Source organism: Monodelphis domestica, chromosome 3 (genome assembly GCF_027887165.1).
Source record: "Monodelphis domestica isolate mMonDom1 chromosome 3, mMonDom1.pri, whole genome shotgun sequence".
NCBI lineage: Eukaryota > Metazoa > Chordata > Mammalia > Didelphimorphia > Didelphidae > Monodelphis > Monodelphis domestica.
In genome coordinates, this window is record NC_077229.1 from 478,879,213 (window position 1) to 479,023,391 (window position 144,179).

Sequence of the window (144,179 nt, forward strand, 5' to 3'; positions counted from 1 at the left end):
TTCCTGTCTGAGAGAAGTTGGGCAATGTAAGATGGCCCCTCAAAAAAGATGAGTAGAGCACAGGAAACTTCTGTTATTAAATTGAAATGATACATTGTCTTGGTTGTTGTGGGGTATGAAGAGTTTCGGGAAGGATACCTTTCTGCAAGAATGCAGGACTCCGAAATTTAGCTTAAAAATAAAAAGAGAAATTTATTAATTTAGAAAGTAATGTTGAGAATGGCTAGGCATTCGTTGAGGGAGACAGGGGGTTGGTCATCTGACTGGGGTCTGCCTGGAGACATAGGGAATGACTTTCATAAAAGATTCCTTAGTTTTAGGGAACAGACAGATGTTTGAGATACAGCCCAATAGAATCGAGGTATAGCCTGGAGGTGCATCTCTCTGTCCATCTTAAACCTAAAGGAGGATCAAAGGAGGACAATCATCTCAGGGTCTTATAGGGGTCATTGGAAGTTTTAGGTTAGAGTCACGAGGATATAAGGGAGCAAAGGAATTTCCCTGATAATAGTTTGCCTGAGTTTCTGGGGGTATAATGCCCATGTCATCAGTGTCTCCAGTTAACACTTCACAAACAAGTTTCAACTATGGCAGAGAATGAGAGCTCTAAGACCAGATTCTGACACCTTGCCTTGTCTTCTATTTCAATGGCCGTCCACTTTTAAGAACCTTACTCTTGAAGAATGCTGTTGTGCTTAATTTATAAATGGTGCTGTCTATTATGTTAAAGAAACATGACATTAGCTTTCAATGGCTACTAATCTGCTAATGGAATAATCTAGGCAATGGAGGTCCTGATAAGTCCTATGAACTAAAAGTTTTATCTTCATTTAGCAAAGATAAGGAAAAACTTTCATATATTCAGGAATATTTCTAGAAAATACTACAGAAATAATTTTGTAGCTTCCATTATAGCATTTATAGCTGCTAGAGTAAGTAAAGTTCTACTTTGATGCTCCATTGTGTTGTAGAGGTGGCAACTCTTTAGGTTTTAAAAAGTTATATTAGGGGAATTCAAAATCTGGTAATTTCCACAAAACTGGAAAGATTTTAAGAACAATTCTCTCTCTCTCTCTCTCTGTTATTTCAGGACCTTCTTGATAAATTTGGAAAGACTGATCACTTGGAATTTACTCACAAGGCTATACACACATATTTATGATATAGCAGCTGACAACAGTTTTCCTTAATTTTTAATTTAGATTTTACTTATATCTTTTATTTTTATTTTGTTTTCATTTCTGAATATGTCCTTATTTCCCTAGTCCAGAAAACTATACTTTATAACCTAGGATAATAAAAAATGAGAATAAAGCAATTCCTCAAAAATAATCTATCAATAAGAAATTGAGAAATCAAGTATCTGCTATATTTTGTGCTAAGTGCTGAGTATGCAAATACAAAGAATGAAACAATGCCTAGTCATGTATAAGAAGCAAAGTTTTACTAGAGTTTGGCATGGAATTTAATGTTAATGAAGTTAAAAATTTGGGTCAGGTTGTGAGAGTCTTAAAAGTTAGAGGGATTTGTATTTGATATTAGAAGAAAGAGGGAACCATTGGTGTTGCCTGAGTAGGACAATAGCATGGTCAGATGTATGCTTTAGGAAAAAATGCTTTGGCAGTAGTGCATAGGTTTGACGATAATGACAAAATATTTGAGGCATGGAGACTTCAAAAACAATTAGGAGGTCATTGCAATAACCTAGTTAAGAAGTGATGAAGGCCTGAATGAAAGTGGCATAGCTAAATGAGTATAGAGAAGGGATAGTCTATGAAGGATGTTTTTACAAGTGTTTGGATGTGTGGGTTGAGGAAGACTGAAGGATTGAGGATAATGCTCTTGATTGCAAGGGCTTTTCTTGTTGGGACACTATTAGAATGATACTTGGGACAGAAATACTTATGTCTGGAAGAGGGAAGCGTGTGTGAAGCTGGAGTTCAGTTTTGCACATATTGTGTAAATAGTTTATTAGTTATCATGAGATGGATGTTTAGGAGAGAAACAAGGGCTGGATATAGAGATCTTTTTGCAAAGAAATGTCTTTTTGAATTTTGCAAAGAAAAAGGTCTTGGAAGCTGATGTGTTTCCTGAGAGAGGTTATAGAGAGAAAGCCCAAGATAGAACCTTGAGGAACATCTATAGTTTGAGGGCATAATATAGGTGATGAGCCAGAAAAGGAGATGGAAGTATGGGCAAATAGGTAGGGGGAAAACCAGGTGAATCAGTGTCATGAAAAAAAAATATGACAATGTATGAAAACTTTACATCTAAGGTCTCTGTAAAAAGGAATCCTTCCTTCTTTCCTTTCTTTCTTTTTCTTTCTTCTTTTCTTCCTTTCTTCCTCTCTTTATTTTGTCAGAACCCCTCTTTTAACCCTTACATCTCCTAGCTCTTGAAAGAGGGCAGGGAAGTGCATTTTCTCATTTCTTTTTAGGGTTAAACAACCATTATAATTAAATAGCATTGTTTCAGTTTAGTTGTACTTTCCATGGATAGAGCCTGTATTTTGATTATCAGTATTTTTCTAGTGAATCTTTATGGAGGCTTAAAATGAACTGCCATATTCTCAGAAGAATCAAGACAACGCTCAATTCAAAAGGCAAAGGAAAGACATATAGAAAGTATTAGTAAGCTATAACATATTCAACAATGACATAAGATATGTTGTAAAAGACATGCAGGAAATGTATGAACATTAGATTGTGAGCTCCTCAGAGCAAGGCTACTCTCTGAAATTCCTACAAGTAAATATAGAGTCTATGGGAAATAGACTAAAACGTAGAGAACACATGTGACAAAATATGTTAATTCATAAGACCTGGAAGTTCTTTTGCTAATCTTCAAGTTATTACCTTTAGGTATGGTATAATTTTTCTGCTGGGCTCTTTGAAGAATGCTGAACCGGTGATCAATCAGTCCTTGGTTCTCAATGGAGACACTACTTGTCATCTGCTGCTCTCCTGGGAATACTGGAGAAATCTAAAGTCCTATGGACCATTCAAGCTCACAAGGTTCTTCTCAAGAACCTTGAACTCTTGATGATGAGTAGTAAGGAAGCCAAGATGCTTTTCCTGCAATGTATATAAGGAGTATAACTGGAACACTCTTTCCTTAACAATATCAGGAGGTATCTAGGTCTTGTTGAAACCAAGTGAACAATAAAAATACATTCTTAGAGATAGGTGTATTATGTAAGAATACTTAATACTTATTTTAGGTGGAATGGGTTGGTTACATTATTTACTTAATTAACCTCTGTCCTTACATACTAATAAGCACTTATTAAGAGCCAATGATACACAATGTTTGCCGGTAAGCTATCAATTACAAATGAGGTAATCAACTCTTTTTATTTATTAGCTTATTTGATTTAACAATAGGATACATTTCATAGAAATGATTATAAAATGTGCTGTGCAAATAGAATATTTTATACTTTCAGATCTTGTGGTACATATTGAAAAGTTAGCAAATAGAAAATATTAAACCATCAATAATTTCTTAATTTCATGTAACATAAAGAAAAAACTTGAAATGAGTTTCCGTGTTCATTCCAAAGTTTACCTTCGATGTTTTATATTTTGTATAAAAATCAGTGTTATCCTTTTTTTTGTTTTATTTTAAAGATTTAGTTAGAATTCCCAGGCAAGTTTTAATTTAGGGATCTAATCCCATGCCTTAAGGAAAAATAACTTACAAATAGGTATAAGAAAAAGAAAAAGCCAACTGAATACTTAAATCCACTTTGCCTATTATTATTATTGACACCATAATAAGAAGTTAAAACACACAGCTTAGTGAAAACAAGATAGAGGAAAAGGAGGGAAAAGGTTGTTTTTTTTTTTTAAGTGTTTTGGGTGTTAAGAATCACTTACAATTAGGGTTTACACACACACACACACACACACACCCTTTAGTTAATTCTTTAGGGCACCTTTAAAAACTTTAAAAGAATCATATAGATCTGTTCTTAGATACTTCCTAGCTGTTTGTGATCCTGGGCAAGTCACCTAACCCTCATTGCCTAGCATTTACCACACTTTTACCTTAGAACCAATACTTAGTATTGATTCTAAGATGGAAGGTTAAGGGTTAAAAAAATAAATAAAAAGAATCATTGGATCCTAGCAATGGAAGGAACTTCAGAAGTTCCAAATCCTATTCAAAGCATGGATTCAGTCTGTCTTTGAACCTCCAGTCATAGGGAATTACATTTTTTGTGTGTGTGTGTGTGAAGCAGTCCCTTTTATTTTTGGACAGCTCTAAACATATTCCTTATTTTTAAGGCTAAAGGTGAGGAATGTGATGGGATAAAGAAAATGTAGAAAGAAAGAAATAAAACAGAGTGGAGCATGTTTGCTGATGTTACAATCACTGCTGGACTTCAGTTATCCAAACCCAAAGGCATAATTGTAGGCAACAATCTCCTTTGAAATTCCCAGAGATGAGATACATTCTCTCCATGAACCAGCAATGAAAACACCCTCAGAGCCAATGCTAACATTTATTGCACAGCAGTCAATTCACTTCCCACTTTCCTAAGTCAAAAACCATAAAGTGCAAAAGAGGCTTTGGATTCCAATGAATAAGTATCTCTGTCCAGCAGAGTGCCCTTCACAGGTAGGAGAGTTGCTTCTTAAAAATGTAGTATGAAGTTGGCCCCAAGCAATCGGGTAAGTCAATCACCAGTCTCCAGAAGCCTTTGTAAGTTGCTTTGTATCTTAAAATGATAGAAAAAAACTTGTATTATTAAGGATAATGATGATAATAACTCAAATAGAGCTTTAAAATTTATAAAGAGCTTTCTTTACAACAGTTTTATGTATTGTAATGCTATTCATTATTCCCACTTAATAAATCTGAGTCTTAGTGTGGTTAATCGACTTGCCCATGAAAGCAGTAAGTGAGGGAGTTAGGCCTCAAAAGTAGTGTTTTCTGACTGAAGATTTGTACTTTTCCTCTATTGTCATGCTGCTTTCCATTCAATTCAGTTTGACAGCTGTCTATTCAGTGTCTACCATATACTAGAAGTTGTGCTGGGCACTGGGAACACACAAAAATGAAACAAGTCTTGCTTTCAAATCTTACACTAAAAAAGGAAGCAATTACATTACACATTACACATATAACTAAATATAAAGAATTTCATGGCAGAATGAGAGTACTAATAATGGGGGAATAACCCTTGAATGAAGCCAGAGATTCATAAAAGGGGAGATGAGGAAGGAGAACTTTTCAGACATGAGGAATAATCTATGCAAAAGCATCCTTTGTGGTATTATTAAGGTTAGATTGAATATGTCCTTAAATTTCCTCAAAAATAAGCTTGTTTTTAATATTTTAAGTAAGTTGCTGTTTTTGGTAGAGATGGAAGAAAAAAGAAATAATTTGCTTGGGAATGAGAAGAAAGATTATAGTACTTTGTAATGAGATTTATTTTTTGTAATTTTAAATAAGATTATTTATTGTAATAAAATAGATTCCTAGATAATATGGAATAACTAGTTGGCACAGTGGATAGAGTACTAGTCCTGGGGTCAGGTAGACTCAAATTCCAATCTGGCCTCAGATATTGGCTGTATGATCCCAGACAAATCACTTAACTCTTGTTGCCTCAATTTCCTCTTCTGTAAAAAATGAAATGGAGAAGGAAATAGGAAACCAACATAGTATCTTTGCTAAGAAAACCCCAAATGGCCTCTCAAAAAGTTGGACATGACTGAAATGATAGGAAATGACTAAATAACAACTTAATAAATAGCCTCAGGATATGGAATTCAAAATCTTCTGGTTTCAGTTGTCTCTTCTGGAATGATTTTCTAAATCTTCTGTTTTGTGAATGAGGTGCTTCATATTTTCCTCAATTTTTTCATTTTTTTGATTTTATTTTATATTGTTCTGCTGCCTTGTGAAGTTGCTTGCTTCCAGTTGTTGTATTCTGGATTTTAAAGACTGAATTTCATCCCTGGCTTTTTAGTCATCCTTCTCCTTCTGATCTTTCATCTCTTTTGCCTCATTTTCAAGCTGATTGATTTTGGCTTTCAAGACTGTTTCCAGATGACATATCTTACTTTTTAAGTTCTTTTCCTAGTTGTCTTTAGCCTCTCTTAATTATGTTTTGAATTATATTTTGAATTCTTCCAAAGCCTGTATCCAATTCGCTGGGTTTTCTGTTTTATTGCTCGGTGTTCCCTCCTCCTTCTTTGTTCTGTTTGCTTTTTGTTCATTGCCTGTATAGAAGCTGTCGATTGTAATTTCTTTTTTCTTTTTCTGTTGTTTGCTCATATTTATCCCCTCTTTACTCCCTGCAGTTGTCTGAGCTCTTGCTCCTCTCATTTTTTTTTGTTTTGTTTTGTTTTGGACTTTTCTGTCAGTCTTCCCTCTTGGAGCTTTGTCAGCAAATCTCTCAGCACAGTATGTGGGGGAAGGGTGTTGGAGCTTGAGCTTCCTTGACCTTTGAAGATTTTGATAGGATTAAGTCCAGCTAGGTTGGGCTGGATGTGCCCTGAGACCAAAACCTCCTAGAAGGGAGGAGCAATATGGAGGGTCTCTGCTGCTGCAACTAGGCTGCTCACTCTGTGCTCCTTCTCTTACTGCTTCTCCACCTCCTGTTCGACGCTCTGAGATTGGCACAGCTTTGCCTGCAAGGTACTCCCTCCAGACCAGCACCCTTGCCCACCCAGAGGTTCAAGGCTTAGTGCTCTAGGTGGGAGAGGGGCCCTGGGATCTTCCTTCTTCCTTCCCCTTACATCTTATTGTTCTCGAATTCAGACTTTTGGGGAAGGGTGTACCTTTTAAGTTGAGTCCAGCAGGAGGATTCCTGGGCTCTGTCTTGTTGTTAGGTTTGATTTTCAGTACCCTAAGAGTATTTAGTTTGTAATTGGTAAGGAAGGGTTTTCAGAGGTCTGAACTTTCTCTCCCTCTATGCTGCTATCTTGACTCTGCCTCCTTCTGGTTTCAAATGGAGCATGACAGTTTGATGTATGCCAGATAGATGACTAACATCCTTATTTCACAATTACCAATTGTTAAAAAAAATTTCCTTCTTGTGGAGTATTCCTTCTCACCATCCCAAGCCTTTGGTAGTCATTTAAAAAGGTCATTTTTTATGAGGGGAAGCCCTTCAATTGGGGAATGGCTGAACAAATTGTGGTATATGTTGGTGATGGAATACTATTGTGCTCAAAGGAATAATAAAGTGGAGGAATTCCATGTGAACTGGAACAACCTCCAGGAAGTGATGCAAAGTGAAAGGAGCAGAACCAGGAGAACATTGTACACAGAGACTGATACACTGTGGTACAATCGAATGTAATGGACTTCTCCATTAGTTGCAATGCAGTGATCCAAAACATTTTGGAGGGATCTATGAGAAAGAACACTATCCACATTCAGAGGAAAAACTGTGGAAGTAGAAACACTCAAGAACACATGTAATACCCAGTGGAATTGTGTGTGGGCTATGGGAAGGGTGGGGTAGGAGAGGGAGGGATAGAATATGATTCTTGTAACCAAGGAATAATGTTCTAAATTGACTAAATTAAAAAAAATTTTTTTAAGGTCATTTTTTTTTTCAATAGAGATCTAAGGTAGTGAAACCAGAACTGGAACCAGGATACCACATTTGAATTTTAACTTTTACACTTAAATGTAACTCTAGGGCAAATCACTTAATCTCCTTTCAAATGGGAATTAAATGTGCATGGTAAGAAGGAAAACCACATAGTATAGTAGGCACAGTGCATGAATAGCATAGTATAGATAGAATGAATATCTAGAAATACTAGATTTTCTCTAAGAGGGTGCCAATACAATATACATAGGCAGTACTATCATCATACTGCTATCAGCTTTTTTGAACATAGGATGACTAAGAGAAGCAGACTAGAAAGTGGGGCAGTTTCCAGGAAAAAGACTGTACTTGCTACTATAGGCTTGATAATGTTCAACATCTGGTGTTTAACTTTTAGGGCCCATGCATATAGGAAGTAAAAGTTACCTTTTCTAGTTTTATTATATTGGCAGTTAACTCTGCACAGAGGGCTTCAACGTTGACTTCTAATTGTGATCCCAAGGAATGTGATGATTTTTGTCTGTAAGAACAGAGAAAAAGAATGAGGCAGGCAAGGAATTTATTTGAACAGAGCAAGAGGCAAGTCATAAAGGAACAAAGTGAACACTATAGTCATCAATAAATGGGACCTATTGCAACCTATACATGTACTTAAATTCAGGCTATGTGCTTTTGGGAACTTATTCCAGTTTTGTAAGCTATTTTAGTTTTCTAACTGTATATATTCCATGATCAATATTTCTAATAAAACTTCACATTTTGCCAGAATTATACACAGGAATATGATTTCTGATGAACTCCTTTTAACAATTTCCCTCCTCCAATTCTTGGTTCTTGTAGGGAGCTTTATGGTTGAAGTAAGGTTAAGAGAAAGTTGGAGGAAGACTAATCCCAGAAGTTCTGATGATCCAATACAGAGGTTTATACCTAGTGCTTTTAGTCACATATCTTGAGTTCCACCAAGGGGCAGAGAAGGAGACTTTTTTAACCCATAAGAATGAGGAACTAAACTGTATATGTTTAGCAACTACAGAGAAATGAAAATGTATTCTGGGTCTTTAAGAATCTTGTATATAACATGACAAAGTTATAAAATATTATTTGTTGAATTTGGATAACTGTATTTGATAGGCTTGGGTCCTTCCTGCAGATTACTAATTTGGATATTGTCTAAGAAATTATGATGAATAGATTTCTCAAGACTTTTTATATGACATTTGGAAGGCCATAAAGAACTATATTATTTGGACTTTGTTGTAACTATGTAGGGAAAAACACTGAAGAGGAAACTTGAAAGGACATTGTTTGCACTTCTCTAGGATCCAAGAGATCTTTTCAGAATCTGTGATATCAATGAATGGACCAAATGTCGTCCAGTTGACTTGCTAAGGACAGAGGTGGCTGTGTTAATTTAAAATGAGAGACAGATTTTACTCTCTCCTTTTGAAATTATGAATTGTAATTTATTTTCTTTGAGATTTCTTTGAAAAGTGAGTGAGGGAACCAGATATTCTCTTCTATCTTTGCAAAAATGGTTTGAGTAAATAGTGATTTTGGGGTTGATATTTCAATGAGTTTGAATAAACAGCAAAGTTACAAAATGTTTCTTTAATATTTACAAAATTCAATCATACTATATATCATGCAGGTAGTTTTTAGTTCCTTTTATTGATTCTCATTGTAACACAACTAGAACTCTATTGACTGATACACTATGGTACAATCGAATGTAATGGACTTCTCCATTAGTGGTAATACAGTGATCCTGAACAATCCGGAGGGATTTACGAGAAAAAACACTATCCATATCCAGAGGAAAAACTGTGGGAGTAAAAACACAGAAGAAAAACAACTGCTTGACTACATGGGTCAAGGGGGATATGACTGGGGATATAGACTAAATGATCATTATAGTGCAAACATCAACAACATGGAAATAAGTTCTGATCAAGGACACATGTAATACCCAGTGGAATTGTGCGTCGGCTACGGGAAGGGGTAGGGGAGGGAAAGAATATGATTCTTGTAACCAAGGAATAATCTTTTAAATTGACTAATTAGATAAAATTTTCAAGAAAAAACCAACTAGAACTCTATCAAAGAAATAATCTATAATTTCAATGCACAAATATTGTCATTCAATAAATGTCTACTATGTGCCAAGCTCTATATTTAGGTTATGTAAAATTAACCCTTAGGTAAGGGTTAGAGTGTGAAAAATGTCTGCTATAGGAATACCTAAGTTTTGAAGATAGAACTGAAGTATATTTTCTAATCATCCTTTAACCTTCAAGTTGTCTTAAAAGTCTTCAAGCATGTAATATTTCTGGTATAACTTATGGTACTAAATTATGCACAAATGCATAAAATGCAATAGATGCATACATATATGAGAAAATTTATGTAAAGAAATAGAAAACTCATAGAATTAGATATTGTTTACCCACTTGATTTATAATTTCATTACTAAAAACGTAAATCTCTTAGCTAAATGGCTAAATAGCTTATCTTGATTTGAATTGCTTAAATGGCAATTATTTATATATGTATATATATTTTTAATTTTTATTTTTTGAAAATTTTATTTAGTCAATTTAGAACATTATTCCTTGGTTACAATAATCATATTCTTTCCCTCCCTCCCCTTCCCATAGGTGACGTGCAATTCCACTGGGTATTACATGTGTCCTTGATCAGAACCTATTTCCATGTTGTTGATGTTTGCACTAGGATGATCACTAAATGGCAATTATGATAAGTAAGCTATTCCTCTAGAGCACTGAACTTCTAAATACATAGATTTTGTATTGCTGGAGAGTATTTCTTATTATAGAAAGTTACACATGTAGAAATTTGCTGAATTTAATTTCTATTTATTTCTTAATACTACCCCTTCACTATGTCTATTCTAAGTAGTGGTCAAGGTCACATCTGGACTTTAGGTTGTTAGTAATTTCTTAGAGCATTCCAGACCCAGGAAAAGGACATAATGGTATAGCTGGTTTTGCTATTTGGTTTGCCATTATTTTATCATTGCCATAACAAAACAGAATAGGTACCAAAACTTTATTTTTATATCCCCTCCTTCAACCCCCAACCCTCAGGATCTAGCACTGTGCCTTACATATAGAATATATTAAACAAATATAAAAACTGTGTGTTGCTTCCAAGGCAAGAAGAGTGGTAAGGGCTAGGCAAGGGGGGTTAAGTACCTTGACCAGGTCACACAGCTAAGAAGTATTTGGGGCCATATTTGAACCCAGGACCTAGCTCTCAATAGGTGCCCCTGTAAACCTCAAAATTTCTCAGGCTTATGAATGTTAGGGGTTTCCCCCATTGGGGAATCTTCTACTTAAAAAAATTCCCTAGCATATAGTGAGAATTCTACTTGAATGTGAAGGCTCCTTGCCTTGGGAGTATCCCTACTCCACCCTACTTAAGACTGTTTTGGGACAGAGGGCTCCTTGCTGAACAATGAAAGTACTTTGATCCATGCTTATGGAAGGGACAGGAAGTTCTTTGAGCCAGGCCTGTTTTAAAAATTGATACAATGGAATGCTAGGTACCCATATAGGTGGGGCAACTTGTAAACTGCTTAAACCTAAAAAGGGTGGTAACTTATTCAGAGGTTTTTTCTTAATGAAATTTGTCGACACAGCAGCATTTTTTTCTGACTTACTAAAGAGATTAAAACCGCTCAGCTGTGAATTCAAAATGGGCGGTCCTTTGGAAACATCTACAGTGATTGGTAGATGTGGGGACTTAGGGGAGGTGACAGAGGAGATTTTTGCCCTTAAAAATAAGAGCTTGGATCTCATTGAAGGATCTGGATTTCTGACTCTCATTCTGAAGGAGAGTTCTTTGAGAGCTCCTCTGAGGGGCTCTGTCCCTCTGGGGTAGGAGCTCTGGAGGCTCTTGAGAGAGGCCCTTTGAAACAATCTCTGGCTGGAAGACTCTTTGAGGAAGGACGCTGGCCTGGTGTCACTAGTATCCTTGTTTAGTCAGACCTTGTGGTGAGTGAAAACTGACTGATTTCTCTTTTAAGACTCAGGTCTAGGCCATATTGGCTTGAGGCCCTTCATACGTATTCCTTTCTTACTCTCTCTCTCTCTTTCTTTGATTACTCATTGTATTGTTAATTAAAATCTCTATAAAACCCAATTGACTTGGGTATTTGAATAATTGGGAATATTTCCCTGGCGACCACCTTGTATTTGATTTTAAAACCCAAGACACTGTAGTGAAACATATTTCTGCGGTCAAATTTACTCACCCTCTCTTATATCTATCACAATTTATATCTTCCACTATTTTAATCACTACAGTTTAAGACCTCAACCATTTTAAATTTCACACCCCTTTGACAAATATTTAATAAATAGACCTAGTTAAACACTGTCCAATTACAAATGGGAGACAATCAGACAATCACAGTACTGAGGTATTCTCTTACTCATTATGAGAACCAACCACAGAGGTAATTGATCTAAGTCTTTCTTCCAGAGTGTTGATTCTGTGTCTCATGTAGAAGGTAGAAAAGACAAGTGTACAGACACTGCAAAAGAAAAGGAGAACACAATTCTAGATTATTAACCAAGCCTCAGAGCAAACCCAGCCCAACCCCGCTGAACTGGAAATGCGTTTTTTTAAATCAGATCTCAATTAACTTTTTAATAGAACAAGCTATTTCATGAGCATAAATATTAAATTCAGACTAAATGTAATTATTAAGATAAGTTTCAAAAAGGTTTCATATACAAAAGCAATTTATGCACAAAACAACTAATGGCAAACGTAAAAATGAAAAAACCTAATAGTTTTTAACAGTGGGCTAGAATTACAGTTAATCTACAGTGTTTACATCTTAAAGAAAAGACAGATAAGCAAAGATTTAACACCAACTGTCACAACAGAAAGTCAAGTTTTGTCAATAATAAGAATTGCTTTTTGACATTAATGAATATATTTTGTAGTACTAGATTAAAAAATAAATTTCATGTTTTAGCACTGGTATTATTAAGATTTATCTGCTTTATTACCAAATGAAAAATTTAAATAATGCTTTATAGTGCTTTTGTGGCAATTTAAAAGCATCTAGTTTTCTGACAGTAGCAAATAAAAAATCACTTCTAAATCACATTAAATATCTCATAAATGCCACCATGACCTTGTACCTGAGCTATCCATTGCAATTACTTCTTTTAACCAGAGTAATAGACCAGAAGTCCAATGTTTGAATTTTATAGCTTCTTTTCCTTTCCAACATTGTGAAAATCACTAACAAGCACATAGCTAATCAGTGTCAGAGCATAAATTCAAGTCTGTTGATTCTCAGGACTATGGTTTTTTCTACAATACCATAGCTACATTTTAGTTTTCTTTCTCTTTTCCCTATTTCCTTAAGAAGAGTATATTTATGAAGAAATGTCCTATGTTAAAGAGTTAAAGGAAATAAAGTGGGAAATAAGGCTTGTAAAGTCAGGAGGGTATTATAATTAAGATTAGTGTTGACAAGATGTGGAAGTATTTTAGACTTTTCTTTTGCCACTCAGAATCATTCATGTACTTACACAATTGCATAGAAAATGAGAATGTGGCGAAGTGTCAGGCATTTCTGGAACCTCAATTTATGGAACAATCCAAAGGCTCTGGACTGTCCTGCTGAATGTCAAATTAAAAAAAAAACAACAACTATTTTTAAAACTCAGTCCAACACAATACTTTTACAGTTAGTCCTCCAACAACATACATGCACTCCTCCCTCCCCACCAATGAAGCATTTTTTTTTCTAATGGTAGCAGGGGAAAGAGAAAACGGTTCCCCCAAATGTCATTTTAGCTATTAGTTGAAATTCTTTCCCTCACAAGAACAACAGGCAGGAAATCTAGTAACTTGGGTTAACTATTTAATTTCCTTCTCACCTATTTTGAGTAATCAAAACTAAAAGCCTAGAAGTTCACAAGTGGGGGAGAAAGAAGAAAATGTAAAGAATAGCTCCACACTGGCAACTAGGACCTTAGTATTACAACGGATGGGCAGAAAACACCTGTTATTCTTACTGTATCCTGGAAGACTCTTGACTTTTCCTTTAGGCACACAATTCACAAGAGATTCTGTATGAATTGATTTTGTTTCTCCCTTAATGACTTTCAGAACTGTCTGAGACTCCATCACATGAAAATCTGTCAAAACAAAATCAGGCTAGGCGCAAATTTGCCTCAAGTGTGCATCTTAATTAGTCATCATGATAGAAAGAAATCCTCAATTGGTTTAGCTTCTAAAGAATTAGAAATATTTTGACAGTGACTTGAAAAATACTGGGATGCCTTTAAAGAAATAGCATTTCTAAGAAAATTTTAAAGGAAACATTATTCAAAATTGATGATATTCCATATGAATTCTCCCCACCAAATCCATGCCTGCCTTTAACTAGGAATGTAAAATTTTTTTGGACCTTATGCAAAGAACTGAATTTTTTTCCTTCACAACAATATTCTCCAGACCTTGAGAATTTTCAGATTCAGGAGTCTGAGATCCAGAGCTGCTATATTCATTCATTGCTTGCCTTCTTTGCTGAACCACTCCATCTAAATCTGAGAACTCATCATTGAAATCCTGAAGGGAAAGAATAAGTTTAGAGACTATTTTTACTTTGTTAAATAGGTTTACTTTTGTATCTTCCTGGCTTCTACATTTACAGAAGACCTAAGTGATGCATAAAATAGAATTATTTTACATTGTTGGTGATTTCCCTAACTGTCGATCATTTAGTATAGAATTGCTGCATCTGAACTCTCCTGAGCAGCATTCAGTCTTTTAAAGCTATAGATGCCTAGGAAGAAACATGGTAGCTAAAACTTAAAAGCTTTTCTATATGCAATAATAATTTAATGAAGGCTTAATTAGCATCTTATAGTCAGTAATTCTTACCATTTGAAACAATTATTAAAAAGATGTATACAAATATTACTAAATGGAAGTGAGATTATTTAAAGAGAAGAGTAGGGCAATTATGACATAAAGAGAAGTAGAAGAGGAAAAAATGGGGATTAGCTAACCTCTAAAGCAATGTATCATTTCAATATATCCTCTTCGGGTAAAGTCTGAAAAAAAATAGTCTGACAACTTTCTTCATCTTTTGTTCCTTCCTTTCTTCCTTCCTTCCTTCCTTCCTTCCTTCCTTCCTTCCTTCCTTCCTTCCTTCCTTCCTTCCTTCCTTCCTTCCTTCCTTCCTTCCTTCCTTCCTTCCTTCCTTCCTTCCTTCCTTCCTCCCCCTCCCTCCTTTCCTTGCTTTTCATTTTTTTCTATACTTTCTATAATTTCATCAGCTCATCAGTAAGTATAGGGACCCTTGGTTATCTTCTCCATGCAGATAATTCCCAGATCTATATATTAACCTCTAAAGTCTCTCTTGATCTCTATACCTGTGTTGCTAACTGCTAAAAGGACATTTCTGCCTGATATACGATTTGCTTTTCATGTTCAGTATATCTTCCTTTTGTCTAGAAAATCACTTTTGATTATTCCTCTACAATATCTCTTTCACTTTCCCCTTTTCCCATAATCATGAAGCTAGAATTCTAGTTCAGTCTCTTATAACATTTTGACTGTATTATAACAGCATCCTAATTGGTTTCCTTGTTTTCAGTTTCTCTACACGATTGTCAAAATAATCCTAAAGCACAGGTCTGACCATGATATTCCCTTCTTCAAAAATCTGAGTCCCAATTCCTTTAGGAGAAAAGTAAAAATTCCTTAGCTCAGAATTTAAGGTGCTGCAGCCTACTTTTCCAAATTTATTTTACTTAATTTTCCTTCTGGTAATCTATGTTCCAGTCAATTTCTTTTTCCCAAACCAGAATTCTAGACTTCCCTTGCCTTTTCATCAACTGTACCCCAGTCTTAGAATATACTTCTCTCTCCCATTGACTTTTACAGTCTTTAAGGAAGAGAAGCAGCCTTAAGAATGGAGATTTTTGGGGAAATTCACCAATGGGAAAAAGGGCCAAAGGAGAAGGCAACTGAAGCAAGGTGTCCAAAATCCAAATTTGAAGCTTGACTGATCTGGACCCTTACTCAAAATAAGAGGTTCTAGGAGAAACTCACCAGTGGAAAAAGTGCTTTAAGGGCTCCTTTGTCAATACATATGCTATAAAAATTCTTGTCTACTGATTAGCCATTTATTTTGTAAAGGAAAAGGGGTGCTTTCTGGAATTTTTTTATTGGAAACATGGAATTTTAAAACTTATGCAACTTTTATCTGGTCACATTTAAAACATTTCTTTATCTGATTTTTTTTTTTGCTGCACCTTGAAAGCCAGATATGTTGTGACATTTTTCTGTTACTTTCCAGATAATGATGCACACAAACCTACCAGAGGTAAAGATGAAGGCCGATCAGCTCGGAAACTATTTTCAGGAGATGAAGGATTGGGACTGTTGCCCACACTTGTATTCTGAAAATCAGAGATACAAAAATAAAATACTGTTGGAAAAAGTTCTGGAATTGAAGTAAAAAACTCAGCTTTGCTCCCTATTTTGGGCTAGTTACTTAACCTTTGAGACTATCAGTTTTATCTTTTGGAAAATAAAGAGGCTGAATTAAATTTTTTTGTTAAGTTACTTTCAGTTCTAAATTCACAATCATAATAACTCAGAAATGGCATAAAAAAAGACATCAATGAGAGCCCCCCTAACTTGTCAGGATGGATTTTCCTTTGTGCTTTTCTTCCCTCCTCACATTGTTAGTTTTTGAGGAAAGTCATTAGTGACTGAACACAGGATTTCATAGGAACTAAACAAGGAATATGAAAATACATTTTTTAAAGGAGCAGAGAGGGGTTTGGAGTGTTTTAAAACAACAGAAGTCAATACTTACTTCTAGGTGTCTGCAAACTGATTTTATTAACTTGTAGGTTGTGTCTCGGGAAAGTAAGGAAACAAATATGTACTGTGGAATAAACCAACCAGAACTGTCACAATACTGAAGGGTCCATAGTTCAGAAAGGGTCATGTTATATTCTCATTTAAGCTGTGCACACAGACGTTCTCTTTCATTCCATTATTCTCATTCTCCTTCCTTCTTCTTCTTCCTATACTCATCTCATTTTTCTCTCTCTTGCTACTGAATAAGAAGTCATAAATAATGAAGAAACTTTGATCAGTTGATCCCAGCACCTATCCTTTATTTATATGTGCTTAATATAAAAAGAAAAATGATTCTGAATCATAGATGAAAAGTTTAAACACTTGAGAAAAGGTCCAATGACTTTCATAATATCCCCTTTAAAGTTTATTTTCAGAAACATTCAACAATTCTAAAGATTATACTATGAACTAAACTTCCATTGAACTGTTCCCAGGTGTTACAATAAGCTATTTCCTTCCCAAATCATTTATGGCTTTTCTATTGTACTTGTAACTTTTACTGAGAAGGTTGCTTCTAAGTACAATGAATGAAATAAATATAATCAGAAGAACTACAAAAGGTAATTTGAAAGTATTAGATTTTAGGAGAAAAGGGTTACTAGGAATGAAGTGAATTTTAGGAAGTACTATATAAACAAAGAAGATGCAATAAATCATTTTGTTCCCTTTTAGTTTGGAACACTCCTTTTGTCATTGCTTTGTGATTAAGACGTTTAATCTATAGATACTACAGAGGCCAGATATGTATCCCTGAAAGACTTGCAGAGATACTCATATTCCTAACTTATCAGGATATAATTTTCCTTTATGATTCCATTTTTGCTTCCTTAAATTGAAAGTTTTTGAGAAAAGTGATTAGATAATATTTCATAAAAATAACCAAGGGACACAAAATATATATTTTTAAACTCTAAAAGAGAGATTTGGGGCATTTTGAAACAATAGGCATATAAATATATAAAAATTACTAAAATTTAGCAGGTGCAAATAAGCAATTATATTTAGTTTTTCCCTTCCCTTTCAGTCCTTTAAATATTAAGGTAATGATATTATGTTAACAAGTAATCAGTTTTACTTTAGGGCTTCAGGACCTGATTTCAATATTTCTATGTAGAAATTTCACAAGTTTGGGATGATGGTAATAATGATGAAAATCTACCATAATTTTAGAATTCAGGAATCTAGATGATATCCATTAAATCAGGAGGGACTGAAAAGATGAATGAGTAAAAAGCATTTTTAAGTGGGGTACACTTACTTTTTCTGTGACTGTTGAAATAATCAGAGCATTTGGCACCAACAGGGCAGTTTTGGTTTTCTTTATTAGAGATACTGAGAGAGCTGGAATACAGATCTGTAATGGTATCAGCAAATTAATACTAGTTCATATTTCCACAAAAATTGATTAAATTTTCATGTCAACCAGGAGAACATTATACACAGAGACTGATACACTGTGATACAATGACTGATACAATTGGATGTAATGAACTTCTCCATTAGTGGCAATGCAGTGATCCTGAACAACTCTGATGGATCTACGAGAAAAACCACTATCCACATTCAGAGGAAAAACTGTGGGAGTAGAAACACAGAAGAAAAATAACTGCTTGACTACATGTGTTGAGGGGATATGATTGGGGATATAGACTCTAAATGAACATCCCAGTGCAAATATCAACAACATGAAAATAGGATTTAATCAAGGACATGTGTAAAACCCAGTGCATCAGCTATGGGAAGGGGGGAGGGGAGGGATGGAAAGAATTCTTGTAACCAAGGAATAATGTTCTAAAATGACTAAATAAAATTTTATAAAACAAAAAACAAATAAAATCTTCATGTCATACTTGCAAATTAAAAAGAAAATTATACTACTAATAAATCTAAGCCCAATTAAACACACTAACACATTCTATAGCTTTGATGGGGCAAAGTGAACCATAAATGATGACAAATAGGGTGTGGCAGAAAGTGGAGGGTTGGGAGTCATGACACACCAGATCTTCCTAGTCCAGATAGCTAGTCAACTATTCTGTAAACCAGGCAGACAACTTGTTCTCCCAGAGCTTTGTTTATAAAAGAACTAGTTTGCATTAGGATGGTGGTTCCCAATTTTTTCAAGTATGAGGACTTCTTAGTGTCAAAATTACTTACAATTACCCTCTAATCAGTTGTTACATTATTTATTAGGATCTTTTGATTTAAAAAAATGATAAAAAGTTCATTACAGATTCAGTGAAACCTTTAAATGAATTTGCATTTTTTATGAGTTAACTATATATATAGTGCTTTGCCCACCTAACATGCTCTATAAATATTAATTATTATCATTGCTATTAAGGATAATAGCTACATGAATTTTGAAAAATAATAATACATATGTGCAAGATTCAGACCACTTTGTTTATATTATTCAATTTATGACAACTTATAGATTCACATATGAATTCAGACACCACTTACAAAAATCTCTATGGTTCATTTCTACCCTAGAATTCAAAGGACCCCACATAAACTCTAAGCTCCCTTGTCATTTTAATATTTTTATGATTCTCTGGTTCAAGAATTCAAGAAAGAATATTATTTGTTTGGAGTAAATTGGTAGGTGCAAATATACTCTACTTAGGAATTAATTACCTACTCTTTCTATAGTATATTCTTTTTTTTTTTTTAATAAACCCTTACCTTCCGTCTTGGAGTCAATACTGTGTATTGGCTCCAAGGCAGAAGAGTGATAAGGGCTAGGCAATGGGGGTCAAGTGACTTGCCCAGGGTCACACAGACAGGAAGTGGCTGAGGCCAGATTTGAACCTAGGACCTCTCGTCTCTAGGCCTGGTTCTCAATCCACTGAGCTACCCAGCTGCCCCCTATACTATATTCTTATAATAGAATTTGGTCAAAAGAATGATTAAATCAGTCTCTTTTAGCACTAAGGGAAGAGAATAAGCATTTATTAAGTCCCAGCTATGTATCAAGCACTAATATATGCCTGGGTGGAAGTGCTTTACAAATATTCTTTCATTTGGTCCTCCCAAATAGTCCTGTACGGTAGGTGCTATTATCACCCTCCACTCCCTATTTTATAGTTGAAGAAACCGAGGTGAACAGAAGTTAATTTGCCCAGGGTCACTCAACTAGTAGGTATCTGAGATAAAATTTGAATTTAGATCTTCCTGATTCCAGGCCCAGTGCATTATCCACCGTACCACCCAGCAGAGTAAAAACTAGGTAAAACTAAATGAAGTCTAATAGACATTTCCCTCAATAGCCATGCTTGTCAATTTACTTTATAACTATGCTTTATGTATTTTGACTCAGGCTAAATCAGGGCAAAATTAAATCTTTACATATTAGGATAATCAGCTTACAAGATGTTAGAAAAATATTTTCAATATTTGATTTTGTTTCTAAAGGGTCAATTCATATGCAAGTCAAGACACTGGAAACTGAAACATTTTGTCCTCTTTAAGGAAAACTAAATGTTTTCAAAACACCAACACTCTCTGAAGCCCATTTTCTTTATTTGTAAAAAAATATGGACTAGAGGGCCTGTAAGGTCTCTGCCAGCTCTGATTACACTATCTAATTTAGTTTAGATTATAGTCCATATCCACAAATGATTTCTTATGATAGAAAATTTCCAGTATATATAGAGGCAGGAAGGCTATAAAAACAAAATATTAACAATAGCAGGTAGTCAAATATGAAAATATTTATCTATTTCACAAAAGGAATCTAAAACATAGCAAATCAAGAGGTATTAGACTCAATACCTAGAAGAGATCAATTGTGATAAGTTTGAGAGGAAAAAGAGATAAAATAGAAATAAAGAATAAACTCATCAAGATGAGCAATAATCCAAGAGTAGTATTCACATACTTAACCAAACAATACACATCAAGTCACAAGTTGTTAGCATAAAAATTTAAAAAATTTTAATCTTTGAACTAAACATTCTAGGTGTTCTAGAAAAAAGAATCTTTGATCAATTATTTCCTGTGCTGAAGAATGGAATTGGGAAAAAAATAATAAGGTCATGTTGACAGTTTATTGCAAATTTATGTTATCTAATTCCAGCTTCAACAAGGCGATCATTCTATTTCTCTTTAATAATTTTGCTATTGTACTTTTCATGGACTGTTCTAAATCTTCTAGGTTCTTTATTAGCCTACTGTAGTATTCTTCCCTCATACTTCATGCTTCCTTGAAAAGCTGAGGCCAGATGCTGTAAACATTCTCTTATCCTCTTCATCTCCCATCATATAAACATCTTCCCCCCTTTTTTTCTCACTTTTGTCTCAGTTGAAGAATTGGCCCTTTTTACCAAAAATAACCCCTTATATGAATTCTTTATTTTGTTCATTCTTTAATCTTGAGTAGCACTCATTATTTATTAATTCCTTCCTTGCTGCCAGAAACTCACCCTAATCTCCTCCATTTATATGCTGTACACAATATAAAATATTTGGGAATATCTGCTAAAACACACTGAAAATATATAAACACAACTACAAAACACTTTTCACACAAGGAAAGACAGATCTAAACAATTGGAAAAATATTCATTGCTGATGAGTAGGCCGAGTTAATATAATAAAAATTGAAAATTCTATCTATATTTAATCAGTGTCATACCAATCAAACATTCAAAGAATTACTTCATAAAGCTGTAAAAACAGTAACAAAATTTGTCTGGAAGAACAAAAGGTAAAAAATATCAAAGGAATCAATAAAAAAGTGAAGGAAAGTGAAGAATGAGATTTCAAATAATAATACAAGATGGTAATTATTAAAATAATCAGGTGATGGTTAAATAGAGCAATAGATCAGTGGAACAGATTAGGTACACAATAACCATTGAAATCTAGTGTTTGGTAAACCCAAAGATCCTAGTTTTAGAAACTAAGAACTTACTTTTTATCAAGAACTAGAGGGGAAACTGGGAAGCAATCTGGCATTGTGTACTAAGATAAACTAAATATAGAGATTCATAATTCAAGCATATAATATGTAAATTAGTGGGTTATGGAAAAATTTATCTGTCGAATCTATGGGTAAGGGAAGAGTTTATGACTAAACAAGACATTGAAAGTTTCATGGGAGGTAAAATGAATAATTTTGATTACATGAAATTAAAAAAAATTATACAAACAAACCCAATACAATCAATATTAGAAGGAAGGCAGGAAAATGAGAAAAAAAATTAAAACAGGTTTCTCTGATAAAGGCTTCATTTCTCAGATATATAGAGAAATGATTCAAATTTATAAAAACAAGAGCCAGTCCCCAATTGACAAATGTTCAAAGAACAGAAGAGGCAGTATTAGGAGAAGAACTTAGAGGTATCAATCGTCACATAAAAATGCTCTAAGTCACTATTTATTAGAGAAAAAATTATGCAACTTAAAACAACTCTGAAGTACCACCTTACACGTATCAAATTAACTAACAGGATTAAAAAGGAAAATGACAAATGCTAGAGGGGATGTGGAAATATTGGGACACTAATGCACTATTGAGAGAATTATGAATTGATCCAAACATTCTGACAATTTTGGACTATGATAAAACTGTATATATCCTTTAACCCACCAAATACAACTACTGGGTCAGTAGGTCAAAGAAAAAGAAACTAGATGTAAAGAATATTTTTTAAAAGTTCTTTTTATGGTAGCAAAGAATTGGAAACTGAGAGAATGATAATCAATTAGGGTATGATTGAACAAATTCTAATATATGATTGTGATGCTGTAAGAAATGATGAAGGATATAATTTCAGAAAAACCTGGGAAGACATATGAATTGATGCAAATTGAAGTAAACAGAACCATAGAAACACTGTACATTCTAATAATAATATGGATAATGATAATCAACTGTGAAAAACTCAATTGCTCTGATTAATATGATGATCCAAGATAATAGTGAAAGACTTATGGTGAAAAATGGTATCCACATTCAGAGAGAACTGATGGAGCTCTGAATGCAGATTCAAGCACTTTTTTCACTTGAAATTTTTTTTCTTTTTTTTCTTTTTTACAATATGGCTAATATGAAAATGTTTTTCATGACTTCATATGTATCACAAGTGTCAAATTGCTTGCCTTCTGATGGGAAAGGGAGAGGCAGGAAGGAGGGGAAAATTTAGAAGTCAAGATTTTTTAAAAATTAAAAAAAATCTTCATCTCAATCTTTTGATATAGATTTAGTAACTTGATCTCAGCATCCCCACTAGCTAACATCCTATATCTCACTTCCCTTTTGTGGTTAAACTTTTTTTTTTTAAATTCTATTTAATTAGTCAATTTAGAACATTTTTTCTTGGTTACAAGAATCATATTCTTTCCCTCCCCTCCCCCCACTCCTTCCCATAGCCAACACACAATTCCATTGGGTTTTACATGTGTCCTTGATTAAAACCTATTTCTATGTTGTTGATGTTTGCACTAGGGTGATCATTTAGAGTCTACATCCCCAAACATATCCCCATCGACCCATGTGATCAAGCAGCTATTTTTCTTCTGTGTTTCTACTCCCACAGTTTTTCCTCTGAATGTGGATAGTGGTTTTTCTTGTAGATCCCTCCAAGTTGTTCATGATCACTGCATTGCCACTAATGGAGAAGTCCATTACATTCGATTGTACCACAGTGTATGAGTCTCTGTGTACAATGTTCTCCTGGTTCTGCTCCTCTCACTCTGCATCAATTCCTATAGGTTGTTCCAGTTCCCATGGAATTCCTCCACTTTATTATTCCTTTGAACACAATAGTATTCTATCACCAACATATACCACAATTTGTTCAGCCATTCCCCAATTGAAGGTCATCCCCCCATTTTCCAATTTTTTGTTACATGGTTAAACTTCTTTAAAAAATATTGTCACTTTCTTTTATTTTTCCCAAATCCCTTAAAATATGTCTTTTGACCAGTCATTCAAATGAATCTAACTCTCTCCAAAATTACCAATGATCTTTAGTGGTATTCCCATAAAGTTTGTCATGTTGTTTCATTGTTGTCATTCACCTTAATAAAATTGATTGTTTCTATGATTTGTTCTTTGACCCATTTATTCTTTAGAATGAGTTTGAGTTTCTAATTAATTCTTAATCTCTCTTTTCATGAACCTTAATTGAATGTCATTTTTATTGCATTATGATCTGAAAAAAATGCATTCATTATTTCTACTCTTCTACATTTGATTGTGAAATTTTATTTTAAACCCTTACCTACCATCTTAGAATCAATACTATGTATTGGTTCCAAGGCAGAAGAATATGTAAGGGCTAGGGTTAAGTGACTTACCCAGGGTCACATAGCTGGGAAGTGTCTAAGGCCAGATTTGAATCTAGGACCTCCTATCTCTAGGCCTGCCTCTCAGTCCACTGAGATATCCAGCTGCCCACTGATTGTGACATTTTTATGCCCTTCCCCTTCCAGTCTTCTTGCATTTTATTCTTCTTCATCCACTCAAAGATCTATTTACACTGGCCCATTTGCTGTTCTCCACACATGACATTGCATATTTGAATGCTATGCCTTTGAAATGACTCTTGCCCATGCCTATAATATTTTTCCTCCTAACCGCCACTTATTTTCCCGTGCTTATTTCAAGATAGTTTAAATGCTTTCTTCTTCAGGAGAGCTTTCCCAGTCCAGCTTCTATTTCCTTTCTCTCTGAGTATACCAGAGGTTGTCACTAGCCCAGTATTACACAGCTATTAAGTGGTCCAAACTACTCCTTAGTGTTGGTACTGCTGCCACTTGCTTTTTGGAAGAGGTTGCTGGTAGTAGGCCCCACTCTCTACCACAATCTCTCATTTTAGTCTTGGTTTCCTTGTGCATGCTGTCAGATTCTTCACTGTCCTTTTATTGAGAACCTGTTGAGCCCAGTGCAAGGTGGTCCTATTTCCCTGCATAGTGACCTATTAGGAATGGCTCTGTTCAGTGCTTTTGTTCTGACAAAGATTATTTTTCTACACTTGCTCTGGCTTCCCTAATACAGCCAGTCTCTTTGAACTCTTAGGTTTTAGACCCATTTATTAGGGCTTATGCTAGCTCCTAGGTGTTTAATTTTTTCTATTCTCCACCAGATTCTGACCATCCTCTGCATCTCTGGTTTGGATAGGGGAAGTGGGGACATACTTTTATTTCTCTTCTGTTTTCCCATCATTTCTTTATCTGGGGTCCTTCTGAAATATTTGCTAAGTTATGTGTGGGAAAGCTGGACTCCTATACCTAAATCAACTTTTAAAGATAAATCCAGTAATTTGAAGGAACATCTGAACTGGGGGCCCTGAAATGCCCATAAAAGAGATCCTAGATCACCGTAAACTGTTGCTGTATAGACCAGTGATGAATGGGGAAGAGCCTATCTAGATTGCTACCACTAGAAAAGTAAGGCTCTCTGGTAGCTTCTTATTTAAAATAATTATTCTTAGGCAGTTTTCAGATGAAGTAATCAAAACTATTAATAATCACATGAAAAGGTGTTCTAAATCCCCCCTAATTAAAGAAATGTAAATAAAAACAACTCAGAGGTACCACCTCACACCTAGCAGATTGGCCAATATTGCACCAAAGGAAAGTGATAAATGTTGGAGGGGATGTGGCAAAATTGGGACACTAATACACTGTTGGTGTTGTGATTTGGTCCAACCATTCTGTAGGGCAATTTGGAATTATGCCCAAGGGGCTTTAAAAGAATGCCTGCCCTTTGATCCAGCCATACCATTGCTAGGCATGTACCCCGATAAGGAAAAATACTTGTACAAAAAATATTTATAGCCTTGCTCTTTGTGGTGGCAAAAAATTAGAAAATGAGGGAATGCCGATTTATTGGGGAATGGCTGAACAAGTTGTAGTATACAGTGATGGAATACCATTGTGCTTGAAAGGAATGAAGAACTAGAGGAATTCCATGTGAACTGGAAAGACTTCTAGGAACTGATGCAGAGAGAAAGGAGCAGAACCAGGAGAACATTGTACACAGAGACTGATATACTGTGGCACAATCGAATGTAATAGATTTTTCTAATAGCAGCAATGCAATGACCCAGGACAATGAAGAGGAATTCATGAGAAAGTATCCACATTCAGAGAAAGAACTGTGGGAGTAGAAATGCAGAAGAAAAATATATGACCAGCCATGTGGTTCAACAGGGTTATGATTAGGGTTTTGACATTAAAAGATCACTCTATTGCAAATATGAATAAGATGGAAAAAGGTTTTGAATAATAATACATGTATAATCCAATGGAATTGCTTGTCAGCTTGGGAAGGGGGAAAAGAAGAGGGGGGAAATCATGACTCATGTAACCATGGAAAAATATTCTAAATAAAAAAAATTATTATTATTGGTCACTAGTTTCTTATATCAATTGTTTCAGTTATTTCTGTATTTTGACATATAGACTCTTTTAGCACCTAATAAATTTTAGTACCCTAGTTCAATCTTCAATGAACATATAATAAGTACTTAACTATGTGCCAGTCACTGTGCAAATGAAGACAAAAACATAGTACCTGTCCCCAAGGAGTCCACATTTTTTTTTTAAACCCTTACCTTCCGTCTTGGAGTCAATACTGTGTATTGGCTCCAAGGCAGAAGAGTGGTAAGGGTAGGCAATGGGGGTCAAGTGACTTGTCCAGGGTCACACAGCTAGGAAGTGGCTGAGGCCGGATTTGAACCTAGGACCTCCTGTCTATAGGCCTGGCTCTCAATCCACTGAGCTACCCAGCTGCCCCCAGGAGTCCACATTTTAATGGGGAAAACAATGTGTAAATAACTATGCATAGCCATGGTTTTATACAGGGTAAATGGAATTTAATTTCAAAGGGAAGTTTCTAATTTTCTTCTCTTGCTGAAAGAAGGATTTGTTCTGAGACTTGAAGGAAGCCTGAGAAGCTCAACGGTGAAAGAGAGGAAGAGGAACCTTCTAGCCATCTAAGGTAGATGTTGTAAAGACATGCAGTCAAAATGATGGAATGTCACGGGTGAGGACAGAGTACCTGCATTGTAGAATGCACAAAGGTAAGTAAAGTATAGAAAGAATGGAAAGGTGAAAAAGATCAGGTTGTAAATGACCTTCAAATAACAATGAAAAGATTTTGTATCTGATGGAATTAGCAGGGTGTTAAATTGGTGTTTATTTAGCAGGAGTGACATGGTCATATCTGAGATTTAGGAAAATCATTGTGGCAGCTAAGTGGAGGATGTATTGGAATGGGGAGACACTTGAAGCAAGCTGACTAATCAGAAGGCTATTGTGATAATTTAGGTATGAGGGCCTATATTAAGCTGTATAATGAGAAAGAAAGGGATTTATCTGAGAGATTGTGAGGGTAGAAATGATAAGACATGGAAACAAATTTAAAATGTGGAATGCAAGTAAGGAGCTGAGCATGACACTGATGTGATGAACACAGGTGACTAGGAGAATAGGGTACCCTAGATGATAATAGGAAAGTTGGGAAGATTGAAAGATTGGGGAGAAAGATAATGATTTCTGTTTTGGAGAAGTTGGCTATAGGATATACAGTTTAAGTTGTCTAAAAGGCATATTGAGACAAAATGAGACTGTAGAAAGATTACAGCTGGATATATAGATATGGGAATCATTTGCATAGAGATTATAATTGAATCAATAGGAGATCACAGAAAAGAGAAGGGAGTCCAAGATAGGGTCTGGGGTAATACCTATAGTTAGTGGGAGTGATCCGGAAGAAGATCACCAAAAGAGACAGAGAAGGATCACTCATATGGACAGGTGGTAAACTTGGAAAGAATATTGACATCAAAACCAAGGGAAGAGATGTTTATTTACAAAACTCTAGCCCTCCTTTCCCTGTTACAGCAATAATCTCAGAAGAAAGAGGGACATAATTATGAGTTAAAATGCAACAGGAATCTAATACTGGCATAAGGAACACATGGAAATTAAGTATAAGAAGATAAAAATTAATGGAGTTATCTTTATAAGTCTTTCAGATGCTCAGTTTATCAGTGATAGTATTTAAATTAAAAATTAATAAAATAAAATAAAAAATAAATAAAAATTAAATTAATTAAAAATTATTTTTTTAAAAAAATTAAAAAAATTTAGTTGCAAGGAACTTATTATTTTTTCTCCAAATACATACTAACCTTGATGTCTTTGCCAAAAACTTTGGAATGGAAACAAATCCAGTTTTCTGATATAAAGAGTTTTCCTTGGTATAGTATTTCCTTCTGCAGAGCACAAGTAAAACCTGAAACAGTATATAAAAAATAATATGTGATATTTTCTTCAGCAAGGGGAGAATGTATTTGGTGGGTGGAGGTGCAAAGGGAATGCATAGTTTATTATCTGACTTCACATAATACTTGCTAAAACGGTAATTCTTTAGTGAAATAAAATTGCTGATACTGGTAAGAAGCAAAATTTTGTTTTAGAAATTGCAATAACTTCCAAACTGAAAAATAAAAACTGAAGGGTAATACTCCCATTTAAAGGCTGATTTCCAAAAATTTCCCAAAGTGTCTATTAGTCTTCATGCAACCTATCTTTCACCTGACATAGCATATTTTTCCTTTCAAAACATTTCTCACTGAAGTAACAGCACTTTTACATACCTTCCTTTTAGGAACCATAGGAAATATCTAGAATTATAACTAAATTTTTTGTGCCTCAGTCAAGTAGCATGAAATTGTTTCTCAATTCATTTGACTGCTCCTGGGGATGTAGCTTTGGAGAATGGTAAAAGTTCACCAGGAAGGAGCTTATTTGAGTTATAACGAAGGAGAAGAAGTAAGTCATCTTATAGTTTCTCCTTTTAACAAATACAATTTTTAAGCAGTTTTTCCTTACTATGCAATTGAATAACTGCATATACTGTCAGTACCATCTAGATTTTGGTCCCCTGGGTATCTTGATGAACCATAGCACATTTTTACTAGGAAAGAAACGAATGAAATATTTGAAACTTTTAAATGATGTATTAGTTAGTACCATAGTAATGAATAATTTATACTTCTAAATTGCTAAATAGTTCATAAAATCCATTCTTTAGAACAGTCCTTTCCCTTTGTTTCCTAATTTCTCAGAGATGATAATGTATGAGGTAAGTAGTTAAAGCATTATTGTCTTTATTTCATTAGATTAATCAGTACTTTATCTATTTTATTTATTTTTTCAAAGTACCAGCTTCTAGTCTTATTTATTAATTCAATAGTTCTTTCACTTTCAACTTTATTAATTTCTCCTTTAATTTTTAGGATTTCTAATTTACTTTTTATCTGGGGATTTTTAATTTGTTCTCTTTCTAGTTTTTTAATTTGCATGCCCAATTCATTACCCTCTGCCCTCTCTAGTTTGTTAATATGTGAACTCAAGGATATAAATTTCCTCCTCAGTACTCTTTTGGCTGCATCCCATAGATTTTGATAGGATGTCTCATTATTGTAATCCTCTTCTATGAAATTATTGTTTCCATGATTTGTTCTTTAACCAATTTTGGAGAATCATATTATTTAATTTCCAGTTAATTTTTGATTTGCCTCTCTATGTACCCTTACTAATTATTATTTTTATTGCATTATGATCTGAAAAGGTTGCATTTATTATTTCTGCTTTTTTTGCATTTGCATGCCATGTTTTTATGCCCTAGTACATGGTCAGTCTTTGAGAATGTACCATGTGTTGCTGAAAAGAAGGTGTATTCCTTTTTGTCCCTATTTATTTTTCTCCACATATCTACTAACTCTAATTTTTCTAAGATTTCATTCACATCTCTTACCTCTTTCTTATTTATTCTTTGGTTTGGTTTATCTAGATATGATAGATGAAGGTTCAGGTCTCTCATTAGTATAGTTTTACTATCTATTTCCTCCTTAAGCTTCAATAGTTTGTCCTTTAAAAATCTGAATGCTATACCATTTGTTGCATACATGTTGAATACTGATATTTCTTCATTGTCTATACTGCCTTTTATCAGGATGTAATTACCTTCCCTATCTCTTTTAATCAAATCTATTTTTACTTTGGCTTTGTCAGATTTCATGATTAAGACTCCTACCTTCTTTTTCTCAGTTGATGCCCACTAGATTTTGCTCTAGACTTTTACCTTTGCCCTGTGTGTGTATGTCTACCTGCCTCGTGCGTGTTTCTTATAGACAACATATGGTAGAATTTTGGTTTCTAATCCACTCTGTTACTTGCTTCTGTTTTATGTGTGATTTCATCCCATTCACATTCAGAGTTATGATTACCACTTGTGTATTTCCCCATCATTTTGATTTCTTTTCCTAGTCCTGCCATTTCTTCTTTCTTTTTACACCAGTGTTTTGCTTTTAATTGGTCCCCAATTCCAACCCTTATTATACTTCCCCTTCCTCCCCCTCCCTTCTTATTCCCCTCTTATTTCTCTTTAAGGTCTATTAAGTTCCCTCTCCTCTCTATTTCCCTCCATTTTTGTACCCCCCATCCCCTTGGTTTTACCCTCTCAGCATCCCTGTAGGGTAAGATAGAATTTGATACCCCAATGGATTTGACTTCTTCCCTCTTTGCCTCGTTTTCAAGCTGGTCAATTCTGGCTTTCAAGACAGTTTCTTGTTTTAGTTTTCAGATGACTTATTTTGCTTTTTAAGTTCTTTTCCTAATTGTTATCGGCCTCTCTTAATTGTTTTTTTAATTGTGTTTTGAGTTCTTCCAAAGCCTGTTGTAATTTGTATTGCGGTATCTTAGGTGGCATTCCTTCCCTGACCTCTGTCATGACAGGAGTAATCGACTCGATCATATCCACATCATTTTGATGTTTTGCAAACACCCCTTGTCATATATCTGTTGGTATGTCATACATAGATGTAACTACTTGAATCTTTTTGGGTTCTTCTTCTAGTTGTTCTAAGTATAAGAATGGGTAGTGTTTCAGTGAATTCTTGGGTAAATGCAAATAAATTTTCCCAGATTTTTCACATTGTAATGTCGCTTGAATCTTACACAAAATATCTCATCCTAAAAGGTTGTCTGGGCATGATGGAATTACCAAGAAGATTTAAAAATGGAGATTTTGAACCCTAGACTTCAATCCCCAGAAGTCCTTGGTATTTCCCAGAATTCTCTATAATATCACCTGAGTCCCCAGGTTGGTGAAATCACAATTGGTATTTAATTGGCAGTCATGCCTCCCTCTCGCTCTTCCATTCCATTGCAATGATGTAGTAAGTTAGCTAAGTGCGAGGATTCTGAATTGGCTAATCAGCCATGGGCACGTAGTTATTATTGTGTATTTTCTTTATTCTTTGATTTCTAATAATCCTTAATAAACCTCATAAAATATAATTTTATTAGTAGAGATATAAATTTACTTTTTACAAAGGTATGATCTATGGAGAGAAGACCCATTTTAACCATAATGCTTTTGAACTCGGGGACCTGTTGTATTTATCCTGTTGCTCCAGCTACAGAAACTATACCCCTTATGTTGGTATCCCCTGGACATGTCTTTAGGTGAGATTTTGAAGCACCAGTATCTAAGAGAGCCTTGTAGTTTTTCTTTCATACCTTAATCCATACATATGGTTCTGGCTTTGTAGCTAAGGTGTTTATAGTTGCTAAGTTATTGTCCATTCCTTTGCTACCCACTGCCAGGTGCATATGTGGCTCAGTTAAATCTTTTTGATTTGATTCATTTCCTATGAAGTCTTCATTTGAGATTATTGGTACTATATCCTCTGCTACATTGGAACATGAATCTAAATCATAGCTGTTATTCATCTCACATAAGTTTATTTGGCTAAATTCCCCTCTGCCACTTAGAATGTTGGCTTCAAGACTATCTTTTGAATCCCTGGTTCAGTTACTAAGACTTCCATTCCACCCCCCTTTTCAAATTTAACTGTCAAGTCACCTCCATTACTTTGAATAGGATAATTATTTTCAAATGTAATTTCAGCTCCATTTTCAGTTAATTTTGTCTTATCTAAATCACTCATTGCTAGATGGAAGGTGTCAGCTTCTGGATTCAAATTAGATGTTTTTTCTAAGGTACCTTTCCCATTTGGCTATTGGAAGAATTAACTGAGTTTGGTGGGATTTCATGCAAATCTTTAGCAACAGTAACCTTTAGGGAATTGAAATTATGTGTCTCTGTATCTGTCACTAACTCTTGCTTGAGCTCTTGTGACTTTTTCTTTCTTTTTCTTTTGCACAATTCAATCCCATTGCCAAATCTACATTGAAAAAAGTTCTCTAACAATGATTTAATTTCCTTTACGCTTTTTTCCTGTGTGGTTACTGTGCAGTTTTTCTCTAAAAATTTCTCTGATTTAACTGTTATAAGGGGAATCACAAACCTAAAGATCTTCTTTAATTGGGTCAGAGTCTGAAGGGCTGCCATAACAAGGGTGTATACTTGAACTAAAACCTGCCAGAGTATAGGGTCTGTTTGAAAAGGCAACTGTAATATAAACATTGTTGTGTTGGCAATGTAATCAATAGAGTTAAAGATCATATGGGTCATTTTACTGTACAGTATGTTGTAGACCCAGAAACAAGCAATGGCTGCCATGACCACAAATCCACAGATAATCTGCTTAAACATGTCTTCTACTTCTCTGTCTTTCTAAGGATTGTGGGGTTCAGTCTATCTTAAAGGTGCCAGTTGTAATAGAAGAGATTATAATAGAGGGATACTTCCTGAGGGTGCCTATTGTAATAAAGAGATACTTGAGGGTGTCTATTGATTCTTCTTGATGATCAAGGTTTTTCCTACCCTCTACCCTTCACCTCCCGGTTTCCTCCCTCTCCCTCCCCCTTCTTCTTCAAGTCACTCAGTGTGAATTATGAGATTTAGAGCAGATACTCTTTCCTTTTGATTTCTCAAGTAAAGGTTTTTTTTTTTTTGAGGAAGACAGGAAAGGATGAAGGATAAGGCAAAAGGGATGGGGTTTTCCTAGTCTATACAAAGAGCCTTGGTTTTGAGGATTTTGGGGAAAATGGCAGTTCTGTCACAAATGTGACACAAAGTCTGTCAGGGAGTTATGAGGACAAATATTTTTCTTCTTTCTTCTTTTAACCAGCCAGGTAAATATCAGTCAGTAAGCAAAAACTTCAGGGTCTTCACCATCAGCCACAAGCAGCTAAAACTTAGTTCATAAGTCAGAAACCCCAGCTTCTTCTCCACCACTCTGTCAGAAGCCAAAGAGGGGTCTCTCCACCTAGGTCAGAAGTAAGTTCATCGCAGTTCAGCTACTGGCTTGGCTCCAACTGTCTTTTCCTGGGAACATTCCAAATGGAATGTTACCTTTTGATTGACAGATGATGTCCTTTGCCTGCATATATATTCTCTTCCACACTATGTCCAATTTGCTGGAATTTCTGCATTTTTGCTTGGTGTTCCTTGATCCTCCTCTGTTCCATTTGCTTTTTGTTCATTACCTGGATAGAAGCTGTCAATTGTAATTTCTTTTCTCTTTTTCTGTTGTTTACTCACATTTTTTCCTTCTTACTCTCCTGTCCTTGGCTATAATCTTGCTTCTTTGTTTATTTACTGGATCTGTGGGTTTGGGTTATTCTGTCCTGAAGGGGCTTCTTCTTTGCTCTGCTGATTAATTAGATTAGGCTGATGGTATTAATGACCCCTGGGGTCAGATCTTCCCCAGTTGGCAGCAGGTGTAGGTGAAAGTGTAGAGGCTGAAGGGGGCTGGGCTTCCCACCCTGTTATCAAGGTATTCTGTAGTGGCTGCAACCTTCACCTTTGGAGCTTAAACAGCAAGGCTCTCAGAGGAGTCAGTGGGGGAGGAGTGTTGGAGACTGAGCTTCCCTGCCTCCTGAAGGCTTCTTAACTGCACTATTGATAAGATTAAGCCAGGGTGGGATTGATCTGTGGATATGGTTGTGCTTTGAGGCCAAAACCTTGAAAAGAGGGGGAGGCAAGGTGGAGTTTTTGGCTGCAACCAGGCTGCCTTCTCTGGGATTTTCCTCCAACTGCCTCCCTGCCACCTGTGGTCAGCACCCTGAACCTGGCACAGTTGTGCCAGCAAGGCACTCCAGACTAGAGTCTTTGCCTGCCCAGAGATTCCAGCGACCACTGGAGACTCAGTGCAATAGGTGGGGGAGAGGTCCTTGAACCTTCCTTCTTTCTTTTCCTTAAATATGAGAGTTTAAGAATTCAGGCTTTTTTTTTTTGGGCATACTTTTTAAGTTGAATCTAACTGGAGGGTTCCCCAGCTCTGTCCTGTTGTTAGATTTGTTTTTCTGTCTCCTTGAAGCACTTTGTTTTTGTTTGGTGTGGAAGGGTTTTCAGAGAGGTCTGGACTTTTGCTGCATCTAAGTGGCCATCTTGACTCTTCCTCTGATTTTTCTATTGTCTTTATTTCAGAAGAAAATAAGGCTTAGAGAAAGTTAAATGACCTGCCCAAGGTCAGATAGTGACAATGTAATCACACTGGGGTGTCTCAAATTTATCCATTTCAATGTACTCATTCCCTTATGGTTAACCATTGGTACCATAATGGATTCTTGGTCCTAGGACAGTTTAATTTCAGGAATTTCAATTCGAGGTAGGTGAGATATTTGAATTTGACCCTATCACCAACTTTCATAATTTTTCTACTTAATTATCTTTTATGGATCAGTCAAGAGTTTTGGAAAGTCAATTGTTTCGTCACCACTGGCTTTGGAAGTCTATTGAATCTATTAATTTCTCCCAAATTAATTTTCCAAGAGAACTAAAACACTAGAGTTGAAAAGAAAATAAAACAGAATAATACTTACTTTGTCTCAATGGTTCTCCACTTGGGACTTGCAGAAATAACTTGTGGAAGTGCATATTTGCCTTATACTACAACAAAACAAAACAATATTGATTATTCCCATCAATTACTGAACATTTTTCCTTTTTTGATAGCCATAGTTTATACTGCCATGCAAACTTACTCTCTTTCCTCACAGTTCTGCACATTTTAGAAGAGTATTTGATGAAACAATTAGATGGCTTGGTAGGTCTAGGGTTCCAATTTGATCTCAGATATGTCCTAGTTGTGTGACCCTGGGGAATTCACTTAACCCAAATTGCCTAGCCCTTACTATTTATCTTGGAACCAATATTTAGAACTGATTCTAAAATGGGAGGTAAGGGTTTTATTTTTTAAGAGTATTTATTATAGTCCTTTAGAAAAACAAGTGAATCACTTAGAATTTCCCCTCCTAGCTACCTAAAGTAACAGTGAGATCAACAAGTGAATTGCAAGTGTGACAGAAATTGAATCCTGGAACATCCTCTTTGATCATATTAGTGGTTATGTGAGCTCCTGCTTCACCTCCAGGTCTCTGATAGAAAATTTTGAATAGGAAATGATAAGAAATTTCTGAAGCATAAAAAAGGACTTAATTTCCTAGGTTTTATTTTCTATGTCCATTAAAATAAGTAAACACTTGCTTTATAAGATTTTTGAAAGGATAAAAATGAATATAAATGGCTATTCTTCTTGCTTCTATGGTGCATACAATATATCTTCTGCTGCAGTCTATTTCTTTGATGTTTTCTATTTTATTTCATCTAAAAAAATCATACTACACAAAGTTTTAAAAGATAGTCAGAGTCTGAATCTTCAAGTTCGCTGTTTTAAAAAATCATTCTCATTCTATTTCTTACAGCCCCAAATCTGGTTATTTTACTGTTTGTTAAACAGACATAGAAGAATGAGAAAAAAAAAGAGGATGGAAGAGGATGAAGAACAAGAACTTGTAGAATTACCTGACTTGTAGAGTATGACTTTTTTCTTTCAGCTTTGGAGTCATTTTTGTTGTCTGTTTTAGATTCACTCCTACTGTCACTCACTAAGGAGAGACCATCACTACTGGTTTTTGACCTGGAGAGACAAAATCCTAGGATTTCATAAAGCCAGTCTTTTGTTGATATCACTCCATTGTCCTTCCTTTAATCATAACTGATTATTTTAGCATCCTACAATATAGCAATTTAATTTTTCACTTTTAGGCCTTTGAAATCAATAAGGTACTATTTGACATTCATCTAAAACCTTTCTTTTGGCCTTCAAAGGATTTCTCCATCTTTCCATCCTCCATCCCAAGAAATCTAATCTTAGAAGAAAGCACTTCTTAGTTGCAGAAATGTTAAAATAAAAAAGAAGTAGCAATTTGCTTATTTCGAACTTTATCAAATATGGCTACTATAGAGATCTATCTACCAATATATTTTCAACATGAGCATAAACATATTCATTTAATGATTCACTTCAATGGCATTTCCTGAGTCCTTTGTAAAAAAGTATTTTGCTAGGCAGTACCTGCCTTTAGAAAGCTTACATTCACTCGAAGAGATAAAATTACATATACAAAAATGTAAAACACAATGTCAAGCAATATATGCACCAAAACGAGTGTCATAGAAAATGAATACTCCAAAAGTTAATAGAATAAGAAGAATACATGGTTGAATTATATGAAGGAGGCTTTGGTGGGACACAGTTTACTGGGGCTTGGATGGAGTAAGAGTTTGGATGGCAATTCAGGTGGGTAAAGAGGGTTCACCATGTTTGTGATTTAATTTTTTTCTTTTTTCTTTTTATTATGTGACTTGCCAAGAACAGAATTTAGGCTATATTTTTTTCTCCAATGTATTAGGTCAAAATCACAAACTCTCTAATTAGTCAATGAACTAGAACCTTATTAACTCATGTCATTTTCATTAATCTCCCAAATTAAATTTGATATTCAAAGTACAAATTATTTAATCTATTTATTGAACTTCCTTGTGTTTCTTACTAGTCAACATTTTTAGACTAGTGTGAGTTATTAAATGTTTTATGCTTGTGTAACATTTCTTTAAGCCAAAGGGAGAGAGAGCTCTGTGCTGCTGCATGCTGCTTAAGCTAAGGGAGATGAGACTTCCCTGCCTATTGTTTTAAGAGAATTGCCTAAGCTGGTGAAGACACACCTAGATGGGGAATGATATCACCCAGGAGAGGTCCTATTTTAGTAGTCTTTAGAATTGAAAGCCTGTAAGCTACAGAAACCAAGATGGGCCCACTCTCAAACATGTTTGATGTTTTGAAGTCTCCAGCTGTCCATTAAAGTCTCTCTCTTAAATTCAATTGAGGCACTCTGCCTCCAAAGTCTTTCTCTTTGACATATTTGTAACAAAATGAATTAAGTTTCTCACACAAATATGTAGCATGGTATTCTCGCAATTAATTAGAAGCCATGCCTCCTTCTTCTGGAAGTAACACATGGTTGATCCTCTGCAAAACTGCCATAGGCTTGGATGGAATCAAGGTTATATTTATTCTGTAGTCCTAAGCAAAAATCAGCCAGAAAAAGCTTGAATTCTGTAACTACATAGCATAAAAACAAATATTAGCACTTTAAAAAAGAATGATTTCCCCGGGTACCTCAGGTAATGAGCTTGAGAGATAATTCTTGATTGGATGAGAGAATGCTGAATACAAATACTTATATGAAGGACTTAATTTTGGGTCAGAATCAGAGAGAAACTGGAGATATATGTGAGAGACTTTTGAATGGCAGACTAGAGCCCTAGACATTGCAGATATGAATACGAGTGGGCTCCATCATATTCTATGACCTCCAGGACTTGAGACTGTAGAGACTATTGTGTCAGGACTTCTAGGTGAGATCATTCATTCTCCAAGTGTATCTGTAGTCATGAAATGAATTAAGTCCCTTGGAAAAGGTAGATCAGGTCATGCTCAGCTGAGCACTATGGATACAAAGAAAGAAAAGAACATGGCCTTTGCCCTTAAGGAATTTCTATTCTAATGGAAGAGATAATATGCAAATAACTATATGAAAGATATACAAATGGAAAATAAGTGCAATATGGAAGATACTCAGTCTCCAAGCAAGGGCACTGACACTAGGGGGAATCAAGAATGGCCTTTTGCAAAAGGCAGAATTCAAGCATTAATGGAAAGGCAGAAGTGAGGGGAAAGAGCACTCTAGTCCTAGGGAGCAATTAGTACAGTGACATGAAACTGAGAGATGGAATATTATGTGAGAAGAACAGCAAGAAGCCAGTTTCACTGGATTATAGCATACACAAAGGAGAAGAATGTAAAAGTAGGAAGAAACCAGGTTATGAATAGCATTAAATGCCAAATAGAAGATTTTATATTTGATCATGGAAGTAATAGGGAGCCACTGGAGTCTGCTAAATGGATAGAGGATGTGGTCAAACCTGAGTTGTAGGAAAAGTGTAGAAACTAAGTGGAAGATTGATTGGAATGGAGAGAGATTTGAAGGAAGGAGACAAATCATTATGAGATGATGAGAGACTGAAGCAAGATGGTAGCTGTGTGAGGGGAGAGAAAGCAATATATAATGCAAATGAGAAATTAATGATGATTAGAGGTTGTGAGCTTGAAGATGGTTTTGCTTTCAACAGTAACAGAGAAATTTATAAGAGAGAAGGGACTGGGAAAAAGATAATAGGTTCTGTTTTGGACATGTTGAGTATGAGATGGCTATAGGGTTAGCTAACAACATCCAGTTTCATATATATATATATATATATTTATAACCCTTACCTTCCACCTTAGAATCAATACTATGTATTGGTTCTAAGGCAGAAGAGTGGTAAGGACTAGACAATGGGAGTTAAGTGACTTGCCCAGGGTCACACTGCTGGGAAGTGTCTGAGGTCAAATTTGAATCTAGGACCTCCTGTCTCTAGACCTGGCTCTGAATTCACTGAGGTACCCAGTTGTCCCCCCAGTTTTAGATATTTGAGAGAACTGGGGATACCAGGCTAGAGCTCAGGAAAGAGTTTAGGGCTGGATATATAGATCTCAAAATCCTTCTATTGAGTTGATAATTAAATCCAATGGAGCTAATGAAATCATCAAATGAGATAATACAGTGTGAAAAGAAAAGAGGATCCAGGAGAGAGAGTCTTGGAGGATGCCCATAGTTATGTCATGACCAGGATGAAGACTGATCAAAGATTGAGAAGGGGCAGGAAGGTGGGTAGGAGGGGAAGCAGAAGAGAGCAAACACCTTAGAAAGGAGAGAGTATTCAGGAGGAGAGAATGATTAATAGTGTTTAAGAGAGGTCAAGAAGGATAGCAATTGAAAAAAAGTCATTAGATTTGAAAATAAAGAGAACTTTGGGTAGAAAACTTTTAGTTGAATAACTGACTTGGAAGCTATTTATAGAAGGCAAAGAAGAGAATGAGAAGTGAGGATGTAAAAACACTTTGTGTAGATGGCTTTCTCAAGGAGATTGGCCCAGAAAGAAAGATAGCCAGTGAGGACAATAGGATCAAATGAAAGTTTCTGTAAGGATGAGGGAAATGTGATTGTAGGTGGTAGGGGCACAAACTGTATATAGGAAGAGATTGAAAATAAGAGGCAAAAGATGTTATTCAGGTCCCTCTGTCAATAAGCATTTAATATGCTCTTAACATGTACCAGGAATTGTGCATTATACTGTAAATAAAAATATGATGGAAAAGAAAGACAGTCTCTCTCCTAAAGAATCTTACATTCTGGTTGAGGAAGACAACACAAAAAAGATGAAAAGCAAAGGGTAGAGATAGTAAGCACATAAGGTATGATGAAAGAGTCTAGATTGTAGCTTAATGAGAAATTGAAAGATGGCTGAGCTGGGCATCTTCACTAAATGGAGGCTCTGGGAGGAACTACTTAGGTCAGGTGGTACTTGCAAAGACTGAAGTAATTTGATGGATCTCAAAAATAAAAGAATCAAGAAGGAAAGCCTTATTTCTTCATTCTTAAAAATATATACATCTACATTAGAGGCTACAGCAAAGCTTCATAGTTTTATTTTTATTTTATTTTAATTAATTAATTTTTTAAAAACCCTTACCTCCTGTCTTAGAATCAATACTGGGTATTGGTTCTTTTTTTTTTAAACCTTTACTTTCTGTTTTAGAATCAATATTGTGTATTGGTTCCAAGGCAGAAGAGTGGTAAAGGCTAGGCAATGGGAGTTAAGTGACTTGCCTAGGGTCACACAGCTGGGAAGTGTCTGAGGTAAAATTTGAACCCAGGTCCTCCCATCTCTGGGCCTGACTCTCACTCCACTGAGCCACCCAGCAGCCCCCAAAGCTTCATAGTTTTAGAGATTATTATTATATTAGAAGTTATTGTGTCCAAATGCCTCATTTTACAAAAAAGGAAATAGGGACTCAAGTGACTTGTCCTTGTTCAAAAGGCAGGACCCTCTTTCATGCAAGAGGAACTTATTTTTTGTTCCTTGATTCCCTTAATAAATGACATGCATTAGAAACCAGTTAAGTTTTCTTTTTCTTTCTTCTTCTTCTTTTTTTTTTTACTTTACTAAGAAGGCAAGTAGGGGATAGAGAACTAACCTTGAATCAAGAAGACTTGGATTCAAGTGTTACCTCTGATCTAGAATTTGCTAAATGTATATGTGACATGATCAGACCAGAGATTTAAGAAAAGTTTGGCAGCTAAGTACAGGATAGAGTGGAGTAGGGAGAAATTTGAAGGAAGGAGACTAATCTGAAAGCTATTTCAAGTATGAAGTGATGAGAAACTGAATCAGGATGGTAGCTGTATGACCTGTTCCTCCACTCCCTCCACCTTTAAACAATGGTGACTACTTACTGGTGCAATCATTTTAGGGAATGGTCATGCTCCATTTTACTCTTGCCTCAGCTCTCAATAGAATCTACCTCCTTCTTGACAGCCATATTGCCCACTTTTTCACCTTTCTTTCTCCTACTCCCTAGCCTAAAGCTCACTTTAAGTCAATAGGAAAGAGTGGGCCAGAATGCTGTGTATCTCAGTGCCTAAAATTCTAAAATAGTTATTCTTGGATCCATTCCATTTTTCTTATAGAAAGAGGAAATAATGTACATTTCTGTAAGGCCAACAGCAGTTGTTTACACCAGTAAATTCTCTTTTTATTCCTCTCTCCTCCCATTGTAGCTTCTCAGTTGGAAGATTCAAATATTGTTTTAGATTATCATTCAAAAACTATCAAGCCATTCTACTTCCCCCCTTCTCACTTAGAGTGCAAATATAGGAAAATACAGTAGAAGGAAAAGTGAAAAAGATGACATAATTAAAGAAATAAGCATGAATTTCATTATTTTCTAATGAGAATACTATAAATTAAAAAGATAATTTTCCTAGAATAGCTTTGAAAAAATTCTTTTAAAGGACCTATTTTCTATCTGGATTGAGAAGGTTACCTTAAGCAAGTGATTTTTTTCTGGTCCAACGTTTCTATCTCAGAAGATGTTGGTGTCGGTAGTGCTGATGATTTACCAACCCTCTTTTTCTCTTCCACACCATTTTCAGCCTCTGAACTACAGAGAAAAAGCATTTTAACTTGGACATGTACAATATATTGGAATGAAAAGCAAAGCAACTCCATGTTGTAAAATATAGCTCTAACTTTAGTGCTCTCTTAATTCAGATTTGATACTGGGATGAAATGGGACACTTGTGAGTCATTGAACAAAGGAGGTTTACTTTGTAACACACAGCAAGAATGTATAGCAAAGCATATAGTGGCATTTAGCTTCTCTGGAATGTGGATCCCCTTGCCTCCATCTGGAAATCTCTCTGATCTATACATATGATGGCTCTCTTGGTCTTAAGTCACCCACTAAGTCTGAGAGGCCTTAAATATATATCTATATTTCATCTCTCTCTCTCTCTCTCTCTCTCCCTCTCTCTCTCTCTCTCTCTCCCTCCCTCTCTCTCTCTCTCTCTGTCTCTCTCTGTCTCTGTCTCTCTGTCTCTGTCTCTCTTCCTCTCTCTCCCTCTTTCTCTCTCTCTCTGTCTCTCTCTGTCTCTGTCTCTGTCTCTCTGTCTCTGTCTCTCTCCCTCTCTCTCCCTCTTTCTCTCTCCTTCTCTCTCTCTCTCTCTCTCTCTCTCTCTCTCTCTCTCTCTCTCTCTCTCTCTCTCTCTCTCTCTCTCTCTCTCTCTCTCTCTCTCTCTCTCTCTCTCCTTCTCTCCACACATATTCCTGACTCCTAGGCCAGAAAGTTGCCTGAGGAAAGCTAGAGCCAATTAGTTTCAAGGAAATTATCTCAATGAGGTTGTCAAGGAAGCTGTTCCAGGAAAATGTGAGTCCTGTTTCTTGCTTGAAATTACTGAGACCTCTAGTCTGTGTTTTTTAATTGGGTCCCAGCCCAGGTTACAGCTCTGGCAATTGTAAAGTGGGCTCTCTAGTGATCTTTTATGACCCTGCAAGGCTCATGTTTCTGGAGGTCCCTGTACATAAAGATCTGACTAGATGCAACTTTTGGCAGGCACCAAGGGATGGCCAAAATAAGTCATTAAGGTCTCCCAAGTTCCCCAGAGCATTCACTCAGCATACTGCTTTTGAAAAGCAATTGCTTATTTCTTATTGGGCACTTAATACATGTCACAGGGACATAGAATAACTCTTTGTTTGGATTTGGATACCTTTTGCCTATCATGGATTGGGAGATGCAAGATAGTCCCACTTGCAAGATGGAAAAAGCATAGGAGACCTCTGCCACTAAATGGAAATGGAACATTAAAAATCAGGCCTGTCTAGGTCTCTCTGGTGTGCTCTTCACAAGCAGATTATGCCAAGAGCCTGAGGCCTTCAGTCTATACCTTGGAACCTTGTCTCCTTCATGGTCTAGTAGGCTTATACCTATAAAGAACTAGCTTCTGAAGAATGCCAATCTGCTTAGTTAACCAGTAGTTCCATCTGCTACAAGAGAGGCATCTACAACTGAAATTCTGCAGCAACTAATGTGCTACTTTAGTACAGGTTGCCCTGATGTAGGAAGAATTATTTATTATGCAAGAAGAACCCACACAGAGGCTCTGATATTCCAGGATATGCTCCTGATCACCACCATCTCATATCAGAAGGAATCTGTAGAGATATCATATCACTGTGTTGTGTCTCTACTTTAGATGGTGCTACTCTGGTTTATCACTTCATCACTAACATTTTGCATTAGGAAACTCACTGTGAACTACAAAGATGTGATATTACTCACCATACTAGACAGATTATGAGACTTTGAGATTTAGTCTTTTCTAAATGAGAAAGGAAAAGTGTATGATTTCTGGCTTTTATTCTCTTTTTACAATGATTTTTTTCTGTCTTATTTTGTTTTATTTTTTGGTTTGAGTTATAGCTACATGTAAGTTTTCAGTACTGTAGGCTAAGTATATCAAGAGTTGGATTAAAGTTGTTTGCCTCCAATTTGTTGTGAAGAAGGGGAAGGGGGAGGAAGATTACTCTTTTACATCTAGTACAATACTTGGAATATAATGAGTGTTTTTAATAAATGGTTGTTGAAATGAATTATAATGCTAGATGTCAGAAGCTATAGCCAAGACAGCTGAGTAATGTAGGTATACCTCTATCATCAGCATGCTCTTAATTCTGGTTTGAGGCTAGGATGAATGAGGGTCTTGAAAATCATTAAACAAAGAAAATTTACTTTATACAAACACAGCAAGGATACATGTAGCTATAACTCATTCTAAAGTAAGAGCATATAAGCAAACATACTGGCACATGCACTTATTAAGCTATAAAGAACAACAAATATAAATAAAAACAAAATATCTGTGATTCAGCTCAAGAAATATTTCTTAATTACAGTGAATTTCTGTTTGATTGACTCTTCTTTCAAGCCAAAATAGTCTTCACAGTACATAAAATGTACTTATATTTCTTTATGCTAGTAAGGGAAAAACCCAACGAAATACATTCTAGTTTTAATATATATTTAGTAAAATGTGTGTGCAGCTGATTGTCTTAGTGATAAACTTGCTGCTAAGGTGCATATAAGTGATTTGTCAATTGGACTTTTCATTACATACTACTAAGTTTTTTTAAGCCATCCTATTCAGTGATTTCCTGGACCAGAGATGTCGAACCTTATAGAGGCAGATGATATGGGAAATGTCCTGAGGGGCACATGGAGAGGGTGAGGGTAGAAGTCCAGCCCTGTCTTCCTCTAGCTTTCTAGTAATGAACTCTGGCAAACTCTTTGCTGGAATGATGGCATGGGTACCCACAGAGAGGGCTATGAGTGCCTCCTCTGGCACACGTGACATAGATTTGCAACCACAGTCGTAGACCAAAGCCATTAAGACAAAACTATTTGTAATTTATAAACAAAGGTAAAATTTCCTTTATTTCCAAATGTTTAAAAGGATTATATAATCCTACTTCAGAGGAATAACTCTTTAACAAAGCATAATAAGCACCTGTAGAAAAATTTAAACCTAATCTTGGACATTTGGGTACCAAGAGACTTATGAATCTTGTGTACACTACAGCTGGTCCACTATTGCTGATACCACAACAAAACTAGTACACCACAGAAAGGCTATCTTCTCTTATCCCAGGTTGCTGGGAAAATGCCATTGACAGGAAGGATATGTTAAATAGTGACCCAAAGAGAACTGGGATAGCAAAGAGAACTGTGATGATAAAAGAGGTAAGGGGAGCAAGAGGATAGTAGATGGAAACAAGTCTGTGTGGGACTCTCAAGCTCTACAAATTTCTATTTTTGGCTTATTTATTTATTTTTGCTAATTCTCAGAATGCCATGAATTGAATTTCCTTGGCATATAACATTTCTGATAAGAATATCAGAAATCTGAAATTTACATCAAGTGAAAGTTCTAAATAGATATTTTACTTCACTGGGTCTGACCTCATTTACTCTCTTTTTGGACAATATTACTAGAAAAGTCAATCAAATCAGTACTACATAATATCACATATCAAATATTATAATATTTCATAGTATGGATTTCTGTTGAAATTAATTTTTTCAATGTCACTGATGACATCATTTTGTGAAAATCAAAGCATTTTCTCTTGTTCTCATCTTTCTTGAGTACTCTAGATATTCTTTCTGTCTTTGGCTATCAAGATACCTGATACTCTCCATACATTAGGACTATTTAACTGTTTAGTTTATAACCTCTTATTCAAGATAACAGGAAGCATCTGTATTACAAACAAGTTGTATTCCAAAATTTTGTTTTATAAGTCAACTATTTGGCACTCAGAACCAACAGAAACAATATTATTATACATGCAAAACTTATTATTTTCTAAACATTTATAAAAATAGAGCCTAGGTTTCCAATCTGTCTTACAGAAATATATGTCTTCATCATCACCCATTCCTTCAATAACTGAGTATAGTGGCATTAAATTCAAATAGAAATTTGGCATTGTTCAGTCATGTCAGATTTTTCATGACCCCATGGACCATTATATGCCAATTATCATCCATGGAATTTTCTTGGTAAAGATACTGGAATGATTAGCCATTTCCTTCTCCACTGGATTAAGGCAACCAGAGGGAGTCACATAGTCACAGAGTCTGAGGTCAAATTTGAATTCAGGTTTTCCTGAATCCCTGTCTACAGTTCTCTCCACTGAGCCATGTGGCTTCCACCTTAAATAGAAATAAGGACTACTAAATGATACATAAGGATTCTTGTAAGCCAATACTGACTTAGAAAATCACATATTAACATTATCTATGTTCTATTATATTTTATTTATCTTAAATATTAATTAAAATTTTTAAAAATATCTTAAATATTTTCCTGTTACATTTTAATCTGGTTCAGGGAGCTCTCCATAGTATTGCAGGCTGTAATTATCCTACAGGTTACAAGTTTGGGAAAACCAAATGCTTTGCAAACTTTTAGTAGTTATATCAGATATAGAGTTAACTTTGTGCCACCTTTGGTTCTTCGCAGCTCAGTTTCTCCTAGGTGTTTATCACTGATGGCATCATCCTTTGCCAATAGTCAACTCTCTTTCTTACCTTTTTCCTCTTTCCTTTAAGTTGCATTTGGCTTTGAGTGAATGCTTTTCAGTATCCATCAGTCTTTTTGGAGTTTAGTATCTCTATTCTCCCAATTGTTCATCAGATTTTTCATGATTCTCTCTGACTCTCCAACTGCTGAATGGGATGTTTTCTTCTAAAAAAAAAAACCTCTACTAACAATGGGGGTGAGGGAAAAATTCTCCCTAAGAGGTGAAGAGCTGGGTTCTTTCTGACTGCTAACTGTCATCGTCTCCAGGGCTTGTAGGAATGTGGCCAATTTCTAGGGCAGTGAATAATTTTCATTGCCCCCTTCTGGTGTGTGTGTCTGAGTGAGACAGAGTCAGACTGTGAGATTTCTTTATATCTCATAAGAGGATGACAGTATTAACAGATTGTAAGTGCATTAAAATCTCTTCTGTTATTTTAATATCTAAATGAGTTAAGATAGAGGAGAGAGTTGCTCAAGTTTATGAAGATTTATCACTTATGTAGATGCCAGTATTTTAGTCTTAGCAGTTTAAAAATTACTCATGTATAAAGCTTAAAATATTTAGTTATTATACAAAACTTAATCTCATTAAAATAAAGAGTGCACAAAGATTACAAAAAAGGATGAAGTATCCACATTTTTTTTTTTGGTCTAACTTTTTGGCCTATGTAATGCTATTTTATAGGAATTTCCAGGCCTAAATTTCAGAGATAATGCTGTATTTGTACTTGCATTATAAAGATAGTCATAATGACACAAGTAGAGGTTTTTAGTAAATACAAAAATTATCTTTGTCTAAATGTGATATACTGTTAATACTCGGTATTCTTTATCTAAAAACAAAGACCCTTCCCCACCAAAGCTCCAAACCTCTCTATTTCAAGGAAATATAAAAATATAAAAATCATTCTCTTAACTTCATTTAAAGTAGTATACATTTACACTTGAATGTTCTTATTAATCCAGAAACCACACATATTTATTTTGTGAAATTGCGACGTAAGCTGTTTTGCAGCATAAGAAAATGAGTGTTATATTAGTTGTGCCAGAATAATTTATATGTGATGATTCAGAAGTGCTAATATATCCTTAAAAAAAAAAACCTTACCTTCTGTCTTAGAAAGAATGCTGTGTATTGGTTCCCAGGCAGAAAAGCAAAAAGGCCTGGGCAATGGGGGTTTTCCCAGGGTTACATTGCTAGGAAGTGTCATAGGTCAAATTTGAACCCAGGTCTCTAAATCCACTGAGCCACACAGTTGCCCCAAATATATTCTTCAAAAATGTTAGTGTTCTAAGTACTCTTATTCTTCTGAAAGAGGAGATTTTAAACATCCTACTTCATAAATAAAGAAAATGTACTTATGCATGATCACAAAGAATTTCAATGAGAGGCAGTATTAATGTAGCTTAAGACCTGTGGTTCAATTTTTTCCTCTTCTTCCATACAGAAATGCTTTGGGAATATGGCTTGTTGGTTTCCTTTCTTCATATAGCCTTTTTCTATTGAGTCTTTATAAGAATTTATTTTTAAATTAGAAGTGCCCGAAAGTGTAAGAAAAAGGGATAACCATTGGCTAAGAGGGGCTGGGTATAAGGAAGATGTTGTGGAAAAAGCCAAAGTAAATTTTTGGGGTGGGGATGAAGTTTTTTAAAGCTCATCTTCAAGATGAATTTAAGTCATGGACTTGCCTTAGAAAGATTATTTGAGAGAACAGTTTGGGGGGAGGGGTGCTTAGTGAATTGAGAGTCAGAGCAGAGGTCCTGGGCTCAAATACAGCCTTAGACACTTCCTAATTGTGTGATCTTGAGCAAAACACTTAACTCCCATTGTCTAGTCTTTAGACCACTCTTTTGCGTTGGAACCAATCCATAGTATTGATTCTAAGAGAGAAGATAAGGATATTTTTTTATTAAAAAATTTATTTAGAAAAAAGACTAAAATGGTGTAAATAAAAGGAATTCAAACTATGAATAAATGAAACATTAATAGTAACAGTCTTGGAAGATGTAGCAGTCCACCCCTAGCTATGGGCAAGGGGAACAGTTGGTATGTGCAGATTGCCTTAAGAGAGAGAGAGACAGACAGAGAGAGAGAGAGGGGGGGGGGTGGAGCTTGCTGGGCTACATATACCCTTTGATATGCAAATATACACAATACATAGGGATGATCCTCATTTGTTAATGACAAGGCATAGGTGTGGTTTCTCTTAACCAGGCGAGCACAAAGAAACCTGTTTTCCCGCCTAACATGGGGGAAGCTGGGGTCAAGGGTCAGAGGCCTTCCCAGCCATGTGCAATACTGAGCATGCTCAAGACTGAGCATGCTCTCTTTTAAGGCAATCTGCACATACCAACTGTTCCCCTTGCCCATAGCTACGGGTGGACTGCTACAGAAAATAAGTCACTCCTTCCAGCAGAGAGGCAGGGGAGCTACTCTGACAGAATATTTTATATATCATTAGATAGTCATCATATCTATTGTGATTGCTTTTCTCTTTTTCTTTTTCCAAGGATGGTACACCTTCAGAATACCTGTGTTTCATTCAGTAATGACTGATGCAAATAGAAAAGACATTAATAAAACTTATTTTTAATTAAAAATATTAGTTATAGTAAGAATTGATTGTAATAAAACAAGAATAAATGTAGGGAAACTAAAGAAGAGTTACCATTGTCCAAGAGTAAGAAGTATCTCTTTGGTTATATGGTAGTCTACCTTTCTGTTTCCTTCAGCTGAAATTTAGATAAAGTGATATTTCCATAAAGATGAAGAACAGAGACATGGGATTTTAGTGAGTGGTCCTCTATTTTGGGTGAAAGGTTGTGAAATGAGTTTTTAGTTAAAATCAAATGTTTCTGTCATTTTTTTTGGAAGTTATCAGGTGTTGATTTCCTTGATTTGGGTTTATATTCTTAAATTATACAGTGTAGGACAGAGAAAATATTTAGTTACCAGAAATTCCAAAAATAAATAAAAAGAAGCACTAAACTTCACAGATATTTTTCCAAAACAAATAAGGCACAATGAAAAACTACCTCTACCCCACAGACCTTAGCTTTTCAGGCAGCTTCTGGGAGTGGCATCTTCAAAAGAGATGCTTCTCATATTTGAAAGTCTTAATAAGAGAATTGGCTCTACTACCAATAAAATTACCTCCCACAGATTATTACCTTTCTTTCTTGGTACACTTTTAAGCAAAACCATCATTGCATAAAACTATTTCATGAGTTATACCCTTAGACATGTGTAATTGAAGTATTGAAATTGCTGGACCACTTTTTAATTTGAAAAGGGTTTATTTTGGGGATGGGAGTAATGTAAGGAGGGGACAGATGAGTATATATAATGCACATATACATTTTATTAAATTATCTAGGGATACTAGCAATTTTTGAGTAATATTTAAGAATGAGTAATGGTTAAAACTCTGTCTTGTTATGTTATCTACATGTTATCTACAAGCTATATTGGTCTACCTTTTGCATCTGGCAATTGAGAAGGTGTGAGGAAAGAATGCTTTATTTGGAATTAGTAAACTGAAGTTCCTATTCAAATGTATTCCTTACTATATGATCTTTGGGGCAGCTATAAAGATATTTGAGATGGTTAGATAATTTCTAAGTTTCCATCTCTAAATTTACTGATTAATAATTTTGATAATTGTTCTAATACCAGAGACAATTTGGTAAATGAAAAACACACCTATTTTCTGTCATAGGAAATTAAGTGAACTTTATCAGTTGTATTTTTGGGAAAGCACACAAATTAATTTTAGCACAAAAGTAAAAAAACATAGAATATCACTTCTTTATATTTGAGTGCTTACAAGAGATATACAAGAGTAGACTCAGGAAATTTCCTGTGCTGTGACTTTTCACGCTGTCACTACTTTCAGAGGGTTAATTACTCATTTTGGTGACTATCAGGTATGAGTTGCAGGATGTTTTAGAGCTTCTTCTTTGATACCCTTAGGGATAAGAACAGAAGAAAAATTTCCATTCTATACTACTTCCTGATGAATTCTGATATCTTGAGAATGCAGTTGGGATTAGAGAGGGATTTCTAAATAGATTAATTGACAAGGACTAAGTTCCACGTGTGGGTTTATAGCGCCACACCACATAATTAAAGCTCAGAATATAGAAGGGATGGATGAATACATTCTTAGTATGCATGCTATCTTGCCTTCATAATAGCTTTTGTCAATTATATAGGTTTGGTTTTTCCCCAAGTGGTTGCTACTATTGTTCTTCCCCATTCTTTTAGTCCTTGTCTAAAGAAGAGTATGCATGAGAAAATGGTGAAGAATAGCTGACATGGGCGGCAATTTGGAAGTTGACTTGTACACTTTCCCATCTTATGTATTGCATGCAAACATAAACATATGAATGATGCTTGTGTTAGAATATTAAAATGCCATACAGTATATATAATCTTACATATGAGCCTTATAAAGTAGAAAGGGTATGCTAATTCAATATGATATTAATTCTAGACTTCATGAAATGTGGGAGGTTATATTTATCCTAATGCTTTTTTTGTTATTGAAAAGATCACTGATCTAGAAATAATTTAGAATTGGCTGAGTGTGGCAAAGTAGGGACATTAATTCATTGCTGGTGGAGTTGTGAACTGATCCAACCATTCTGGAGGGCAATTTGGAACTATGCCCAAAGGGGGACAAAAGAATATCTACCCTTTGACCCAGCCATAGCACTGCTGGGTCTGTACCCCAAAGAGATAATGGACACAAAGACTTGTACAAAAATATTCATAGCTGCGCTCTTTGTGGTGGCCCAAAACTGGAAAACGAGGGGATGCCCATCAATTGGGGAATGGCTGAACAAACTGTGGTATATGTTGGTGATGGAATACTATTGTGCTAAAAGGAATAATAAAGTGGAGGAGTTCCATGGAGACTGGAACAACCTCCAGGAAGTGATGCAGAGCGAGAGGAGCAGAACCAGGAGAACATTGTACACAGAGACGAATACACTGTGGTATAATCGAACGTAATGGACTTCTCCATTAGTGGCGGTGTAATGTCCCTGAACAACTTGCAGGGATCCAGGAGAAAAAAACACCATTCATAAGCAAAGGATAAACTATGGGAGTGGAAACACCGAGAAAAAGCAACTGCCTGAATACAGAGGTTGAGGGGACATGACAGAGGATAGACTCTAAATGAACACTCTAATGCAAATACTATCAACAAAGCAATGGGTTCAAATCAAGAAAACATCTAATGCCCAGTGGACTTACGCGTCAGCTATGGGGGGTTGGGGGGGGGGAGGAAAAGAAAATGATTTATGTCTTTAATGAATAATGCTTGGAAGTGATCAAATAAAATATATTAAAAAAAAAAAAGAATTGGCTGAGAAAAGTTATTAGATTGTACCCTTTGAGTCCTACCACTGACCTCAAGAAAGTCAGTGACAAAAAGAAAGTTCAAATATACATAAAAAGATTTATAACATCACTTTTTATAGTAACAAAAAATTGGAATTTTATTGGGTATCTACTGGGTAATGACTAATGAAATTATAATATATAAGATCAGAGATTTAGAGGCAGAATGAATTTTAGAAGTCAACAGCTATAACAACTTAATTTTACTGATTAGGAGGCCCAAGAGGCAGGTAGAAAGTAGCAGAGTTGGAATTTAATTTCAGATCCTGAATTCATTTACCAAATAGGTTTAAGAGAACATATTGTTACAAAAAATTATGGGAAGATTTTTGGAGACTGACACAGAATGAAGAAAATAGTATATACAATATGGAAGAATGAATGAATTCAGTTTTAAGTACATTGATTTTAAAATATCTATTTGACATCAAGTTTGAGAAATCTGAAAGGCAGTTGAAGATACAAGACTAAAAGTCAGCAGAAAGGTTAGGACTGGAAATATATATTTAAGAATTATCAACATAGGATAATTAAATCTAATGGAGGTGATGGAAATGAAATAGAATAGGGAGAGAAGGGAAGAGGGCCAAGACAGAGTCTTAAGACATCCATAGTTAGTGTGCATGTCTCTTGCAAAGGAGAGGTCATATATGGTAGGCTGTGACCCAGGAGAGAGTTGTATCCTAAAAACTTAAGAGAGAAGAGAATAACAAGGAGAAGGTGGCTAATAGTATAAAAATCTACAAAGAAGTCAAGAAGAAGGAGGATTGAGAAAAGATTATTGAATTTGACAGTTAGAAGATCATTGGTAATTTTGGAGAGATCAATTTTGATTGAATGATGCTGCTGGAAGTTGCATTGTAGAGCATTAAGTTAGAAGAGAAATAGAAGAGCCTATTGTAGAAGGCATTGTCAAGGAGTTTAGCCAAAAAAGGAAGAAGAAATATAGAATGATAGTTGGCAGGAACTGAAAGATTAAGGGATGTTTTTTTGAGGATGGAGGAAACATGGACATGTTTGTAAGCAATAGGGAAGAATAAGTATGCAGAGAGAAATTGAAAAGTGGTGAGAAAGTAGGGATGATAGAGGGGGCAATTTGTTGGAGAAGAAAGGATGGAGTGGGATTGCTTTTGCAGGTAGAAGGATTTTGCCTCAGTGTCATCTCTGTATGTACGACAGAGGTGAAGGAGGAGATCATAGGAGAAGACATCTAAAGGATATGAAATGAGGAGGAGAGGAGAAGAGTAATAGAAGAGGGGAGAATGTTTTGGAGAAATGAGTAAAGAAAGACCTCATGAAAGGTTGAATACATAAATGAATGAAAAAGCATTTACTATTCACTTACTATGACAAGCACTATATTAAGCCCTGGGGACAGAGACACTAAAAGACAATTTCTAAAAAGATGGTATAAAACAGGTGACTCAGGTTTTACTAGATCCAGTCAGGGGAGGTGATGTCTTCAGGGTCAGAGAGCAAAAATGGCTGCTCTCTGGCTCAGGCCAATGGATATCAATCTGATTGCTTCTTCAGGTAACAAGATTTATTGAAATTGTAAACAAGGATGGGATTAGGAATGTGGGTTGAGGATTATTTCCTAACAACTAATAAATCTAACTCTTTCCCACCTTCACAGTGTATCTTTGACCCTTGGCTGAGCCTAGGCTATGCTGCTGATTCTATTTTTTTTAAACCCTTACTGTCCACATCTTGGAATCAATACTGTGTATTGACTCCAAGGCAGAATAGCAGTAAAGGCTAGGCAATGGGGGTTAAGTGACTTGACCAGGGTCACACAGCTAGGAAGTGTCTGAGGCCAAATTTGAACCCAGGACTTCCCATCTCTGGGCCTGCCTCTCAATCCACTGAGTTACCTAGAAGACCCCTTATTCTCTCTATCTTAATTGTCCCCTTCTATCTGATTCAATCTAGGCTAAACCCACAAAGGAATTAATCTTAGAGTAGGAGCAGAATAGAAGTGGAGTCAGGTACTGGATGTGACCATGTCTACCCCGTTGAGATCAAAGCCTCTCTGAAGGCAAATTCAGCAGTTTGGTCAACACCTCTAGAGATATAGTCTCCTTCTCAGAGGAGCAGCAGAATCACGGGTTTGATCGATTTCAGGATCTTGCTGGCTTTCTCACCGGAACAAATTGAAAGTCCACAGGAGGTCAGAGCTGGACCCTGGAGATGCTTTCTGTACCAGAGTCTTGATCCAACTCCCCCCTGGCAGTTGGTTTCCCAACATTCTAATTTCCAGATTCTCAGGGTTGCTCTTGCTTCTCCACATTCCCTGCATTCTGTGTAGCTTTGCATGACTCATGCATTACATGATTTCCTTCCTAAATCTCCCTTTAAGAAGTTCAAATACTCATTGAGGGGAACATGTTAAAAATCAGCTGAAGGTTAGGTGGAAAGGAACTGAAATTGAAGGGTCCAGCAACAGAGTATGGCAAGGTTCCAGATGGTCAGATGACTGTGCCCTGGGATCTGAAAGACATAGACCCAGGGCAGGTAAGACCTAGAGAACCTTTAGGAATTAGTGGCAGGGCAAATGGTAGGACCTGATAGAAATCTGTCTCTATTCTGACTTCCCTAATCATGTCAGCCCAGCACTTTCTGGCAACCCAGGCCCCTTGATGGACTCATGTAAAAATTAGTGCTGGAGATGAACTTTGAAGAAAGCTAGGATTTTAGATATGCTTTATTATCTATAAATATATACAATATTCTTCTGTGATAGAATAGTCTTCTGTGATAGACTGATGGAAGACTTCGGTTTAAATCCTATTTTTGCCACAGGTGTTGGACAAGTCCCTTAGTTATTTTTAGTGTTATAATGTTATAAAACTAGAACATAGCAGAGAAGGCTTAGCCCTGCATTGGTAGAAGGTTTCTTATCCAGGAGTTTCCTATACCTTGAAATTACAGGATTCCCTATCCTTACTTGCAAATGAAACAAAGAAGTAATGTTATTTATTCTCTTGTCACACAGAAAGCAGAATGGGAACCTAAACCCAAGTTTCCTGACTCCTCATGTAGTGCTTTTTCAATATTGCTTTCTAGCTGTAATATATTATGCCTCTATAATTGAATAAACATAATTTAAAAATGTCAATTGAATTGAGTTAAAAATTAAGCTAATAAAATACTGTTTCTCTCTTTGAAATGTGTTGACCTTGATATGTAAGATGTTATGGTATATTTATGATGTTATAGATCTTTAAGTAACATTAGAGATCATTTGGTCCAATCTTCTCAGTTTACAGTTGAGGAAAGTCCCAGAGAGCTTAAGTCTCAGAGGTGGTAAGTGGCAAAACTGGGATTCATGCTCAGATCTAGTGACTCCAGGTTCAGCATTCTTTCCACTGTACCACACTTCCTTCCCTATCTAATAAAGTTAACATCTTTCATGTTTTTTACTACCTACTTATGTTATTTAATATTATATTTTGCATTTGATCAGATTTTAAAACACTTTCTATTTAATAATAATTACAAAAATATCATCTCATTACTTAAATGGAGTCAATTCTAATTTATGAATCATTAGTATGAAGTACAAGTGCAGTTTCAGTTGGTTCTATTTATAGCCATAGGGGTTGGGAATGAGGCAGGATTCAGAGAAGTCAAAAGCAAAGATGCTGACATATACATATGAAACTCTTTGAAGTATCTGGGACTAAAAGCAGGTTAGTTAAAAGCACAGTTCTTGAGGGGTTTAAAAAACTTGCAGTTTGCAGAGGGAAAGATTAAGTGACAAAACTTGTTTCCCCAAGGTGGATTAGTTGGCACTTAATCAATGCTTGTTGAATGATTTAAAACATCATATTACACAAGCATCAGACCAAACTTGATGAATTCTATTTAAATGAACTAGTGGATGGTGGTCACATGAACTCCTTTGAGTTTGAAACATAAAAAATTGCCATTTGGAGATCATAATAATATTTTTGATTATCTCACGTTCAGTGAGAATTTTCACAAGATACAAGGAAATACTAAAGAAGCCAACTATACATAACGATTGTTTCTGTGTCTCAATGCCATCAATGCAAGGTATATGCAATATTTTCTCTGCACCTAAATTTACTTTTCTCAATATGTTCCTTCAACATTATAAATAAAATGTCAGATTATTCATCTTTAATGGTTGCTTAATTTGTTTGAATTTTGTTTCTCTAAAGGAAAGTTAATTTCTTAAAAAAGAAATATTGTCATACTGTAGTTTCAAGGAAGGGCTAAATATGTTGCTTTATTAATAGTAATGTATTATTCATATATACACCTTATTTAATAGGAAAATTCACTTTTTCCAATATAGCTTTTTTTCAGAAGCATTTCCTCCACCCCCAAAAGAAACAGTATGGTTACAAAATGGTGATACTATACAAAAAGACCAAGGGTCTGTGTTTTCCAGTTTCTAGGGACAAATAGTCTAAGATTCAGTAGTTAAATCTTAAGCCCAACATTATGTGGATGCCAATGGAACAAGTAGCCTTTCCATTTCTTATCCCTTGAGCTTAAGACAGGATTGATCCACTTCTCTTTTTGGTTATATATATCTCTTATATTATATCTTATGTCAGTTCATGTGGGTAATTCCTTGTGCGTAATATGTTTCAACTTATTCATGTCCACTATGTGCTTTTACATTTTCCTTCAATTTTGAATTTTCAAAGAATGTGGCATTTATGTTTCACAGCTCTTCATGACTGAATGGACATGCTAAAAAGATAAGGTTTTTTTTTTGAGGAGATATTTGGGCTCATTAAAAGTGCTATATAATTTTGCAGACATATGCTATTCTGTTGTTTTTTTCTCCTATTAAATTAATTTTTGAATCTAGAGTATCAGTATTTTCCCAGGACATTTAAATGGACCAATAAATTAATTCTTTGACTGAAAATTCTCCTCCATTCCTCTTAAAGACAATCTATGAAATTTACTTTCTTACATTCCTACAAGTCCTTATTTATCCACTTGGTTATTCCTGTATTAAGAGTTAATCTAAATTTTTTGAGAGACTGCTAATTGAATTAAGTCCTAGAATATTGCAGAGCCCTATAATGAGATGTGTTTGATGTGGAAGATTCCCCTTCCACTTTGACTCTGAAATGAGCTTAGTCCATACCACTAAATACCTTTATCGAGCATATATTTCTATGATTTCAATTCTCAGACAAGACAGTTTTCTCCTCAAAGTAATAACTCATTTGCCATTAGATTAATTAATTACTCAAATCAAATGCTACTGAGAATCTTCTTAAAAGGGAAAATCTTGATAATGAAGAAAGAAGGGAAACAATTTATTTTCTGACCAGATGAGGTGATACAGACCTAAGCTTCCATATCAATTTAGAAAAAATCAAATGAAATACATTCCTGCTTTGTCCTCTTCTTCTTATACTCCAATAGAGAATATTCTAAGACAAGATGACTATTCTCACATCAAACCAATTACAGAAGTTCAGAGCAAAATAAGCTGAACTATAACATACAGAATTAAACGGAATTTTTCCAGATGCTGAATGTGTTCAACAATTAAAGCTATTAATCCCTGAAAAAGAGTTAACAATTATAGACAAGAAGAATAATTTCTACTTTGTTGAAATTATCCATCTAATAAAAGCAATGGACTTAATTAGAGAGCAAATTCACATATGCCACATTAACTTTAGGTAATTTCATTTAACAAGCTTTTATTAGGTTCCTACTATATGCAGAACAGGGAGAAGAAAATTACAAATTGGGATCATGGAAGGCTTACTAGAAGGTAACACAAACTGGGCTTAAGGAATGGTGTAATTTTAATATTGTGTGTGTGTGTGTGTGTTTGTGTGTGTGTGAAGGAGGTAAGAGGTAGAAAATGTCATTCCAATCCTATGAAATAGTATGAAGAAAACACAAAGATGAGAAAGTATGGGATGCATTTCGGAGATGGCAGATGTGGAAAAGAGCAATATGAGATAATGCTGGGAAAGCTAGAGTGATATGAGATTGTGAGAAGACTTCAAAGCCAAGCAAAAGAGTTTGAACTTTATTGTAGGTAAGGTGAAGAGTTTTGAGCAAGGAAAGACAGGATCAAATCTGTGAATAAGGAAAATAGGAATTGCTGAGGTGTGAAGGATGATTTGGAAAAGGAAGATCAGGAACACTTTAGTAAGCAATTGCAGGTGGAAATCAGGGACTGACTAAAGTGGTAGCAGTGGGAACAGAGAGGAGGGACATACTGGAGAGTGTGGAAGCAAAATCTACAACTGGCTGGATATAAGAAGAAAGGAAGGAAAAAGAGTTAAAGATGATATGACTAGTGGTGTCATTGGACTTCTGAGTCTGATGTTCTGGTGTAAAATTCAGGTAGAATTGTAGGGTAGATTAATAGACATACAAGTCTCCGGAAAAGATATTAACTTTGTAGATACAGATTTGGGAGTCATTAATGATGACATTAATAGATGAAACCCTGAAATGCTGAGAGTTTTTAAGGGAGAGAGTATAAAGATTAAAAAAAAAAGCAGACACAGGATAATCTATAGAAAAAAGGATTAAAGAACTGTCCAGGAAAGTTAAAAATGGGCAAGTTAGCATATTCAAGAATAAATGTTTTAAGTTTAACTGGATCTATTTAGTCAGAAAAGAGTACAGGCAACCTCTCAATCTTTTCAGCTTTCAAAAATATGTGTGTGATCATATTCATTCACATAAACTTTTGGATGATGGTTAGCAAAACCTCCACAAGTGCACATAAAAACCAGGACTAAAATTATGGACAATCTGACAGAGAAATCAAAAGCACAATGAATGATATAAGCGTGCAATTTGAATAAAACATACTAAGCTAAATATAAAACTAAATATAATATTTATTTAGATGTATGTTTTTAGCACAACACGTCAGAAACAAGCAAGAGGGGTAAAGCTAGGAGTTGATAATGAAGAGAAAAAAAGTCAAGAATGTCACGATTTTTAAAACATCAAATTCTCTTTGAAATATTGTTCTAACCAAGGTGATCAATTTCATGGAGAAAAACTTTTTGCCCATTAGTATATTATAGAAGGCAGAAGAAAATACTCACTAGAACAAGCCAGCTTTGCTCTCCTTCTTGCTGAGAACTTTTGCTGGTTTTAGATCTTCCAAATCTTGCTGTAGTTCGGTCATTAGGCCCTTCTCTGGGCAGCACTGCGGGTGCCTCGGGCTCCACTTCTCTCTCTCTCTCTTTTTTTTTCTCTTTCCCCTAACCCTACACTACAATTCAACTAAATGAGCTGCAACTTTTCTACCCCAGTCCCTTCCTCACGGTCACGCAACCCTCCCTTAGAATTGTATGCTTCCAACTGAGGTCAAGTCTGTCTTTAACTAGGACAAGTTTTCATTGGTGCTATTGGCTGAATTCAGTGTTCAAGCAAGCAAGGGAAGGGGAGGGCGGAGGAGAAGTGACAGCTTCTTTCCCCAACCCAAGAGAAGATGAAGGGAAAAAAAAAAGAAAAAGAGAACCCGTTCAACAAGTCTTTCTGGAAGAGGAAATTTTGGCCAGGGCGTTTAAAACATTTGACTAACAAGGCACGATATATTTAGCTCTTTAAAAAAATGATTATTTCTTTCTACTGTGACTTAAAAAACGGAGAACTCCTTAACTGAGGCCTTGATAGTTACAGGAAATGAATATGACTGGGTGAAGTTAAAGTAAAGACAGGGTTTGCCAAATTCACTGTGTGGCTCTTATTCTACAGTTTAAATTATTCAAACAGGATATTGCCTCATTGAGTACTGCCTCCTCAGTGCTTAAACAATAGATCTGCTCAGTTATTCATGTGGGAATGACACAGGTAAAAAGAAACTGCAGACATCATCGGCAGCTGCAGGCTTAACTCTTTAGGGCTAGCTAGAGGTGGGTATTTGAATGAGATTCAGAAAGGAAAATGACTGAATCTACCTTCTCTTTAGATTTTTCTAGAAGTATTTGACATTTCTACCTCAGGTAAGAAAGAGTTTTGAATTGTATTTAAAGATAACTATCTGGACTTCAAAGCTATCTATTTATTATACCAAATAAAATATTGGAGAATGTTTTCTAATTTGCTGTGGAATAATAAGTGAGTATTATTGTTATTGTAACAGTTGCTTTAAAATCTTTCATAAAGAAATGAATAAAACATATGGGGAAAATAATAATAAATCACAAAAAATCAACTTGGTGCTTCAAATGATTAGCAATTTTTGGCTTAAATTTTAAGTCTCCCATAAGGATAAATAATAATTACTTAACAGCTCAAATCTCTTCTCAATTGCCAAAGCTCATCTTAACTTATTCCAGAAATGACTAGCTTACTTTAAAAAATATATATTTAAGGAGTGAGGGTAATGCCCTCAGACAATTTGAAGATATGTTCTGTGTTGATGATTGTCTTCATCCAGCAGACAAGCCCCTAGAATCTTCTCAAGACACATACTCCCTACAATCTAATAGATCATAGAGTGGTCTCATTCAGTGTCTGAAAAGGACAAAGTCTGAATGCATGAATGAATGAATGAATTTAAAAAATTACTAAGGACTTATTCTATACCAAGCCCTATAGCACACATAGGGAGTAGTGACCAGGCAGCCACATTTTGATTTGTAAAGTTCCAGGACTGGTGAGTAGAGTGATAGGGGAATATAAAAGAGGGTTCAATCACTACTTCTGTCACACTTGGTGTGAGAGAAGGTAAATCTCTCTGGACTCCAGTCTCTTTATCTCTTTGGGGGGATTGGACAAAACAGTTTTTAAGGTCCCTCCCAAATCTCAGTCTATGTTCTTATGATTAGAGTTCCAAAGCTCAAATGGGTATCTGAAGGTACAACCTAACATTCTTGTACTACATAGTCCAGGAGAAGATTTAGGAAATAGAAGTGAGAACAGTTGGAATGACTGATGTAAATTATATTTTGTAGGATTTCAGATTTGAGAGCTAGAAGAAACCTTAGAAATAATCTCATCTAATTTCCCCATTGACTTGTCCAAGATCATATAGGTAAAAAGGTTCTATGAAGAAATGTGAATATAAATCCTCTCACTGGGCAGCATATTATCTAGGGAGGAACCTGAGAGACTTGAAGCTCAACAAAAAAAATCATATAGTCAATTCTGTCATAACTTGGGTTTAACAAAGGAGACTTTGTTCAATGCGACTGATATATTAGAGAACATTTTGAGCATAACACAAAGTTTGAATTTGTTTCTGCAAGATTTCAAAAATTTAGAAAAGTGTACCACTTCACAATAAATCACTAGTGAACTTAGGGTCTTTGTTAAGGTAAAGTCTCATATTTACTGTATTTTTTTTTTTGATACAGCAGGAGCTGTGATCAGAGAAGGGCTCAATCCTTAGCCCGATTCTCTTCTTGCCTCTGGCCCAAGGCTGTGGACATTATTATATTATTTATGCATTCATTAATAATTTAACATGTATAAGCCTAATGCATTATTTTTAAAAATTAGGGTGCTATCTTTTTTCTATGCCTCACTAATGAGATTTTGGAGCATTGTACCCCTAACTCCAGCACTATAGTTTTTATTGCATGATTTTGGAGGGCTACTTTTGGAGAACACACATATTATGTCATAGACTGTATTTTTTGCTTTCATGCAACCTAAATTTCCCCTCAAATAAGGTTTTTTTTCTTCCTTAGTTCATTATTGCTGTTGCTAAAAGTTTTTTTTTGTATTATTATAAATTCTTTGACCTCTGTATTACAAATCTTAGAAAAATAGCACTCTTAATAGTTTTTCATTATTGTTCTGTCATTTCATAGACTTACTCCACTAAAATCCTATTATGATGCCTCATTATGGGGTAGAAGTTACTCTGAGTTTTCAAAGGTTGTGTTGATCTAAACTGGAAAGGCTGGCTATATATGGTGTCTGTCATCTGAGACTTGGCCTCCCTAAAAGTTTGGAGAAACTTAAGTCATCAAGATCTGCAAGGGCTGGAATGTCTCAGTGAAGGAACTATTCATACTGATAAAATCATGGATTCTTACAAAAACTGGAATAAATACTTAATCTACCCTTCAAAAAAGTTCTGTTTATTTTTACTATCTAGCTAGCTTTGGCCAAGCCACCATACTACTCTGGCTCTCTTTTTCCTCTTCTGTAAAACGAGAAGTTACCCTCATATTGCCATTATTTTAGTTCAAAATTCCATTTTCTTTCTCTTGATTGGAGATTGTAATAGCTTCCTAATTTGTCTTTCTACTTCTGGTGAATGCATTATGTCATTAATATAGCTTTTAAAATAACTTTCCTGACACATAGGTTCAAATATGACATTCTATGATAGAAAAAATCTAAGATTTACACTGTATTTCATCAAAATATTCTATTGTTACCATATTTCTTATATTTATAATACAATCTTGCTTGCTCTTACTTTAGTTGCTTCCTATTACTTTTACCATTCTTTGCCTTAAATTGGTGCTCTAAAATGTGTTTCCAATCTTTCTCCCTTTATTGCATGTATATACACTACCACCCTTCATGTATTCTGTGTCTTACCCAAATGGGACCACTACCTGATTTCTTTCTGCATTCACCTACCTCTTTTTAATTGTGCATTACTAGAACTTCCTTTCTTCTCATCTCTGTCTTCTAAAAACTTTTTCAAGATTTACTTCATCTTCTTCATCTCATTGCTTTCAGATGAAAGTGATTTCTCCTCAGTTTTTTTTCCTCAAAACACTTTACTTGAATTTTACTTTTGTTTCATTTATATTCTACCTTTTTTTTTAGGCTATTACTGACTCAGGTCAAGTTAGTGATTAATGTTCAGGATTGAAACAAAATGAGAAACTTATGGGTCATCTAGTAATTAACAGAGAGATATTCTTAGCCATACAATAGAAAAATATTCAACCAGGAGACTGTATTGATTTGGGTGGCACAGCTTTTCTGACTGCTCATTTGCTACAATTATGTGATGACTTGAATAAGGCTCAGGAACCTCTGACTACTCATGTGTTGCCTTTTGTTCTTAGGTGACAAGGAAGCTATATTAGTGGTTTGAGTCTAGTCCCTGTATACTAGATAAGATCAAAAAAGTTTTCATTATCATAAAAAACCTTTTAATTCTTTTGTCTTAGAATTGATACTAAGTATTGGTTCTGAGGCAGAAGGGCAGCAAGGATTAGGCAATTGGAATTACATGACTTGTCCAGGATCACACAGCTAGGAAGTGTCTGAGGTAAAATTTGAACTCAGGTCCTCCCATCTCCACATCTGACTCTATATTACCGAGCCATCCAAGCTGTCCCCAGTAGATGTATTCTTAACCAATGGACAGAGACAATTAAAAAAAAGGAATATTGATTACATGATAGTAAAAAACTTCTACAAACATCAAAATAGTGCATGTACAATAAGAAGGAGGCAACCGAATAGGGAAAAATCTATATTAAATGTCTCTTCTAAGAGTTTGATATACAAATTATATAAATAATTAACTAATTATGTCTGTATCTCTAAAAGTATCCATATGACCAATAGTCATTCCACAATAGTTACATACTCAAAAGATATGAACAGTTTTCTCAAAGGAAGAATTCAAAATATTAACAATAAATTTAAAGAATAATTAAATCCACTAATACGAGAAATAAAATTCTAAACAACCTTGAAGTTTCACCTTTCACCCTGAAAAATTCATAAAGGTGATAAAACAAGGCAAAGGGTTATGGGAAGATAGACACTCTGGTGCATTGTTAGTGGAGCTATGAATTGATACAATCATCTTGGAAAGCAATTTGAGATTATGAAAATAAAATGTCTAAAATTTCTATACTCATTGACCCAGAGATTGCATTGCTTGACTTATATTTCAAGGAGGTAAGTTATAAGAAGAAAGTCTCTATATTTTCACCAAAATATTTATAGACACATTTTGTGATAGCAAAAAACTGGAAACAAAGTAGGTATCTGTAAATTGGAGAAAGGCTAAACAAATTGTGAAAATGAGTATAATGAACTAAAATATCTCCATGTAATAATTTTGAGTAAAGTAAGCCTTCAAGAAAACAATATTTGGGGGGCAGCTGGTTAGCTCAGTGCATTTAGAGCCAGGCCTAGAGACGGGAGGTCCTGGGTTCAAATCTAGCCACAGACACTTCCCAGCTGTGTGACCCTGGGCAAGTCACTTGATCCCCATTGCATTGACCACTCTTCTGCCTTGGAATCAATACAAAGTATTGGTAAGGTTTTAAAGGTAAGGGTTTAAAAAAAAAAGAAAGAAAACAATATTTGCAAAGGCTACAATAGTGTAAATGGAAGGAAATATTATACACACACACCTAAGCAAAATGAAATGTTTGCAAAATTATAGCAAACAGTTCAAAAGAAGAGATAAGATAGAATGCTCTCATACTATATCTTTGAGGAATTGAGAGGTCAGAAATATTGGATTTTGCCTGTTTTTGAACTTTTTCAAGGAATTTTTTTTTTCATTTTTTGTTTTCATTTTGTTCTCTTTTTATTCCTTAAAATTTTTTAAAAACTAAAATAATATGTTATATGGGATGACTTTCTGAGTAGGGGAATGCCCTTATTATTAATTCAATTAATATTAAATACTACTATATTTAGATTCCCAGAATAGTCCAAAAATTTCATTTGCTTTAGAAAATCTTCCTACATTGACTAAATATAGAAAGATTCATTATGAGTAGTCTGGTCAATTGTTGATGGAATTTTTGGACATGGAAACCTATGAAACAAAGAAAAATGAGAAAAATGGTACTTCTGTATGGCCTCATGCCAGTTCTTTAGTGATAGTGTCAGAATCATGGACAATAGGTAAAAAAAAAATCAGTTTTTAAACTGACTATCCACATTGACATAGCTATTGATATTCTAAATGTGAGCTACTAATTAAAATACAATAGCATTGGAAGCAGTGAGTCATAACAGTAGTGACATTCATACCGTGAGTTGCAGTTAAATTATAGTATATTTCTCTAAAGAAAACAAAAAACCATTATTTTGTGGGACATGGCCATTTCATATAGCTATGCTCACGACAAATATTTTCATCAAGACCATTATGAAAATAATTCTAATTCTTGCATCAATAATTAAAGAGGACGCAGAGGTAGAGAAATTCTAAAAACTTTATAAGATTCTACAAATTAAATTATGTACAGTTTGGTACTTGAGGACTTCAATGGAAATGAAAATGAAGGGGAAGACAATGAAAAATTTGATTTAGGAGGAATGAGAAAAGCAAAAGGCTTGTAGAGTACATAGAAATCTTATGCTACTACATTGTGACTACTTTAAGAAAAGAATCATGCATATAATAATATTACAACAAACAAAAATGATTATATTTTAATTGAATGGAAACAATCACATCAAGCACATTTTACATTACATATCACAAGATCCTTTCTATTTTTATTCTTTCTTTGAATTTTACATTAACTTTGATCAGTGCACATAATCTTTGCAAGTTAGTGGTTTAACTTAATCAGGAATGATTCCCACATCAAGTATAGAGTTGTTTGCTTGATTTGATTGTTTTTCATATAGCTATGTGGCCACTGAGTGAACTCATTTTATGAGCAGGATGTACTCACACCAGAACAGCCAAATGTATTGCTAATTCAGCAATTTTGCAAAACATTGATAGCCTCCAGCTGGGGTTGAGGAAGTGTGGAAATACAAAACAAGGGAATGTTTAGGATTGTGAGCCCCAAAGGACAGGAAAGGGGGTGGTGTTGAAGATCACATTTGGGGAGAGACCATAGAGAGCATGTTTTAAATAACTTCATGAATATTAACTTTCATGCTTCTGGGAGTTTATTCTCCATTTTCTGTACATGGAATATGTGGAATGGGAGGGGCAATATGTGAAGTTAGTTGCTTACTGGAAGACTGTGAATTCTTCTTAACCAATGGGGTTACCTGCTCTGGGGTATCTGCAATATTATTTTATAGAGAAGACATCCCCTCAGGCTATCATAAGTAGCCCATTTCTTGGGAACCCCATTTTGCTAAAATAGCCTCTTGGCAGGGGGCATCTCTCTCCTTTTACCTCACTGGCAGCCATATCCCCTCTCCCCCTTCAACTCCTCCATTCCCTGCACAAAACCTTCAGTATCCCCTATACTTCAATCCCACCCATTTATCCTTATAAATATTACGGAGGTGGTACCTCAGTATTGTTTTGATTTGCATTTCTCTAATTATAAAGATGTAGAACACTTTTTTACATGCTTATTGATAGTTTTGATTTCTTTATCTGAAAACTGCCTATTCATATCCCTAGACTATTTGTTAATTGGAGAATAGGTTGATTTTTTTTTATACAATTGACTTAGTTCCTTATAAATTGGAGAAATTAGACCGTTGACAAAGGTTTTGTTATAAATCCCCCCTCCCCCAATTTGTGGCTTCCCTTCTAATTTCGGTTGCATTGATTTTGTATATACAGAAACTTTTAAATTTAATATAATCAAAATTATTCATTTTATATTTTCTAGTGTTCTCTATCTCCTGCTTGGTCTTAAATTCCTTCTTTTCCCATAGATCTGACAGATATACTATTCTATGTTCACCTAATTTGTTTATGATTTCCTTTTTTACATTTAAGTCATTTACCCATGTATGATGTTAATCTAAGCCTAATTTCTTCCAAACTGTTTTCCAATTTCCTCAGCAGTTTTTGTGAAATAGTGGAATCTTGTCCCAAAAGTTGGGATCTTTGGGTTTATTGAACAATATCTTCCTACTGTCATTTACCCCAAGTCTATTCTATTGATCCACCCTTCTATCTCTAAGTCATTAACATATAGTTTTGATGATTACTGCTTTATAGTAGAACTTGAGATCTGGTAAAGCTAAGCCTCCATCCATCACATTTTTTTTTCATTATTTTCCTTGATATTCTTGATCTTTTGTTCTTCCAGATGAACTGTGTAATATTTTTTCTAATTCTATAAAAACATATTTTGGTAGTTTGATAGGTCTAGCATTGAATAAATAAATTAATTTTGGTAGGATTGTAATTTCTAGCATATTAGCTAGTCCTACCCATGAGTGGTTGATGTTTTTCCAATTGTTTAGATCTAGTTTTATTGGTGTGAAGATTTGTACTTATGTTCATATAATTCCTGAATTTGTCTTGGCAGTTAGATTCCCAGGTATTTTATCTTGTCTAGAGTAATTTTAAATGGAGTTTCTCTTTCCAACTCTTGCTGCTGCATTTTTTTAGAAACATATAGGAATGCTGATAATTTATGTGGGTTTATTTTGTACTCTGCAACTTTGCTAAAGTTATTGTTTTGACTAGTTTTTTAGTTGATTTTCTTGGATTTTCTAGGTGTACCATCATATCATCTACAAAGAGTGATAGTTTAGTTTCCTCATTGCCTACTTTGATCCTTTCAATTCATTTTTCCTCTCTAATTGCTACTGCTGGCATTTCTAGTACAATATTAAATAGTAGTGGTGATAATTGTCATCCTTGCTCTTCACTCCTGATCTTAATTTGGAAGACATCTAACTTATCCCCATTGCAGATAATACTTGCTGATGGTTCTAAATAAATACTGTTTATTGAGGAAAGGTTCTTCTATTACTATACTTTCTAGTGTTTTCAATAGGAATAGGTATTGTATTTTGTCAAAGGCCTTTTCTGCATCTATTGAGATAATCATGTGATTTTGATTAGTTTGTTGATATGGTCATTTATGCAGATGGTTTTCCTTATATTTTTTGCATTCCTTGTATAAATCCCACCTGATCATAGTGAATAATCCTTGTGGCAACCGGTTGAGCTAGTATTTTATTTAATATTTTTACATCTATGTTCATTAAGGAGATTGGTCTATAGTTTTTCTTCTTTGTTCCTGGTTTTCTTGGCTTGTACCATATTTGTGTCATAAAAAGAATTTGGTAAGACTCCTTTGCCTATTATGTAAAATAGTTTGTATAGTATTGTAATTAATTGACCTTTAAATGTTTTCTAGAATTCACTTGTGAATCCATCTGGACCTGGGGGTTTTTTCTTAGGGAGTTCTTTGATCACTTGTTCAATTTCTTTTTCTGATATGGGATTATTTAAGTATTCTATTTCCTCTTCTGTTTATCTAGGTGATTTATATTTTTACAAAAATTTATCCATTTTATCTAGATTGGCACATTTATTGCCATATAATCAGGCAAAATAATTCTTAATAATTGCCTTAATTTCCTCTTCATTAGAGGTGAGGCCACCCTTTTCATTCATGATACTGTTAATTTGGTTCTTTTCTTTCTTTTTCTTAATTAGATTAGCACATATTTTATTTTATTTGTTTTTTTTTCTTCAAAATACCAGCTCCTAGTCTTATTCAATAGTTCTAATTTCTCCTTTGATTTTTAGTATTTCCAATTTGGTCTTTATCTGAGGTTTTTTTAAAATTTCTTCTTTTTCTAGTTTTTTTAGTTGCATGCCCAATTTGTTAATCTCCTCATTCTCTTTTTTGTTAATATGGGCACTCAGGGATAAAATTTTTCCTCTGAGTACTGCTTTTTCAATATCCCCCCAATTTTGATATGTTGTTTCCTCATTGTCATTCTCTTCAATGAAATCATTAATTGTTTCTATGATTTGTTCTTTAAGCAACCAGTTTTGGAGAATCAGATTATTTAATTTCCAATTAATTTTTGTTTTGCCTCTTATTAGGGGTAAAATTGAATTAGGTTTAGCATAAAGATTTTATACGTTAAATGGAAAGAGAGAAGCTGCCAGATCCTGTGTAATCCTTACTGGGTCTCCTTGATATGTGAATTGTCTCTTTTTGGTTACTTGCAATATTTTCTCCTTGACCTGGAAACTCTTAAATTTGGCTGTTACATTCTTGGGGGTTGTCTTTTGGAGGATTTAATGTAGGAGGTTGTCTATGGATTCTTCCAATGTCTATTTTGGCCTCTTGTTCATGAATATCAGGGCAATTTTCTTAGATAATTTCTTATATCATGATGTCAAGGATTTTATTTTTTTTCCAGGTTTTCAGGTAGACCAATAATTCTCAAATTGTCTTTCATGGATCTGTTTCCCAAGTCAGTTGTCTTTTCAGTGAGATATTTCATGTTCTACTTTTTCATTCTTTTGATTTTGCTTTATTAATTCTTGCTGTCTCATGAGATCATTAGCTTCTATTTGCCCAATTCTAAACTTTAAAGATTTATTTTCAGCTATGATCTTTTGATTTTCCTTTTAAGTTTTGGTCTATTGTGTTTTTCATGGCTTTCAGCAGGTCAATTCTGATCTCCAATTTGCTTATTTACTTCATTTGATCTCTGGGCCTCTTTTTCCATGTCTTTTAAGCTGTTATTTTCTTTTTGTATTACTTTCATTTCTTTTTTCCCCACTTTTCTTCCCATTTTTCTTCAATCTTTCTTACTTGGTTCTTGAATTCCTTTTTGAGTTCATCAAGAGCTTGTGACCAATTTACATTTTGGGGGAAAGTTTGGATGTGCTTTCTTGTTTGTTACACTCTCCTGTAGCTTCTGTATTTTGCTCTTTTCCTCTATAGAAATTATCCAGTGTTAGAAGCTTTTTTTGCTGCTGCTTATTCCTTTTGCTACTTGTGGATTTCGGTTCCTGCATGTTGGTGGACATTGCTTTCTTACTTTCTGTTTCACAGGGCTTTGCCTTGTTAGTATCTTCCCTTCCTAATCAGAAGTCTGAGTGAGAAGGGTAGGCAGCTCTGTGATGTTCTTTGTGTATCATGCTTTAAGGCATTTTGCCCTGAAGCTAATCCCTGCTTCCTCTGCTTTGTCCAACCTTGTTTTTGCCCAATCTCTGTGCTCTGCTTCCCAGGCTCTCCATGCTCTTCAGCCTTGGGTCCCAAGTGTCACTTCCAAGACCTTGCACTGCCCTCTGGGGTAAGAATGTATTGCTTTCATCCAGCCCCTGAGAATTTAGAGATTGCTCAGGTCCTTGTGCTGACTCTGGAGCAGTAGGTGGTGTGAGGGAGGGGTGATCAACTTGGGCTTTGATAAGTGTAGTTTTGTCCTCTTATAGTGTGGAAATCCCCAAACACTACCTACCTTTAAGGCTTCATCCAGTGGGAAAGCCCCTTTACTCATCTGATTTTGATTTCTGTCCTTTTGAGATGCTTTGTAATGATCAGTTGGAAGGAGATTCAGAAAGCTCCTGTTACTCTGCCACCATCTTAGTCTCACCACTACCCTCCAATTATTTCTTTTCTCAAATGACAGGTTGTCAATTGCTTCAAACCTTAAGATTGAACCCTTCTAACTGAGATCCACAAGCACTTTAAAGTTTGTACTAATTATCCGTACAAGAAGAGAGAAATATTTGAAAAATACTTATTGTCTAGCTTAACTGCATATCATAGTATGTTCATCTCTGACACAGATCAAACTTGCAACCTGCAGGATAATTACAGCCTGCAATACTATGGAGAGCTCCCTGAACCAGATTAAAATGTAATAGGAAAATATTTAAGATATTTTAAAATTTTTAAATTAATATTTAAGATAAATAAAATATAATAGAACATAGATAATGTTAATATGTGATTTTTTTTTAAACCCTTACCTTCCGGCTTGGAGTCAATACTATGTATTGGAGTCAATACTATGTATTGGCTCCAAGGCAGAAGAGTGGTAAGGGCTAGGCAATGGGGGTCAAGTGACTTGCCCAGGGTCACACAGCCAGGAAGTGGCTGAGGCCAGATTTGAACCTAGGACCTCCCGTCTCTAGGGCTAGCTCTCAATCCACTGAGCTACCCAGCTGCCCCCCAATATGTGATTTTTTAAGTCAATATTGGCTTACAAGAATCCTTATGTATCATTTAGTCATCCTTATTTTTATTTAAGGTGGAAGCCATGTGACTCAGTGGAGAGAACTGTAGATAGGGATTCAGGAAGACTTGAATTCAAATTTGACCTCAGACAGCTATGTGACTCTCTCTGGTTGCCTTAATCCAGTGGAAAAGGAAATGGCTAATCATTCCAGTATCTTTGCCAAGAAAATTCCATGGATGGTATTGGCATTCTTTCCCCACTTTTCTTCCCATTTTTCTTCAATCTTTCTTACTTGGTTCTTGAATTCCTTTTTGAGTTCATCAAGAGCTTGTGACCAATTTACATTTTGGGGGAAAGTTTGGATGTGCTTTCTTGTTTGTTACACTCTCCTGTAGCTTCTGTATTTTGCTCTTTTCCTCTATAGAAATTATCCAGTGTTAGAAGCTTTTTTTGCTGCTGCTTATTCCTTTTGCTACTTGTGGATTTCGGTTCCTGCATGTTGGTGGACATTGCTTTCTTACTTTCTGTTTCACAGGGCTTTGCCTTGTTAGTATCTTCCCTTCCTAATCAGAAGTCTGAGTGAGAAGGGTAGGCAGCTCTGTGATGTTCTTTGTGTATCATGCTTTAAGGCATTTTGCCCTGAAGCTAATCCCTGCTTCCTCTGCTTTGTCCAACCTTGTTTTTGCCCAATCTCTGTGCTCTGCTTCCCAGGCTCTCCATGCTCTTCAGCCTTGGGTCCCAAGTGTCACTTCCAAGACCTTGCACTGCCCTCTGGGGTAAGAATGTATTGCTTTCATCCAGCCCCTGAGAATTTAGAGATTGCTCAGGTCCTTGTGCTGACTCTGGAGCAGTAGGTGGTGTGAGGGAGGGGTGATCAACTTGGGCTTTGATAAGTGTAGTTTTGTCCTCTTATAGTGTGGAAATCCCCAAACACTACCTACCTTTAAGGCTTCATCCAGTGGGAAAGCCCCTTTACTCATCTGATTTTGATTTCTGTCCTTTTGAGATGCTTTGTAATGATCAGTTGGAAGGAGATTCAGAAAGCTCCTGTTACTCTGCCACCATCTTAGTCTCACCACTACCCTCCAATTATTTCTTTTCTCAAATGACAGGTTGTCAATTGCTTCAAACCTTAAGATTGAACCCTTCTAACTGAGATCCACAAGCACTTTAAAGTTTGTACTAATTATCCGTACAAGAAGAGAGAAATATTTGAAAAATACTTATTGTCTAGCTTAACTGCATATCATAGTATGTTCATCTCTGACACAGATCAAACTTGCAACCTGCAGGATAATTACAGCCTGCAATACTATGGAGAGCTCCCTGAACCAGATTAAAATGTAATAGGAAAATATTTAAGATATTTTAAAATTTTTAAATTAATATTTAAGATAAATAAAATATAATAGAACATAGATAATGTTAATATGTGATTTTTTTTTAAACCCTTACCTTCCGGCTTGGAGTCAATACTATGTATTGGAGTCAATACTATGTATTGGCTCCAAGGCAGAAGAGTGGTAAGGGCTAGGCAATGGGGGTCAAGTGACTTGCCCAGGGTCACACAGCCAGGAAGTGGCTGAGGCCAGATTTGAACCTAGGACCTCCCGTCTCTAGGGCTAGCTCTCAATCCACTGAGCTACCCAGCTGCCCCCCAATATGTGATTTTTTAAGTCAATATTGGCTTACAAGAATCCTTATGTATCATTTAGTCATCCTTATTTTTATTTAAGGTGGAAGCCATGTGACTCAGTGGAGAGAACTGTAGATAGGGATTCAGGAAGACTTGAATTCAAATTTGACCTCAGACAGCTATGTGACTCTCTCTGGTTGCCTTAATCCAGTGGAAAAGGAAATGGCTAATCATTCCAGTATCTTTGCCAAGAAAATTCCATGGATGGTATTGGCATTCTATGGTCCATGGGGTCATGAAAAATCTGACATTACTGAACAATACCAAATTTCTATTTGAATTTAATACCACTATACTCAGTTATTGAAGGAATGGGTGATGATGATGACATATATTTCTGTAAGACAGATTGGAAACCTAGGCTCTATTTTTATAAATGGTTAGAAAATAAGTTTTGCATGCATAATAATATTGTTTCTGTTGGTTCTGAGTGCCAAATAGTTGACTTATAAAACAAAATTTTGGAATACAACTTGTTTGTAATACAGATGCTTCCTGTTATCTTGAATAAGAGGTTATATTCTAAATAGTTAAATAGTCCTAATGTATGGAGAATATATTTATCTTGCTATAAAGTTGTAATATTTCTAATCTTTTGTGTATTTATCACTAATTTAGGTTTATAATTAGACAAATTCTTCCTCTAAACTCTGATTCTTTTTCCTTTCGAAACACTCCTTTCACCCAAGACCAGTTTAATTAACTATATGATTTTCCACCTCTAAATCCTTGATTCTATAATAATCATAGTACAAAAAGAATAATTTACTCAAAATAGAAATGCAAAGTAAATATAAGGAATTTGCTTTCAGCTCTAATACCCATTTCCTAATTCAAACCATCTCTCAGCACTCAGGAATGGAAAACTGAGAATCCAATCTGACCTCATACCATATTATAGCCCATAGCCTGGTGCCCAATATAGAAAGCAGAAGACCAAGAATTTTCCCTCAAATTGAATCTCTGAGAAAAAGTGCCATATCTCTATTTCTGGATAGCCATTATCACTTAAAAACAAAATTCATGAGTATTTAAAACTTTAAAGGTATGGTACGCCATGTGGAAGATTGCAGGCTCAAGGAGCTAGCAGAAAATAACTGTTTTAAGGGTTCAAACTATGGCATCTTTAAGAAGGGAGGGGAAAGCCTTGAATTCTGTGATTCCCTATATAGGAAGGCTACAAATAAAGGAAATTTCCTAATTCTTTAGACATTTGCTTCCCTTAATTTCTTTTTCTTCTTCTTCCTTTTTCTTTCAGTTTTTTCACTTTTCATTTCTAGCTTCCCATATAATTTCCTAGGTGAAGTTATTCTCTGATGCAAAATCATCCGGAGATATTGGTTCAAAAAATGTGGTTGCCTTTTTAGAAAGTTGGCAGCCTTTAAGATTTGGCAGTGCCTCATTTTCATAAATCAAAATTCTTTAGCTGAGCTTCAGTTTAACTAAGACTATCCTTTTGATATAGAATTAGACATATTATATTACTCACATTCAGAACAAATGCCTGCAATTTCTTTGCCTTTCATTGTTATGTGATTGAAAATAGGTCATATATGCTTCCTGAACATTAGTTTACCCAAATATTTAACAATAATAATACAAGTACAGCATTGTGAAGAATATTCTTTGTATAAGCTGCAATATGATGTAATTTATTTTTCTTATAATTATAGCTTTCCAAAGCCTAGAAGATTTATAATTTTTGCTATCTTTTTTTGACATGCATTTTATTTTCCTATATATTCCCTTATTTCCCCTTTGAAAAATAGATTTTAAAAATAGCACAGCAAAATGAGCCAAGTTTGAAATAAAAAATAGCAAGGCAAAATGAGCCATCAAACAAGTCTGACAGTATAAACTATATCTTATGCATATATTCTGTACCTTGTTTGGGCCCTAGTGTGGTCACTATAATTTAATAACATTTCATTTCAATGTTGTTGCTGATATTCTTTTTTAAACATACATTGTTATATTCATTATGGATATTGTTTTCCCTATTTTGCTAACTTTACTCTGTTTCAGTTCCTATATTTCTTTGTATTCATTTTCAAAACCTTTTATTGCATGAATATACTTCAATTCGTTTAACCATACCTGAGTTTATGAACATCTACTTTGTTTCTAGATTGTTGCTCCTATGAAAAGTGTTGATTTTCTGGGGGAAAATTAGTCTTTGATTGATGTTATTCTGTAAGAGTAGTAGGAAATATGAAGGACATAATGAGAAAACAAAAGGTTTTCTGTTGTGTTGTAATTGAAAGAATGTCATTAAAGATACTTTTTGTGGTATTAGTGTGAGTAACTTTGATAGTTCATTTTTTTGGGAGGCATAATTCTGCTTCAAGGTTCTGTGAATCTTAAAATTTCTCAGACTTGTGAATGTTAAAAATTTTCAGACTCTACCTTAGAACATTTGGTTAAGACCATTCCCCATTTTAAACAATGAAGGTACTTCATCAGGAATGTGAGAACTCTAACATTACTCCACCCATACTTAAGGATACTTTAGGGGAAGATAAAGTTGTGAACTCCTTACTGAACAATGAAAAATACTTAACCCATACTTAAAGTAAAGCTAAAACCCTTAAGCTGGGTCTATTTTTAGTTCTAATACAAAAAGGTGCTAAGTACCTATGAAGGTCAAATTAATCACTAAAAGTTCAAGCAAGCTTAGCAAGAGGTGTGAGGTTTTAGTCTACCCAGAGAAGGTGATAACAAGGTGTGAATTAAGAATGGTTAGTCCTATGAAAATATCTACTGTGATTGGTAGATGTGAAAACTTAGGGGAGGTGACATAGTAGAAAATTCTCTTTAAAAGGAGGTCAGAAAGGCCTCTGAAGTAGTTCAGCTATGGAGCTGAATTGGAGGCTGGTCTCTCTCTTGGGGGCTGAAAAGGAGTGCAGCCTTGGTAGCTGAGTTGGAGCTCCAACTAGTTGGAGTAGCTGGGTCTCTCTGAACACTAGAATCTTGCTTGGAAGAATCCTGTGGTGAGTGATTAAAGACTGACTTAGTTTTCTCTCTTAAGGAGAAAGGCCTAGGCCATTGGCTTAGGCCCTATTTCCTCTCTCTCTCTCTCTCTCTCTCTTTCTCTCTCTCTCTCTCTCTCTGTCTCTCTCTCTCTCCTTTTTCTTAATTCCTTTATTTGTATTAATTAAATCTCGATAAAACCCAGCTGACTTGGGTATTTCATATTTGGGAATTTTTCCCATGGCAACCACTTTATTTTGATATAAAATCAAGACACTAAAAATTATATTTATGCTTTTGGCTATTCAAAGTCTTGAAACCATATTTTTGCAGTCACAGTTTAAGGCAACCACTCTTTTATCTGTAACAGTTCTGAGCAAGCAGTTACTGAATGAAATCTACCTCAGTGTTCTCAGCTAGCCAATGTTCATTTACATGTGACTAGCAAACTTGAAATAAGTTGAGAACAAGATTTGCTTCAGTATTCTGTGTTTCAAAGGTTCATTTGTATATGAAAAAAATGGAGAACTTTGACATGAATAACTTGAGAAATATAAATAATATAACTTTTATGTACAATAGGACAATTGTACATTATTTGATTATGACTTCACAATAGATGAGAATTTGATTATTAATCATTAAATAAGATGAGGCCTCTTACAAAGAGAAATACTAGACTTCCTATCTGTATCCCAGATAGACCACAATTCTCTGCACTGTTGATTGTTAACTAGCAAATCTGGGTGTCAGAGGCTGAGGTTCTCTTTGCTGCCACCTGCTGCTGAGAAGAAAGATGAAAAGATGAAGAATTCTGTTAAAGCTACAAAAGTGAGAAATGATTTTGCTAATCTTAATTAGGATAAAGGTCATTGCCTTTTTTTTTAAAGAGTATAATGCTAAAAGCATCACCTAAGGCTGAAGCTAAACATGGAGAATACTTGCTTGAAGAACAAGCTCAGCTGAGCAGAGGGAGGGACAAGAGAAGCAAAGCTTACATCCTGTACACGACATGTATACATGTACGAATACACAAACCATCACACAAAATAAATAAATAATATGAAGTCAATTAGGGGAGGGCCTACCTAGGAGTTGGGGTGATTAGCAAAGTCCTCAGGTAGGATGTGGTACCTGAGTTGAGTTTTGAAGGAAACTAGGGATAGTAAGACATGGAAGTGAGGAGGCAGCACTTTGTTAGATGAGGTAACTAACTGTCAAGGAAGAAAACTCCTCAGTTATTCCCTCAGGCCATCTCATGGGTCTGGGCAAAATTTTCTAACTGTCTCTTTTTATATAGGTCACACAAAAATTTCCTTAGGGATCACTGTGCCATGGGTGACCCTGTTGGGATGAATTTCCTTTGTGTCTATCATAAAATTTCCCTAAATTCCTGTAACTGCTAGTAGGGTCATCTAAATGGAAGTGTAAATTTATCTCACAGGACAAGTAGGTTCATTTAGAAAAGTAGCAAAGGAAATCAAATGCTTGGGGCTTCTAGGCACACAGCCACTAACACTTTCTTTCATGGTAAGATCGGTGGTCTAGATCTATTTAAATGCAAAAGAAAAATATGAACAATTTTCAACTAGGAAAAAGCCTTTCTAGTGATATAAATTATATATTTCTCACATTAGACTCAATATCAATACTTATATAAGATTTACTAATAAAGTTTGTATCAGTATCTAAATACTCAAGGAATAAATAAATGAAAAAATTGTAAAATTACTTTAATGGAACTGACCTGTAAGGAAATAACAAAAAAAAATGACTGTACAAATAAGGCCTATTTTTTTTCAAGAATTGTATTTGATAAGTACCAGTTGTACAGATAGACCTGGGGTCTGTACCTATGATTTCATTGGTAATGGGAGGTTCTGGGTAAGGAAATTCCTTCTGTCTATTCAGATAAGCAACTTTTTAGAGATTTAGAGTATAAGAGAATTCCTAGAACACCGAGAGTTAAGAACCTATGGTCATGCATCTACTTATGTGTCAGAGGCAAGACTTGAAATCATATATTCCTGGCTTCAAGACTAGCTCTCTAAACTTCTACATGTAATCTTGGTCAAGATACTTAATTCCTCAGTTTCCCAAGCAATTAAAAATAATTTAATTAAAACATTTAATTTAATTGAAATTTCCCCAATTACATGTAATAATTATTTCCTACATTTTAAAAAAGATTTTTGAGTCTTGAATTATCTCCTTCCCTCACTCTGCCTTCCCCACTCTCCACTGTAATGGTAAGTAATCTGATATAGATTTTACATGTGCTGTGCATTTTTCCATATTAATACTTTTATAGAAGAAAATTTAACCCCTCCTCCCCCCCAAAAGAAAAAAGTTTGCTTTGTTCTGAATTCAGATTCCATCAGTTTTTCTCTGGAAGTAGATAATCTTTTAAAAAAAATTTATCTTAAGTCCTTTGTTTTGGATCACTGTCTTCCTGGGAATAGCTGTTATTCACAGTTGTTCATCATACAGTATTGGTTTCACTGTGCATACTGGTTTTGCTTACTTTAACTCTGCTTCAGCTCCTGTAAGTCTTTCCAGATTTTTCTGACCTACTCCTGCTTGACATTTCTTATGACACAATAGTATTCCATTGCAATAATATACTATAACTTTGCCATTCCTCTAATTGAGTATTTTCTTACTTTCTAATTCCTTGTTCCTACAAAAAGAGCTACTTTAAGTATTTTTGTACATATAAGGCCTTCACTTTTTTGCTTTTTATTTCTTTCGAATACAAATCTAGTAATGGTATTGCTAAGTCAAAGGGTATGTACTTTTAAAAATACTCTTTCCTTTGGTCTTGGAATCCTTGGTCTTTGGAATCAGTATTGTATATTGGCTCCAAGGCAGAAGAGCAATAAGGGTTAGGAAATGGGGGTTAAATGACTTGTCCAGTTAGGTAGTGTCTGATGTCAAATTTGAACCTAAGATTTCTTATCTCCAGGCCTGGCTTTCAACGTACTGAGCCATGTAGCTGCCTCTGTTTTATACCTTTTTGAGCAAAAGTCCAAATTGCACTCCAGAATTGTTGAATCAATTCACAACTCCCCCAACAATGCATTAATGTCTCAATTTTCCTACATACCTTCCAAGTTCTGTCATTTTCCTTTTCAATTCTAACAGCCAATCTGGTACCTCGGTATTGTTTTAATTTTTATTTCTCTAATTAATAGTGACTTAGAATGGAGAGCTTTAATTATTTTGTCTGAAAACTACCAGTTATATCCTTTGACCATTTATCAATTGAGAAATAACTTGTATTCTTATACATTCAACTGGTCTCCTTAAGAAATGCGGCCTTTATTAGAGACTTGGGAACATTTTTTCCAACAACATGATTACTGTCTATTTCTCTCCATCCTGTTCTGCCCTTGGTTTACTGTTTTCTCTTTCCTTTCATTCTGTTCCTTCCTCAAAAGTGTTGCCCTCTTTTCTTTCAGTCCCTTCTCCCCTCTTATCCCTTTCCCCTTCTACTTTCCTGTAGGTAAGATAAATTTCTATATCCAAATGTTTGTTTATGTTTTTCCCCCTTTGAGCCAATTCTAATGAGTAAGGTTCAAGTGCTCCCTTCCAACCTTCCCTATCTTTCCTTCTACTTAAAAATCTTTCATGCCTTTTTTGTGTGTGATAATTTGTCCTTTTGTATTTCCCCATTCCCCCTTCTCCCAATGTATTCCTCTTTCTTATGCCTTAATTTTATTATTTTTAAATATTATCTCATTATATCCAACTCATATTTTCTACTCTATGTACACTCGTAACTGCCCTACTAAGAACTAAGGTTCTTAGGAGTTATAAGAATAATCTTCCATGTATATCAACATGTACAGTTTAACCTTACTGAAGGTCTATTGATTTTTCTTTCCTGTTTACCTTTTTATGCTTCTCTTGAGTCTTGTATTTGAGAATCAAATTTTCCATTTAGCTCTGCTTTTCATCAGTCCTCTATTTCATTAAATACTCACTACCTTATTCTTGGACACCAAGAGACTACTACTACTACTATTACCTTGGAATACTACTCTGAAAGGATATATTCAGTTTTGCTGGGTAAGCGATTCTTGGTTGAAGTCCTGGCTTCTTTGCCCTCTTGAACATCATATTTCATGTCCTCTGTTCCTTTAATACTGAAGAAGTTAAATGTTGTGTTGTTCTGATTGTGGTTTCACAATATGTAGATTTTTTTTTGGTTGCTTCCTTTGCTTTTTGCTGCTCTTTGGCCTAAGAGTTTTGGAATTTGGCTATAATATTTCTTGGAGTTATCCTTTTTGGATCTCTTTCAGGAGGTGGATTATTTAAATTTCTATTTTACCCCCTGATTCTGGACTACCAGGACAATTTTCTTTGATAATTTCTTGAGAGATGATACTTAAGTTCTTTTTTTGATCATGACTTTTAGAATGTCCAATAATTCTTAGATTATCTCTCCTGGATTTTTTTCCCAGGTCATTTATTTTTCCAATGAGATATTTCACATTTTATTGTATTTATTCATTCTTTTGACTATGTTTGATTATTTCTTCATATCTCTTGAAGTCATTAGCTTCCACTTGCCCATTTCTAATTTTTAAAGCTTTAGCTTCTTCATTGAGTTTTTTATCTCCTTTTCCATTTAGCCAATTCTACTTTTTAATGGAGTTTCCTTTTTGTTGGATTTTTTTGTGCTTCTTTTTAAAATAGGCTTATTCTGTTTTTTAAGATATTTATTTCTTCTGTATTTTATTGTGGTTCCTTTACCAAGCGGTTGACTGTTTTAAATAATTTTCCTGTATCACTCTCATTTCTTTCCCCAATTTTTCTTCTACCTCTCTTACCTGATTTTTCAAATTCTTTTTGAGCTCCTCCATGAATTCTTATTAGTCTTGAGACCAATTGCTTTTTTTTTTTTTTTGAGGCTTTGGATACAGCTGACTTTATTATCTTCTGAGTTTGTGTTTTGGTTTTCCTTATCATGAAACAATTTTGAATTTCTTTTTTTGATGTTTGTTCATTTTCCAGCAATTTTCTGTTCTTTTAACTTAAAAAAATTGCTAAGGTTGGGCTTTATTCCTGTGGGGAAAGGTACATTTCCAAGTTTCAAGTTTTTTTTTTTCCTATTGTTCTTCAGAGCTATCTCTGAGGATCTATCTGCTTTCAGTTCTTCCAAGATGGTGTGATATGAGGAAAAGTATACTTAATATTCTCCTAGCCTGCGAGCAATCCCAAGCATTCATTCCCATCTTGGACCTATCACCAGGATCTCTTTCTTTCTTGCAACTGCAAGCACTGGTGTATTCTAGTGCTCTTCCTCACTCTGAGACCATGACACAGGACCACAACCTAGATCTGTATATGGGCAATGGGTTTTGACCCATGTCTTGCACCCAGAGTCACCAGCAAAGGGACCCCTGTAATCTTCTTCTGAGTAGCTGACTTATTGTCTCCAGAACTTTTGCTGCTAATTTAGTTGCCCCCAAGGCCTGTTGCCAAGGTGGGCTTAATTATTTTAAATAAAATTTATTTCTAGATATCTCAATCTCTCTATTCTCTTCTTGGCCCTCAGAAAGCATCACCCAATGAAAAGATGAGTATACATTATTTCTTCATGTTTTTATTTATCAGTTCTTTCTCTAGAGGTGGACATTTATAAATCATTCTTCAAATATTAATTTTGTAGTTGTATATAATGTTCTTTTCATTATTTTATATAGTTCTTTGCAAGTTTTCAGGAAATTAACTTGCTCATTTCTTAAAGCACAGTAATATTCCATGATCAAATACTACAATTTATTCAGATATCGTCCAATTGATGGACATCCCCTCAATTTCCAGTACATTTTCACCTTAAATAGATACTATAAATATTTTGGAACATTTGGTTCTTTTGTTTTTTTTTTCCCTTGATCTCCTTGAGAAATAGACCCAGTAATGCTTTTTATTTTTTCTTGGTCTAAGGGTATGATATAGTTTTATAACTCTTTGGGCATAATTCCAAATTGCTCTCCAAAATGGTTGGATTAGTTCATAGTTCCACCAACAGTGAATCAGTGCTCCAATTTTTCCATATCCCTTTCAACATTTGTCATTTTGCCCTTTCATCATTTTAGCTAATCCAACAGGTACCAGATGATATCTCAGAATTGTTTTGATTTGCCTTCAGTAGTGATTTAGAACATTAAAAAAAAAAAACAAATCTATACATGGCTTTTAATTCTTCATCCCCAAACTCTCCATTCATATCTTTTGACTATTTATCAGTTGGGGAATGTCTCTTACTTTTACAAATTTGACAAGTTTTCTACATATTTTAGATATGAAACCTCTATCTAATAAACTGTCTATAAATATTTTCCCTGAATTTTCTGCTTTCTCCAAGCTATAAATTGCTATATGATTAATCACCACTCTGATATAGGGAATTCCTCACCAAGTTTGGAAATAAAACAATGAATCAATTAGCTTTTATGAAAAGTTATGTTATTTAATGTTATTAGTATTTATAATACTAGGCAGCTGGGTTGTTTAGCAGATAGAGTCAGTTAGGCCTGGAGTTAGGAAGACCTGAATTCAAGTTTGACCTCAAGTACTTACTGAGTCTTAATCCCCTGGAGAAGGAAATGGTAAACAATTCCAGTATCTTTGATAAGAAAACTGCATGGAATATATTGTTGTGCTAGGGATCATAGGGTTATGAAGAGTTGGACAAGACTGAATGACTGAACAACAATAACAAAAAATACTATATGCCAGGTACTGGCCTAGGTGTATAGGATACAAAGGCATAAATGGAAATGTTTAAATGTCATTAAACAGCTCATATTCTGTAAGGGTAGACAACATTCCATGGGAGAAATTAACAAATTTGGATCATATAAATTAGGATTATGTTAAAGTAGTTAAATATATATGTTTATATATATATATGAGAAGAGATGAGATAATACAGGTTAAGGGAACTCACTGTGAGTGAGGTAACTTGGCTCAACCAAGTAAGATAGTTCCTTATCTCATTCCAGGGGATGTTCTCCTGCCTTGAGATTTAATTTAGTATAAATCATCTTACATTTCAACTGTGGAGAAGAGATAAATTATAAGAAAATACATGCAAAGGACAAAAGCTGCCTGTTGTGTGGATTTCAGCTTACAATGAGATCAGCAAGTGGAATTTTGCTTTATCTATCTAGCTTGTGTGGTTTTGTTGTTTACTTAATATTTCTTTTTCGGAAAACAGTCTTTAATTGTGGCCGAATAGTAGAACTCATGCACAAGCCAAATGAATGCCTTAAAGATACACCTTTTATTGATCCATAAATAGAATTATACACAGATTGGTCCTCCTATATTTTCAATGGGAGAAAATTCACAGGGGCAGCTGTATTTGACAATGACAGAACACTTTGGCATGCGCCATTGCCAAGTCATGTTAGCGCCCAAGGAGCCGAGCTCAAGGCTCAGCTCATGGCCTTAGAATTAGCTAGAGGGAAAAGAGCTAATATTTTTCTAGACTCACACTATGCTTTCTCCACTGCACATTGGTCATCATACATATGGAAAAAACAAAGGGTTTAAAAATTCAGCTGGGAAACCAATTGGATATGACAAACTAATAGATCATATTATAAGTGCTGCAGACTTTCCTAAAGAAGTGGCCATAATCCATTGTAAGGCATATACTCATGGAAAGGACAGAATACCCCTAGGGAATGACAGAGCAGACATAACATCAAAATATGCTGCAAGGTTCAACCCCACCGTGTGCTGAATTTCTCTCTGATTGAAAGGCATAATCTCACTGAAGCCTACAATGGAGAAGAAATACAGTCATGGAAAGAGCAGCTAGGCACTAAATTAATCAAAGGCATCTGGATTGCTCAAGGGGGTAAACCTATTCTCCCTAAAAAGCTGTATCAACATCTATGCACCGTAATTCATGCAAAGATACATTATGGAGTGCAAGGGATTCTGGATACCATACAGAGGTTTTGGACAACACCAGGAATAACAACAAATTCCATTAGAACTTGTCAGGCATGTGAAACATGCAGAAGGTATAATCAAGGACATTTTAAGAACATAGCATCGGCAGGCAGATCACTCAGCTATATGCCTTTCCAATGTATTCAAAATGGTTATATCAACATGCCTAAAGAAAAGGGATACAAATATGCTTTGGTGATTGTGGATAGACTGACTAGATGGGTTGAAGCATGTCCATACAAGAAAAATGACACAGCAACATTAGTGAGATTTCTATTAAAAGAGATAATATGGCATTCCTGATACCATAGATTTGGACAAGGGGCCCTATTTCACTTCCCAGGTTCTACAAGAAATCTACAAGAACTTGGGGATTAAAGGCAACTACCATTCAGTTTATCGACCCCCAAGTTCTGGTCAGGTTGAGTGTATGAGCAAAGAATTGAAGACACAGATAGGTAAACTCTGTTCAGAAACACACTTAAAATGGACAGATGTTATGTCTATTGTTTTGTTCAACATAAGAACTAGACCTAGGGTGTCTTGCATATATCACCATTTGAAATGCTATATGGTCAGCCACTTTAGCATGGTAGAACAGTAAAGCCACCATACTTGTCCATGTTAAAAGGGGAATGTGCACTTCATGAATATTTAAAACAGATACAATGTAGAATAGAGGAACTAAGGAAATTGGGTTTGCTTGTGCAAAGAATACCACTAGATTTTTTATTTCCTAAGATAAAAACAGGAGATAAGGTATATGTCGAGAACTCTAATAGAGAATCTCCTACAGAACCAAAATGGATAGGATCAACGTCAGTCGTAATGACAACCCCAACATCTATAAAGGTTGATCAAAAAGATCCATGGTTCCATGCTTCACATGTAAAATTGCATCACACCCACAATGTTGAGTAGCCCTAGGAAAATAATCAAAAATCCACAACAGTCCCTATGGAAAACAAAGGAAAGCACATAAAACTACGGTATCAACAGATAGTACAGATAAGAGAGTTTGCACATGGTAACAGGAAACATGATAACAGGAAAGTACCCCTGAAGCAAATGAACAGTTCCAAAAAGAAATACAGCCAGTGACACAGACAAAAGGAAAATATGCATTTAAAATTTAATTCCACAGAAAGCCTCTGCGTTTTATAAAAAATCTCTACCAACCATAGTGACAGAAAAGAAACAATGTTATCTCAAATGAATACATAACTCCATGACCAAATGAATTACATTATATCCAAATTCTATCTCCAAGACATAACTAAAGAAAACATACAATAAATCTCCTTGTGAAAAATTCAAACATCAAAAAGTTAAGAAAACTTCAAATTCATAGTCTTGACAAAGTTCTAAGAACTTATACTTTTATACTTATACACACCCATGAAGATGAACATAAGTAAAGCTTACTTCCACTCATGAAGAATAAACTGATGAATTCTGACAAGCACTCATAAAGAACTCATAGCTTACTTCCATGCACAAGGAAATTTTCAATCTTACATACATGCACATGTAAAAACCTTACACACATGTATGTTCTTTATTGTTCCAGTTTATTCCTGAATTGAAGAATACAGGACTACAATCAAGAGTGACAGCAGACAAGAGTGGTATGCTGACCAGATGACGGACACACAGAGTTGCTACAATCAACATCAAAGGACATGGAAGGACTTTGAAAGTTTGGACTTGTGATCATGAGGTTATGTAAGAATGCATCATAAATGTTAACATCACATATATGCATACACATGCTGCACTAAAATATAATGTAGGAAGATATCTCATGGAATGGGTAAGTATACAACACATGCATAGTTGCAAAACAGAAAAATTGCACTGATATATAAATTTTTGTGGAAAATTCAAACAAAGATATTCCTTTGAATTTGCACAGAAATCAAGAACAATGTATATGAATGTACATGTGTAAATCTGTATAAATACAACCTATGTACACATGTAGATACTAATGTACTAACAAATTAACTATATTAGAATAATCTATTAATGTTCTAATGACTAACTATAGGGATAGTTCAAGAGATTTTAGCCCTTATTTATTGCTGGTTCAATGCATACACTACCTTCCAAAGATGGACAAAGTTAGCTACATTTGAAACTAATCTTGAAAATGAAATTTTAGTCTTCTAAAATAAAAAAGCTTTTGGGTTATTAATTCCTCACTCTCAGGCCCACACAATTTTATTTTGAGAAAGAAATTTTTGACATCAAATTTTATTCTTAACTAGCCCACAGATTTTTCTGTTTGGTTTTGAAGTTTTAATCTTATTTTTGGTTCTCATATACTCAACACCTTTCCCAAAGGCACTCTTAGAGGGGTGAGGAGTGTGAGATTATAGACATGAACTGTATTAAACTTTGTGTTAAAGATTATAAACTCTAATATGGGACATAATAAATCATAGATAATGAGAAAAAAACCTGATTCCTTTCTTTAGAGGTTAGTTCCACCTTGGACTGAACTTATTAAGGTAAAGCCAGAGTTGTAGGGCAACTCAGCACTGGTCCATCAGGTCTTTACATAATAAGACCACTTTATCTTTAGACAGAGATTTGTTAGGAAACAATTCCATAAATATCTTAGTATTTCATAAGTGATGGTAGTAATTTAATAAAGTTTAATTTTTTACTTTTTACTTTTAAAAAGACCTGTAATAAATTCAACTAGTTGATTTAAAGTTATTGGGCATATCCTGACATTTTTGTTGAACACAGCTGCTTTACCTACTTCATTTTAAATTCTTTTTTGATTATAAATATGTAATAAATTATAATAAATATTCTTATCCAAGAGAAACAAATTCTTATATTAGTTATGCTCAAAATTCTATGTCTTGTTTTATTTTTCCCCCTCTTCTCTCTTACACCTTCTTCATTTCCAGGAAAGTATCCAAATTTTTAAAGGAGTTACAGATGGGAAAAAATATAAAACGTATGATAATGTGGAATTTAAACCTTTCCCTCTTAGAACTGGATAAATATAACCAAAATATAAATAAGAAGTTAAAAGAGTTTATCTTAGATAATCTAGATATGGCATATATTTGAAGAATACTATATGGGAAGAGAAAGGAATATCTTTTTCTTAGTGGCACATGTCACTTTTGCAAAAACTGGCCATATATTAAGATAGATGCAGAAAAACAGAAATGTTAAATGCATTCTTTTTAGATCATAATAGAATAAAAATTAAATTTAACTAGGGATTATGGAATCATACAATAAAAATTGATTGGAGACTAAATAACTTAATCTAAAGAATGAGTGGATTAAAGAACAAGTCCTAGAAACAACAATTATGTTTTTTAAAGAAAGTAAGGAGACACTATAACAAAACTTAAGGGATATAGAAAAGCAGTAATTAGAGGAAAATTTATATCTCTAAACTCTTATATTAATAGAATAAAGATTAATGAATTGGGTATACAATTTTGGAAAAATTAGGAAAATTAAAAATTAAAAATCTCCATTTAAATACAAATTGGACATTCTCAAATTAAAGATGAGACTAACAAAACTGGTTGTAAGAAAGCCATTGTATTAACAAATAAAACTAAGAGCTGGCTTTATAAAAAACCCCAACAAAATATATGTTAATATGGTTTAAAAGGAGAGAGAAAAAAACCTATCCAAATTACTAGAGTAAAAAATGAAAAGGATGAATTTGCTACTAACAAATATGAAATAAAAATAATTATTTAGATTTAATTTTCTCCACATATGCTAATGAATTTAATAAGTTAAGGAAATGGATGAATACTTACAAAAATATAAATTACCTAGACTAACAAGAGGAAATAGACTAAAAAAACCTGTTTTAGAAATTGAATAGGCATAAAGAACTTCTAAAGGAAAAAATATCAAGATTTACAAGAGAATTTTACCAAACATTTAAAGATCATCTAATTTTCATTCTTAAATATATTTATAATATTAATACTTTCAATTTTAAAGCATACTTTATATCAATTATTTCCTTTCATTTTCAAAATGATCCTGTGAGTTAAATATGTACCAAAGGTATGATTATCTCTATTTTACAACTATTATTAGTAAGAGTTTTTATAATTCATATAGGTATACTGCCTATGCTTAGAGTCGAACCAAAGCTAATAAAAATCACTATATACATAAAAAGTATTTGAGCCAAAGTTCACCCAGGTGACTACTGATTGTGCCTAGGAAAAATAAGGTGCTTATTTTTCTAAACCCTTTAATATATCTTTGGTTCCAACTATTTGGTTTTGCTGTATTTATATAGCTGAACCTAAGCAAAGGTTCAGGGAACTCCAAAGCAAAGGTTCAGGGAACTCCACAGTCACATTGTTTCTCAGTATTAATGAACACATTCCAATTCCTGTTCTATAATATGAGGTAATAATTTTATTTTTTCCCTCAAAAATATAATATTTTTAGGATATGTACTTCTGGAAGTTTGGTATACCTTTTCCATGCTTTCTTTCTTTCTTTAGCTTAAATTTTATTTCACATCAAGAAGAAAGAGCAAAGTACAGTGCTAACCATATCACAGAGGTAGTGAACTCCTCTGGATAGTGGCATGGGGAAAACTGTCAAATAAGAGAGGAAATAATAGCCAACTGTTGGTACTTACCTCAGAAACACAGACCCAGGGCTGTCTGCTGGACTTAGCTCCTCACTCACTGTTGTCTGGCTGCTTACACCTTCAAAATGAAAAATATTATCACTAGAGAATTGCCTTTTCTTCACCATTGTGTGTGTGAGTCTGAAAAAGTCAGGAAAGAAGCTTCAAACATTCATGGCCACTCTGAAATGGCTGTGGAAGAGTCGTAGGGTTTTGTCATTGCAGGAAGTTCTTTTACTGTGACCTCTAATCTACATGAGGCCTTAAAAAAAAAAGTTAATGAGTAACACTATTAGTATGCTTGAAGTGGTTTCCTTTTGCCCATATTTTTTTCATAGGCCAAATACCAATTGATCTCAGTTACTTATCATTAGCAATATTGGCACCTCTGAAAATCTGTTACCACAGAAAACAAATGAGAAAAAAAAACACGCTTAAAAAAATATGCTCATTGAACTTTGAAACAGAATTTAATTAAGAAACTACAGATAAAATAATGTGATTATTGTAACCAACGATTAATGCTCTAATTTGACTAAACAAATTAATAAAAAAAACTACAGATATCTAAAACACTACAAACAAGTCAAAATGTGTTTTGTAATTATCTGAAGCTAACAAAGGAACATTAATGATCAATGATTAAAATAATTGAATTTCCTTTGTATTTGACAAAATATACAAAAATAAAGCTGCAGTTCTTTTTAAAAAAATGAATTCTTGTGGAAGGTAAACTTATACAATAATGGTGGATTCAATATGTAAGTTTTGTGTGTTTTTCCATGTAAACATTTTAAATATTGAAACTACAGGGATTTTGTTTGAATAAGAAGCTCTTTAATCCAACTGAATAAGCAACCCTAGCCCATAGTTCTGAAATAATAAATTATTCTTTTATAAACGAAAATGGTACTGATTCACTGTGACTAGGCTATGTGCTCTTTTTATAGAGGCAGCATGGTATGGTGCAAAGAGCACAAGGATTGGGAGTCAGAAGATTTGGGAATCTGCCTTTTATTGGCTGTGTGACCTTTTACACATTATTCTACTGATCCTGCTTTCCTAGAAGGCAGTGTGGCTTAGTGAAGAGCACTCAGTCAGTAAGCCCTACCTTCCAAAATACTTATGGAACTTTGGACAAGTCATTTCATCTCAATGTAAGATGAAAAAAAATAATTTTGGGGCCTACCTCATAGGACTGTTTTGAAACTAGAATGAGAAAATATATTTATTCATTAATAATCACATAATGTTACATAATTCTTTTAAAATTTTATTTATTTTATTTTTAATTTAAATTTTTTTATTTTTAAATATATTTTTCCATGTTTCCATGATTCTTTTTCCCCCTCCCCTATTCCATCCCCCTTCCCAGAGCCAATAAGCAGTTCCACTGGGTTGTACAAATGTTATCACTTGATATCTATTCCCATATCATTCATTTTTGCTATAGAGCAATCTTTTAAAGCCTAAACCCCAAATCACATACCTATATATACATGTGATGTGATGTCATATGTGTTTCTTTTGTCTGAGAAAATACATTTAAAGGACTTTGAAAACTTTGAGTTACTATATAAATGTCAGTCATTGCTTCTTTTAAATAGGGTTAGTAATACTTATACCTTGTTCAATCAAACAATAAGCTTTATTAAGCTCTTGCTATACACTGGGGATATAAAACTAGAAATGAAATCCTTAAGGTTTCTAAAAATAAATGTCCCAAGAATCTTATTTTTTACTGGAGTAGACAGCATGTACATATATAAATTTGGGTAGGGTTTGTATGTTGCCTGTATAAATTATGTATATGTCTATCTACATGGGTTTTCCCAATGTGGCTTCCAGGGAGGCATAAATAAAATGCCATCTCTCTCTTCTCTGTGGGAGACTGATTCCTGCCTAAAGGAGAGAAAGATTTTAGAGTCAAAATGTTTGCCCACTCTTCTATCCTCAGAAAAGGTTGTACTAGAATTATATCTATCTGTTCCCCCTCCCCTAAATATTGTGAATCCAGGGAAAATGAGTTTTTGTGTTCACACTATTTTTCCTGCTAGCTGTCACTTAAGGGAGAAAGAATGTCCAGGCTTTGCTTAGCAAAGGTTTGACTTTTTTTCCCATCCATTGTTACCCAGACACTATCACAAAGGTGAATAACAAATAAATCAATTCATCCAAGCAGAAGTAAACAGAAACTAAAAAAGTTAAGTAGATGAGAATATACTGGGCAAATCAGAGAGAATGAGCTCTCCTAAGAGGAGGAAGATATCTCAGATATACAGATACCCAAATTTATATATGTACATGCTGTCTACTCCAGTAGACATACACATGCACATACATACACATATCTATATACCTGTTGACTGAGAAAAAAACACAGAACTATTAAATAGTCAAAATCACTCTTTAATCAAGGGCAAAAAGGGGTTCAAGGCCTCGACACAGAGCTGTGTGCCACACACTGCACAGAGTCCGAGGATTGAACTCTGGCCGCTCTGCTCACTGACCCCTGGGAGTGGCACCAAGATAGATGAAACAACAGAGAACAAAACAATTTGGGGATCCTATATACCATTTGGGGAATCCAGGGATAGGGAAAGATGATTAACATTACCATAGCCACAAAGAAAATGGGAGTGTTCAAACTACATTGACAGGATACAATCAAGCTTGGAAAAGGAATCATAGCTAGAGGCTAGGGTGTAAGAGAAAGGGCTATTTACAATGGTTGCTAAAGGATGGTTCCTGCCCAGGTGTGGTTCTTGGGAAGGGTTGGACACAGTAGGGGAGACTGCCTACAAAAGAGGGTCCTTAGCATATGCTTAGTCCCATTCAACTAGGATTGTCATTCCCCTGAGGGTCCCCCACTCAGTATGAAACTGCTAGTTTAGGATTCCCTTCAGGGTAGAGTCCCTTTGGAACAGGGAACCAATGAAAACTTTTTGGTCTCCAACCTATAAGCTAGTCCTGAAACTTGGGGTTCATCAGATTCCACGAGGCCACAAGTTTGGGATCCCTAGATTCCATGCTGACACCCCTATACACACACATATCCAAATGTATCTATATCTCATTTTCATTAGGGGAAATTCTGTGAAGTTTCTAGGGCATCAAACCAGAAATCAAGATGCATTTGAGGTACCAGCTCTTTTACATATTGATTTCTTCCTAAAGTTTTTTTTTTTCTGCTCCAAGATATCCTGGAACTGAATGTATCCCTTTCAAAGCTAGAAGAAGCTCTCCTCTTCCAAATATACATAGACAGAAAGCATCAAGTAATCATTTTTCCCCATCAACAAGAAGAGTCATAGAAATGCTTAGGATTAAATCCTAGGTTACATAAGGATACACAAAAGATGAACAAAATAAATATAAGATATTTGGGCATGGGGCAGACACAAGGAGCTGGGGGACTAAGGAAAGTAGTCATTAAACTATGTCTTGAAGGAAACGGGAGTAAGAGGCAACTCTTATTCTTATTCTCAGAAGAGAGTTCAAACTAGGTAAAGAGGGGGTGGGGTCTGATGTGCAAATGCATAGATATAGGAAATATAGCACCATGTGTGAGAATGCAAGAAAGCAAGTTCAGCTAGACCTTAGAGTGTAGGAGAGAGATATATAATAAGACCATTAAAGTATGTTAGAGTCAAGTTATGAAAGACTCAATATTAAATAAAGGAGTTTATAATATTTTCTAGAGGATAAATGGAGTCACTGATATTTATAAAGAAAATAAGATAGAAAAAGTTACACTTAAATTGGTAAATAATTTTGGCAGTGTATGGGTGTTATGGGGTTCAGATATGTACCCCTGGGGTTCAGGAAGAATACCTTTTGCAAGAATGCAAGACTCCAAAACTTAGCTTAAAAACAAAAAGAGAAATTTATTAATTTAGAAAGTAATGTTGAGAATGGCCAGGAGGATAGCAAGGTAGAACAGCAAGATGGGGAGCAGTTCCTTGGGTGGACAGCATGAATGGAAAGGCTGTTTTCCATGGGGACAGCATGGATGGAAAGTCTGTCTCCCAGATGACATCAATTCTGGGGATTTTATTCTCTTTACAACAGATGCTATGTCATGGTGTGGACATGACTTAGAGTGGTAAACCCTCAGGCATTTGGTAGGGTGGAGTGGTCATCTGACTAGGGTCTGCTTGGAGGCATAAATATTCATCTCTTTGTCCATCTTAAATCTAGAGTACTATCAAAGAGGATAAACATCTCACGACCCTGGGGGGGGGGGGCGGGTCATTGGGTGTTTCTAGGTTCAGAGGATGCAAAAGCAAGGGAGTTTCCCTGATAATAGTTTGCCTGGGTTTCTGGGGGGTACAGTGCCCATGTCATCTCCCCCTTCTCCTAATATGTAAGGGAAAAGGGACGATAGTCTCAGTATTCTGTAACTTCCTCAGAGCTGAGAATGGGTGTAGAGTTGTCCCTGCCTAAAGTTAGGAGAGAGAGGTATTGACTGTAGGCCATGTCCAGAGCCTCAGGCTGGAATGGTTGTCAACGTTATGGTGATGTCTGGCATCTGGGTGGATCCTATGAGTGCTTTTACCTAGAAGAAACTAGAGAGATGAATCAGAGAATTATATGTCCAGCTGGCTGTGTATGCATGATTGAAAACATAGAGGAAGACCCAAAATTTAAGGAAAGAAATAGTTATGGTCAGATAGTTAAAAGCTAAAATAAAAGGGGTTAAGATAACAGGGAAGGAAAGGCTGTGGGCACAGGGTCTTAGGGACATGTCCTCAGTGAATGCCTGGATCCTAGGTAGCTGGGAATCTGCTTGGAGATGTGAAGGATATCCAGCAACTGCTTCCCCTGATGGGCAGACAGGTCATAAGGGGAGAGTCAGCCTCTAAGATAGAAGTGTAGAAGCCAGGACTAGAGCAAACACTAGAACACCAGATAGAAACAGAGAAAATTAGTACAATAGCAATTGATATTACACATTTGCATTTGGTTATCTTAGCCAACAGACTTCTTCAGAAATCATCTTCTGACAGGATTAGATCCCTTTAGGAAATCGGATTCCTGAGTTGTTTGCAGAGCTGGTATGTGATGTCTCTGTTAAATAATATCCTTTTGCAAAGTACACAATTATAATATCTATAAACACTTGAGTAACAATATTTTACAAATGAATTTCTTTACCCCAGATTCTGGGGAAAATTCAGGAGACCTTTGAGTTATTCCAAGCTCAAGATCCAAACTTCAATGAAGGCTGCAAATATAAGCCATCACTTAATAAACTTCACCTACTTCTCAAAGTATGTTCCCTAACAGTTTGAGAATGTTCAATTATTAACCTTAAAAGGTTGTTTGGGGAAACGGAAATTTTAATTTTCCAATTTGTATTATGTGCTGATTATGGGAATTAGTCACAAAGGAAGAAGGCCCCAAAAGGGAAAATATCTTCTCAAATCACAAAGGACACAGTGATTGGCTGCATGTACCAAGCAAGGCTGTCACTGCCATTATTGTTTCACTCAAGGATTAGCAGCCTAGATGGTCAGGAAAGTTCAGTCCAAGGTGAGCCTTAGGCTGCTTTCTCTAACCATCCTAGGACTTTCTCTCTCCTTAGAGCACTTTGTGGCCATTGGATCCCAGAAACCTTTTGCCTTAATAGACAAGTCTTACCCATTTCAGCTGAGAAAAGTTCTGCTTATCAGCAGTCCAAAAACAAATTTCCATACCCTCAAACAAGCTTTTCTGATCATTTACCCTCTCTAAGGATTCCTTAAAGCCCATAGGTCTACATTATAGCAATTATTCTTACATATTTTGGCAATAATTAATTTGTCACAATTTAGTCATAAAACCTGAACAGGAATGTTGAATTCATTAGCTCTATAGTAATATACAAATCAAGGCTAGATCAAATCCTGACCTTAGGCCATCTGAAGGAACCAAGACAAGATCAATCAGTAATCTCTCTAAGGAATTTTCAGAGAAATTCCAGAATTATTTGTGATTCTACAAAACTACATACATCAATTCTAGAAATTATCTCTAAGTTAAAGATCCAATTATGAGAACAGCACATCTATCTGTTCTCTTTCACCTTCTCTCTCTCTCTCTCTCTCTCTCTCTCTCTCTCTCTCTCTCTCTCTCTCTCTCTCTCTCTCTTTTCCTTCAAAATCCTCTGCTTAAAAAGCAGAACACAACTTCCATTCTTCCTTCACAAATTTGCATACTCAAGCTTTATGGACTTTAGATCAAAGTCCCTTTTTCTTTTGAATTCAAACCCAACATACCTTCTCTACTTTCTCTGACTTGCTTTTACCATCATAAGTCAAACAAACATTCCACTGGTATCACTTCTATTGCTAATAGGTAACCAAAAGAATTCTGATTTCAAGGATCATTGAACTACTGTATCTTTAGCATAGTACTCATCAGTTATAAATTTCAGTTCATAGTACAAATTGGTAAACTGAGACAAGCACTGAGTATTGAACAAAATCTTTGGTAGAGTCAGGTTTACAATGAGCTTTTGTTTACATCCAAACAATACTTGAAATGTATATTTTAGCAGCAACTCACATAACATTTAAAAAAATTTTCATAAAGCATTTAGTATTACAGGATCTATTTTAAATTTGGAGATTTGAAACTTTTTAAGGACTGTAAGCCTTAAAGCAAGCCTTTTGACAAGCAGGCTGATTATCTATTTTCAAGACCAAGAAGTTAAATGTAATAATAAAGTTAGTCCAACTTTAATACATTGGGATGAAAACCATTGAGATGAAAACATTTTGATAATTTTAAATAAAAACCCATTTTTGGTCAGTTTAAACACTTAAACCCATTTTTCCCCCTTTAATACTCTTATGGTGGAAAGGTAGATAAGGATGGAATGCAGTCTTTTTGAGGCTATACTGCTAAAAATCTATTTTACAAAACCGATCTGTGGCTTTTCTATACAAACTGAAATTTCACTGTCTGACAAAATTTATATTAGGATGTTATTTTCTAAACCCACATATATACATGATCACAATTTTGAAATAAAATACTAGTAAATACCCCTAATAGATTTTAGTATTACTTCCTTCTGGCTAGCAGACAGGGAAAGGAGATTTATCAGGTCTTCTTATCTCTCCCTGTTTACCTCAAAACAGAAGATAATTAATGGGTTGTTCTACAAGTTGAAAAAAACCCTTAGTTTTAAAAGTGTAAGACATTTAAAAATCCCCAAAATATGGGTGGGTCTCTCTGTTCAGAATCAACCCTCTTCCTCTCTGCAATAGAGAAGGCAGATCTGATCAGTGAACTGAAAGCTTCCTGGTTTCCTTTTCCCCATCTCCGCCTGGATTTCTCCACGGGCCCTTTCCTTAAAATCCAAGTAAAGAGTAGAGTTTGGAGAACTGGGAGCCTAGTGAGGGAATAAACCTAAAAGGTAAGGAGTTTCTGTCCATAAAATATGTCCAAATGCCACCTGGTGTTAGAATTTAGGGTAACAAAAAGCCAATTTCCTCATCATTTTTCCCCCTTGATGTTGCTCAGCTATTTAATGTGAGAGAAAACAAACAAACAAACAAAAATCCAACTGAATTTTCTCTCAGGCTGCTTAGACTTGATCTCTTCCCAACAGGATAGGCCTGCAAGCATGCTTCTCCCTTTGTCTTAATTGGGTTGGCTAGTCCCTCTCTGGCTCCACCTCAGGCTGAAAAAAAGTTTCTTTTTCAATTGTGAGTAGAGGATGGTATTACAATTTTAGGGTGCCATGGATAGGCCATGCCTCTTGATTACCAAGGATGTAACGTGGCCAGTTAACATTACAAAAATAAATTAGTTGCTTTTTCTTTAAACTATTTAGTGCCAATTTTTTCCAATTTTTAAGTATACACCCCAAAGGGGAATCTCGGGGTACTCTCTGTCTCTGTCCCATTTAGATGTGGAATGGCCAATTCCTCAATGGAGGGTCAACAACTGTGCATCCACAGAGGTTGCCCATCCAAGAGCACTCAGTTTAACATTAAGGCGAGACTTCCCACACACCAGAACATCTTCCAGTATAGAAGGGGAAGCCTATAGATAGACCCCAAAATCCAGTGGTCAGACTGATCTGGGGCCCATGGGAGAGAGAGCACGAAAGAGTTCCCACAAAGATATCACCCAAAAGATGGGGGTTACAGGGGTCAAAGAAAAGGCTCCTTCCTACCTGAGAAGCTGTGTCCTCATGGATGATCCAGGGTACAGGAGTAGCTTTCAGGATAGCCAAAAACATTGGAAGCCAAAATGTTATGGGGTTCAGATGTGTACCCCTGGGGTTTGGGAAGGATACCTTTTGCAAGAATGCAAGACTCCAAAACTTAGCTTAAAAACAAAAAGTGAAATTTATTAATTTAGAAAGTAATGTTGAGAATGGATAGCAAGGTGGAACAGCAAGATGGGGAGCAGTTCCTTGGGAGGACAGCATGAATGGAAAGGCTGTTTTCCATGGGGACAGCATGGATGGAGAGGCTGTCTCCCAGATGACCTCAGTTCTGGGGATTTTATTCTCTTTACAACAGATGCTATGTCATGGTGTGGACATGACTTAGAGTGGTAAACCCTCAGGAATTTGGTGGGGTGGGGTGGTCATCTGACTGGGGTCTGCCTGGAGGCATAAAGATTCATCTCTTTGTCCATCTTAAATCTAGAGTACTATCAAAGAGGATAAACATCTCATGACCCTGGGGGGGGGTGTCATTGGGTGTTTCTAGGTTCAGAGGATGCAAAGGCAAAGGAGTTTCCCTGAAAATAGTTTACCTGGGTTTCTGGGGGTACAGTCCCCATGTCATAGGGAGGATGTATTAGATAGTGAAGGACATTAGGTGAAGAAACCAATGAAAAGACTAGTGACAGAGATGATGATGAAGGTATGAGCCAGAGTGGTGGCTATGTGAGAAGAGAGAAGAACATTAGAAATGCTGAAAAGGCAGAAAAAAACATATTGATGCAGTGAGGGAAATAAATAAGACCTCAACCTGAGTAACATATAGATTTTAGGAGTAAAGTGATTCCTATTTTGGACTTTTTGAGTCTGAGATATCTATGGCATATTGACTTTGAAATATCCAGGAAGTAATTGGAGATACACAATCGGAGCTCATGAAAAGAATACTGAGGATGGATATAAACCTTTGTGAGTTTTCTGCATAGGGATTGAAGTGGTGCACTTCACAAAGTTGAGTTCAAACACCCAGAATTCAATTATTAGAACCACAATTTATTAATAAAAGAACAAATAAAGAATCTACCAGCTGGGACAACCTTCCCTAGTGGAAGCTGCATTGGACTATATTTTGGAAACAGTTTATATAGGGTTACATGATATTTCCTTTTACATATAGGTCCTTAATCAAACAAACCTTATCACTGACACAGGAATGTGGGTCAGAGATAAGTAGACAATCCTCACATTTATGTGGGGCCTGTTATTTAGGGGTTGTTTATTTTCACATGCACTTAGTCACTTGGCCCTAGTCAGCTATATGTTATCTTGCTTCCATCCTGACCTCCTGAAATTCCTTTTGTCTCCTGTCCCTTTCTAATTCTCATCCCCCAAGCTAAGTAGAGTCTGGTCTGCTGTCTGCATAAATAGCTTGACCTCCTGGGGGGGGGAGCTGGGTCTGTTCCCTAAAAATGCAAGAAGGGATTTATTTGCTTTATCTTCTTCAATTTTATTTATCTTCCCTTATTGGGACTACTTCAGGATCATAATTAGATCTATGGAAATTGATAAGGTCACTAAGTAATAGAAAGTAGAGAAAAAAGAGGATAGAGTCTTGGGGTACATCAACATATCAACACTATTACATGGATGATAGGCCAGCAAAGAAGAAGTAGAAAAATGGATTGGAGGAGAATGAAGAGAGAGCACTATCACAAAAGCTCAATGCATGATAAAGTATCAAGGAGGAGAGAATGGTCAGCAGTGTCAAATTTTATAGAAGTGACAAGTCAACAATTTTAAAGCAATGTGCCAGGCACTATTCTAAACCTTGAGATTATAAAGAAATGTAAAAAATAGTCTATACTCTCAAAAAGATCACATTCTAGTGGAGAAAACAACATGAAAACAACATTGTACACTATACACAAATATACACACATATGTATATACACAAACTGGAGATCATCTCAGAAGGAAAGCACTAAGACTGAGGGGAGAATAGGAAAGCCTTCTTGCAGAAGTTAGGATTTTAGATGAGATTTGAAGGAAGTCAGGAAAGCTAGGAGGATATGAGAAGAGATATTATTCAAGGCAAAAAGGGCAATATCATATGATAAGTGTGAATGTGGAGTAAATAAAGTGTAAGAAGACTTCATAGGTAGGTAGGGACCAAGTTATGAAGTGCCAAACAGATATTTTTATTTTTGATATTGGAGCCACTGGAGTTTATCAAGTAGGGAAATGACATGGTCAGCCCTGAAGCTTTTAGGAAAATCACTTTGGCAGCTTTCAGTTAGTCTCAATTCCAGGAATAGAGAAGAAAGTATTGGCAAGGTCAATAATCCAGTTATTCTGGATCTAGACTTGATATTGATGAGGTCAAGAATAATGAAGGGAACGACAAATTTGTTAGGCTCCTTATAGGTAGCTATAAGCTTCTGGTGCTATTTATCTTTTAGAGGAAGAAGAAGAAGAAGAAGAAGAAGAAGAAGAAGAAGAAGAAGAAGAAGAAGAAGAAGAAGAAGAAGAAGAAGAAGAAGAAGAAGAAGAAGAAGAAGAAGAAGAAGAAGAAGAAGAAGAAGAAGAAGAAGAAGAAGAAGAAGAAGAAGAAGAAGAAGAAGAAGAAGAAAGAAAGAAAGAAAGAAAGAAGAAGAAAGAAAGAAGAAGAGGAAGCACAAAGAAAAAAAGAAAAGGAAGAAGAAGAAACAAGAAGAGGAACAAGAAGAATACTAGGACCTTGACAAGAATGAACCTTTCCACTTACTTTGCAGGAGTATAGATAGATGTGTAAGCAGCATTGCATATATAATCAGACTTCATAAATGTATTTGTTAGTTTTGCTGAAATGCACTGTTAAGGTCCGGGATTTCACCCACCACCAAGGAAGACCCATAGACAATGCAATCAGGCAAAGGGCCATTTATTGAACTAGTACGCACTAGTGGGAACTCAGCCACAAGAGTTCCCCATTGCTTCTGAAAGGCTGGGCCTAAGTACTTTCCAGCATGTATGCCCCCCCCCCCCCCCTTAGCCCCTTATCTGCTACATGCCATTGTTGGAACATTGCCAGCATGTATGGCTCCCCTCAGCCCTTATCTGCTACATACTATTCTTGGAACTTTGACAATTTTATGTTATTGGGGTCTTCTTGGCCTTTATCTGGTACCCACTGCAGCTGGGGTCTTGACATATTTATGGTTTCTGAAACTCCCAAGGCTAGGCAGCTCCCTGTTCAGGCCTTCCTGAACTTCCAAGGCTGGGCATTTCCTGCTCTGGCCTCCCTCAGCACCTCTTCTTTTTAAGCCATTGAGAGGAATGACCACCTACTCCAAAGAATCTTGAACTCAGTTTCAGTGTGTCAAAGGCTCTTTTATTTTATTATCCTGAGAATGGGCACTCATGAACCTGTGTTACAACCAGCAAGAAGTACAAAGTATAGGAGCTGAAAACCTCTCTTTTACTCTGGTCCCTCCTACAAAGATGGCCCCTCTCCTTGTTCATCATTGGCTGGTCCTTGAAAGTTATAAGCTTATCTCAAAAAATCAGAATGTGCAGCTTAAAAACCCAATTATCCTAATTATTCAATTGGGGTTTAATCAAATTAAATAAGGATTGGGGTTTGTAAAGATTAAAATTTAGGGGAGAGACTGAGGCAGTGTGAATTTCAAAACTACTCAACCCTGTTCAAACCATTCTTTAGAGGATGGGATTTGGCTATTTCCTGATCAATAACAATGGAGATACTTGGAATGACAGAATCCGATCTTGGAAACTACAATCTCCACCCTACTCAGGGTAACAGGATTTAGGAAGGGCTGCAGCAAAGCTCAAGATTTAATTATTTGAGAATATGACCTTCATCAGACATGTGCAAAGGGGACAGACCTCTGGGCGGTCCTGGGTGAAGCTAGAGCCACCATTGGCACAGGTGAGATACAGGAAGTGAGGTAGAGGACAGCTGAGGAGTTCTGGGGACTTTCTGTGTGAAGGAGAGGAGGGGGTTGGAGCCTGGTGCTTGGAGTGGAGGCCCTCAGACTGTTTCTCCATTTTGGTCACGTGAGTGATAGGGACTCATCTCTTTTCTTTGTCTTGGCTATCCAAGGCCTTGGGCCTTTGGCCCATCCTAAGCAGAGTGGGTATTTAAGCCCTATTCCCTTCTCTCCCCTTTCTCTCTCTCTCTCTCTCTCTCTCTCTCTCCCTCTCTCTCTCTCTCTCTAATACCTTTCTTCCTCCTGTTAGTAATAAGAAACTCCACAAAAGGTTGACTGCTGACTTGAGTTTTCATTTTGGAATTACATAGCTGAATTCCTTGGTGACCTTAAATTAATATATATCAGTCTTTTAATGTGATTTCCATATCACAGCAGGTAGAAATTAGTTTCTCTCTGCAAGGAGTATTATATTTTTAGAGGTTTATTAAAGGTTAAAGATTAAAGAAAATACAGGAAAAAGAAACATGTGCCTAGGCCAGAGAGGCCTAGACAAGACCTCACATTATGGAAAGAGCAACGTCTGCTCCAAAACAGAAGTCCAAAAGCACCTAAAGCTTTTGCAATCAGGTTAAATACCTTCTCGATCTCGGCCCACGTGAGAATTCAGTGAGATTACAAAGCATTTTGGGGAAGTGTAGCAAGGGCTTGTGGGGATTGAAGTCCAGAGTTCAAGTCCATTTTTTACATTTTCCTGTGTGATCATTTTTGGAAAAATTAATTTTCCCCCCAAAAGGATCATAAAAACATAATCAACTTAAAAGATTACAATAATGTGAGGATAAGAGAAAAAAAGAATAAAACCAATAATTGCTGGACGCATTGACAAAAAGCCAGTTGGGGGCAGTCCCCTTTGGCATGAAAGTATACATACAAATAAATGTTCAATCAACTATACCCAAAGTTCATTTTTGTGCAGCTTGTGGTCTGGAGGCTTCTTCATGGTGTCTTCTCCAACAGTTCAGTTTCTGGATTCAGGGAAGTAGCATCTTCTTTACCTAAAATTCGTCTCAAAAGGAATTTAAACTTTGCAATTTAAAATAATAATATTTTTTTACATTTCCCCATGTTGTGGGTGATTGAAAAATACAGGATCACTTAGGGATGCATGGTTGAGGTGTGAGGTATATGAACCAATTGGTAAGAGATATTAAAAAGACATCAGAAAAATCCAAATAAAAAAAGAAAAAACTCTGGATGAAAATATAGACTATCAAAGTCTTATGTGTAAAAATTCCAAGTAAAGAAAAATAAATCTATAACAGGTCCTTCAATCAGGGCCCAATCAAAATGATCTAAGCAATGATGCATTTACCCAGTCAATAGCTGGGACTACAGAAAGGTACCACACTATGAAAGACAGAAAAGGGGACCAGATTATATAAGCCAAGGTTTCTGGGATACTCGTCTGTGAGTATTTTCAGAGTGAGTGTGGACACAAGGACAGCCTATGTCGTAACAACATGTTAAACACAGCAACCTCGAGCCTTCACACTAGGTTCAAGACCTTTGTATTGGCCTAGAAGTGCATCAATCCATCCTGGATTGGGTTTTCTTTGGCCCTGTGCAATGGCTCTTTTGTGTATATCTTGTCCTGGAATCAGACAGAATCATTAAGCAAAGTCCCATAATTTTTTAAATAATTAGTGGCATCATTTTTATAGTCACAAGCCTTTTTTTGGCATTCTTTGACAAATGTATTTCAAACTGATAGTACTGAAAAGTCAAAAAAGTTAAAGAAAATCTTAATACTGGTGACATGTGCTTCAAATATAAAAAGGAGAGAAAAATAAAAAAAAACACTGAAATAGTATATTGCACATGCAAGAAAATATAATAATAAAAGAGCTTTAAAGAATCTGACACTCTGTGTCAGCTAAGAAAATATAAAATGTAAGGTTTTCTCAACAAAAATGAGATCCATTTCTTCTTCATGTCTAGCCACGCTCCACTGTGAGTAGAAGGCAAATGAATTGAACAGTAGTACAAATATGTAGTTTCAATATCCCCAAAATTCTCAATAGCTCAATTAATTATAATAGCAAACAAACACTATCATATTTCACATAATTTGCTGTATGGCATTTTTTAAAACCTGTGAATTGATGGATATTTGTCACAAGTTTTTGCAATCATAGCAATCTTTCAAACTTGGTATTTAAACATAATAAAACTCATCTTGGGTTTATAACATAATCAAGAAATCTATATATCATTCTGGTGGAAGTTAAGTAGTGAGTTGAGGAGTATAAATAAAGAGGTGCTCCTTTTTTGGAGGCTTTTTAGGGGTACAAATGCCCTGAGATTAACTTCCCCAACTTCCATTCACATGCGGGAAGGTTGGGGGTTATAATTGTATTTCACTTCATCTATGGGCCTCACCTCATGGTAGGGGCAGGCAAAAATGACCAGAGATTGTTAAAAAAAATTACAAAAATCATATTAAATAAAACCTTATACTGGAAGACGTTTTAGTTGTGGGAAGCCTTGCTACCTCAGTTTTACACTGAGTGATCGCCTCAGTCTTGAACTGAGTGATCTTGGTTAGGCAACCTCAGTGGACGCATAGTTGTTCACCCTCCATTGTGGAATTGGCCATTCCACATCTAAATGGGACAGAGACAGAGAGAACCCCGAGATTCCCCTTTGGGGTGTATACTTAAAAATTGGAAAAAATTGGCACTAAAGAAAAAGCAACCAATTTCTTTTTGTAATGTTGACTGGCCACGTTACAACATTGGTAAGAAAGAGGCATGGCCTATCCATGGCAATTTTTTTTTTCAGCCTGAGGTCAAGCCAGATAGGGACTAGTGAACCCAATTAAGACAATGGGAGAAGCATGCTTGCAGGCCTCTCTTTGTGGGAAGAGAACAAGTCTAAGCAGCCTGAGAGAAAATTCAGTTGGATTTTTGTTTGTTTGTTTGTTTTCTCTCATGTTAAATAGCTGAGCACCATCAAAAAAAATAATAAGGAAATTGACTTTTTGTTACCCTAAATTCTAACATCTGGTGGCAATTGGACATATTTTATGGACAATAGCTCCTTACCTTTTAGCTTTATTCTCTCACCAGGATCCCAGTCTTCCAAACTCTACTCTTCACTTGGATTTTAAGGCAAGGACCCGCCAAGAAACCCAGGTGGAGATGAGGGGAAGGAAACCGGGAAGCTTTTTAGTTAACTGATCAGATCTGCCTTCTCCTCTACTGCAGAGAGGAAGGGAGTTGATTCTGAAAAGAAAAACTGGTGAGACACCTCTATTTTGGGGATTTTTAAATGTCTTACACTTTTAAAACTAAGGTTTTTTTCAACTTGTAGAACAATGCATTAATTATCTTCTGTTTTGAGGTAAACAGGGAGAGATAAGAAGACCTGATGAATCTCCTTTCCCTGTCTGCTATCTAGAAGGAAGTAATGCTTAAAATCTGTCTATTAGAGGTATTTATTGGTATTTTATTTCAAAATTGTTATCATGTATATATATGGATTTAAAAAATAACATCCTAATTTTAATTTTGTCAGACAGTGAAATTTCAGTTTGTATAGAAAAGCCACAGATTGGTTTTGTAAAATAGGTTTTTAGCAGTATAGCCTTGAAAAGACTGCATTCCATCCTTATCTACCTTTCCATTATTAGAGGTTTAAAGGAAAAAATGTGTTAAAGTGTTTAAACTTGCCAAAAATGGGTTTTTGTTTAAAATTATCAGATGCTTTTCATCCCAATGTATTAAAGTTGGACTAACTTTATTATTACATTTAACTTCTTGGTCTTGAAAATAGATAATCAGCCTGCTTGTCAAAAGGCTTGCTTTAAGATTTGCAGTCCTTAAAAAGTTTCAAATCTCTAAATTTAAAATAGATCCTGTAATACTAAATGCTTTATGAATTTTTTTTTAATGTTATGTGAGTTGCTGCTGAAACATGTATTTTAAATATTGTTTGGATGTAAACAAAAGCTCATTGTAAACCTGACTTTACCATAGATTTTGTTCAATACTCAGTGGTTACCTCAGTTTACCAATTTGTTCTATGAACTGAAATTTATAACTGATGAGTACTATGCTGAAGATACAGTATTTCAATGATCCTTGAAATCAGAATTCTTTTGGTTACCTATTAGCAATAGAAGTGATACCAGTGGAATGTTTGTTTGACTTATGATGGTAAAAGCAAGTCAGAGAAAGTAGAGAAGGTATGTTGGGTTTGAATTCAAAAGAAAAAGGGACTTTGATCTAAAGTCCATAAAGCTTGAGTATGCAAATTTGTGAAGGAAGAATGGAAGTTGTGTTCTGCTTTTTAAGCAGAGGATTTTGAAGGAAAAGAGAGAGAGAGAGAGAGAGAGAGAGAGAGAGAGAGAGAGAGAGAGAGAGAGAAGGTGAAAGAAAACAGTTGTTCTACTCTCATAATTGGATCTTTAACTTAGGGATAATTTCTAGAATTGATGTATGTAGTTTTGTAAAATCACAAATAATTCTGGAATTTCTCTGAAAATTCCTCAGAGATTCCTGACTGATCTTGTCTTAGTTCCTTCAGATGGCCTAAGGTCAGGATATGAGCTAGCCTTAATTTGTATATTACTATAGAGCTAATGAATTCAACATTCCTGTTCAGGTTATATGACTAAATTGTGACAAATTAATTATTGCCAAAATATGTAAGAATAATTCCTATAATGTAGACTCATAGGCTTTAAGGAATCCTTAGAGAGGGCAAATGGTCAGAAAAGCTTGTTTGAGGGTATGGAAATTTGTTTTTGGACTGCTGATAAGCAGAATTTCTCTGAGCTGTAATGGGTGAGACTTGTCCTTTAAGGAAAAGAGAAGGCTTCAGGGATCCAGTGGCAAGTGCTCTAAGGAGAGAGAAAGTCCTAGGATGGTTATAGAGAAGACAGCCCAAGGCTCACTTTGGACTGAATTTTCCTGACCATCTAGGCTGTTAATCCTTGAGTGAAACAATAATGGCAGTGACAGCCTTGCTTGGTACATGAAGCCACTCACTACGTCCTTTGACACTAGGAGATATTTTCCCTTTTTCTTCTAGGAGATATTTCCCCCATGGAACAGCCTTTCCTTTCATGCTGTCCTCCCAAGGAACTGCTCCCCATCTTATTGTTCCTCCTCGCTATCCTTCTGGCCACTCTCAACATTACTCTCTAAATTAATAAATCTTTTTTTGTTTTTAAGCTAAGTTTTGGAGTCTTGCATTCTTGCAAAAGGTATCCTTCCCAAACCCCAAAGGTATCCTTCCAGTGCCCATAACAATCTCAGGACCCTAGGGGGGTCATTGGATGTTTCCAGGTTCAGAGTCAGGAGGATGGAAGGGAGCAAGGGAGTTTCCCTGATAATAGTTCACCTGAGTTTCTGGGGTCCAGCGCCCATGTCACTCTTACATTTCAGTTTCTACATGTCACTTTGTGATGGGGTTCAGATGTATACTCCTGGGGTTCAGGAAGGATACCTTTTGCAAGAATGCAAGACTCCAAAACTTAGCTTAAAAACAAAAAGAGAAGTTTATTAATTTAGAAAGTAATGTTGAGAATGGCCAGGAGGATAGCAAGGTGGGACAGCAAGATGGGGAGTAGTTCCTGGGAGGACAGCATGAAAGGAAAGGTTGTTCCCCATGGAGACAGCATGGGTGGAAATGCTGTCCCCCAGATGACATCAATTCTGGGGTTTTTATACTCTTTAGATGCTATGTCCTGGTGTGGACCGTGACCTATAGAGTGGTAAGCCCTCAGGCATTTGGTAGGGTGGGGTAGTCATCTGACTGTGGTCTGCCTGGAGGCATAAAGATTCATCTCTTTGTCCATCTTAAATCTAGAGGACTATCAAAGAGGACCCTCAAACATCTCAGAACCCTGGGGGGGGGGGTCATTGGGTGTTTCTAGTGTGAATCTTAAAAATTCTCAGACCCTACTTCATAAGATTTGGTTAAGACTATTCCCCATTTTAAACAATGAAGGAACTTAGATCAGGAATGTGAGACCTCTACTCCACCCCTACTTAAGCATGCTTTAGGGGAAGAAACTCATTGCTGAAAAATGAAAAATACTTAAACCCCTACTTATAGCAAGGCAAAAGTTCTTAAGCTGTGCCTATTTTTAGATCTAATACAAAATGGTGCTAAGTACCTATAAAGGTCAGGCAACTTGTGAATTTACAAGGAGCAAAGAGGTGAGAACTTACTCAGAGGTTTTTTCAGGTATGAACTTAATTAAAAGTTTTTTTTCTTTTTTTTGTTTTCTTTTTTTTTAAATATATTTTATTTGATCATTTCCAAGCATTATTCGTTAAAGATCATTTTCTTTTCCTCCCCCCCACCCCCCATAGCCAACGCGTAAGTCCACTGGGCATTAGATATTTTCTTGATTTGAACCCATTGCTTTGTTGATAGTATTTGCACTAGAGTGTTCATTTAGAGTCTGTCCTCTGTCATGTCCCCTCAACTTTTGTATTCAGGCAGTTGCTTTTCCTCGGTGTTTCCACTCCCATAGTTTATCCTTTGCTTATGAATGGTGTTTTTTTCTCCTGGATCCCTGCAAGTTGTTCAGGGACATTACACCGCCACTAATGGAGAAGTCCATTACGTTCGATTATACCACAGTGTATTAGTCTCTGTGTACAATGTTCTCCTGGTTCTGCTCCTCTCGCTCTGCATCACTTCCTGGAGGTTGTTCCAGTCTCCATGGAACTTCTCCACTTTATTATTCCTTTTAGCACAATAGTACTCCATCACCAACATATACCACAGTTTGTTCAGCCATTCCCCAATTGATGGGCATCCCCTCGTTTTCCAGTTTTGGGCCACCACAAAGAGCGCAGCTATGAATATTTTTGTACAAGTCTTTGTGTCCATTATCTCTTTGGGTACAGACCCAGCAGTGCTATGGCTGGGTCAAAGGGTAGATATTCTTTTGTCGCCCTTTGGGCATAGTTCCAAATTGCCCTCCAGAATGTTTGGATCAATTCACAACTCCACCAGCAATGAATTAATGTCCCTACTTTGCCACATCCCCTCCAGCATTCATTACTTTCCTTTGCTGTAATGTTAGCCAATCTGCTAGGTGTGAGGTGATACCTCAGAGTTGTTTTGATTTGCATCTCTCTGATTATAAGAGATTTAGAACACTTTTTCATGTGCTTGTTAATAGTTTTGATTTCTTTATCTGAGAACTGCCTATTCATGTACCTTGCCCATTTATCAATTGGAGAATGGCTTGATTTTTTGTACAATTGATTTAGCTCATTATAAATATGAGTAATTAAACCTTTGTCAGAGGTTTCTATGAAGATTTTTTCCCAATTTGTTGTTTCCCTTCTGATTTTAGTTATATTGGTTTTGTTTGTACAAAAGCTTTTTAGTTTGATGTAGTCAAAATTATTTATTTTACATTTTGTGATTCTTTCTATATCTTGCTTGGTTTTAAAGCCTTTCCCCTCCCAAAGGTCTGACATGTATACTATTCTGTGTTTACCCAATTTACTTATGGTTTCCTTCTTTATGTTTAAGTCACTCACCCATTTTGAATTTATCTTGGTGTAGGGTGTGAGGTGTTGATCTATTCCTAGTCTCTCCCACACTGTCTTCCAATTTTCCCAGCAGTTTTTATCGAATAGTGGATTTTTGTCCCAAAAGCTGGGATCTTTGGGTTTATCGTATACTGTCTTGCTGAGGTCGCTTTCCCCCAGTTTATTCCACTGATCTTCCTTTCTGTTTCTTAGCCAGTACCAAATTGTTTTGATGACTGCTGCTTTGTAATATAGTTTTAGGTCAGGGACTGCAAGGCCCCCATCGTATGTGTTTTTTTTCATTATTTCCCTGGATATCCTTGATCTTTTGTTCTTCCAAATGAACTTTGTTATGGTTTTTTCTAAATCAGTGAAGAAGTATTTTGGTAGTTCAATGGGTATGGCACTAAATAGATAAATAAGTTTGGGTAGGATGGTCATTTTTATTATATTGGCTCGTCCTATCCATGAGCAGTTAATGTTTTTCCATTTGTTCAGGTCTAGTTTTAGTTGTGTGGCGAGTGTTTTGTAGTTGTGTTCATATAGTTCCTGTGTTTGTCTTGGGAGATAGATTCCTAGGTATTTTATTTTGTCTAAGGTGATTTTGAATGGGATTTCTCTTTCTAGTTCTTGCTGCTGAGCTGTGTTGGAGATATATAGAAAAGCTGATGATTTATGTGGGTTTATTTTGTATCCTGCAACTTTGCTAAAGTTGTTGATTATTTCAATTAGCTTTTTGGTTGAATCTCTAGGATTCTTTAAGTAGACCATCATGTCATCCGCAAAGAGTGATAACTTGGTCTCCTCCTTGCCTATTTTGATGCCTTCAATTTCTTTATCTTCTCTAATTGCTACTGCTAGTGTTTCTAGTACAATGTCAAATAGTAGGGGTGATAATGGGCATCCTTGTTTCACTCCTGATCTTATTGGGAATGCATCTAGTTTATCCCCATTGCAGATGATATTAGCTGTTGGTTTTAGATATATACTGTTTATTATTTTTAGGAATGACCCTTCTATTCCTATGCTTTCTAGTGTTTTTAATAGGAATGGGTGTTGTATTTTATCAAAGGCTTTTTCTGCATCTATTGAGATAATCATGTGGTTTTTGCTAGTTTGCTTGTTGATGTGGTCAATTATGTGGATGGTTTTCCTAATGTTGAACCAGCCCTGCATCCCTGGTATGAATCCTACTTGATCATGGTGAATGATCCTTCTGATCACTTGCTGGAGTCTTTTTGCTAGTATCCTATTTAAGATTTTTGCATCTATATTCATTAGGGAGATTGGCCTATAGTTTTCTTTCTCTGTTTTTGACCTGCCTGGTTTTGGAATCAGTACCATGTTTGTGTCATAAAAGGAGTTTGGTAGAACTCCCTCTTTGCTTATTATGTCAAATAGTTTGTATAGTATTGGGGTTAACTGTTCTCTGAATGTTTGATAGAATTCACAGGTGAATCCATCAGGCCCTGGGAATTTTTTCTTAGGAAGTTCTTTGATGGCTTGATGGATTTCAATTTCTGATATGGGATTATTTAAGAATTCTATTTCCTCTTCTGTTAGTCTAGGCAGTTTGTATTTTTGTATATATTCATCCATTTCTCCTAAATTGGTGTATTTGTTGCCATATAATTGGGCAAAGTAATTTCTAATGATTGCCTTAATTTCCTCCTCATTGGAGGTGCTGTCCCCCTTTTCATCTTTAATGCTGTGAATTTGCTTTTCTTCCTTCCTTTTTTTAATTAGATTGACCAGTACTTTGTCTATTTTGTTTGTTTTTTCAAAGTACCAGCTTCTTGTCTTATTTATTAAATCAATAGTTATATCACTTTCGATTTTATTAATTTCTCCCTTAATTTTTAGGATTTCTAATTTGGTTTTCTGCTGGGGGTTTTTAATTTGATCGCTTTCGAGTTTTTTCAATTGCATTTCCAATTGATTGATCTCTGCTCTTCCTTGTTTGTTAATATAAGCTTTCAGGGATATGAATTTGCCTCTGATTACCGCTTTGGCTGCATCCCAAAAGGTTTGAAAGGATGTTTCGCCATTGTCATTTTCCTTGATGAAATTATTAATTGTTTCTATGATTTCTTCTTTAGCTAAACGGTTTTGGAGTATCATATTGTTTAATTTCCAATTGGTTTTAGATTTGGTTTTCCATGTACCATTACTAATCATTATTTTTATTGCCTTGTGATCTGAGAAGGCTGCATTCATTATTTCTGCTTTTTTGCATTTGTGTGCTATGTTTCTGTGACCTAATGTATGGTCAATTTTTGTGAATGTGCCATGTGGTGCTGAGAAGAAGGTGTATTCCTTTTTATCCCTATTTATTTTTCTCCATATGTCTATTAATTCTAATTTTTCTAAGATTTCATTCACTTCTTTTACCTCTTTCTTATTTATTTTTTGATTTGATTTATCTAAATTTGATAATGGTTGGTTTAAGTCTCCCACTAGTATGGTTTTATTGTCTATTTCTTCCTTCAATTCTCCTAGTTTCTCCATTAGAAATTTGGGTGCTATATTATTTGGTGCATACATGTTGATTAATGATATTTCCTCATTGTCTAGAGTCCCTTTTAACAAAATATAATTACCTTCCCTATCCCTTTTGATCAGGTCTATTTTTGCATTGGCTTTATCAGATATCATGATTACCACTCCTGCCTTCTTTCTATCAGTTGAGGCCCAGAAGGTCTTACTCCATCCTTTAATTCTGACCTTGTGGGTGTCAACCCGCCTCATGTGTGTTTCTTGAAGACAACATATGGTAGGGTTTTGGATTCTAATCCATTCAGCTATTCGTCTACGTTTTATGGGTGAGTTCATCCCATTCACGTTCAAAGTTATGATTGTCATTTGTGGACTCCCTGGCATTTTGATTGCCTTCCCTAATTCTAACCTTTTCTTCTTCGGCTCTACCTTTTAGTCCAGTGATTTACTTTGAATCAGTCCCCCTTGTCCCCTCCCTTGATGTTTCCCTTTTTAGTCCCTCCCTTTTTGTTCCCTCCCCTTCCCCCCTCTCTTTCCCTCCCTTTTTGTTCTCCCTCTCCCCCTCCCCCCCTTGGTTTTCCCTTCTCCTTACCCTTGTTGGGTAAGATAGAATTCAAGATCCCAATGGATCTGGATGTTTTTCCCTCTCAGAGTTGATTTCCCTGAGATTGAGGTTTAAGTAAACCCCCCCCCCCTCTTCCTCTCCTTCTTATAGGAGTTTTCTTCCCCTCCCCTTCCCCTGTGAATCTTTGTGTGAGAACCATTATTCTATTTGGTCTTTCTTTACCCCCTATTTATACATTACATTTTCCCCACATATTAGTATACATAGGTTGATATAAATGTAGTCCTTATAGAAGAGAGTTTGAGTAAAAGAAGATAACATTTTTCCCCTTTCCTTAATATTTACCTTTTCAGGTATTCCTTGCTCTTTGATTTTCGGTATCAAACTTTCCACAGAGCTCTGGTCTTTTCTTTTCAAAAAGTTGGAAGTCTTCTATTTTGTTGAATGCCCATACTTTCCCTTGGAAGTATATAGTCAGTTTTGCTGGGTAGCTGATTCTTGGTTGGAGACCCAGCTCTCTTGCCTTTCTGAAGATCATGTTCCATGCCTTACGATCATTCAGCGTAGAACTTGCAAGGTCTTGTGTGACCCTGATTGGCATTCCTTTATATCTAAATTGTCTTTTTCTGGCTTCCTGTAGGATTTTTTCTTTTGTTTGATAGCTTTGGAATTTGGCAATTACATTCCTGGGAGTTGTCTTTTGGGGGTTTAGTGTAGAAGGTGTTCTGTGAGCTCTGTCAGTGGATGTATTGCCCCCTTGTTCTAGAATCTCTGGGCAATTTTCTTTGATTATATCTTGTATCACCATGTCCAGTTTGGTGTTTATTTCTGGCTTTTCTGGGAGTCCAATTATTCTTAAATTTTCTCTTCTCCCTCTATTTTCCAGATCTATCACCTTGTCGGTGAGATATTTTATGTTCTCTTCTAATTTCTTGGTGTTTTGGCTTTGCTTTATTAGTTCTTGCTTTAAAGCCTGGTTTTCTTTTACAGTTTGGTCAAACTGGTTTTGTAGATGCATGAATTTCTTTTGCATTATTTCCCACTTTTCCTCCCAGAGGGCTTCCATCTTTTTGGTCATTTCTGATTCCAATTCTTCATGGGTTTGTGGAGAGTTTCTATTTCCTTTGGAAGATTTTGGAGAATTTTCTTGTATATCTTCTTCTATCTGCTCTGTATTTTGTATTTTGGCTCCATAGAATGTGTCCAAAGTCGCCCCTTTCTTCTTATTTTTCTTGGTATTTTGGGGCTTCTGTGCTTCTGTGGAGTTTGTCATCTCTGAATGTGGAGGATTAGCTTTTCTTATCTCTGTCTGGTGATCAGAGGCTTTAGTCCTGGGCAGATGGTTCTATGAGCTTTCCCTGGGTTAAACTGAATATGCCTCACTGGAACTGGAATGGAAGGGTCGGACCACGAGGCCACACTCTCCCCCCGGCTCGCTTTCCGGAAGTTGCCTTCAGAATCACTGGCCGTGAGGCTGTTTCGTCGGCCTGCGGGGGGATGGGCTGCAGCTTCCCCAAGCTCCGAGGGCAAGGACTTTCACTGAGACTTGGATAGCAGGATCCAGCCCGTGAGGCTGTCTTGCCCGCCCTGAGGGTTGCTGTTGTTTAGACCAGCTCTCTGCAGCGGAAGCCCCAGGCAGTAACTTTCACTGGGACTCGGGTAGAAGGCCCTGAGGGTTCTGCTCTCTGAGCCCGGCCGGGCTGCGGCTTCCGGGAGCCTTGGACTCTGCGCTCCTACCCCTGAGGTCCGAGTGATCTCAGGTTCTGGCTTTTGAGGGGAGCCGTACCTTTTGAACCGGGTCCAGGTCCAGGAGGAGGGTTCCCAGGGTCTGTGCTGTTGATCGTTTTGAATTTCGGCGCCTTAGGAGCTTATAGTTTGAGATCGGTCGGGAAGGGTTTTCCGGAGATCTGAGCTTTAGCTTTCTCTAAGCTGCCATCTTAACCGGAAGTCCCTTAATTAAAAGTTTAAGTCTACTTAGGTGTGAATTAAGAATGGTCTGTCCTTTGGAAAACATCTACTGTGATTGGTAGATGTGAGAACTTAGGGGAAGTGACATAGGAGAAAATTCCCTTTAAAAGGAGATGAAAAGCTGAGAGAAGAGTCTGTCTCAGGGAACTCTCTCTGGAGATGGAGCTGGCCAAAGCTGAACTGGTGTCTCTCTGAACACTAGAATCTTGCTTGGGACAAATCTTGTGGTGAGTGGATTGAAGACTGACTGATCTCTCTCTTTTAGGTTTTCAGCCTAGGCTGGCTCATGCTGGCCTAGGCTGGTCTAGCCCTTTTTCTCATTATTCTCTCTCTCTCTCTCTCTCTCTCTCTCTCTCTCTTTCTCTCTCTCTTTCTTTAATTCTTCATTTGTATTAATTAAAATCTCCATAAAACCCAGCTGATTTGGGTATATTTAATATTTGGGAATTTTTCCCTGGAGACCACCTTATATTTGATTTAAAACAAGACACTGTCTTGAAACCATATTTTCTGTGGTCACAATTTAAGCCAACCACTCTTTTATGTGTAACAGTTTATGACTCCCACTATTTTAATCATCACACTAGGTTAAGTGTCAGAGGATGCAAAGGCAAGGGAGTTTCCCTGATAATAGTTTGCCTGGGTTTCTGGGGGTACAGTGTCCATGTCAACTTCTTATCTGTCACTTCTTTCTCATTAGCTAGTTGCACTTCCCTGAGAGGAGTCCATGCTATCTGTATTCCCTACAGTTATGTAGGGATATTTCTCTGAGATTAGAGAGAGAGAGGAGAGAAATATTGGGAAATTAATGTGATTGAAAAACAAAAGATATCAGTAAATATTTTGTGAAAATATAGCTTTTACCTTTGTCAACATGGAATCTAGGAATCCCAAACTTGTGGCCTAGTGGGATCTGAAGAACCCCAAGTTTCAGGACTAGCTTATAGGTTGGAGACCCCAAAGTTTGTACTTGTTCCCTGTTCCAATGGGAATCTACCCCGAAGGGAATCTCAGGCTAGCAGACTAGACTGAGTGGGGAATCCTCTGGGGAATGACAATCCTAGTTAGGTGAGACTAAGCATATGCTAAGGATCCTTTAGTATCCATTGTGAGTAGCCACTTCTCTTACACCCTAGCCTCTAGCTATGATTCCTTTCCCAAGCTTGACTGTATCCTGTTAGTGTAGTTTGAACACTCCCATTTCCTTGTAACTATAGTGATGTCAATAATCTTTCCTTGTCCCTGGACTCCCCAAATGGTATATAGGTTCCCCAAACTCTTTTGTTCCTTGGAGTCCATTCTGAGTCTGTGGCACTCCCAGGGGTCAGTGTCTAGGGCGTCTAGACTACATGCAGTCTCGGGGAGCAGCTCTGTTGTTGCAACCTAGTAGTGCTGAACCCTTTTTTCACTTGATTAAAGAGTGATTTTGACTATTTAATAGTTCTGCGTTTTTTCTATTTGACTCCTTGAAGGGACAGAATGAGTAATATTATTAAAAATGATCCACTGCATAGCATACTACAAATAGTAATTTGTCATCACATGAATGGTCAATGAATTTCAGACTTGTTTTTGTAAAGGATTTAGTATTCTTTTGGGGTTATGTCCCTTGATTTCTACTTGCATTGGCATACTGAGTTCCCAGAGTGTAGTTGATTATATCTTCCTTCCAGGATCTAGGAGACAATCCTAAAGGGCTTAAATTTCTAGTACTGCTATTTATAGAGTTAATTCATTTTTAGAAAGAGAATTTACTAAGCAGGTATGCACGAGCAATTTTCATAGAAATATCCCCCAAACCAAAAACAAACTAAATTCTTAGTACCTGGATACTAGAAATCTTTGTGAAGTAGTCATGACATTTCCCTTAGATGGAACTCTTTGCTAGGAGTCCAAGAATTGTTGCCCTTGCAGAATCCTGAAACTTCTTTTTCTCAGAATGTCTCTCAGCTTCTTATACAGATGCTGTTACCAGCTGCTGCTGCTTTGATGGACACTGTTACCAACACCCAGTAGCTATTGGAACCTCTGATACCTCTGATGGATATCCTGAACTCATGCAGGTTCCTGAATGTTATCATCTGGAGTTGTTCTACCATAGGACTGACTGGCCTTCTGCTGGAATTCCAATTCTAAACTGGCTTATTGTTACAGATTCAGAGGTTCAGAGATGTTTCTGATTCTTTCAGCTAATTACAATATATTTCCTATGTGGCATTCATCTGCCTTCATTCAATGATCTAAACACTTTATTCTTAAATTCATTTCTTTCTAGTTTTGCACTTATGATTGATCATTTCAATTGAGGTTCTTGGGCCTTTTGTAATTATATGAATTGAGGGAAGGAGGAAAGATATTGTTTGTTTCTCTTTTTATCTCTAGGCTTAGCAGAGGGCTTGGCATAAAGTAAGCATTTAATAAATATTTATTGACTGACAGATTAACCTTATATGTATAAACTATTTAAATTTGACAACTTTCTAAAGCATTTTGCTAAGAGTGCCAACAGTGACACTCTGAGAAGAAAGTGTTGGCAGAAGGAATAAAGGTTTTTGGAGGGAGGATTTTTGCTTGTTCTGGCACTTGCAAAATAATATAGTGAAATATTTGCCTTTTTCCAATATTGCAGCCAAGAACTTGGCAAGTAGTTTTGGAGTGTATTGTAATTCTTATCCCCTATCTCTTTTCTAAGACATCTTTTAATCTTCCTATAACTTATTCCATGAATTTCAAGATTCATCTAAGCTTATAGACATTGAAACCAAGCAGGAGAATTTAAAATAACTCTGAAATCTCAATTGTTTTGGAAGTGACCTCTAATGATCAACAAGGACTGTGCTAGGCAAGTGTTTGACTTTAAGAAACACACATTCTGTTCTGGAATAAAATAAACCTTTTTATAAGCATATACAGAATATAAAAGTGGAACCAGAGATTGGTCAAAGAAGGCTCATGCAAAGTAAACTAAAAGAATTTTGTGAAGATGCATATTAGTAGCTAGAAGGATATAGGAAGCTTTCTTGTAAGGTGAGTTAATTCATGAAAAAAAAAAAGGGATTATAAGAAGCTGAGGAGCTGAAGAGATGGATTCCAGGCCCTAGAGATAGTCAGTGGAGAGGTGCTGTGTGAACAATAGCAAAAAAGGCATAAAGTCCAGGAAGGGAAACAGTATGTAATTAAGCTAGAAAGCTTCACATTATAAAAAAAGCTTTAAATGCTAAGTAGAGAAGTTTTAAATTTATTTCCAGAAGTAATTGGGATCCACTGAAGTTTATTATTGAGTTGTCATAAACAGACTTTTGGAAAATAATTTTGGTAGCTGGCTAGAAGAAGGATGAGAGTTGCATGCTGGGAGTTAAGATGGTAGAGTAAGATGCTTAGTGTGGAAAGGAATATTAATGATGGTATTCAACATACACAAAGAGTGCCCAACAAGTTGGTGTCAACTTTACTGTTCTGTCCAAGATTTCTTTTTGTAATCCATTAAAGTTTGCCTATATGAAACTGAAAAAAAAAATATGGTGGAGTAAGAGACACAGCTCATTCAAACCCTCCAAATATACAAAAAAGGAAAATAAAGCTCTTTAAAATAAAGGAAAGCAGGAGGGACATGTATCACTGGGGTGAGAAAGGACAAGTGTGACATTGGGGGAAGCAATCAAAAGTAGATCAGCCCAAAGCACTTCCAACTTGTCTGAGGCAATGAAATAACATAAGGGAAGCTACAGGCTTCCATGTGGCTCGAGGCAACAAACTGTTAGAATAGGGAAAAGCCTAGCACAGGAGATAATAGAGAACTGAGAGTAGGGAGAGCAGAATCCTGCTAGAGGAAATAGTTCCAAGCCTCCCCACAAGAAGCCAGCCAGTCTACCCCCTTGAGATGTACTTTAAGGGACAAAGATAGCTAGGCCTACCCCAAGTGTTAGAGAAGAGTACACTGAAAGTCTGGAAGAGTATTCTCTCTGCCTTGGGAGAAGAGGAGAATCTCAACAGATAGACAAAGTAATAAGAGGGGAAATGATATCTAGAAAAATGAGCAAAAGACAGGAAAAACTTAATCTTAGAAAGTTGCTTAAGTGGCAGGGAAGAAAAAAATATAAATTTAAAAGAGGATGACAATGGCAAAAAACAAACATATGAAGCCTTCCCCATAAAGCAAGAAAAGATGCCAGACCCTCAAAAATAACTCTTGGTATAACTTGAAAAGATGTAAAAAAATCAAGTAATGGATAGATTCAACAACTCAGAAAAAAATTCATTGAAGAAAAGTTCCTAGAGACTAGAATGGTCCAAAAAGGACACACAGGAACTCAAGGAAGAAAATAAGATCCTAAAAATGACAATCCTCCATAAAATAATTTACCTATCCAGGACCATACCAATCAAATTAAAAAAAATAATTTTCTAAAACTAGAAAAAATAAAAAAAAATTAATTTGGAAGGACAAAAGGTCAAGAATCTTAAATGAATTAATGAAAAAAAAATATGAAGGAAGCAGGTTTACCTTGACCATATTTCAAACTATATCATAAAGCCCTAATCATCAATACAATCCTATATTGGCTATGAAATAGAATAGTGGATCAATGGAATGAATTAGAAAATCAATGTATAGTACTTAATGACAATAATCTAGTACTTAATAAACTCAAAGAACCAAGCCACTGGGGAACAACTCACTATTTCACAAAAACTTCAGGAAAAACTGGAAAACAAAATGGCAGAAACTAACCATAGACCAGTGTCTCACACATAAACCAGGATAAAGTCATAATGGATTCTTGATCTAGAAATAAAAGGTGATACTGTAAACAAATTAGAGGATCACAGAAAAGTTTACCTGTCAGACTTACAAATAAGAGAAGAATTTATGACCAAAAAAGACAGAGAACATAATGAAAAATAAAATGAATAATTTTGATTACATAAAATTAAAAAGGATTTGTACAAACAAAACCAATGCAAGCAAGATTAGATGGGTAATAAAAATTGGGGAAAAATTTATACCAAATAATTCTGACAACGACCTCATTTCTCAAATATATGGAGAGTTGAGTTAAAATTATAAGACCACAAAGCATTCCCCAAATGATAAATGGCCAAAGGATAATTTTCAGATGAAGAAATTAAAACTATCTATAGTCATGTGAAAAAATGCTGTGAATCCTTGATTAGAGAAATGCAAATTAAAACAATTCAGATATCACTTTACACCTATCAGATTGGCTAACATGAACAAAAAGGAGGAAGTGATTATTGGAGGGGAAGTGGGAAAATATGGACATGGTGTACTTTTGGTGGATTTGTGAACTGATATGACCATTCTGAAGATCAATATGGAACCCTGCCCAAAAGGTAATAAAACTTTGCTTATTCTTTGATTCAGTAATACCATTTCTGTGTATGTTTCCCAAAGATATCAGAGATAGGAGAAAAAAGCCTACTTGTACAAAAATATTTGTAGCAGCTCTTTTTGTAGTGCCAAATAATTGGAAATTGAGGATATCTATTGTTAAAGATAAAATTTAAGGTTGAGACTGAATATATTTTAGTTGGTCTCCAGGGGTTTAAATTCTAAATCCCAATTAAATACTCAAGTCAGAATGGAATTTTATGGTGGTTTATTTATAATAGAAGATATTAAGGAAGAAAGAGAGAAAGGGAGAGAGATAACAGGCAAGAGTTCAGAGGCCCCAGCCAAGGTGGGGTGGTGGTACAGAGGATTAAATCTAGCTAGGCTTCCAGCCACGAAGCCTCCTCTATGATTAAGGGCCTCCTCGGAGGCTGGTTCCTCCAGAAAAGCCAAGGAAAGGGAACTCACCACGTGATAGTCTAAGGGAAGCAGTCTGTGGTCTCATGTGTGAATTTTAAAACTATTCCACCCTAATCAGACCATTCTTTAGAAGGTCTGCTTTAGCTATTTCCTGATGAATAACAATGGAGATACTTGAATAACAGAAGGTCTTGGAAACTCTACATTCTCCACCCTACTCAGTTTAACAAGATTTGAAGGTCGGCATCAAACTCAAGATTTAATTATCTGAGGAGATGGCCTTCAACAGACATGTGCAAAAAAGGGACAGGCCTCTTGGCTGTCCTAAGTCAAGCTAAGTCCTCATTGGTACAGAGGAGACACAGAAAAGTGATGTAAAAAGTCCATATAAGGCACGTCACTTTCCCTGGAGAGGCGACTCTAGCTGGCAGTGTGCTAGGCGTTCTGACATCGTGGGAGTGGTGGCAGTTATTTGTCTGGGTTTTGCTAGTGAGTTTTGTCCTTGACCTGATTCAGGTTCAGGCATCTCAGCTGAGCCCCTTTTGGAGTTCAGGTTGATTCCTTCCTCCTTCCCACTCCAAACCCTCCCTTTCTAAATCTTCTCTACTATATCAATTAAATCACCATAAAATTACACAACTGACTTGGGTATTTTATTATTTGGGTTTTTAATTAGGATTTTTTATAAATAAAATCCTTGGCAACCTAAATTAATCATACATCCCGTCTCAGGCATAATTTCACCCTTTACACATGCTGGAGCTTCTCCACAGTCAAGTTCCACTGCCAAGCCCTCTCACAGGAAGTGACATGAAATATAAAAGCAGTTATTTACATCACTTCCTGTGTCTCACATGTACCAATGGTGGCTTAAACTTGGCTTTTGGACAGCCGAGGGGGACAGTCAGTTGTTTCTGATTTGTCACTTGCTAGCACATGTGGGTCATAGACCTTCCTCCCCCACACTTAATCCTTAAGTGGGGGTGTATACATTCCTGGTTGCTAAAATTCTAAAGACTAAGCAGGGTGCAGTAAATCTAAAATTCACACTATTAACTGGAAAATGGCTGAGCAAGTTTTGCTATATGGTTGTAATGGAATACTCTTGCACCATAAGAAATAATGAACAGGATGAGTTAAAAAAATCTGGGAAGATTTATATGAATTGATGCAAACTGAAGTAAAATAAACCAGGAGTACATTGTATACAGTAACAGAAATATTGTAAGATGATCAATTGTGAAGTATTAAGCTATTATTAGCAAAAAAAGATTCAAAGCTAAACTTAAGTGATTCATGATAAAAAATGCTATCCACATCCAAAGAAGAGCCTGTTGCAGTCTCATTGGAGATCAAAGCATGTCATATTCCACTTTATTTCCTTTGTGTATTTTTTATTGTATGTGTGATATGTTCTCTGTCATAGCATGATGATTATGGAAATATGTATTGCATGAAAGAACTGGTATAACATATCAGAACTTTGTAGGGCAGGAAGGAAAGAATATGAATTGCAAAACATCAGAAAAAATTGCCAGAAATCATATATGTAATTGGAAAAATTTTTTTTAAAGTTAAAATATGGATGTTGTTAAAAGAGGGATGTTTCCCTCCCAATTACATTGTTTTGTTTGATGTTATTAATCAGTGACCTGGAGGTCTTTTTACCATTGAGATGTACAAGTACAGAGAAACTCAGAGAGAGGAAGTTGAAACCACAAGATGGTAAACTGATCCCATAAGCACTACAAACATCCCACCTGGGCAGTGCCAGGCAAATTAAGGAACTATGATTGGTTCCTGAGCTATGACATGGAAGAGCTGGTGGGTGGAGAAAACTGCTTATAAGATGAGACCAAGGGTCTCTCTCATGCTCTTCTGGCTGGAGTTTAGAACATGAAGGAACCCATGCTGGTGGTGAGCTTCAATCCATAAATTGACATATAGGGTAGTAAGCAAATCAACTCTTTACCTCTTTCCTACATTTCCCTCTCTTTACTATCACTACTTTGATGCAATAAAGCTATTAAAGCTGTTAGCAGCTTCATAATTTAATTTTAACTATTACAATGTATTAGAGTAAGGAAAGTTTTGAGGCAGAGAGACCTATTAGGAGGGTATTATAATATTTTTCCAGGTGAGAAGTGATGATGGCCTGAATTAATGTGGTAGTTGTGTGAAGAGAGACAAGAGAATGGATGGGAGAGGTGTTGTGGAGGTAGCAAGAACATTATTTGCCAAGTAAGATAGTAAAGATAAGGTAAAGGTTGTGCACCTTGGTGACTGGAAGGTTACCTGGACAGAAAAATGGAAATATAGTAGTAGCTGGAATGGAAATTGCATTGTATCTGTCCTGGTCATCATGTGTGACTCATTCTATCTCATTCAAAAGGCAAGTCCAAGTTCCTCCTTATCGAGATCCCAAAGTCCACTAATGTGACCTGGAGGGTAAGGTATGATAAAGCTGGGGAAGGGAAGATATCTTCCCTGAGGTATTTAGACATCTTCTTAGGTGACTGGTTATGAGTATTCAAAGGGATTATACCTGGAGTAGAAGGGGAGAGGTTCAGAGTTTATACTGTATGGTAGAAAGGGATACAATGGGGAGATAATAAGTTGGTAGGATGGTTAAGCTGGAGACAAGTTCATGACTGATACTAGAGAGTAGAATGAGACTCATCTTCCCATTCTCTGATTAGTTGGTCATGCATCATCATGGTACTGAGACTAACTCTTAAGATTTTCTAATTTAACTGAACTATAAGAGTCAGTGATTTGAAACAATTTCAAGTCATTTTTTGCTTTATTTATCTTATTTGTTAAAAAAGAACCATGTTAATTAATTTTTTAATTGAAAAATTTTATTTAATTAATTAATTTAGAATATTTTTCCATGGTTACATGATTCATGTTCTTTCCCTCCCAACCCCCTGTAGCCGATGTGCAATTCCACTGGGTTTTACTTGTGTCATTGATCAAGACCTATTTCCATATTATTGATAATTGCACTAGGGTGATCATTTAGAGTCTACATTCCCAACCATGTTAATTTAAAAAAAAATTTAAGTGTTAAATTAATTTGTTGATACTTCTTGAAATATCAAAATATTTTTAGATACCTAAAAGCAGAAGTTCTTAACCTTTCTTGAGTCATGAACCCTTTTTGCAGTCTGTTGAATCTTTTGGACAACTCAGAAATTAAAAATAAAATGAAATAAAATACATGAGATTATAAGGGGAATCAATGAAATTGAAATACAGTCATTAAAGCACAATACAAATAAGTTATAGGAAAAACAAGATTGGTCATCTAAGCAGTATCTCCCATATATAAAAGAATTATCATTATTTGACTAACCAAATTTTAGATAATTTATTTGATGTCTGACTACTTTTCTTCTATGTTTCTATTTCTCATTCTCCATGATGTGTTTTGTAATGTGGAAGTGTCCTAGAGGGATGTAAGATGTTTTATCCCACCTAAGAATTCCTCAGGGCCAAGAAAGCACCAAACCCTTTGATTATGAAACAGAGTTTATTTTAACAAAAAGGGATAAAGGGTAACTGGCACTCTTCAAGTTACCTCCACCCGACTCCTAAGTCTCCTACTTAAGGAGAGCCTTCTGTTCTTCTTTAGGTTTTACTACACCTCCTTATGCTATCTAAAACCCTTTCCCAGGCTATCTGACTTATCCCTAATCTTCCCACCAGTAATTAATAAAGAAAGAAAGGGAAAAACCTCTGGGCTTGCCTGCTGTACTAAGTAACTCAAAGTTAAAGGTGGAAAGCTTTGAATTACCTTAGCCAATAGGAATCCTGGTAGATGGACCACTGCCTGATGATGACTGGACTCAAGGAAATTAGTTTCCTCCAAGTAAACCCTCTACCTGGATGCCAAAGATTTTCTCCTTGAAAATCCTGACTTTCTAGGGAGAATCTCTTAGAGCAAAACTCCTCCTTCAGTTTGGAATTATAGGCAGAGACAAAAACCCACTCCCAGCTCAGTTAAAATCCAAGAAGGAAGTGAAGTTCAGTTATTTTCAGTTTTTTTAAGACTCCCACAATTCCTTGCTACCCAGAATCCTTTCCCATGGCTTATCTTAAAATTCCCTTCTTTCCATTAACTCTAGAAAACAGATCATCCCTAACTATATTCCTACAGTTTATTATCTTTCATTATGGGTTGGGATCTTGAAAATCTGTGCAACTATTGGTTCTTTTTCTCCCTATTATGAATCAAGCATTCAATCAAGGAAACAAGCATTTATTAAATATTAGGTATTGGGTGATATAAAAACAAAAAAAAGGAAAGAAAAAATATATTTATAAATTTTTTAATTTTTTCCATGGCTATATGATTCATGTTTTCTACCTCTCTTCATCCTTTCCCCTCCCACAATTGAGAAATAATTTCACTGGGATATCTTTATGTATGTATGTATGTATGTATGTATGTATGTATCTATCTATCTATCTATCTAAAGCACTCGAATCCATTTCCATACTATTTATTTTTGTAAAGGAGTAATCCTTTAAAGCCCAAACTGCAAATCACATACCCATGTAAACAAGTGATAAATCACATGTTTTCTTCTGGATTTCTAATCCCACAGTTCTTTCTCTAGATGTGGATGGCATTCTTTTTTTTTTCATAAGTCTCACAGAATTGTCCTGGATCATTGCACTGCTATTAGTAGCAAAGTTAATTACCTTTGATCATCCCACAATGTATCAGTTACTGTGTATAATGTTCTCCTGGTTTTGCTTATTTCACGGTTCAAGTAGGTCTTTCCATTTCTTATAGAAATCCATCAATCCATCATTCCTTATAGCACAATAGTATTCCATCATTGTTCAGCCATTCCCAAGTCGAGGAATATTCCCTCATTTTCCAATTTTTTGCTATCACAAGAAGTGCAGCTATAAATGTTTTTGTACAAACAGGTCCTTGCCAAGTTTTTTTTTTTAAATCTCATTAAGATAAAACCCAGAAATGGTATTGCTTTATCAAAAGGCATATGTTCTTCTAAAGCCAAAAGGAAATAATTCTTGATCTCAAGAATATAGTGGGAATTAATTTTATGTTTTTATTTTTGGAAAATTTTATTTAGTAAATTTAGAGCATCATTCCTTGGTTACAAGAATCATATTCTTTCCCTCCATCCCCTCCCCTGATCCCCTTCCCTAGCCAATGCTCAATTCCACTGGGTTTCACATATGTCCTTGATCAGAACCTATTTCTATATTGTTGATGTTTGTACTAGGATGATCATTTATAGTCTATATCCCCAATGATATCCCCCCTCAACCCATGTAATCAAGCAGTTGTTTTTCTTCACTGTTTCTGCTCCCTCAGTTTTCCCTCTGGATGTGAATAGTGTTCTTCCTCATAGACTTCTCTGAGTTGTTCAGGATCACTGCATTGCCACTAATGGAGGAGTACATTACATTCAATTGTACCACAGTGTATCAATCTCTGTGTATAATGTTCTCCTGGTTCTGCTTACCTCACTCTGCATCAATTTCTGAAGGTCATTCCAGTTCACATGGAATTCTTCCAGGTCGCTATTCCTTTGAGCATTCCATCACCAACATATACCACAATTTGTTCAGCCATTCCCCAATTGAAGGGCATCCCCTCATTTTCCAATTTTTTTTTTTGACACCACAAAGCACAGCTTTGAATATTCTTGTACAGGTTTTTTTCCTTTGGGATACAAACCCAGCAGTGCAATGGTTAGATCAAAGGGCAGACAGTCTTTTATCGCCATTTGGGCATAGTTCCAAATTGCCTTCCAGAATGGTTGCAATTCACAACTCCACCAGAAAAGCATTAATGTCCCAATTTTGCCACATCCCCTCCAGCATTCATTACTTTCCTTTGCTGTCATGTTAGCCAATCTGCTGGGTCTGAGGTGATACCTCAGAGTTGTTTTGATTTGCATTTCTCTGATTACAAGAGATTTAGAACACTTTTTCATGTGCTTATTAATAGTTTTGATTTCTTTAAATGAAAATTGCCCACTCATGTCCCTTGCCCATTTATCAATTGGAGAATGGCTTGATTTTATTGTAAAATAGCTTTAGTTCTTTATAAATTTGAGTAATTAGACCTTTGTCAGAGGTTTTTGTTATGAAGATTGTTTCCCAATTTGTTGTTTCCCTTATAATTTTGGTTGCATTGGTTTTGTTTGTACAAAACCTCTTTAATTTGATGTAATCAAAATTATTGATTTTACGTTTTGTGATGTTTTCTAGCTCTTGCTTGGTTTTAAAGTCTTTCCTTTCCCAAAGATCTGACATGTATACTATTCTGGGTTCACCTAATTTGCTTTTAGTTTCCCATACTGTCTTCCAATTTTCCGAGCAGTTTTGATCAAATTTGGTCCCAAAAGCTGGGATCTTTGGGCTTAGCATAGACTGTCTTGCTGAGGTCACTTACCCCAAGTCTATTCCACTGATCCTACTTTCTATCTCTTAGCCAGTACCAAATTGTTTTGATAACTACTGCTTTATAGTATAGTTTGAGATTTGGGACTGCAAGGCCACCTTCCTTCACATTTTTTTTCATGATCTCCCTGCATATCTTTGATCTTTTGTTCTTCCATATGAACTTTGTTATGTTTTTTTCTAATTCAGTAAAAAAGTTTTTTGGTAGTTCAATGGGTATGACACTAAATAAGTAAATTAATTTGGGTAGGATTGTCATTTTTATTATGTTAGCTCGTCCCACCCATGAGCAATCAATGTTTTTCCAATTGTTTAGATCCAATTTTAATTGTATGGAAAGTGTTTTGTTGTTGTGTTCATATAGTTCCTGTGTCTGTCTCAGCATATAGATTCCTAAGTATTTTATATTGTCTAGGGTGATTTTAATTGGAATTTCTCTTTCTAATTCTTGCCGCTGAAATGGATTGGAGATATATAGAAATGCTGATGACTTTTGTGGGCTTATTTTGTATCCTGCAACTTTGCTAAAGTTGTTGATTATTTCGAATAACTTTTTGGTTGATTCTCCAGGATTCTTTAAGTAGACCATCATATCATATGTAAAGAGTGATAGCTTTGTCTCCTCATTGCCAATTTTAATACCTTCAATTTCTTTTTCTTCTCTAATTGCTACTGCTAGTGTTTCTAGTACAATGTTAAATAATAGAGGTGATAATGGGCATCCTTGTTTCACTCCTGATCTTATTGGGAATGCATCTAGTTTATCCCCATTGCAAATGATGTTTGCTGATGGTTTTAGATATATACTGTTTATTATTTTTAGGAAACACCCTTCTATTCATATACTTTCTAGTGTTTTCAATAGGAATGGGTGTTGTATTTTATCAAAAGTTTTTCTGCATCTATTGAGATAATCATGTGATTTTTGTCAGTTTGCTTATTAATATGATCAATTATGCGGATGGTTTTCCTAATATTGAACCATCCTTGCATTCCTGGTATGAATCTTACCTGGTCATAGTGAATAATCCTACCCTTGTGATGACTTGCTGGAGTCTTTTTGCTAGTATTCTATTTAAGATTTTTGCACATATATTCATTAGGGAGATTGGTTTATAGTTTTCTTTCTCTGTTTTTGACCTGCCTGGTTTTGGGATCAGTACCATATTTGTGTCATAAAAGGAATTTGGTAGAACTCCTTCTTTGTTTATTCTGTCAAATAGTTTGTATAATATTGGGATTAGTTGGTCTTTGAATGTTTGATAGAATTCATTTGTGAATCCATTTGGACCTGGGGATTTTTTTCTTAGGGAGTTCTTTGATTGCTTGTTCAATTTCTTTTTCTGATATGGGGTTGTTTAGGTAATCTATTTCTTCCTCTGTTTGTTTAGGTAATTTATATTTTTGTATGTATTCATCCATATCACCTAGATTGCCATATTTGTTGCCATATAATTGAGCATAATAGTTTTTAATGGTTGCCTTAATTTCCTCTTCATTAGAGGTGAGGTTTCCCTTTTCATCTTGGATACTGTCAATTTGGTTTTATTCTTTCCTTTTTTAAATTAGGCTGACCAGTACTTTGCCTATTTTATTTGTTTTTTCAAAGTACTAGCTTCTAGTCTTATTTATTAAATCAATCATTGCCTGTATAGAAGGTGTCTATTGTAATTTCTTTTTCTATTGTTTGCTCATATTTACCCCTTATTTAATCCCTGTATTTGTCTGTGCTTTTGCTCCACTCATTTTTTTTTTGGTTTTGGGGTTTTCTGTCAGTCTCCCCTCTTGTAGCTTTGACAGAAGATCTCTCCATGCAATCTGTGAAGGAGGAGTGTTGGAGTTTGAGCTTCCCTGTCCTCTGGAAGCTTTTGATTGGATTAAAGTCCAGCACTCTGTGGGGGAGGGGTGTTGGGGCTTGGGCTTCCCTGACCTCTGAAGTCTTTTGATATGATTAATTTCAGCTGGTTTGGGCTGGATGTGCCCTGAGGCCAAAACTTTCTGGAAGGCTAGAGTAATATGGAGGGTCTCAGCTGCTCTGACCAGGCTGCCTGCTCTGAGCTCCCTTTCCAGCTCCTTCCCCACCACCTGTGTTCAACACTGTGAGCCTGGCACAGCCCTTCCTGCAAGGTACACCTTCCAGACAATTGCCTTTGCCTGCCCAGAGGTTCCTGTTGCCGCTGGAGGCTTAGTGCTCTAGGTGGAGGGGGAAGGGTCCTGAGACTTTCCTTCTGTCTTCCCCTTAAACCTGAGTGTTCTTGAATTCCAGCTTTTGGGGGGCATACCTTTTGTATTGAGTTCAGCAGGAGGGTTCCTTGGCTCTGTCCTGTTGTTAAGTTTGAATTTCAGGAGCATTCAGTTTGTGATTGGTAAGGAAGGCTTTTCAGAGGTCTGAACATTTGCTGCTTCTACACCGCCATCTTTACTCCACCTCTTGATCAAGGCTTGATAAGATTAAGCCCAGGGGAGTTGAACTTGCATTGCTGGATGTGCCCTGAGGCCAAAGCCTTGGGAAAGGGGGGGGCAATATGGAGTGTCTCAGCTGCGATTAGGCTGCCTTCTTTGAGGTTCTCCTCCAGCTGCCTCACTGTTGCCTGTGATCAAAGCCCTGAGCCTGGCATATCTTTACCCATGAGGTACTCCCTCTAGACTAGCGCCCTTCCCTTCCTGGAGATTTCAGTCACTGCTGGAGGCTCACTACTGTAGGTGGGGGAGGGGTCCTGGGATCTTTCTTTTTCCTTCCCCTTAAACTTGAGTGTTCTCAAATTCAGGCTTTTTGGGGGTGTACTTTTTAAGTTAAGTCTAGAAGGAGGGTTCCTTAGTAGCTCTGTTCTGTTTTTAGATTTGGTTTTCAATTCCCTAGGATCATTTTGTTTTTAAATGGTGAAGAAGGATTTTCAGAGGTCTGAACTTTTCTCTGCCTCGACTCCGCCATCTTGACTCCACCTCTATGGTGGCAATTTAGCACAAGGGGGCAACTGGGTGGCTTAGTGGACTGAGAGCGAGGCCTAGAGATGTGAGGTCCTGGGTTCAAATCTGGCCTCATATACTTTCTAGCTAGGTGACCCTGGGCAAGTCACTTAACCCCCATCCTTTGGTTGAAATTAGAATAAAGTTTGATGTGTCTATGTCAACACACTCTTTGAGATAAGGGAGGGAAGACCAAAGGCCTTGTAGCTCCCTGGCACCTGGAAGATGCTTGCCTCTTGTCTTTACTCTTGGTATATGGAAGACCAGTCTCTGATCTAGATTGAGGTTGGAGTCTGACAGATTTGAGGCACTTAGAAAAGTGACATCATTGAATGAATAAATTTGGGTGAAGAAAGGAAATAGGTTTCTTTGACTAGAATTTTCAGTGCAAGAAAGCATTCTTAGGAATGTCTCTGGAGTCTAGTTGAGGCTCGCTAAGGGATTTGCCAGCTACATATGAGAAGCCTTTTCTTTCTCTGACCCCTTTTATTTTACTTAAAAAATAATTATAAATTAAGATAAAATCTTTATAGAATTTTAATCTTAACATCTACATGAGCATATACATATATGATATATTATTTTATGATTAAAATGGAATATATTATACATGCATATACACACTAAATATAAGCAGAACAAAAATAAAATAAATATTTAGGTAGCTAAATGTCAGGTAGTTATGTTATCAGTAGAAGGTGGAGGCATAGAAATTGCATTTTATAGAAAGTAGAGGTTATTCATACTATTCCTTAGAGGAAGTTAGGGATTCTATAAAGTGGACATGAAGAGGGAATGCATTCCATGTAAGAGTGGCAGTCAGTGTATGAATTAGGAAATGGAGTGCTGATAATGAGAAATATAGCAAAGACCAGTGTAGATGGAAGGAGAATAGTAATATTTAATGAGGCAACTAGATAGAATAGTAGTACATAGATTGCTGAATTTGGAGTCTGGAAGACCAGTTAAAATTCAATCAGATGGGAGCAGGTAAGTGGCTCAGTGGATTAAGAGTCAGGTCCAGAGATGGGAGGTCCTGGGTTCAAATTTGGCCTTATCTACTCCTAGCTATGTGATCCTAGATAAGTCACCTAATCCCCATTGACTGGCTCTTATTGCTCTTCTGCCTTGGAACCAACACCCAGTATTGATTCTAAGATAGAAGATAAGAGCTTTAAAAAAATTGATCCTAAAAAGTTGTTATCCTGTGCAAGTCACTTTACTTCTTTCCTCCTCTGTATAAGAGGAAAAACAATAGCATTTACAATACCAGGTGTATTTTGAGAATCAAATGAGATAATATTTGTAAAGCACTTTTCAAACCTGAAAAAGTCATAAATTATAAACATATGAAAACAATAAATATATAAAACAGCCATTATTATAAATGTGGGCTTAGTTGTGAAGGATATTAAAAAAGAAGTTTATATTTTATTCTAGAGATAATACAGATCAATTAGAGTTTACTGAGATTTTTGACATGGTTAGATTTATGCTTAATGTAAACCTTAAAATTTCTTAGACTTATAAATGTTGGAAATTTCACCATTGGGAAATTTCATACTTGAAAAATTTCCTATTGATAATGGGAACTCTATTGGAATGTGAACCCCATTGGCATGGGAGGTACCTCCTCCTCCCTTCTTAAGATTACTTTAGGACAGAAACCTTTTGCTGAACAATGGAAAGGGCTTTGACCTATGCTTAAGCATAGAACAGGAATTTCTTTGAGTCATGATTGATTTTAGAATTGATACAATAGAGATACTTGGAATGACAGAACCAGGTCTTGGAAATTACAATCTCCACCCTACTCAGTCCTAACAGGATTTAGGAAGGGCTGCAGCATAGATCAAAATTTAATTATTCCAATCTCTACCCTACTCAGGGTAACAGGATTTAGGAAGGGCTGTAGCAAAGGATCAAGATTTAATTATTTGAGAATATGACCTTCAACAGACATGTGCAAAGCCACAGACCTCTGGGCGGTCCTGGGTTAAGCTAGAGCCACCATTGGCACAGGGAAGACATGGACAGTGATTGGTAGACGTGAGAACTGAGGGGAGGGAACTTGGATGGTTTGCTTAAAGAGAGAGGGGTCTGAGGACTGAGGGGTGGTTGGTTGGAGAGTTTTGGCTCTGAGTGGTTGGAGAGGTGCTCTGAGAAGCTTGTTCTGAAGGAAGCTGGAGGTGGAGGCCCCTGAGACTGTTTCTCCATTTTGGTCAGGTGAGTAAAGGGACTGATCTCCTTTCTTTGCCCCAGCTATCTAAGGGCTTGGGCCTTTTGGCCCAGCCTAAACAGAAGGGGTATTTAAGCCCTATTCCCTTCTCTCCCCTTTCTCTCTCCCTCTCTCTCTCTATCTCTAATACCTTTCTTCATCCTGTTTGTAATTAAACTTTATAAAAGGTTGACTGCTGACTTGAGTTTTAATTTAGGAATTACATAGCTGAATTCCTTGGCGACCTTAAATTAATATATATCAGTCTTTTAAAGTGATTTCCTTGTCACATTAAGTAAAATCAACTGTGTAGATATTGGAATAGATTTGTTAGACTGGAGTGCAGAGATTCATGAGTTATATAGAACATTAAGAGACCATTGCAATAGTCTAGTCATCAATTCTTGGTGAGTTTTGCTTAAACTAAGGTAATGGTAATGACAATAAAGCCAAAACGTTCAGTTGCAATAAAGGTGGAGATAGAAATGGCAAGAGTATGTGGAGTAAAGGAAAGTAAGGAATCAAATGTAATGCTGAAGTGGGAAGAATGGTGGAGATTTTGAATAGAATTGAGAAGTGGAAAAGGACATGGTTTGTGGGGAAAGAATTAGTTTTGAACATATTCAATTTGAGATACCCATGGACATCTGGTAGAAGTAGGCACTAGAGGTACAAATGTATCTGGGCCAGTAGGCCAAGGGCATATATCTTTTCATTTCCCACCAGACTATATTTCTCTTGACTTTTTCATCATGCCTCAGGAAGTTCTTCATCCTGCAAGATCACTTCAGTCCTAAAACTTAAACTTACTTGCATTGGCTTTGATTAGAAGCTAGAGTTCATCCCCAAACTTTCATTTCAGAAGGGTAACCATGCCACCCATCTCTTCACTTTCCACCAGCCTTCACTCTTTTGGACTTTCTTATAATGCCCTAGAAGGTTCTCCCTTCTCCTTCATCCCCCTTTCTCCCTATACCAAAGTGTCAGAATCCCATAAACTTTAACAAATTTGTTCAATTTTTTTCTAATTACACAACTCATTTCTTCTTGAAGCATATATAAACAATAGAGGGAAACTGGGGATACATTCCAGACAAACATTATTAAATATACATACAAGTTAGTATCCATACAATTTTTTTTAACTCTTACCTTCTGTTCTAAGGCAGAAGACAGGTATAAAGGATTAAGGGTTAGGCAATGGGGGTTAAGTGACTTTCCTAGGGTTGTGCAGCTAGGAAATGTTTGAGGACAGATTTGAATACAGGACCACGAAACTTATTTTTTTAATGGATCAAGCCTTTCTGGGTTAAACTTTAAAGTTTGGCAGTGTAAGGGATGCTGAGCAGAAAAGTCTCATTAATTGGATGAGTTACCACAATTAACCTGATGAGATTATAGGATGGTGTTGTTCAATCATTTCGGTCATGTCTGACTCAGTCAGTATCTGGAGTTTTCTTAGCAAAGATATGTGGCATATGGATTTGTATCCAAAAAAGTACATGAAATAATTTCTTGGGCAATGACATTATTTATTATTATTATTATTATTATTTATAAACCCTTACCTTCCGTCTTGGAGTCAATACTGAGTATTGGCTCCAAGGCAGAAGAGTGGTAAGGGCTAGGCAATGGGGGTCAAGTGACTTGCCCACGGTCACACAACTAGGAAGTGTCTAAGGCCAGATTTGAACCTAGGACCTCTCATCTCTAGGGCTGGCTCTCAATCCACTGAGCTACCCAGCTGCCCCCAATAACATTATTTATTAACAGATGCATGCAGCTGCTAACAATGAATGTTTCTTTCACTGGGTGTATTGTTCAGATTAAAAATCACCAAACTATAGCAGGTACAAATTAGTTTCTTTCTTCTAGAAGTATTATATATTTTTAGAGGTTTATTAAAGATTAAGAATTTAAGAAAATACAAGTAAGAAAGCACGTGCCTAGGAGGGCCGAGAGGTCCATTCAATTGCATTACATCATGAGAGACATGTCTGCTAAGTGGATGTAGGAAGAAGGGCGAGCCTTAGGTGGAGACTCTTTAAAAAATAATTTGTTCTCTGCCCAGGTGAGAATTCAGGTTAGGTTACAAAGCATCTCGGGAACTAGAGCAAGGACTTCTGGGGATTGAAGTCCAGGGTTCAAGTCTCCATTTTTACATTTTCCCTTATGATCTTTTGGGAAGAAGAACTTCCCAAAAGGATCATGAAAACATAATCAATTTAAAGATTACAATAATTTGAGGATAAGAGGAAAAAACCAAACCAAACCAACAATTGCTGGACGTATTGACAAAAAGCCAGTTAGAGGGCAGTCCCCCTTGGCATGAAAGTATACATACAAATAAATGTTCAATCAACCACACCCAAGTTCATTCTTGATCTTCTTGTGTGGCTTGTGGTCTGGAGGCTTTTTCATAGTGTCTTCTCCAAACAGTTGGATTCAGAGAGGTAGCATCTTTCTTTACCTAAAATTTTTCTTAAAATGAATTTAAACTGCAATTTAAAATAATAATATTTTTACAGTACTCTGCCTCTTGTTACAAGGAGAGTTGTATCCTCTTTCTGACTGGCTTGGAACTTGACCTTAGGACCTCCCTTGCCAGTTCCCATTGACAGATATTTCAAAAGAGGAGGTGGACTTAGAGACCTTAACTCTTCTTTCACTATTTCATCACAGTGAACATGGGTCTTACATGGAAGAGCTTTTCCCAGCCACATGGTTACAAAACTCAATGGCTAGATGTTGCTTACTTGTCTTACCTAAGAGAGTTCTTGTTTACAGATAAATAAGGAGCAGGTCCCCACCCTGTTTCTAACATAAGTCAACCCAGTGAGATTCCTTGAAGCCTGGGAGTACTTTAACTTGGAAGCTGGCTGACCTTCATAGCCCAAGGTTTAAGAAAGGTTTCATACAGGAATTATTATAATTGAACATTGATTTTCCTCATTCCTCATTCTGAACCCCTGGAAGACATAGTCTCCTCAATGAATCATTACAGAAATGATTTCTATAAATTTCAGGATTGGCTCACCAGAATACATAAGGATCTGAAGATACTCTTCATTTCATAGTGGGTCTTACTATGATGCTTAAGCATTAAAGAAAACCCCTGATATTAAAATTGATTGATAGGTACGTTGAGAAGAGTCATTAGGGGGCACTCCCGTTTTGGGGAACAAACAAAATTAAATAATGGTTCATGGGGATCACATAGAAGGGATATGTGACCTGACCTTCATTGTTTCAGTTCATTATATCCAAGGACTCAGAATCTCATGATGTATCTGCCTGATATCTGGGAATGTCTTTTATTGTTTTCATTTTCCCCTTCTTAGGCATTTTGGAATTATGTTGGCTCTCAGAGAAGATTCTCTGGCAGATCTGTTTTTCCCAGTCCTTAAAATTGAAAAATAAATAAATCTTAATTCAATTTAATAGTCATTAAAATTTTGCATAACTAGTAAATTTTTATAACTCAATGTTTTTGTGCCACATTAGAAATAATTTTTATATATATTTATTATATATTACATATAATATATATTTTATTTTATTTATATTTGACATATATATTATGTATCCTCCCTTTTTTCCCCTCCATTTTACTTTCCCATTTTGATCCTGCTCTTTTTCTCTCTTCTTTTACTTTGTACTTCCTCACAAGTATTTCCTTTTAACCACTTCCTGTTACTCCTTCTTTATATTATTCCCCTAAGAACCCTCTAGTACATCATCTTATTTCCCTACTACCTCTCTATAGGATAAGATAGGATTCTATACTCTAATGTGTATGATTGTTATTCCCTCTCTGATTCAATTCCAATGAGATTAAAGTTTAAGCATTGCCATTGCCTGTCATCCCAATCTCCCCCCCCCCCCACTGTAATAATTTTTTTGGTTGCCTCTTTAAGTGATATAATTTACTGCATTTTACCTCCTCTTCCCCTTTCTCTCAGTGCAATCCTCTTTTTCACATATAATTTACTGCATTTTACCTCCTCTTCCCTTTTCTTTCAGTGTAATCCTCTTTTTCACACCTTGGTTTTCTTCTGTGAGTTTTTGACCTTCCTTTTCCATTTGGCTAAATCTACTTTTTATGGATCTCTTTTTATCATTGGATTTTTTTTGCCTCTTTCTATTTGGCAAGTTTTTGTTTCCTTTCTTCATGACTTTCATTTTTCTTCCTCATTTTTTCACTGTCTCTCTTACTTTATTTTTGAATTCCTTTCTGAGCTCTTCCAGAGTTTTAGACCTATTCCCATTTTTATTTGAAATTTTGCTTATGGATGCTTAGATCTCACTGTTCCCTTTTGAGTCTGTGCTCTATTCTTCTTTGTTGCCATTTTCTATGGTTAGGTTTTTTTCCTGTGTGCTCATTTTTCCATCCTTTTTTTGACTTACTTTTATGATAAAGATAGACTCTGTTCTCAGGATAGAGAAGGCACTGCCTTAAATTTCAGTTTTATCTTGCTGCTTCCTTAAGCTCTAGTTCTGTGTTTCTGTAAATTTCACTTCTTCCAACGTGATATGATGGCTGTGAGTCCATGTTGATTCAGTTTCCTCTAGAGAGTGCTGATGGCTTGCAAGGCTCAGATCATTGTGAGCTACCTTACACTAGGCTCAGGCTCCACCTCAAATCTAGGCAGGAGCTCTGGGTCTTACTCTGGGCTTATAAAAGCCAAGTACATAGCAGACTGCTATGTACCCAGACTTGCCCTGGGGCTTAGGGCCTCAGTGCAGGCTTGGGCATGACTCTGGACCTCTCCTTAGGCTAGTACCAGCCAGGCAAGAACTGCTTTCTGCTGGGGTTGCTCTGGAGTTCATGTCTTCACTTCAGGCTTGGGCAGAAAGGTTCAAATATTTTTTTTATTAAAGAAGAAAATAAAAATCTGCTTTGATTATTTCTTCTGAAGTGCCTGTTCATATCTTTTGACCATTTAACAATATATACATGTATATTTAATATATATTATACATAAACAATATATACATTTGACTTAGTTCCTATATTTTCAGAAATGACACCTTTATCAAAGAAAGTATAAAAGTTTTGATCTTTATGATACCTCATATATACAATGTAGTTTATATACATTTATACAAACAATATTGTTTTTGGGAGTGTCTTTTAATTAGGTTTATTTTTATTTTGCTTTGTCTGAAATTATGATTGATACCCTTGCCTTATTTACTTCAGTTGAAGCATAATAAGATTCTGCTTTAGACTCTAATTTTAACTCTATATATAGCTTTCTGTTTCCTGTGTTTCTCTTATAAACAACATATTGTTGTATTGTTTCTAAGGCACTGGGCTGTCTGCTTCCATTTTATGGATAACCTCATCTCATTCACATTTACATTTTGTTTACTGTGTATTCCCTCAATTTCATTTTCTTTTGTTCATCATTCTTTTTATCCTGTCCTTTCTTAAAAATGTTTTTTGCTTCTTTCTGACTACTGTCTTCATTAAGTATGCTACTTTTTATTGTCCTCTTTTTTTCTTATCTCTTCCCTCTTTTATTTCCTTTTGTAGTAAGATATACAATATACCATATCATACCTCTGAAAAGGAAAGGAACGATCTACTCATTTCTCTTTTATTTGGACCATGCTTGTTCTTTGTAATTTTGTAACATTCAGTTTTTATTTTTTTGTGTTTAAAAAAATTTATATTGTAATCATTGTGTCAATTGTTTTTCTTGGGTCTGTTAACTCTTCATGAGATTGTATAAGTTTGTCTATACTTGTCTTTATTAAAATTCCTTTATAACCATATATTGTGAATTGTTTAGACATTTTCTATTCAATGTCCATCAATTTTGTTTCTAATTTTTTGATGCTATAAAAAAGTGATGTTAATTTTTTCATGTCTATATGAATCTGCAAGTGAAAGAGTATGGAATTTCTCTTCATTTTCTATGTGCTTTCCAAACTGGTTTTACTATTACCAACAATGCATTAGTGTGTTAATATACATACCTTCCCACAATACCTTCATAATATATTGTTTACATTTTTGTTCTCTTTCCAAATTTGCTAAATGGTGACCTAAAACCTTAGGGATATTTTGATTTTTTCCTATTATTATTTAGTGATGTGGAAAATACATATTTATAAAAATAGTTGGCAATTTTTAAAAAAACCTTACCTTCCATCTCATAAACAATACGGTGTATTGGTTCCAAGACAGAAGAGTGGTAAAGACTAGGCAATGTGGCTTAACTGATTTGCAGAGGACCACACAGTTGGGAAGTGTCTAAGGCCAGATTTGAAGCTAGGACCTTCTGTCTCTATAATTCTTTTGAAAAGTGTTTGTTAATATTTTTTTGACCAGTTATGAATTAAAAAGTGACTTTGGTTATACATACACATAAGACAAAGGTATATTAGTTGTCTATGTATCTTTATCCAAGAATCTTTATCCAAGAAATTTGATACTCTTTTTAATGATTTTCTCCTCTAGTGAGTGCCTTGATTCTGTTTGTGCCTATGTTCAGTTTCATAAAATAAAAGTTTTCTATTTTATTTTTTTGCTGTTATCATTTTCCCTTTTTTGGTTAAGAATGCATATTTGTAGAATTGAAAGATATGATTTTCTTTAAGAAATTTTTTTAATAGTCAAATAATTACTTAGAAATTATTCTGGTCTAAATAATTTTTTTTTGGTCAGATTGTTTTCAAGTTTTCCCAGCAGTTTATCAAATAAATAATTTTTTCCTAATTAGTTCATGGTTTTAGGTTTACTGAATATTGAATTATAGTGTTTGATTATCTCTGATTTGCTTTACCTGATCTTTCCCATTGATCTATATCTCTGTTTTAACTACCAAATAGTTTAAAAATTTTTTTACCTAAAAAAATTTCCAAGTATCATCTGCAATGGGGACAAGTTAGAAGCCTTCCCAATAAGATCAAGAGTGAAGCAAGGATGCCCATTATCATCTTTTTAAATTCAATATTGTACTAGAAATGCTAGTACTAGCAATAAGAGAAGAAAAAGAAATGGAAGGGATTAAAGTGGGCAATGAGGAGACTAAATGCAGATGATATGATGGTAAATTTAAAGAACTCCAGAAAACCAACTAAAAGGCTAGTGGAAATAATGAATAACTTTAGTAAAGTTGCAGGATACAAAATAAACCCACCTAAATCATCAGCATTTCTATGTTTTTCCAACAAAACTCAGCAGCAGGAGTTATAGAGAAACTCCAAATCACTATAGACAATATAAAATATTTAGTAATCTATCTGCTAAGACAAACACAGAAATTATATGAACACAATTACAAAACACTTTTCACACAATTAAAACTAGATCTAAACAATTGGAAAAACATTAATTGCTCCTGGGTAGGAGATAATATAATAAAAATGACAATACTACTCTAATTAATCTACTTATTCAGTGCCATATCTATCAAACTACCAAAAACTTTTTTATAGAATTAGAAAAAATTATAACAAAGTTTGTCTGGAAGAACAAAATATCAAGAATATCAAGGGAAATAATGAAAAAAAATGTGAAGGATGGGGGCCTAGCAGTACCAGATCTTAAACTGTACTATAAAGTAGTGGTAATGAAACCAATATGGTACTGGCTAAGAGACAGAATGGTGGATCAATGGAATAGACTAGTGGTGAATGACCTCAGTAAGCTAGTGTTCAATAAACCCAAAGACCTCAGCTTTTGGGATAAGAACTCACTATTTGACAAAAAATTACTGGGAAAAATGGAAAACAGTATGGGGAAAATCAGGATTAGATCAACATCTCACACCCTATACCAAGATAAATTCAAAATGGGCAAATGATTTAAATATAAAGAGTGAAATCATAAATAAATTAGGTGAACATATATTAGTATACCTGTCAGATCTGTGGGAAAGGAAGGAATTTAAGACCAAGCAAGAGATAGAGAACATTACAAAACATAAAATGAATGACTTTGATTATATCAAATTAAAAAGGTTTTGTACAAACAATACCAATGCAATCAAAATTAGGAGGAAAGCAACAAACTGGGAGAACATTTTTATAACAAAACTTTCTAACAAAGGTTTAATTTCCCAAATATATAAGGAACTAAGTCAAATCTACAAAAAATCAAGTTATTCCCAATTGACAAATGTTCAAGGGACATATACAGAAGTTTTCACATGATGAAATCAAAACTATCAATAAGGACATGAAAAAGTGTTCTAAATCCCTTCTGATTAGAGAAATGCAAATTACAACAACTCTGAGGTACCACCTTACACCTAGCAGATTGGCCAATATAACAGCAAAGCAAAGTGATAAATGTTGGAGGGGATGTGGCAAAATTGGGACACTAATACATTGCGGGTAGAGTTGTGAATTGGTCCAACCATTCTGAAGGGCAATTTGGAATTATATTCAAAGGGCTTTAAAAGAATGCCTATTCTCAAAGAAATAATAAGGTAAAAGACTTGCACAAAAAATATTTATTGCTACACTCATTGTGGTGGCAAAAAGTTGGAAAATGAGGGGATGTTCATTGATTGGGGAATGGCTGAACAAATTGTGGTATATGTTGGTGATGGAATATTATTGTGTTGAAAGGAATAAAGAAATGGAGGAATTTCATGTGAACTGGAACAACCTCCAGGAATTGATGCAGAGTGAAAGGAGCAGAACCAGGAGAGCATTATACACAGAGACTGATACACTGTGGTACAATCGAATGTAATGGACTTTTCTACCAGTAGCAACGCAATGACCCAGGACAATCCAGAGGAACTTATGAGAAAGAACACTATCTACATCCAGAGAAAGATCTTTGGAAACAGAAATGTATTAGAAAAATATATGATTGATTAAGTAGTTCAATAAGGATGTGATTAAGGTTTAGATGTTAAAGGATCTCTCTACTGCAAATATCAATAACATGGAAATAGGCTTTGAACAATGATACATGTATGACCCAGTGGAACTGCTTGTCGGCTTTGGGAGGGAGGAGGAGAGAATGGGTGTGGGAATCATTTGTGTAACCATGGAAAAATATTCTAAATAAAAATAAAATTTTTTTCCATGGCTACATCATTCATGTTCTCCCTTTACTCTTCACTCCCTCCTCCCAGAATTGACAAGCAATTTCACTGTGTTATATATACATTATCACTCAAAACTCATTTCCTTATTATTCTTTTTTTGTAGTGGAGTAATTTTAAAAAACCCAAACCCCAGAACCTAAATAAGCAAGTGATAAATCACATGTTTTATTCTGGATTTCTGCTCCCACAATTTTTTCTCTTGATGTGGATAGTGTTCTTTCTCATAAGTCCCTCAGAATTATCATGGTTCTATGAATCAGTAGCAAAGTCAATTACATTTGATTGTCCTACAGTGTTTCAGTTACTATGTATAATGTTTTTCTGGCTCTGCTTATTCACTACCCATCAGTTCATGGAGGTCTTTCCAGTTCTTACAGAAACTCATCCATTCATCATTCCTTTGAGCACAATAGTATTCCATCACCACCATATACCACAATTTGTTCAGTCATTCCTCAATTGAGGAACATCCCCTCTCCAAATTTTTGCCACCACAAAAAGTGCAGGTATAAATATTTTTGTAGAAAGATATCCTGTCCCATTTTATTTTTATCTCTTTGGGATACAAACCTAGTAGTGTTGTTGCTGGATCAAAGGATATGCATTCTTTTAAAGCCTTTAGGGCATCTTTGGGATCGATTCACCGAGCACTTCATATGGGAGCTCGTCCCAGGATCCCACAAAAGAAGCAAAGTCTAACCAACAGTGGGGAAGGGACCACTGTCACTGGGGCAACTCGGGATGATGGGGTCCAGAACACATCATATCTTGGTGGAAGGCAGTAGGATCCAGTGAGTAGCCTCAGGCGGTGTTGAATAAGTGTGAGAGTGAGGGGGTAAGGTCTCCTGAGTCATCAACATATGGCTAAGTGGCTGACCACTGGTCACCGGCCCCAGAGGTTATATGGGGACATCCTATTGCCAAACCAAACTCATTAGAGAAAACTGCCCACCTATTTCTGAGTGTGGGCCAGGAAAGTACGTAGTTCCTATTTCCCACAAGGGGATAGATCAGAAATCCTGGGAAACATGTGGATGAAGACTGTGACATCCCCCTTGTCTGTCTTCAGCTAAGGATTCCCAACTCCCTCTCCTTTGGATGAGCCATGGGAAGGACCCATTGGACTTGACTCCCTTAAACAGGGTGTTCTGGTCAGTTGATTTTTGTCTACTTTATTTGTGGAATTCGAGTCCTCACTGCAGGGATTAGAGGCCCTTGCCTGGGGTTCTGGCTCTGGGTGGTTAGAGGCCCCCTGGTTGGAATTTGGGGTGGTTAGAGACCCCCTGGTTGGAATTGGAAAACCCCATGGACACCCTGGAGGAAGAGGGTGTGGCCCCGGGGGAAGCCCAGCCATACCGCTCTGTCTTTGGGACCACTTGCCCCTTGCCCCTTGGGGACATTATGAGACAGGGAGAGTCCACTCAGCTCTCCCTCATGACTCCCCATTTCTCTGCCTTCAAGACAATGGCCCACCGAGAAATCCAAGCAGAGATGATTAAAAAAAAAAAAGGAAACCTGGAAGCCATCAGTTCACTGATCAGATCTGCCTTCCTCCTCTGTTGCAGGGAGGAAGAGGGTTGATTCTGAACAGAAAGACAACTGGTGAGACACTGCAACTTTTGGGATTTTTTAAATGTCTTACACTTTTAAAACTAAGCTTTTTTTCAGCTTGTAGAACAACCTATTAATTAGCCTCTGTTTTAGGGTAGAAAGATAAGAAGTCCTGATAAATCTCCTTTCCCTGTCTGCTAGCCAGAAGGAGGTAATGCTTAAATTGCTGTATTAGAGTTATTTATTGGTATTTTATTTCAAAATTGTGATCATGTGTATATGTGGGTTTAGAAAACAACATCCTACTTTTAATTTTGTTGGACAGTGAAAATTCAGTCTGTATAGAAAAGCCACGGATAAGTTTTGTAAAACAAGTTTTTTTTTTGTTTTTGTTTTTAGCAGTATAGCCTCAAGAAGAGGACATTCCATCCTTATCTATCTTTCCATCATAAGAAGTTTAAGGAAAAAAATGGGTTTAAGTGTTTTAACTTACCAAAAATGGATTTTTGTTTAAAATTATCAAATATTTTTCATCTCAATGGTTTTCATTCCAGTGTATTAAAGTTGGACTAAATTTATCATTACATTTAACTTCTTGGTCTTGAAAATAGATAATCAGCCTGCTTGTCCAAAGGCTTGGGTTTACAGTCCTTAAAAGGCTTCAAATCTCTAAATTTAAAATAGATCCTGTAATATTAAATGCTTTATGAAATTTTTTTGAAATGTGAGTTGCTGCTGAAACATGTGTTTTAAGTATTATTTGGATGTAAACACAAGCTCATTGTAAACCTGACTGTACCATAGATTTTGTGGTTACCTCTGTTTACCAACTTGCACTATGAACTGAAATTCATAACTGATGAGTACTATGCTAAAGATACAGTGTTTCAATGATCTCATACTTTAAATCAGAATTCTTTTGGGTTACCGATTAGCAATTGAAGGGATACCAATGGAATGTTTGACTTAAGCAAGTCAGAGAAGGTGGGAAGGTATGTTGGATTTGAATTCGGAAGAAAGTGACTTTGATCTAAAGTCCATAAAGTTTGAGTATGCAGATTTGTGAAGGAAGAATGGAAGTCTTGTTCTGCTTTTTTAAGCAGAGGGTTTTGAAGGAAGAGAGAGAGAGAGAGAGAGAGAGAGAGAGAGAGAGAGAGAGAGAGAGAGAGAGAGAGAGAGAGAGAGAGAGAGAGAGAGAGAGAGAGAGAAGGTGAAAGATGTTCTGCTCTCATAATTAGATCTTTAACTTAGGGATAATTTCTAGGATTGATGTATGTGGTTTTGGAAAATCACAAATAATTCTGGAATTTCTCTGAAAATTCCCAAGAAAGATGATCTTGTCTTAGTTCCTTCAGATGACCTAAGGCCAGGATGTGATCTAGCCCTGATTTGTATTTACTGTAGAGCTAATGAATTCAACACTCCTTTTCAGGTTTTGTGACTAAATTGTGATCAATTAATTATTGCCAAAATATGTAAGACTAACTGCTATCATGTAGACTCATAGGCTTTAAGGAATCCTTAGAGGGAGCAAATGATCAGAAAAGCTTGTTTGAGGTTTTTGGAAATTTTAATTTGCTGATAAGCAGAACTTCTCTCAGCTGAAATGGGTAAGACTTGTCTTCTAAGTCAAAAAAGTTTCTGGGATCCAAAGGCGACAAAGTTCTCTAAGGAGAGAGAAAGTCCTAGGATGGTTGGAGAAGGCAACCCAAAGCTCAATTTGGAATGGACTTTCCTGACAATCTAGGCTGCAAATCCTTGAGTGAAACAATAATGACATGAGCCATTGACATCCTTGGCTTGTACATGAAGCCACTCACTGTGTACTTTGGGACACTAGGAAATATTTTCTCTGTCTGCCTTTTCCTTTGTGAAAAATTCCCATAATCCATAATATAATGTAATTGTAAAATTAAAGTTTCCATTTCTCCAAACAACTTATTAGGGTAATAATTGAAAAATTTTAAATTGTTAGGGAACATAATTTGAGAAGTAGGTGAAGTTTATTAATAGATGGCTTGTATTTAATGTAGCCTTAATTTACCACAATTGAAGTTTGGATCTTGAGCTTGGAAATATAACTCAAAACTTTCTGAATTTCCCCCAGAATATGGGGTAAAAGAAATTCATCTGTAAAATATTGTTACTCAAGTGTTTATAGATGTTTATAGTTAATGTAGACTTTGCCAAAGGATATTCTTTAACAGAACATCACATACCAACTCTGCAAACAACTCAGGAATATGATTTCCTAAAGGGATCTATTCCTGTCAGAAGATGATTTCTGAAAAAGTCTGTTGGCTAAGATACTCAAATGCAAATGTTTAATATCAATTTCTATTGTATTAATTTTCTCTGTTTATATCTGTTGCTCTAGTTTTTGCCCCAGTCCTGGTTTCTACACTTCTATCTTAGGGGTTGACTCTCACCCTTGTGACCTATCTGCCAATCGGGAGAAGTAGTCGCTGGAAATCCTTCAGATCTCCAAGCAGGTCCCCACTTACTTAGGACCCAGGCATTCACTGAGGACATGCCCCTAAAGACCCTTTGTCCACAGACTCTCCCTCCCTGTTATCTTAACCCCTTTTACTTTAGTTTTAACTACTTGACTCATAACTATTTCTTTCCTTACGTTTTAGGTCTTCTGTGTTTTAGATCATGCATGCTCAGCCAGCTGGACGGATAATTCTCTGCTTCAGCTTGGGGAAGCAGTAGCCAAAGCAAGTCCCTCTGACTATTAGGTGTATGTGAAGCTCCCCCAAAGCAGAGAGAACCTGAGGCCTCTAGCCTCTGGTCTCAGTGCCTTGAAGGCTTACCCAAAACCTAAGGCTTCAAGGAGATTCTCATCCACTCAAGTTTTGACTATTCCCCTATGGGATATGTGGACCTTACATTTGTAACCTTGTCACTTCTCTAGTTGCTTCTAGGGTAAAAGCACTCATGGAAGTCACCCAGATGCCACTGTAACCTCAGCAACCATCCCAGTCCGAAGCCCTTGACATTGCCTAGAGTCAATGCCTCTCTCTCTCCTGACAATAGGCAGGGACAACTCTACAACCATTCTCAGCTCTGAAGAAGCTACAGAATACTGAGACCATAGCCCTTTTTCCCTTACATATTTGGAGATGGGGGAGATGACATGGGCATTGCCCCCCCCCCCCACCTCCAACTCAAAAAAACAATTATCAGGGAAATTTCTTTGCTCCTTTACATCCTAGTGACTCCTAGCCTAAAACATCCAATGCCTCCTTTAGATTTAAGATGGACAGAGAGATGCACCTCCAGGCTACACCTCGATTCTATAGGGCTGTGTCTTAGACATCTGTCTGTTCCCTAAAACCAAAGAATCTTCTATGAGGGTCATTCTCTATGTCTCCAGGCAGACCCCAGCCAGATAACCAAACCCCTGACTGAATGAAAAGAGAACCCACTAAGGCCATAACATTGGCAGCTATCTTTGGCCTGGCCAGAGTCTGGCAGCCCTTAGGGAAGTGGTATATGAGGATTTGGCTTGCATAGAGGTATCCATTACCCATTTGGAGGAATCCTTAACCTCCCTATCAGAGGTGGCACTCCAAAATGGGAGAGGCCTGCACTTCTTATTTCTTCAGCAAGGTATCCTCTGTGTGGCCTTAATAGAGGAATGTTGCTTTTTTGCTGATCATACGGGGCTAATTAAGGACTCTGTCCAAACTCAGAGAGGGCCTTGCTAAACACCAAAAGGAGCGGGAGTCACAAGAATTGTGCTATTAACAAGTTTTTCACCACTCTCCCTGGCTGACAACCCTCATATCTATGTTATTAGGTACCCTGATCCTCCTCCTTCTCCTTTTAACCTTTGGCCCATACATTATTAATCACCTAGTAGCCTTTGCCAAGGATTACATTAATGCCATCCAGCTAATGGTCCTTCACCAGCATTATCAAATCCTGACTCCTACTGAATCTTCTTATGATGATATGGTCACATGAAGAATATTCCTCATGTACAGCAGAAGAAGTGGGGAATGAAGGACCAGCCCTGGAACCTATTTTCTCCCTTCCCTGACCCCCTTTTCCCTAGAGTCCCTGCAGGCAAATTAATGAAGAACCAGTTACCACACCCTGGAATGTGCTAGGAACTGATAATAATCCCAGCCCCAGACATTCCTGTCAAGTTCCTGTTCATCCCCCACACCCCAGGAATTCCTGTGCACTCCCCCTACCACAGAATTTCCTGGTCACTCCAGTGTATAAAAGGAACTTCAAGCCCCAGAATCCGGGCTTGAGCCATTATTTTTTGAATGCCATGCCCAAACTGCAGTTTGTTTAATAAACTCCCTCCTGTGTGTTACATTGTTGGTTATTGTTTCATCTTTGGGATCGATTCATCGGATACTTCACTGGGACCATCCTTCTTCCTTCCCCTTAAAACCAAGGGTTCTTGAATTCTGGCTTTTGGGGGGCGTACCTTTTAAGTTGAGTCCAGCAGGAGGGTTCCTTGGCTCTGCCTTATTGTTAGGTTTGATTTTTAGTCCCCTAGGAGCATTTAGTTTGTAATCAGTAAGGAAGGGTTTTCAGAGGTCTGAACTTTTGCTGCCTCTACACTGCCATCTTGAGCTATCCAACTATTTTAGAGAAGAATTTGGAATCACACTGAGAGAATGA

At 36.0% G+C, this 144,179-nt stretch overlaps 1 protein-coding gene across 8 annotated transcripts; it reads right to left on the reverse strand.

The window, feature by feature from the left end:
* Positions 1–3,334: 3,334 nt before the first annotated feature.
* Positions 3,335–87,045, reverse strand: GRAMD2B (GRAM domain containing 2B). 8 transcript variants are annotated; one of them, XM_056824692.1, is made up of 14 exons: positions 86,816–87,044; positions 40,714–40,830; positions 35,247–35,361; positions 34,265–34,331; positions 27,655–27,758; positions 17,763–17,858; positions 16,455–16,526; positions 15,952–16,032; positions 14,080–14,191; positions 13,636–13,758; positions 13,147–13,234; positions 12,030–12,131; positions 8,003–8,096; positions 3,335–4,723 (listed from the first exon to the last, which is right to left on the reverse strand). In XM_056824692.1, exons 1-14 carry the CDS (start codon positions 86,932–86,934, stop codon positions 4,682–4,684), a joined length of 1,332 nt encoding a protein of 443 aa, XP_056680670.1. In that variant the 5' UTR covers positions 86,935–87,044; the 3' UTR covers positions 3,335–4,681. The 8 variants fall into 8 exon arrangements, 7 of the variants coding, with proteins under 7 accessions (XP_056680670.1, XP_056680669.1, XP_007486540.2 ...); XM_056824691.1 differs by having other exon boundaries at positions 13,147–13,237; XM_007486478.3 differs by lacking the exon at positions 86,816–87,044 and adding an exon at positions 57,803–58,816.
* Positions 87,046–144,179: the final 57,134 nt, after the last annotated feature.

Coding starts and splice junctions, on each gene's coding strand:
- GRAMD2B (XM_056824691.1), bottom strand. CDS start 86,934: ATGGTGAAGAAAAGGCAATTCTCTAGTGATAATATTTTTCATTTTGAA. Junction 40,831..86,815: donor CCTGGGTCTGTGTTTCTGAG/GTAAGTACCAAC, acceptor TTTTCTCTGTAG/TTCAGAGGCTGAAAATGGTG. Junction 27,759..34,264: donor TGGAGAACCATTGAGACAAA/GTAAGTATTATT, acceptor ATACTGTTTCAG/GTTTTACTTGTGCTCTGCAG.